This window comes from Schistocerca piceifrons, chromosome X (genome assembly GCF_021461385.2).
Source record: "Schistocerca piceifrons isolate TAMUIC-IGC-003096 chromosome X, iqSchPice1.1, whole genome shotgun sequence".
NCBI lineage: Eukaryota > Metazoa > Arthropoda > Insecta > Orthoptera > Acrididae > Schistocerca > Schistocerca piceifrons.
Genome location: NC_060149.1, coordinates 525,660,051 through 525,804,229, shown reverse-complemented (window position 1 = coordinate 525,804,229; position 144,179 = coordinate 525,660,051).

Sequence of the window (144,179 nt, the reverse complement as noted above, 5' to 3'; positions counted from 1 at the left end):
ACATGTGAAGCTTCTTAGGAGGAGAAGATGAGTTTTGTTTAGAAGTCGGAGTTATGTGGTAGTTTACGCAGTTTTCGCCGTTCTGAATGGGGAATGTATTTCATTTTGAGTGATAAACGTGGCTCACTAGTATAAGAATGTAAAGTAGAAGTCATGAGTAGCCGCTCAAACGGAGAAGTTAAGTTACAGTAAGTGTTAGGATAGGATTAGATTAAGTGTTGTAAGGTGGCATGATTTTGAGCCATATTACAACCACCACTCCGAAAAGAAGGCCCTTTAATAGTACAAACATCGAGACAGGAAACCATTAACGATACTGACATCGGCTAGGGATCTTAATTTGTAGCAGAATATATGCACGTTGGGCGATAGTGAAGCGGACGGAGACGGGAGGCTGGCAGCTGAACGGAAAAGACACAAGCGAGGCAGGCAGGCCTGAGAGCTGTAGACAGCGTCGAACGTAAGCTCCTGGAAACCCGTGGCGGGTGGACCGCGGCTTAGCGGGAGCCACGTGGCCGAGGACAAGGAGAAGACACAGGGGCTCGCTCTTAAAACGCGTGGCAGCGTGTAGGTGGTTTCCCGAATGGCCGTAGCAGAAGCTTATGGAACAGTTTGGAAACGTCTAGAAGCTTCGGTCGATTGCAAAACTGACATTGGTCGGCGCTCGGAAACGAACCCCTTCCAGTAACATGATTGGCCACACACTTTAAAGGGGGGAAGGAAAAAGAACAGGAGCTACGAAAAAGCGTTGCGACTGTGAAACACTTGTTCCTGGGGCTTCGAGGAGAGAGGCTGGTACTGGCAAGGTGTGCGACCTCGTTACATGGACAGAGTACTTGTAGCGAGAGCCTGAGGATCGTTTGGTGTTCCACGGCAGCCGTGGAGGTGCCTACGGAAGCTTTTGGGAGGCAGAATTTATGTTATCTCGCTGAGGCGTGAACCTCTGCAGCGATAAGCATTGATCACTCTAGTGGTCGTGCATTCGCAACGGCGGTTAGGGAAATAAATTAAATTGCTGAGCTGGCCGGTGTGGCCGAGCAGTTCTTGGCACTTTAGGCTGGATCCGAGCGACCGCTACGGTCGCAGGTTCGAATCCTGCCTCGGGCATGGATGTGTGTACTGTCCTTAGGTTAGTCAGGTTTAAGTAGTTCTAAGTTCTAGGGGACTGATGGCTTCAGATGTTAAGTAACATAGTGCTCTAAGCCGTTTGAACCACTTGAACCATAAATTGCTGATCACGTGTCGATTTCGTTCTATCCTGAGTCTTCACGTTGCTAGTCGTGAGTGTCGTTCTAAATGTATTTGCAATTGCCATAGCTGATGTCAGTATTCCGCGTTGAATTAACAACCGCGAATATATCACAGGACAGACGATTACCAAATGTGAATAGGCAGAACTAAAATGTTGGTCGTACTGTGTAATCTTGTATAGGGTAAATTGCAGAAGAGTAAAGAATTTAACACTACTAAGTGTATCATTTCATTCTTTCGTTTGTCATGTCATAGTCTCCTTATGTGTGTATTTCATATCTGCAACCAGCTGGTGGAGGCAGTGTTAGTAGGTCAGCACATCTGAACATTCTAGGATGTATTGAGGATATGGTTAGAAACCAACCAGATTTTCATACGACTAGTTGATGTCACATGTATAGCAAAGGATAAGCTTACCATTCTGGAGAGCGTATAAGTGTCAAGGCGACTAATTAACGTTATAAAATCCGCTGTGCAAAATTTTTCACATATACGTTCGCAGGCTTACTCATCAGCAGGAAAGAGCAAAACAGAAGCGGCAGCGAAATGGTTCAAATGGCTCTGAGCACTATGGGACTTAATATCAGAGGTCATCAGTCCCCTAGAACTGAGAACTACTTAAACCTAACCAACCTAAAGACAGCACACACATCCATGCCCGAGGCAGCATTCGAACCTGCGACCGTAGCGGTCGCTCGGTTCCAGACTGAAGTGCCTAGATCCGCTCAGCCACTCCGGCCGGCAGAAGCGGTAGCATACAGTTTCCTTGTTGTCGTAGTATTTTGATCTCCTCGTTTGTTGTTTGCGTAATTAGTGAGGCATACCCTGGCGGAAAGGTTGCGAATTTCTGCAGCCTGGACCAGATGTGCAGGGAAGTGCATGTGCCGATGATTTTTGTGTCTTGCAGAGTGCAACTGCCGACAGTAATTTTCTTGTAGATACTTAGGAGGTTGCACAGAAAGCTATCAATAAGGCTGATTGAATTGCAGATGTTTTGGGTACTGAAATGGTACAGACGCATTTAGTATTTCCGAAAGACGCAGATTCTGCACCATCTGTGATGGCACAGCCTCCTCAGAACGTTCGTAAGCTTAATGATCTGGCCGACAAGGCTTGTGCCAGTGGATCAGGAGATTGACAAAACTGACAACACTTGCAGTGTAATGCGTGATGCAGGCGAAGGCTGCTGTGCAAACACAGAGCTAGACTTCCTCTTCAAGCATCATGCCGAAACTGACTTTCGATGACGAGCAGTGGAACTCAGGGGGAAAATGTTCAAGCTGGGTGGAACTGTCACCAGTGAAATACACTCGCAAGCTTCGTTTGTCATGAAGGACAAATGCAGGCAAAATCACTAAGGCCTAATTTGTATGATATAGTGCGACAAGGCACTGGGAAGTTGCTTTAGGTGACAGAAGGTGTTGCTAGCTTGTCCGATCCTGGATTTCGCCTCCGGGTAGGGAGTCATCGTTGAGTACGCAGCGTTCAGTGACTGAGAGCACTTCTTCTGTTCATACCCACGTTGAGCCTACTATATTCTGTCCTTGTGACTGGGAGTTCGCAGTTCTTGTCTGTAGAATACAGAGAGGAGAAGGTAGTATTAGATTATACTAGTTAGAGGACCGCCATCTGCCGTCCTAGTGTTTGAATGAATTTTTTATTTTGTGGCTGGAGTTCTTCCATCGTCGCAGACGTGTACGAGAACCATCATTCCGACGCACGGTATGCAGTACATTCGGTGATATTACCAATAGCTCTGGCTTTTAGGGCTATAAAGCTTAACAGCATTTCCACTGAGGTTGCCCACCACTGTAGATCATCTTTGAAAATACTGTCTTCTAGTGTTTAGGACGTAGATGATGTCAGTCATCTCACGTTATTTATATTAGATCACGTAGCCAGAAAAAAGGTGCAGATGTGGGCAGTTGATCAATAATATTCGTCAGGAAATTCATTTGTATCTCTGTGTGTCCATTGCACATCGACATATAAACAATTTGTAATAAATAAAGGCGTTTTAATCCTCAATAAAGGTATAAGCAGAAACATAAATATTTAGTAGTTACTAGTTCCCTTAAACATTCATTTAATTTTATGTTGTGATTTATACGTTAAAGAGCAAGAAGGAGGAAATAATATCACCGTTAACAGATCCTAAGATCTGTTTAAGGGGGTAGTCAAACAGGGCAAAATCTTTATTTTAGCGTTCAGTATTTTCCATTGCGCACATTCATTTTTGCACCCGCCTTTAGTAGCATCTAGGAAACCACACAAATACCTTCAGGAAATACTTCCTAAGACTTAAGTTTATATTCGATGTTAGCAAAACCCTCTTTTTCTTTAATACTTTTCTTGCTATAGACAGTCTCCATTTTATATCCTCTCTACCTCTGCCATCATCAGTTATTGTGCGCCCCAATAATGCTTCTAGTGTCTCATTTCGTAATCTGGTTCTCTTAACACTACCTCATTTAACCCTTGCATTACCAAGGGGGAGGGAAGGGGTGCTTTATTCCTACGTTTCCCGAACACTGTTATCTAGTCATGTACAGTATATTTTAAAATTTTGAAAAGGTATATATTTGTGATTTATAATGATTTCTTGTACCATATTCAGTAATTGTTTAAAATTTTTCAGTAAAACTTAACGCAAAAAGTTAGGTCTTGTCAGTGGATGTGAATTTTCAGAACTAGTGTCATATTCATATTTTCAGGTTCAGGACACATTTTAAACATAACTATATCTTTAAAATGTATGTTGTGCATAAAAGACAACGGAAATTATCTGGACAAATAACTTTTCATCTAAATATAATTTGAGACGTCTATGTAAAAGTCCGATTTCAGAAGCTTCTCTGCCCTCGAGCGCCTGACTCAAATGCTTTAACATTGTCATTGTCCATGTCAACAGAAGATGCAGTGTAGGTGATTCCTCCAGTTCTAATTCCTTGGACGCCACTTCTAAGAGCTACAAAAACCCTTATATTCTAAAAACTTTAAAACAACAATTACGTATAAGAATTACTGCAATAGAATAGCATAAATACTGTGAAAAGTTCTTTCATCGGCGTGATATCAGTTCATTCGTTTCGGGCTATTCCTCTCTTCTCAGGGTGTTTTTAGCACAAAGGGAAACTAACATTGTCAGGTGCCTACTCCAGCGAGTATCGTTATACTGGCTCTGTGATCTATCAAGAACATTAAGAAGACCAACTTTGTTTACGTTATTGACACGTTCTTTCGCCACATTCAAAACCATCAACGTATGGACAATTGACGCATATATACTCCGCATCAAAATTATTTCGTAGTCTTTTATTTATCATATGGCAGGAACAATTCAATCGTGAATAATCGCGCAGTACAACGACGATGTTGGTAACTTGATCTGTTGTGTGCTGCATGTTTTTCAAAGTTGTGGATACCAAGAGACATAAATCGTCTAAACAATTCTCTTAGAATGTTACCGCCCGTTTTTGGTTCATCTGGAAACTGAGTTGCAAACAAATTGCGAGATCTGAGAGTCCAGTCAATGAAACAGGAGACAGTACATGTCGCGCACTGGATGTCCACATGTCTGTAATTGCTGAGTATTCACCTTCTGTCGTATGAGCAATTACCTCAGTCGTAATTATATGTCGTAGCCTTTTAACACTTTCTGCCATGTACTGCGACACAGTTGTGGGGTGAGACATAATGGCCTTTGCAGTGTCAATTAACGTCTGAACAAGATCCATAAGACCTTCACCTCTTATAGTTCCATACGACGTAACATCTCGTGCACACATAGCCATACATTTATCGACAGTTACCTCCTGAGCAGATTTAGGAAGTTGCTCCTCGTCCGCATGAGACCCTTGTTCATTAGACACGCATGGATGGCGAGAAATAGGCGAAGTGTCACTTGACCCTTCGGCATGAGAGTAAATTTCACAGCTCAGCGAACAGCAAACAAAATGAACGCTTTTTCAAACGCCATCCAAAATAGGTATTATAAAAGTACAAACTGAATATTTAAGATTCGTTTCAAGCTGTGTGGTTCTCTACTCATCACTGACTAATTTTTCTTTTACTGCCCTTTTTCTTGACATGCACTCCATCCTCTGCAGACCACGGTTAGTTTCCGAGCTCATTTTGTGTGTTATGACAAAAATTAAGAATTCCCACCACGCCACTAAACACTGCTCTACCCACCGCTCGTAGCCCGTAGCACGCAACTGCGGTCAGTACTACCAACAGCCCGTAGGCCGCAGCACGCCAGTGCTTGCATAGCCGGCCGAAGTGGCCGTGCGGTTAAAGGCGCTGCAGTCTGGAACCGCAAGACCGCTACGGCCGCAGGTTCGAATCCTGCCTCGGGCATGGATGTTTGTGCTGTCCTTAGGTTAGTTAGGTTTAACTAGTTCTAAGTTCTAGGGGACTAATGACCTCAGCAGTTGTGTCCCATAGTGCTCAGAGCCATTTTTGAAGTGCTTGCACAGGGCACTGGCACAGTGACGTCACGGGCTCGCTCAGTGCGGAGCAGTGAGGGCGCGGACCGTGTGCTGCGTCTCCAAACGCAACTTTGCTGAGGCCGTGGCGTACAGGTTCTTTCGCAACAGCATTGCTCGGCCCTTGGGGTGACGTCAAGGACTAGCTCGGCCCGAGACTGCTGTAGTCCAGTGCGGCCGCAGCTCCGGGCGGGGCCTCTCAGCACGACTCTGCACCCTGCGGCCCGTCGGACCTCGATGCGGCTGCCCGGCAGAACCAGCAGCGCACGTCTGTCATGGCTACGGTCCTGGACGGACCGCACCTCGATGCCGACCTCTGCTACAAAGTGCACAACCAGAGCTGGAACTCAGCCGGTCGTCACCGACCTATTGACAACATACAAGCCAACTGCGACGTCATTTCCACAGTGGCTGCTACAACTCCCAAGGGCAGTCATGTCTGTGAACTGACTTAACCTCTTATCCTCAGAACAATGATTCCTCTGAAATTTTGTGTTACTCTCTCTTGTACAAATATCTCAAGTGCCAATGAAAATGACTTGTCAAGCTGTTTATTTAAAACTTGTCAAACTGTGTATTGTTTTTTCTTGTATACAACAATCTTGTAATTTTATTGTACTGACGACTTGAATGTCTACTCATGTAACAGCCAGTATCGTAGTCAAATACATCGTAGGAAAATGTAAGACAACAGAAAAATTTTCTTTCTTTATATTTATAAAATATCTGTGTACCATAAAGTCCCAAAAATGATAAAACGTATGTAATACATTCTACGATAATGAAGAACAGAGAAGCTTTCACATTTTTTCTGCGATCAGGTAGGAGACGCCTTCCACTTTCCTATCGTCCGTTGCTCTTCAGCTTTCGCTATGTATGCATCTATCTTGTTAGCTCTTAAGAACAATGAATATACGAGGGGGGTTTGAAAAGTCCCTGCAAAAATTAAAACTGCTTACGTATTTGGGGTAAAACTTTTTTATTTTTCAACATAGTCTCCTTTTATACTTATAAACAGTAATTGTCCAAGTCTGCAAAATAGGTAACAGTTGCTGCAATCACATCCTCGTTTGAATAAAATATTTGTGCTACCAACCATTTCTTCAAATTGGGGAACGAATAGTATGAGGGAGCCGAGTCTGGAGAATACGGTGGGGGGGGGGGGGTGGGAGGGGATGTGAAACGAGCTGGAACCCTATTTCCACAAATTTTGCGACCATACCGCTAAGGTGTGTGCTGTTGCATTGTCGTCATGGAAAAGGACGGTCCAATAATTGTGAATAATATGCACCTGTAATAGTTTCACTCTTTTCCAAATAGTCGATGACGATTATCCCTTGCGAAAACCATAAGACAGTCGCCATAACCTTTCTGGCCGAAGGAATGGTCTTCGTCTTTTTTGGTTCAGATTCTCCCTTGGTAACCCATTGCTTAGATTGTTGTTTGGACTCAGGAGTATAGTAATGTATCCATGATTTGTGCACATTGACAAAACGACGCTCAAAGTCCTGCGGATTCTTCTGAACAGCTGCAATCCATCCTTGCAACACTTCGCGCAATTCCGTTTTTGGTCAAGAATGAGCAATTGCGGAACACATCTTGCGGATAACTTTCTCATGTCCAAATGTTCATGCAAAATATTATGTACCCGTTCATTCGAGATGCCCGCAGCACTAGCAATCTAACGCACTTTACTCTTCTGTCATCCATCACCATATCATGGATTCTATCAACGATTTCTGGAGTCGTAACCTCCACAGGGTATCCAGAACTTTCGGCATCAAATGGCTCTGAGCACTATGGGACTTAACATCTGAGGTCATGAGTCCTCTAGAACTTAGAACTACTTAAAGATAACTAACCTAACGACATCACACACATCCATGGCCGAAGCTGGATTCGAACCAGCGACCGTAGCGGTCGCGCGGTTCCAGACTGTAGCGCCTAGAACCACCCGGCCACTGTGGCTGGCTCGTTCAGCATCACTAGTGTCCATATGACCATTCGTAAAATTTTGAGTCAGTTATAAACTGTACTAATCGAAGGTGCAGAGTCACTGTAATTTTTATCAATCTTCTGTTTAGTCTCCTGAGCCGTTCTGCCTTTCATAAAGTAAAGTTTGACCACCACACGACATTCTTTTTCATTCACTTTTTGACAATCACTCGACTTCCTTCATTCACACGAATGCCAAACACAAAGAAATAGAACATTATGACTGAAACTTGGTGTGCGTTCTTTCCAAAGATGCTACTAACTAAACATGATCTCGTTAGGCGCCGGTGGTGACATATCTCGGACTTTGCACAGACTTTTCAAACGACACTCGTATTTACGTATATTTAAATTGGTACCTTTCAGATGTATTAAATTAACAAACTAAACATATCTCTTTGTATTAATGTCTTTATCAGCTTTGTATACAGCTATTCGTGAAACAAATGCAAAACTGCTGACGTGGAGCCCCTCTGCCATTAGTGTGATCCAAATACTGAATATCAGTTTATGAGATCTTTTATCGTGCACCAGAGAACCTATGGTCTTTCAGAGACGAAGTACGATATGAATTAAATCCAGGCATCAACAAGCACTGCTCAGCTAAATTCAGTTGACATTACTTACCTGATTACCTGCTGGTAAGTGGTAGGTGATCATGCGTATTTTCTTTACATTCTCCATTTTCCTTCCACCTTCGTAAACAGGCAAGGTAACAGTTACAGCTCACAACTTACACTCGCTCATCCACCTACCAGACAGGTTGTTGCTATTGTTGGATAAGGACCACTTATACTGTGGTCGCTCCATGTGTGGTTACTTTAACGACATACCAGAGACACGTCTGTTTACTAGAACCGCTACATCATTTCGCTGATTGGAAACTAGTGTGAGATAAATACCTTTTCTCATACGAGAATCAGCACCGCCGTTAATCTAGAGCAATATGGAAACGTCTTTTGCCATGTCAACAGCCGAGAGTGCAGAATCACACGAGATCAACCTTACTCGTGAGTTCTCCCAGTGAAGAACTTGCAAAATTGTGGACCAGACGCCTATCTCTCCCTCCCGCCCACTAACTCAATGTTGTTGATGTGGTCCTCAGTCTGAAGACTGGTATGATACAGCTGCCCAAACTAGCCCATTCTGTGCAAGCCTCTTCAGCGCTGCAGAGATAATGCAATGTGCATCAGTTTCAACCGGCTAACTGTATTCAAGACTTGGTCTCCCTCTACAATTTTAACACCCCCACACCCTCCCCAACACCCACATATACACACTTCTCTCCATTACCACACTGACAGCAGAAAGGCGTTGGTAAGACGTTAACTACACATCCAATCAACAGACTTCTTATGGATTACATGGTTACAACCTATGATTTGCAAAGCAAGAAAGCTATGTCCCAACATAAATCACCATTATTTTCAGTCAAAGGTGTCTCAGTCTGGTAGCTACTATTTAAGAGGAGAGGAGTATGCCGCTCCAGAAGGCGACATGAGGCTACAAGCAGCCACCATGGGATATGGCCTCCACTAACTGTGGGCCCCTGCTGCTGGTTTTAAGGCAGAGCTGTGAGTTTAGCATCTTCCAGCCTGTGGGCCAACTACCAAGTGCAATCAGCCTTCAGCCACAGAAGGCAGTCGTTTTAGATCGTGGCCACCTTTTGCATCAGTTCCTTAACACCCGCTGTCTTCAGCACACACTATGGAGGACGCTGCACCACAGAATGTTCTGGTTTGTTCTTCAGTAAAATGTATGACTAACAGTGAAGTTTTTATAAACAGCTATCGATCAGCATCCCGACAACAATCCACCACTTCAACTCAGACCTCCACGTGTAGAGGTCATCCATCCTGGACCTCCACATTTTGAAGTCAGAAGTGTGTGTCACGTCTAAATTTCAGTGACAGGAGAACCTTACCAGCCACACTCCCTGGAGACGATGACTCTCGACTACCTCAGGGTTGCAGTTTCGTCGACACACAGCATCAGTATGCAGTAGGTGAGTACACTGCCTGTTCTATTTTTCCCCATTTGCGGGTGTCACGTCGAGTCAGTGCACCTTTTAGCAGCTTTTCGATTCTGTCTTCAAGTGTGACCGTGTTCTGAGGATGTGAAAATATGAAGGTTATTTTTGCCTGTCACCAATGACTGTGGCTCATTGTCTGGAAGTGTTTAGGGTGTTAACCATGCGTAGCTTATTAGGAGGAGATGATGAGTTTTGTGGAGCAGTCGTGGTTTTGTGGTAGTTTGCGCCGTTTTGAATGGGCAATGTATTTCATTTTGAGCAAAAAATATGGCTCACTGCGTTTAAGCACGTAATGTAGTAGTCATGAGTAGCCGCTCAAGTGGAGAAGTTAAGTTATGGTAATTGTTTGGATAGAATTAGATTAAGTAACCTTGTCGTCATACTGTTTTGTTCTCCTCGTTCATTGTTTGCATAATTAGTGAGGTATACCCTGGCGGAGAGGTTGCGAATTTCTGCAGCATGGACCAAATGTGCATGGATGCGCATGTGCTGATGATTTTTGTGTCTTGCAGAGTGCAACTGCCGACAGTAAGTTTGTTGTAGATAGTTAGGTGGTGACACAGAAAGCTTTCAATTCGGCACCACCTGTGACGGCACTGCCTCCTCAGAAGGTGGGAGGAGAAGAAAGATGAAATCTGTTTGTAAGGTTTCCTGTCTATAATCACATTGAGACGTTATATGAATTCCGTCCCTGTGGCTAGGAGTTCGCTTTTCTTGTCTGTAGAATACAGATAGGAGAAGACAGTATTAGATTATACTAGTCAGAGGACCGCATTCATCAAAAAATGTCTCTGAGCACTATGGGACTTAACATCTGAGGTCATCACTCCCCTAGAACGTAGAACTACTTAAACCTAACTAACCTAAGGGCATCACACACATCCATGCTCCAGACAGGATTCGAACCTGCGACCGTAGCAGTCGCGCGATTCCGTACTGAAGCGCCTAGATGCGCACTGCCACTGCGGCCGGCGGACCGCATTGTGCCGTCCTAGTGTTTAATGAGTTTTTTATTTTGTGGCTGCAGTTCTTCCATCGTCGCAGACGTGTACGAGAACCATCACTCCGACCCACGGGATGCAGTACGTTCGGTGATAATACTAATAGCTTCGGCTTTTAGGGCTATAAAACTAAACAGCTGTGTTCAGGTATGTTTCATTTCCACTGAGGTTGCCCACCACTGTAGATCATCTTTGAAAATACTGTCTTCTAGTGTTTGGGACGTAGATGATATCAGACATCTGGCGTTATTTATATTAGATCGCGTAGCCATAAAAAGGTGCCGATTTGGGCAGTTGATCAATAATATTAGTCAGGAAATTCATTTGTATCTCTATATGTCCATTTCAAATCGACATATAAACATTTGTAATGTATAAAGAAGTTTTAATCTACCGTAAATGTATAAGCAGAAAAAACATTAATATTTAATAGTTACTAGTTCCCTTAATCATTCATTTATTTTTATGTTGTAATTTATATGTTAAGGAGCAAGAAGGAGGAAATATCACCGTTGACAGATCCTAAGATCTGCTTCAGCGGGTAGGCAGACAGGATCAAATTTTTAATTTCACGTTCTGTATTTTCCATTGCGGACATTCATTTTTGCACCCTCCTGGAGCAGCATCTTGGAAACCATACAAATAACTTCAAGAGATACTTCCTAACACTGAAATTTATATTCGATGTTAGCAAATACCTCTTTTTCATTAATACTCTTGTTGCTATAGTCAGTCTTCATTTTATATCCTCCCTACTTCGGCCATCGTCAGTTATTTTGCTGCCCAATAGTTCTTTTAGTGTCTCATTTCGTAATCAGATTCCCTTAACACTACCTGATTTAACCCTCGCAATGCCAAGGAAGAGGGAAGGAGTATTTTATGCCTACCTATTCACAATACTGTAATATAGACATGTACATTATTATTTTAAAATTTTGAAAAATATATAGTTGCGATTTTTAAAGATTTCTTCTACCAGTTTCAGTAGTTGTTTTAAATTTTGAAGTAAAACTTAACGCCAAAATTTAGGTCTTCTCAGTGGATGTGAATTTTCATAACAGGTGTCATATTCATATTTTCAGTTTTAGGGCCAATATTACAGATAAATACATCTTAAAAAAGTATGTTGTGTATAAAAGACAACGCAAATTAACGAAATCCGTATATCATTGTGTTGGTCATATATTACGCCTCCTTTTTGTAGTACATGTTATAAAAAATCGGTTGGTTCTGCTAGGTTTAATTCGAATACGTTACATTACCTTTCATTTAGTTCCATTGAGTGTTATCTTAAACTCCCTTTTCAGGGCACTATCTATTCCATGCAACTGTTATTCCAAGTTATTTGAGGTTTCTGACAGAATTGCAGTGTCACTGGTAAACTTCAAAATGATTATTGCTTCTCCCTGATATTTAATTCTGTTTAAAAATTTATCCTTGTATGCTTTACTGCTTATTCAGAGTAGATGTTGAATGACATCGAGTGTAGGTTACCCGAATGTCTCAGTCACCCACTAGAAATCCAGCAGATGGAGTAGCAGAATTTATGTGCTTCAACACGATTTGTTCTTTGAAGGGGTGCGGCTGTGAAATACATGTCCAATCTCATTACTCCTCTATTCTCTTTACCTGAGGACAGCAAAATTCATATTTCAGTGCATATACGGCAAACATTGAGACATTGATATAGGACAACATGGATTCCCAAGGATTCACATGTTGCCGGTTGTGGAGGAACATGTAGGAATCGGCGTCTCTCCTATTTCCGAACATAACAAAACGTTATTTTTCAAACTTCCGGAAGGGAAAACTACATTGAGATAACTATTTCTAGTTCGAAAGGTAAGCCAGTTGCGTTCGATCCCACTAGCGAGAACAAAGAGAAAGGACGGTTGGAGATGCAGTAAATAGAAAAGTCTATAGAGTGTATTGTGGGATTGGAGAAGTATGAGGAAGGAAAACTATTGTATCGTATTCATGACTTTCGCCTCTTATCTTCAGATATCATTTTTAAATGACGAATGGTGGCCAAACGAAAGTTGCTATTTCACAGTATCTGTGGACAAATAGCTTTTAATCTAAGTATAATTTGAGGCGTTAATGTAAAAGTCCGATTTCAGAAGTTTCTCTGTCCTGGGGTGCCTGAGTCAAATGTTTTAACATTGTCATTGTCCATGCCAAAAGAAGGTACAGTGCAGGTCATTTCCCAAGTTCTAGTTCCTTGGACGCTGCTTTGAAGAGCTACAAGAACCCTAGCGTTTTAAAAGCTATAAAATAAACGATTGCCTATAAGAATTACAGTAATAGAATAGCATACATACCGTGAAATATTCTTTCATCAGCGTGATATCAGTTCCACCATTTCGAGCTGTTTCTCCCTTCTCAAAGAGCTTTTCGCATAAAGACATTCTAACTTTGTCAGCTGCTTATTCCAGCCACTATCGTTAGACGGGCTCAGTTATCTATGAAGGGCATTAAGAAGACCATTTTTCTTTACATAAGTGACGCGTTCTTTCGTCACAGTCAAAAGACCATGAACGTATGGGCAATTGATGAACATTTACTCCGCATTAAATTTATTTCGTAGCCCTGCATTTAGCATATGGCAGGAAAAATTCAAACCTAAATAATCATGCAGTGCAATGACAACGACAACCTTGATCAGTCGTGGGCTGCATGTCTTTCACAGTAGAGTGTTGGATACCAGGAGACATTTGTCATCTAAACAATTCTCTTAGAATGTTACCTCCCGTTTTTGGTTCATCTAAAAACTGAGTTGTAAATAAAATGCGCGATCTGAGAGTCTAGAGAAAGAAACAGGGGACAGTACGTGTCAGATAATTGTCTTTTTTTTTCTCTCGCTGAATGTCCACATGTCCGTAGTTGCTGAGTATTCACCTCCTGTTATATGAGTAATTACCTGAGGCATAAATATACGTCGTAGGCTTTAAGCACTTTCTGCCATGTACCGCGACCGAGTTGTGGGGTGAGACATAATGGCCTTTGCAGTGTCGATTAACGTCTGAACAAGATCCATAAGAACTTCACCTCTTATAGTTCTGTACGACCTTACGTCTCGTGCACACATAGCCACTCATTAATGGACAGTTATCTCCTCAGCGGGTTGAGAAGTCGTTTGTCATCCACATAAGAGCCTTGTTTATTAGACACGCATGGATGGCGAGGAATGTTCAAAGTGCCACTTGACCCTTCAGCATGAGAGTAAATTGCACTGCACAGCGAACAGCAAACAAAATGAACCCTTCTATTAACACCATCTATGACACGCTTCACCACGGTCCAAACTGAACCTTTAAAATTAGCTTCAGGCTGTGTGGTTCTCCACTCACCACTCAGTTTTTCTTTCACTTCCCCTTTTATTGACATGTGCACCTTCTTCTGCAGACCACGTTTTGTTTCTGCACTCAGTTTGTGTATAAGTTTAGGGTATGATGACCTTAGCAGTTAAGTCCCATAAGATTTCATACACATTTGAATATTTGAACTAAACTCTGCTCTACTAACCTCTCGCAGCCCGTAGCTCACAACTGCGGTCAGTGCTACCAACAGCCTGTAGGCCACAGCACCCAGCGCTTGCGCACGGCACTGATGTAGGGACGTCACAGGCTCGCTCAGTGCAGAGCAGTGAGGCCGCGGCCCGTGCGCTGCGTCTCCATACGCGACGCTCCTTGGCCCATGGCATACAAGTTGTTTCGCAACAGCACTGCTCGGCCCTTGGGGTGACGTCATGGACTCGGTCGGCCTGAGACTGCTGTAGCCCACTGCAGCCACAAGACTCTGCAGCGTGCAGCCTGTCGGACCTCCATGAGGCTGCCCCGGCTGAACCGGCAGCGCAAAGCAGGCTCGCACAGCTGTCATTGCTGTGCTCCAGGATGGGCCGCGCCTCGATTCCCACCTATGCTGCAAACTGCACAACCAGAGCTCGCTCTCAGCCGGTTGTCACCGTCCGATTGACATCATACAAGCCAACTGCGGCATTAATCCAGCAGTGGCTGCATCAATTCACACGGGCAGACACGCCCCTGAAGTGTCTTAACTTTGTTGTACACGACTTGAATGACTCCTCATGTAACAGCGAGTATCGTAGTCAAATATATCGTAGGAAAATGTAAGACACCAAGAAAATTTTTCCTTCTTTATGTTTATGAAATATGTGTGTACCAGAAAGTAAACAAATGTTAATCAGTACTTGTAATACAGGCCGATAATGAAGAACAGACAAGTCTACACTTTTTTCTGCGACCAGCTAAGAGATGCCTTCCGGTTTCGTATCGTCCTTTCCTCTTCAGGTTTCGCTATTTATGCATCTATGCATCTATCCTGTTAGCTCTTAAGAACCTTGAATATACGAGGGGCGTTTGAAAAGTCCGTCCAAAAATAAAAACTGCTTACATGTTTGGGGTATACCTTTTCTATTTTTGAACATAATCTCCATTTAGACTTATACACTTCGTCCAATGCTGTCCTAATTTGTTGATCCCTTCCAAATAACAGGAATTGTCCAAGTCTGCAAAATAGCCAATAGTTGCTACAATCATCTCCTCATTTTAATAAAACCTTTGTCCCAAATTGGGGAACAAATAGTATCCCGAGGGAGCCAGGTCTGCATAATAGGGGGGTGGGGGACGTGAAACGAGTTGTAATCCTATTTCCATTAATTTTACAACCACAACTGCTAGGGTGTGTGCTGGTGCATTGTCGTGTTCGAAAAGGACGGTCCAATAACGATGAATAATATTCACATAGTTTTACCATTTTCCAGGTAGTCGATGAGGATTATTCATTGCGAAACCCAAAAGACAGTCACCATAACCTTTCCGGCTGAAGGAATTGTCTTCGCCATTTTCGGTGCAGATTCTCCCTTGGTACCCGATTGTTTAGATTGTTGTTTGGTCTCCGGAGTATAGTAATGTATCCATGTTTCATAAACAGTGACGAAACGACGCTCAAAGTCCTGCGGATTACTCTGAACAGTTTCTAACCATCCTTGCAACACTTCGCACATTTCCGTTTTTGGTCAAGCGTGAGCAATCGCAGAACGCATCTTGCGGATAGCTTTTTCATGTTCAAATTTTCATGCAAAATATTATCTAACCGTTCATTCGGGATGCCCACAGATCTAGCAGTCTCACGCACCTTAACACTTCTGTCATCCATCACCATATCATGGATTTTTTGAGTGATTTCTAGTGGTATCCTCTACAGGGCGTCCAGAACGTTCTACACCACTTGTGCCCATATGGCCACTCCTAAAATTTTGAAATCACTTATAAACTGTTCTAAGCGAAAGAGCAGTGTCATCGAGCTTCTCTTTAGTCTCCTGAGACGTTTTGCCTTCATAAAGTAATGTTAAATCACCACACGCAATTCTTTTTCTTCCATTTTCTTGACAATCACCCGGCTGCCTTGATACATACGAATGCCAGACACAAAGAAGTAGACCAATATGACTGAAACTTGGTGTGCGTTCTTTCCAAAGATGCTAATAACTAAACCTGACCTCGATAGGCGCCGGTGGTGGCATATCTCGGACTTTGCACAGACTATTCAAACGCCCCTCGTATTTAAGTATTTTAAAATTAATCCCATTTAGATGTATTAATTTAACAAATTAAATATATCTCTTTGAATTAATGTCTTTATCAGCTTTGTATACAGCTACTCGTGAAAGAAATGCAAAACTGCTGACATGGAGCCTGTCCGCCATTGGTGTGATCCAAATATTGATTAGCAATTTCTCAGATCTTTTATGGTGCACCAAAGAACCTACAGACTTTTAGAAACGAAGTACGATACTCAATTAACTATACAGCATAATTTGCCTGACTGATCGCGTCATGCACTTGCCTTATGAAAATTACATTGGAGCCACATCTGTAACTTTGCGGCCGGCCGTTTGTGGCCGAGCGGTTCTAGGCGCATCAGCCTGGAACTGCGCGACCACTACGGTAGCAGGTTCGAATCCTGCCTCGGTCACGGATGTGTGTGATGTCCTTAGGTTAGTTAGGTTTAATTAGTTATAAGTTCTTGGGGACTGATGACCTGAGATGTTAAGTCCCATAGTGCTCAGAGCCATTTTTGTAACTTTCCGTTACTCTCGGACTCAAACCTGGAGTTACATAAAATCACAACAGGAATCAACAAGCACTGCTCATTTAATTTCAATTGACAATACTGAGCTCTCTATTTTCTGGTAAATGGTAGGTGATCACGACTATTTTCTTTACATTCTCTATCTTCCTTCCACCTTCCCAAGCAGGCAAGGTAGCAGTTACAGCTCGCAACTTCCACTCGCTCATCCACCTACCAGAGAGGTTGTTGCTGTTGTTGGATAGGGACCACATACACTGTATGGTTGCAGTTTAACGTCATACCAGAGATACTTCTGTTTACAACAACAAAATAATACAAGAACCGCTACATCAGTTGGTTGCATCGGCCAACAGCGTGAGATAAATACCTTTTCTCATACGAGAATAAGCAACGCTGTTAATTTAGAGCAATACAGAATCGTCTTTTGCCATGTCAACTGCCGAGGGCTCTGAATCCTACGGGATTTACCTTACTCATGACTTCTCCCTGTGAAGAACTAGCAAAGTTTTGGACCAGAAGCCTACCTCTCCCTCCCGCCCACTTTCTCAATGTTGTTGTTGTGGTCTGCAGTCTGAAGACTGCTTTGATGCAGCTGCCCAAGCTGGTCTACTCTGTGAATGCCTCTTCAGCGCTGCACAGCTAATGCAATGTGGTTCAAATGGTTCAAGTGGCTCTGAGCACTATGGGACTTAACATCTGTGGTCATCAGTCCCCTAGAACTTAGAACTACTTAAACCTAACTAACCTAAGGACATCACACACATCCATGCCCGAGGCAGGATTCGAACCTGCGACCGTAGCAGTCGCGCGGTTCCGGACTGAGCGCCTAGAACCGCGAGACCACCGCAGCCGGCTAATGCAATGTGCATCAGTTTGACCCTGCTAACTGTATTCAAGACTTTGTCTCCTTCTGCAGTTTTAACACCCCCGTCCCACCTCCACGCTACATTTACACACTTCTCTCCATTACCAAACTAACAAGTCCTTAACGCGTCATGATATGCACTATGAAACGAAGTTGTGGCATAGATTTCTTGATTTTCCCAGTTCGACTCAGTATCTTCTTATTAGTTATTGGTTTTGCTGTGTCACCACTATTTTTCGGCACTACTGAGTAAAACTGCGATGTTGCCATGGCTGTTGCAAAAGATCTTGGGATTGGGCCAGCTCAGAGCCGACCAAACACCATTACGTCAGATGCAGCATTGCCGCTGGCAGATTCCCACATTGTGCACCAGATAAGGGGCTGGCACCGCCATAATGACGACGCAACAGAAAGGGGTTGGTAGGCTAGTAACGAAACATCCAATCAACAGACTTCTCATGGGTACAAGCTGTGATTTGCAAAGCAAGAACGCTCTGTTACAACATGAACTACCATTATTTTTAGTCAAAGTTGTCTCAGACTCGTAGCTACTATTTAAGAGGATAGTTGTTGCCGCTACACGAGGCGACATGACGCTACAAGCAGCCACCGTGGGACTTGGCCTCCACTAACTGTGGGCCACTGCTGCTGGTTTTAAGATCAGTGATGTGAGCTTAGCATCTTTTAGCCTGTAGGCCAACTACCAGGTGTAACCAGCCTTCAGCCATAGAAGGATATCGTTTGAGACCATGGCCACCTGTTGCATCAGTTCCTTAACACTCGCTGTCTTCTGCACACACTATGGTGGACGTTTCACCACAAAATGTTATAGATTGTTTTTCAGTAAAATGTATGACTAACAGCGAAGTTTTTATGAGCAACCTTAGGTCATCATCCCGACAACAATCCACCACCTCAACTAAGACATCCACTTGTAGAGGTCATCCATCCTCGACCTCCACATTGTGATGTCAGAAGTGCGTGTAACGTCTAAATTTCAGTGACAAGGGAACCTTACCAGCCACCCTCCCTGGAGACGATGACTGTCTACTACCTCAGGGTTGCTGTTTCGTCGACACACAGCACCAGTGTGCCGTGCTGAGTGTACTGACTGTTCTATCTTTTCCCTTGTAAGTATCACGTCCAATCATTGCACCTTTTAGCAGCTTTTCAGTTCTATTTTCATGTGTCATGTAAACTCTGACAGTGTTCTCAGGATGTGTAAAAATGAGCGTTATTTTTGCCTATCACCAATGGCTGTGGCTCATTGTCTGGAAGTGCATAAGGAGTTAACCATGCGTAACTTCTTAGGAGGGGAAGATGAGTTTTGTCGAGAAGTCGTATTTTTGTGGTAGATTTCACCGTTTTCAATATGCAATGTATTTCATTTTAAGCAATAAATGTGGCTCACTACGTGTAAGCACGTATAGTAGTACTCATGAGTAGCCGCGCAATGGGAGAAGTTCAGTTACAGTAAGTGTTAGGGTAGAATTAGATTAAGTGTCCTTGTCGTCATACTGTTTTGTTCTCCTCGTTTGTTGTTTACATAATTAGTGAGGTATACCCTGGCTGAGAGGTTGCGAATTTCTGCAGCCTGGACCAGATGTGAAGGGAAGTCCATATGCCATTGATGTTTGTGTCTTGCAGAGTGCAACTGCCGACAGTAATTTTATTATAGATACGTAGGACGTGACGCAGAAATAAGGCTGACTATATTGCAGATGTTTTGGGTACTGAAATGGTACAGTCGCTTTTACTATTTCCGAAGACCGCAGATTCGGCATCATGTGTGACGGCACTGTCTCCTTAGAAGGTGGGAGGAAAAGAAGAGGAAATATGTTTGTAAGGTTTATGTTCGGGCCGACAAGGCTTGTGCCAGTGGATCAGGACATTGACGAAAGTGACAACACTTGCAGTGTAATGCGTGATGCAGGAGAAGGCCGTTGTGCAATCCCAGAGCTAAGCTTTCTCATCAAGCATCATGCCGAAACTGACTTTCGATGACGCGCGGTGGAACCCAGGGGGATAATGTTCAAGCTCGGGGAAGCTGTCACCAGAGAAATACTGTCGCAGGGTTCGTTTATCATGATTGGACAATGTGGCAAAATCACTAAAGCTTAATCTGCATGATGTATGGGCACAAGGCACTGGGAAATTGCTTTAGGTGACCGAAGGTGTTGCTAACTTATACGATTCTGGACTTCGCCTCCGGGTAGGGAATCGTCGTTGAGTACGCAGCGTTCAGTGACAGAGCACTTCTCCTGTCAATACTCACGTTGAAACGTTATCTGAATTCCGTCCTTGCGGCTGGGAGTTCGCGTTTCTTGTCTGTAGAATACACAGAGGAGAAGTAATAGATTATACTAGTCAGAGGTCTGCCTTCTGCCATCCTAGTGTTTAATGAGTTTTTTTATTTTGTGGCTGAAGTTCCTCCGTCGTCGCACACGTGCACGACAAACATCAGTGCGACGCACGGAACGCAGTACATTCGGTGATATTGCAAATTGCTTCGGCTCTTTAGGGCTATAAAGCTGATCAGCTGTGATGGTGTAAGTTTCATTTCCACTGAGGTTGCACACCAGTGTAGATCATCTTTGAAAGTAGTGTCACCTAGTGTTTGGGACGTAGATGATATCAAATGGTTCAAATGGCTCTGAGCACTATGGGACTTAACATCTGTGGTCATCAGTCCTCTAGAACTTAGAACTACTTAAACCTAACTAACCTAAGGACATCACACACATCCATGCCCGAGGCAGGATTCGAACCTGCGACCGTAGCAGCCTCGCGGTTCCGGACCTAGACCACCGCGGCCGGCAGATGATATTAGTTATCTCGCGTTATTTATATTAGATCACGTAGCCATAAAGACCGGCACATTTGGGCAGTTCAAGAATAATATTAGTCAGGAAATTCATTTGTATCTCTTTATGTCCATGGCACATCGACATATAAACATTTGTAATATATGAAGGGGTGTTAATTCACAATAAATGTAGAAGCAGAAACAACATTTATAATTTAGTGGTCGCTAGTTCCCTTAAACATTCATTTATTTATATGTTGTAATTTATATGTTAAGGGCAAGGAGGAGGAAATAATGTCACCGTTAACAGCTCCTAAGACCTGCTTCAGGTGTTAGTCAGACGGGGCTAAATCTTTATTTTCGCGTTCAGTATTTTCCATTGCGCACATTCAATTTTACATCCGCCTAGAGCAGCATCTTAGAAACCATACAAATACCTACAGTAAATACTTCCTAACATTAAAATTTATATTCGATGTTATCAAATCCCTCTTTTTCATTAATAGTTTTCTTGTTATAGTCAGTCTTCATTTTATATCCTCTCTAGTTCGGTCATCATCAGTTAATTTGCTAACCAATAGTCCTTTTAGTGTTTAATTTCGTAATCAGATTCGTTAACACTTCCTGATTTAACCCTCGCAATACCAAGTGAGAGGGAAGGGGTACTCTTTGCCTAAATTTTGAGAATACTATAAACTAGTACATTATATTTTAAAATTAAAAAAAATATGCTTGTGATTTTTAACGATTTCTTCTATCAGATACCGTAATTGGTTTAAATTTTATCAGTAAAACTTAACTCAAAAATTTAGGTCTTGTCAGTGGATGTGAATTTTCAGAGCAGGTGTGATATTCATATTTTCAGGTTTACGACACTTCTTACACATAAATATATCCTTAAAAAGTATGTTGTGCGTGAAAGACAACGAAAATTAACGAAATCCGTGTATCTTTGAGTTGGCCATATATGATTCCCGCCCCCCTTCTGTAGCACACGTTATGAAAAATCCGTTGGTACCGCTAGGTTTAATTCGAATACGTTCCATTACCTTTCATTTCGTTCCATTGAGGGTTATCTCATAATCCCTTTCCAGGGCACTGTCTATCCCATTCAAGTGTTATTCCAAGTTCTTTGCTGTCTCTGACAGAATTGCAGTGTCACCGGTAAACTTCCAAATCCATATTACTTCTCCCTAATATTTAATTCTGTTTACAAATTTATCCTTGTATGCTTTACTGCTTGTTTGGTGTAGATGTTGAATGACATCGAGTGTAGGGTACCCAAATGTCTCACTCCCATCTTCCCATTGCACAACTAGAAATCCAGCAGATGGAGTAGCAGAAGTTATGTGCTTCATCAAGATTTGTTCTTTGATGTGGTGGGGCTGTGAAGTACATGTCCAGCTCCTATACTCCTCTCTTCTTTTTACTGGAGGACTGCAGAATTCATATTTCAGTGCATATACGGCAAAAATTAAACTTTCATTAAGGACAACATGGATTCCCAAGGATCCACGTGTTACCAGTCGAGGATGAACATGTAGGAATGAGCGTGTCGCCTATTTCAGAACATTAAATGTTATTTTTGTAACTTCCAGAAGAGCAGAGTACAATGAGACAGCTATTTCCACATCGAAAGGTAAGCCAGTTCCGTTCGAACCCACTAGCGAGAACAAATATACAGACGGTTGGAGATGCAGTAATGGGAAATGTCGTTAGAGTGTATTGTAGAATTGGAGAAGTATGAAGAAGGAAAACTATTGTATCCATTTCATGACTTTACGCCTCTTACCTTCGGAAATCATTATTAAATGACCAATGGTGGCCAGAGGAAAGTTGCTACCTCACATTATCTCTGGACAAATAGCTTTTCATCTAATTAAAATTTGAGGCGTTTATGTAACAGTTCGATTACAGAAACTGATCTGTTCTGGGGCGCCTGACTCAAATGCTTTAACATTGTCATCGTCCATGTCAACAGAAGGTGCAGTGTAGGTGATGTCTCCAGTTACAATTCCTTGGACGCCACTTTGAAGAGCTACAAAAACCCTTATGTTTTAAAAGCTATAAAATAAACGATTGCGTATAAGAATTACAGTAATAGAATAGCAAACATACCGTGCAAAGATCTTTCATCAGCGTGATATCAGTTCCTTCATTTCGGGCTATTTCTCCCTTCTCAGAGAGCTTCTCACACAAAGACATTCTAACATTATCAGTTGCTTATTCCAGCGACTATCGTTAAACTGGCTCATTTATCTAACAAGATCATTAAGAGGACCACTTTTCTTTACGTAAGTGACGCGTGCTTTCGCCGCAATCAAAGGACCATGAACTTCTGGACAATTGACGCGTATATACTCTGCATTAAAATTATTTCGTACCCCTGTATTTGACAAATGTCAGGAACAATTCGATCGTTAATATATCGCGCAGTGCAACGACAATCCTGGTACCTTTATCAGTCATGTGCTGCATGTCTTTCAAAGTACTGTGGTGGACACCAAGAGACATAAATCGTCCAAACAATTCTCTTAGAATGTTACCGCCCGTTTTTGGTTCATCTGAAAACTGAGTTGTAAACAAAATGCGAGATCTGAGAGTGCAGTTAATAAAACAGGTGACAGTACATGTCAGATAATTGTTTCTTCTCGCGCTGGATGTCCACATTTCTGTAGTTGCTGAGTATTCACCTTCCGTTATATGAGCAATTCCCTCAGGCATAATTATATGTCCTAGGCTTTTAGCACTGTTTGCCATGTACCTCAACACAGTTGTGTTGTGAGATATAATGGCCTTTGCAGTGTCAACTAACGTGTGAACGAGATCCGTAAGACCTTCATCTCTCATAGTTCCATACGACCTTACATCTCGTTCACACATAGAGAAATGGATTGGGAGAAATGTGCGAAGTGCCATTTGGCCCTTCAGCATGAGAGTAAATTCCATCGAACTGCGAACAGCAAACAAAATGAACGCTTTTCCTAACGCCATCCACAATAGGCTTTAACACGGTCCAAACCGAACTTTTAAGATTGCCTTCAGGCTGTGTGGTTCTCTGCTCACCACTTGTTAGTTTTCCTTTTACATCCCTTTTTCTTGATGTGCTCCTTCTTCTGGAAACCATATTAGTTTCCTCGCTCATTTTGTGCCTTACGACAAAAATGAAGAAATCCCACCACTCCACTAAGCACTGCTCTATTCAGCGCTCGTAGTCTGTAGCTTGCAACTGTGGTCAGTACTACCAACAGCCTGTAGGCCGCAGCACGCCAGTGCTTGCTCACGTCACTGGTGCAGTGACCTCACGGGCTCGTTCATTGTGGAGCAGTGAGGCCGCAGCGCGTGGGCTGTGTCTCCATGCACAAGTCTACTGAGCCCATGGCATACAGGTGCTTTCGCAACAGCACTGCTCGCCCTTTGGGTGACGTCAGAGACTCGCTCGGCCGAGACTGCTGCAGTCCAGTGCAGCTCGCGGACCGGGCCTCTGTGCACGACTCTACATCGTGTGGCCCGTCGGACTTCGATACGGCTCCCCCGGTTGAACCGCCAGCTCGAGGCAAGGCACGCACGGCTGACATGGCTGCGCTCCTGGACGGGCCGCGCCTCGATGCCCACCTCTGGTGCAACTTGCACAACCAGAGCTCGCTCTCAGTCTGTTGTCAACGACCGACTGACATCATGCAAGCCAACTGCGATGTCACCCCAGCAATGGCTGCATCAATTCCCACTGGCAGACCCGTCCCTTCACTGACTTACCTTCTTATCCACAGAACAATGATACCTCTCAATTTTTAAGTTACTGTATCTTGTACAAATATCTCAAGTGCCAATGTTTATTTAAAACATGTCAAATTGTGTATTGTTTTTTCTCGTGTGCACTAATCTTTTTAGTTTTATTGTACTTACGATTTGAATGACTACTTTTGTAACGGCCAGTGTCGTAATCAATTGTATCGTAGGAAAGTGTAAGACAACAAGAAAATTTTTCTTTCTTTATGTTTATGAAATGTGTGTGTAGTAGAGAGTCCACAAATGTTAATCAGTACATGTAATACTTTCTATAATAATAAAGAACAGAGTAGCTTTCACAATTTTTCTTCAATCATCTCAGAGATGCCTTCCTGTTTCGTATCGTCCTTTCTTCTTTAGCTTTCGCTATGTAAGCATCTATCTTGTTAGCTCGTAAGATCCATGGATATATTTAAGTCTATTTAAATTCATACCTTTCAGATGTATTAATTTAAAAACTAACCATATCTCTTTGTGTTAATGTCTTTATCAGCTTTGTGTACAGCTATTCGAGAAAGAAATGCAAAACTGCTGACGTGGAGTCAGTATGCCATTGGTGTGATCCAAATACTGATTAACGATTTATCAGATCTTTTATGGTGTACCTACGAACCTGCAGTTTTTCAGAAACAATGTCCGATACTCAATTAACTATACAGCATAATGCGAGGGACCAATTGCGTTATGCAATTGCCTTATGAAAGTTATATTGGAGCCAAATCTGTAACTTTGCGTTTCTCTCGAACACCAATCTGGAGTAATAAGAAATCACAACAGGAATCAAATAGCACTGCTCGGTTGTTTTCAATTGACATTACTGAGCTGACTACCTGCTGGTAAGTGGTAGGTGATCACGACTATTTTCTTTACATTCTCTATCTTTCCTTCACTTTCGCAAGCAGGCAAGTTAACCGTTACAGCTCACAACTTCCACTCGCTCATCCACCTTCCAGAGAGGTTGCTGCTATTGTTGCTTATACAGTGGCCACTCCACGTGTGGTTACAGTTTAACGTCATACCAGAGACATTTCTGTTTACAACAACAAAAGAATACAATAACTGCTACCTCGGTTCGTTACATAGTGTGAGATAAATGGCTTTTCTCATAGGAGAATGAGCAGCGCCGTTAATTTAAAGCAATATAGAAACGTCTTTTGTCATGTCAACAGCCGAGGGTGCTGAATCACACGAGACCTACCTTACTCATGAGTTTTCACAGTAAAGAACTTGAAAATTGTGGACCAGAGGCCTACTTCTCCCTCCCGTCCCCTTACCTAGTGTTGATATTGTGGTGGTCAGTCTGAAGACTGATGCCGCTGCCCAAGCTAGTCTATTCTGTGCAAGCCTCTTGAGCGCTGCACAGCTAATGCAATGTGCATCAGTTTGAACCTGCTACCTGTATTTGAGACTTTGTCTCCCTCTACAATTTTAACACCCCCCTCCCACTCCAACATCCACATATTCACACATCTCTCCATTAGCAAATTGACAATTCCTTGCTGCCTCAGGATATGACCTATGAAACGAAGTCGTGCCATAAGTTTCTTGTTTTCCCCAGTTCGACTCAATATCTTCTTATCAGTTATTCGATCTGCAGCGCCACCACTAATTTTCGGCGCTACTGATTAAAATTGTGATTGTGGTATCGATAGCTACGATGCCACGGAGTAGGTGGAAGTCCCTAAGTTGGCACTACGACAGACACCGATGACAGCACCCTCTAGCCGGTGCTCTGGAGGTCTACTAGCTCCACAACAGAATCTGCCTATTTTGATCAAGAACAGATGGCCATGAAGTTTCGCTTGCTATTGAGATATGTACTTCTTAAGATGGTTCTAAGGCTTCCCACCTCTGTGCAAAGTTATGTATTGTAGTGTCGCGGAATAGTAAAGAGTTGGAAACGTGGAATATAGTCAAAGTTTCGTTGCCTATGGCAAGAGCCAGAGGTAAGAGGATTACACATATATCGGAATGTGTTGTCACTCAGGGGCAGTGGCCAGTTACACACAACAGGCGAGAGAGAATTGCTTAGCATGCGGGTTTGTGTTAGACGGAGATTTTTTTAGAGTGCAAGACAGAGGTATAGTGTCAGGTGTACTGTATTTCACAACTTTGCGTAAGTCTGCCGTAACAACACATAACGCCGGCCATAGTGGCCGAGCGGTTCTAGGCGCTACAGTCTGGAACCGCGCGACCGCTATGGTCGCAGGTTCGAATCCTGCCTCGGGCATGGATGTGTGTGGTGTCCTTAGGTTAGTTAGGTTTAAGTAGTTTCAAGCTCTAGGGGACTGATGACCACAGCAGTTAAGTCCCATAGTGCTCAGAGCCATTTGAGCCACAACACGTAACTCCGTCGCAAGAACAACTAGGGGGCGAGTACGACAGATGAATCAGCAGTATAAGTGGAACGAATGCATTCATTACAAACGAGCATGACGTCAGGACGTCGCTCGTGCTTCCTTTAAATTCGCCAGCTTTGATAGCAACAAGGCACTCGCAGTTAGACTTGCAGTTATGTGTTCCTGGGTCGTTGCTTAGTGCTCAGCTCAGTGATCGATATGTTAATCTTTATTAAGGAGATGTTGCAGTAAGGGCGGCCCATCCAGCAGCAGACGTGAGGGGACAGTACCGACTCTGGTCCTCTCTGCTGCCACTGTCAGTCATTTCCCCAGGATTAGCAGCCATCACGGTAGACTTGCTCGCCGCCAATGCTGATCACATCAGTGAGCCATCGTCGAAATCGTGCGGGGTCTAGGCCCTGTGCATCTGCTGTCACAACTGCGTGAGCCGACGATGCTGGGGGACTGCAGCCCGTTCTGCCCGTCCACGGCAGACGAGCCACCAGGTGGAGCAGGGAAGAAGACGGGGTTGGAGAGAGTACACTCTGCACTACGAGGACGCCTCTCATGCCGATAGCGCCAGGACTCCAACCCGCAGCCCCCTACGTGCAGAAGCTTGCTGTCCACAGCCGAGCCGGTCAGCCAGCTGGGCGCCACCAGCCACGCGCGGCCGAAGTACGAAGTAGGGACATTCCTTCGCAACGTCGCAGTATGCGGCGCTGTGATAGCAAGACTGTGCGGCCCGGAGCTGGTGACATTGCTACGAGTCAGCGAGGACTCGGGAAGGTCGTTGATATCACCAAGCCACATTGTACTCGGCAGGAATAAAGATGTTATGAATTAATAACGTTTCTTTGGCGTTTCTGACGCGTCCACAGTCATTTCCTAGTATCCTGACAACTGGAGGGGTCACCGCTCGCCCATCCACTCAAACGTAGGCGTCCGGGACCACTGGGGCACCTACAGATTTGGTGTCGCGTCCACTGCCTACAGATTTGGTGTCAAAAGTCCTTCCACCCACCGCCTACAGATTTGGTGTAGTGGTAAGTGCACAAGGCGATCTTTGTTAATAATTATGGATGCACGTTCTTTGTTGGGAGTGCACTTTGTGAGACCTGCGGAAACAGCAGATTTATCTGAGTTTAAGGGCAACAGTTGGGAAACGTACTTGGTACCAGTCAGATGTACTGTGTGTAATTTAACGGGGCATGGGGAGCCATGCACGCAGTTTGTACCAGTAGAATGTTCAATTTGTAAACGCTTTGATCACACAGCGAACAATTGTAGACAGTGTTGCAGGGCAATAACAAGGCGGAAGGATTAATTTAGTTTAGTTGTGCATTGTGAGTCTTGTTTGTCTTCTTGTGTGTAGTGCTCAACTGTGACAAAGGAGTTGAGTAGCTGGTGTTGTTATTGTTCTGAGGAGTAAATTCAGTATAGAGTAAGTTGTTGGTAATTTCCACAAATCATGCCGGAAACAAGATCCGTTAGTACTGATGTGAGTATAGCTGCTCTGACGGAGCAAGTCTCAAAATTCTTAGAAGAGAATGCGCAGCATAAGTTACGTCATGTAGAATTAATGACGTAAATGGAGACCTTGCGTTCGGCGCAAGAGTCGCAAACGGGTTCAAGTGAGTGCAAGTCAGTAGCAATGTCCAACCTTGTAATATACCCTTCAGTAGCTAACCTGATCACGCCTTTCTCGGGTAAAACAACAGAGGATGTCACAGCGTTCATTAATGATGTTTTGGCAACAGCTGCAATGAGCAATTGGTCGGACGTAACTACGTTACGTATATCAAATTTGCGACTTGCATGGGAAGCCAAGACGTTGGTGATGTACCATGAAACGCTTAGTAAGGCGAGTACGTTTGAAGAATTGGCAGATGGGTTACGTCAAAGATATCGTAAGCAGAATAGTGCAAGATTTTTTAGGGAGACGTTAGGTAATTTCACACAGAAGGTCAATGAGACAGTGGAGTCTTTTTCAGGTAGGATACGGAAAATTAATTCGCAGACCTATAAATTATCAGGTAATCCTGATGCGGATCATGTATTACTATGAGAGGCAGAAAACAGAGCCCTCGATGTATTCCTCACGGGAATTCCTGCAGGATTTTCTTGTAGTGTTAGCATGGAGAATCCTGGGGATTTAGCTGCAGCACTGCGTATTGCAACGCATCTGCAGGAGAGAGACATTGCAACAAGGGTTCGCAATGATAAACGCATCTTTGCGTCGGAGAGGAATTGTTACCGTTGTGGGAGGAAAGGTCACATGAGGGCTCAATGCAGACAGCCGCAGTGCTATGTTTGTAAACGCTACTGTCACAAGGCGAATGAGTGACGTAGTAAGCAGAATGGTAACGGAATAAACAGGAAAAAGCGTTAAACGGGAACGGGAGTGTTTCGTCCGTCGGAAGACATTCCCGGTAAGCAGAAGTACGGTGAAAACTAGTACAGAGACGGATTGTTGCTTGATGGTTGTTGTAAGGAATAACAGATGTAAGTTTTTGATTGATACAGGGACACATGTATCTGTTGCTAGTCTAGGCCTCGTGGGTAGGAGAAGACTAGATACTCCTAGGTATAGATTACGTGGAGTAGGGAATAATGAGTTGCAATCATTGGGCACAACACAGCTCGTTTTTAAGACTGGAACTGTAGAGTTCGGAGAGCAAATGGAAGTGTTGCCAACTGTGGGACAAGGGTATTCTGTGATTCTCGGACTGGACTTCCTCGATAAACACTATGCAAAAATTAATCTTTCACAGCGTACAGTTGAACGTAGTGGAAACTTGTTTTCAATGGGTACAACAGCTGTAAATGTTTCTACGTCGCGAGGTGCATCCGTTGCCAAAATATCACCAACTGAACCGCGTACAAGGGCATTAAAGATGATTACGCATGTCAAAGTGCCTTCGGGTACAGGGAAGTTAGTTTGGTTGTCAGTAGGTACCGATGTACCACAGCAGAGACTATGTGTGGTGGAGCCACTGCAGAGCAATGAAGCATTGGATAGAATGCATTGTTTTATTAGGAGGAGCGTTGCGCACGTAACGGATACAAATGAGGAACTGATGATTCCGTTCAGTGTAGATAATTTTGGGGCAGATGAAGTGGATCTCCCAAAGGGTTTAGTGGTAGCAAGTTTGGAAATACTCGACGATGAGGATATAGGTGAATCCCAAGGTGATTATACCGTCAAGCAAACCGTCAAGGGATCTATACTACGTGATAAGATTCGTCATTTGGAGAATGGTGATCGGGAAGCTATGGAAGCTATGTTATTAGAGTATTTAGATTTGTTTAATTCAGAAGGTCCATCACCAGAAACTCCTATTACGCAGCACCATACACCGACTGGCGATAGTCCGCCGGTCTATAGAAAACCATACAGGATAGCGAAACACCTACAACCACTAGTGGAAGAATTTATTAATCAACAGCTAAGGGACGATATTATAGAGAACAGTGAAATCCCGTGGTCTGCCAACATAGTGGTAGTTCCTAAGAAGTCATTGGACGGTACTAAGAAGTATAGGTTTTGTTGTGACTATCGTTTTTTGAACGCACGAACTGTAACAGATGCATATCCAATACCGAACATCACGGAAACATTGGACAACCTAGGTCGGTGTAAATATTTTTCGACGCTAGTTCTAAAGAGTGGGTACCCTCAGATAGAAGTAAGTCCCGAGGATAGACCGAAGACGACCTTTACAACAAGCCTTGGTTACTTTCAGTGTCACATAATGCCACTTGGGTTGAAAAACGCTCCTGCTACTTTCCAGCGTCTGTTACATGGTGTGCTTCGGGGACTGAAACCGAAGATTGCTATGGTATACCTCGATGATCTTGTTACTTTTTCGCGAAATGTAGAAGAGCATGTGGAACGATTGAGCGAAGTATTTAGTAGGCTAACAGAGGCAAATCTTACGCTTAATGTCAAGAAATGTCAGTTTTTTCCCGACGCAAGTGACTTATCTTGGGCATATTATCAGTCAGGATGGGGTAAGAACGGATCCTCGTCTGACGTCGGCTGTGCGTGGTTTTCCAGTGCCACAGACCATTAAACAATTTCAGCAATATGTCGGTTTATGTAATTACTACAGACGATATGTAAAGGGGTTCGCGGAAATTGCACATCCATTAACGAGATTGTTAAAGAAAGGTGTTTAAATGGAGAGCACAGTGTCAGGAGGCATTCGAGAAACTCAGATACTAATGGCAGACCCAGTGTTGATACTTCCTGATTTCAAACAAGAGTTCATACTATCTTGTGATGCTCGTAATATTGCTGTAGGTTTTATTCTTTCTCATAGGATTAATGGACAGGAACATCCAGTGGCTTATGCTTCCAGGCAACTGAATAAGGCAGAGAAGAATTATTCAACTACAGAGAAAGAAATGTCAGCAGTGATTTACGGTATCTCGTATTTTCGCTGTTATTTATATGGGCGTAAGTTCAAGGTAATTAGAGATCACGCAGTACTGAAGTGGTTGTTGGGGATGAAAGATTCTTCAAGTCGTTTAACGAGATGGGCACTGAAACTAAGTGAATTTGACTACGAGTTAATTCACAAACCAGGGGTAAAACGGACGAATGCAGATGCACTTAGTAGAAAAACAGCAGCTGTACAAGTTGTGGGAAAAAGTGAGAAGGAGTGGATAAAGGCGCAAGCCACTGACAGAGAGTGTCAATTGTTCGAACGCAACTGCAGTTTGAAAGGCAGGATGGGTTTTATTTATTTATTTATTTATTGTTCCGTGGGACCACATTTAGGAGAAGTCTCCATGGTCGTGGAACGAGTCAATACATGAAATTATAACACGATTGTAGAAACAGATAAAAATAAATATAAGAAACAAATTCAGGCGACAAGTCGTTAGTTTAAATAAAGAAAGTCAAGGATGTAACACTGGAATTTGCTTAATTTTTTAGCTCTTCCAGGAGCTCCCCGACAGAATAGAAGGAGTGAGCCATGAGGAAACTCTTCAGTTTAGACTTAAAAGTGTTTGGGCTACTGCTAAGGTTTTTGAGTTCTTGTGGTAGCTTATTGAAAATGGATGCAGCAGAATACTGCACTCCTTTCTGCACAAGAGTCAAGGTAGTGCATTCCACATGCAGATTTGATTTCTGCCTAGTATTAACTGAGTGAAAGCTGCTAACTCTTGGGAATAAGCTAATATTGCTAACAACAAACGACATTAAAGAAAATACATACTGTGAGGGCAATGTCAAAATTCCCAGACTATTGAATAGGGGTCGACAAGAGGTTTTCGAACTTACACCATACATAGCTCGAACAGCCCGTTTTTGAGCCAAAAATACCCTTTTTGAATCAGAAGAATTACCCCAGAAAATAATACCATATGACATAAGCGTATGAAAATATGCGAAGTATACTACTTTTCGTGTTGAAATGTCACTTATTTCAGATACTGTTCTAATGGTAAATAAAGCGGCATTTAGTTTCTGAACGAGATCCTGAACATGGGCTTTCCACAACAGCTTAATATCTATCCATACGCCTAGGAACTTGAACTGTTCCGTCTCGCTTATAACATGCCCATTCTGTCTGATTAAAATGTCAGTTCTTGTTGAATTGTGAGTTAGAAACTGTAAAAACTGAGTCTTACTGTGGTTTAGCATCAAATTATTTTCCACAAGCCACGAACTTATATCATGAACTACATTATTTGATAATGTTTCAATATTACACACAAGATCCTTCACTACCAAGGTGGTGTCATCAGCAAACAGAAATATTTTTGAATCACCTGTAATACTAGAAGGCATATCATTTACGTAAATAAGAAACAGCAGTGGCCCCAGCACCGACCCTTGGGGAACGCCCCATTTAACAGTGCCCCATTGGGACTGAACATCATTACCACTCTCAATATTGCGGAGGATTACCTTCTGCTTTCTGTTCTTAAAGTAGGAGGCGAACCAATTGTAAGCTACTCCCCTTACTCCATAATGTTCCAACTTCTGCAGTAATATTTTGTGGTCAACACAGTCAAAAGCCTTCGTTAAATCAAAGAAAACACCTAACGTTCGCAACCTTTTATTTTAACCGTCCAAAACCTCACAGAGAAAAGAGATTATAGCATTTTCAGTTGTTAAGCCATTTCTAAAACCAAACTGTACATTTGACAGCAAATTATGTGAATTTAAATGCTGCAGTAACCTTGTATATACAACCCTCTCGATAACTTTAGCAAACACCGATGGCATAGAAATCGGTCTATAATTGTCAACATTATCCCTGTCTCCCTTTTTATAAAGTGGCTTCACTACCGAGCACTTTAATCGGTCAGGAAACTGACCACTCCTAAAGGAAAAGTTACAGATATGGCTAAGTACTGAGCTAACATACGTGGAACAATACTTCAGTATTCTGCTAGATACCCCGTCATATCCATGAGAGTTCTTGGTCTTTAGAGATTTAATTATTAACTCAATCTCCCTCTTGTCAGTATCATGGAGGAGCATTTCAGGTAACAGTCTCGGAACACTTTTTTCTAAGAGCGCTATATGATTCCCTGTTGGGACTAGGTTTCTATTTAGTTCACCTGCTATATTCAGAAAGTGATTATTAAGTACTGTACATATATGCCACTTATCAGTAACACGGACATTCCCACTACGCACTGATTCTATATTCTCGACCTGTCTCTGCAGACCAGCCACTTCCTTTACGACTGACCATATGGTTTTAATTTTATCCTGAGACTTAGCTATTCTATCTGCATACCACATACTTTTTGCCTTCCTAATAACTTTTTTTAGCACCTTACAATACTGTTTGTAATGGGCTGCTGCATTTAGATTTTGACTGTTTCTAACGTTTTGATATAATTGCCACTTTGTTCTACAAGATATTCTTATCCCTTTAGTCAGCCACCCAGGCTGCCTGTTTGTGCTAGTACCCTGTTTTGAACGTTCTAACGGAAAGCAACTTTCAAAGAGCACGAGAAAAGTCTTGAGGAAAGCGTTATATTTATCGTCTACTGTATCAGCACTATAAACATCTTGCCACTCTTGTTCCTTGATAAGGTTTACAAAAGTCTGTACAGCAACTGGATCAGCTTTCCTAAAAAGTTGGTAACTATATTTAACATGTGTTGCAGCACAAAAATCTTTTAGACTTAAAATTTGTGCATCATGATCTGAAAGGCCATTCACTTTTTTGATAACAGAATGCCCTTCTAATAATGACGAATGAACAAAAATATTGTCTATGGTTGTTCTACTGTTCCCTTGCACTCTCGTTGGAAAGAATACGGTTTGCACAAGATTATATGAATTAAGGAGGTCTACCAGCATCCTTTTCCTTGCACAATCACTTATACAATTAATATTGAAGTCACCACATATAACTAACTTTTTGTATTTCCTTTAAAGTGAACCAAGAACCTCCTCTAGCTTTAGCAAAAATGTTGTGAAATCGGAGTCTGGGGATCTATAAATAACAACAGTAAGAAGCTTAGCTCCACTAAATTTAACCACACCTGCACAACATTCAAACACCTTTTCAGTGCAGTACTTTGAAACATCAGTTGACTCAAATGGGATACCGTTTTTCACATACATGGCTACTCCCCCACACCGCAAAGAGCTCCTAGAAAAGCTGCCAGCCAACCTGTATCCTGGTAAAGGAAGCCTCTGAATTATCTCCTTATTTAAGAAGTGTTCAGATATACCAATAATTTCAGAGTCAACATCTATAAGCAGTTCACTAACTTTATCTCTAATACCTTGTATATTTTGATGAAATATACTAATTCCCTCATTAATCGGATACCCAAGCTTTGTAGAAAGTGGTTTCTTTGTTAGAGAGACTTCCCTTAAGCGGGAATACCTATCAGCTGACTTCAATCTAAAAAAGGTACAGCTCTAACACCCACAACTACCGGAATTTTCCCATGAGTGGTCCCACCACCCCCACCTATGCTGTCACCTATAAGTTTTGCCAACCTCCCCTTCCCATACCTGTTGAGGTGCAGGCCATGTCTAGTGAAACCCGTCCTACTGATAGACTCCACCGACACCACTGAAATGTGACTCATGCCTTCTGTCATCAGCGCACCCCCAAGTCTCATGCTATTACGCCTGACGGCTGTATTAAGATGAGGCCGATCGTGACGCTGAAACAGTTCCACAAAATGCACATTCGTGTTGCCAGTCTGAGTGGCTATCTTTTCCAGGTCACCATCTATGTCATACTCCCCATCCCTATTAATACTACTACCAGCCCCACCCACAATCACTACCTGATCCTCTTTAGTAAAATCCCTACATAACCCCCCTATGTTAAAAGTCACCTGAGCCAATCCTGCATTAGGCTTCACAATGCTGGTGACCTGGTACTCACTCCCCAAAACTTCCTGCAACTGCTGGCCTACACCTCTACCATGAGAACTACCTAACAGCAGAACCTTCTTCTTTCTCTTAGACTTTGCAACTGTCCTAGCCACCGTAACTGCTGAGGTCTGCTGCATACTTCCTACATCTACAGCTACTAGAGATTCCTCTCCACTAGACTCTGACAGTTGGTCGTATCTATTACAAACACCAATAGTAAAACTATCTGAAAATCTCCTTCTCCTAGCAGATCTCTTGGCAACAGCCAGCTACCATTCCCCAACCCCCTTCTCCCTCCTCATCCTATCTAGCTCCTCCTGTGCGTTTTTCAACTGCACCTGAAGGGCACAGATCTTACGCTCCTGCTCCTCTATCAACTTACTCTTGCTGCATAACCTACAGTTCCAGGAGAGGATCTCACCAGAATGCCCACTGGCTTCCCCACTGCATTCCCCCCAGTGAAAATACTTCGAACAAGCCTCACACCGCAATCCACTACTCACGAACCCACGGCGAAGCCCACACTTCTCACTCATGGTAAAATTTTACAATTATTGAAACAAGAAAACAACTTTATCTAAGTTCCGCTACTACAATAAGAAGATGTTAAAAACTGACTACAATTATCACAAACTTGCTCTACAAAGGAAGTAACTACTATTATTGACAGTATTAATCAACAACAAATGAGAATATAACAAAATACTAACACAGAAAGAAAATCAAACGTCTAATGACAGTAACGAAACTGAAAGCAGTTCGCAAAAATTTCTTCTGAAGTTATTTCACGGGAAAACACCAAGAACACCGGTTGAAGACTACTAAAGTTCCTAAATAAACTACTATACACAAACAATTAATTAGTACTTAGCTTTCGATGCGCCGCTACAGCTGCAACTGGTCAGCGCGGAATGTAAACACGGGTAAGAGGTTAAGTTGCTCGATACGAAACACTCACAAATATCAGGCCACAACACAAGAAATGCAGAGGTGAATGAAGAAACCATTAATAAGTCACTTATATAGTAAGTATTATCACAAAAACAGTTAAAATATGTATCTGAAACCTAAAAATAGATGAAAACTTAAGAGAGCGATCTCACACGCAGTCACGCGCTTATGACGTCACACCTGCTTTGCAGGAAGACAAAGTGCGAACTACGCGTCGTAGTACCGGAGTCGCTGAGGAAAGAAGTGTTGAAACAAGGGTACCACCATGTATTGTCGGGTCATGGTGGTAAAAGAACGACTGATAGACGGGTAGCTGAAAGGTGTTGGTGGAAGACACGTCGCAATGATGTAGAGCAGTATGTGCAAAATTGTATACCGTGTGCGCAGAGAGCAGATTTAAGTCATCAGAAAATTCAGTTACAGAGACTACCTGAAGCGGATCATCCGTTCGCATTCATTGGATTAGACGTAATCGGAGCATTTAACAAGACCCAAGCGGGTAATCGATACGTATTAACAATATTAGATCATTTTTACCGATACCTGGTAATGGTAGCTATTCCAGATCAGAAGGCAAGCACTGTTGCGCAAGCCTTACTTAATAAGTGGTTGCTGAAGTGTGGTGTGCCCGATACTGTAATTACAGATCAGGGTAGTAACTTTATGTCGGAGCTGATGAAGCAGTTATGCCGTTTATTGAAAATTAAGAAATTGCTGTCAAGCCCATTTCATCCTCAGTCGAATGGACAAACGGAATGGGTTCATAGGACATTAGTTAAGATGATTAGTCATTACGTAAATTCAAAACACACGGATTGGGACGTGTATTTAAATCTGTTGACAGGCGCATATAACGCGAAATTTCATACTGGAACGAGGCTCTCTCCGTATGAGGTAATTTATGGTCGGAAAATGCCATCACCATTTGATGTCCTCAAACTTCAGGTAGGTTCACAGGATGAGTCAGTGAAGAATTTCGCCAAGAAATGGAGAAAGATTTGGCAAAGAGTACGGCGTGCTAATACTAAAGCTTTGGAGAGAGAGTATTGGGCAAAGAACAGGTAAACTGCCGCAATACAGAATTGGTCAATGGGTAATGTTGGCTAATCCTTATGTTCCGAAGGGTAAAACGAAGAAGTTTTTGAGGAAATATTCTGGACCGTATCAAGTAAATGAAATAGTGTCTCCCATGATCGTAAATTTGCAGTTACCAACCAAGTTGTCAGTAGTTAATGTGAGTAGGATTAAGCCGTTTAAGGGCACAGTGGATGCGTTACCGCAGATTCCTCGAACAGTAACAAAGGGTGTGAGGGTACCGAAGCTAAAAGAACAGCAGAGGAACGTTCCTTACGCACTTAGGTCTAGTGGTAAGTAGATTAAGTGTCCTCGGGGAGGAACATGTCGTATATATTGTTATTAGGTAATAGGGTATGTATAGTTTTTACTTGTCATTTGTGTGTTTTAGACGTGGTAAGGAAGGGAGCGATTGACATGGCTTCCTTTTCCTTCAGGTGCCGTGCCAGGATGTGGCCCGGGAAACTTTTCGTCAGTCTGGTACTGCTACACCGTTGCATAGGAGAGGTGGTGCAGGCGCAACCACTGGATAACGGAATTATGTTTGCAAGGCAATTAGATGTGGTATTGTCAAGCCGCAGGTGGACAATTGTCTTCACGTATAATATATGGGGAGTGAGGAATGATGTATGGATACTACAGGATAGGTCTAAGGCACTACAGGTGGCCACGGAGAAGGAGGGTTTTTTTCAAGACATACGGAACGAGTATCTGGAATTGAAGCTCTTATACGAAAAGCTGAGAAGGCTGCTGCAACAAGTAACAGAAGTGGTCCCGCAAACGCTCGTTCACAGGAAACGAGCGTGGTTGGATGCATGGGGAAAATTGCTGAAAACAGTGTTTGGAACCACGGATGGGGAAGATATAAGGAGCTTAAATAGTATGGTGGGGTTGTGCAGGAGTTGGCGGAGGAGACAAAATCGAAAGTGGATTGGCACACGACACGTATAGGTAACATGCAACAGGGGATATTGAATGTCACTAGAACAGTGCGGGAGTTGACGTCAGACCTGGAACGGTATGCAGCAAATACCAGTAAAGTGTTGAATGGGGATATAGAGGCTATACGGGCGAGATTGATCCGAATAGACGGGAAAATACAAGTAGCACCTTTATTGAGGGCATTGGCAGACAGGGTGGATGATGCACATGTCGAATTGGAAGCGTTATATGAAACTATGTATCACGCAGTGCATGGGCAGTTGAGTGCCACTTTGTTAGGTCCAGATCACATGCTGAAGGCGTTGCTGAAAGTGCAGAAAGAATTCTCGGAAGGAGTGCGTCATGTCGTGCCTCCGGCGAAGCGGAATTTACCGTTACTCTGTCGCATGTCTAAACTGAGAGTAATTACAGATCAGACTAGTATACACCCAGAAGTGCATATACCAGTGATGGGTATCAATTCGCAGTACCAGTGTTATACAGTACACCCGTATCCAATTAGATGGGATGCACTTGGGAAGTGGGTGCAAGTGCAAACTCGGGAGGTATTGTTAGTGTCAAGACGGAGGAGTGCTCATGTGGTAATGTCTACGGAAAATTTCACAGACTGTTTCAGGGGAAGTGTTTTTATTTGTCCAGCAAAGGAAGTGGCAACCCACAATCATTCGTGTGAGATGCAGTTGTTCTTGGGAAATATGGGAACCTTAGAATGCGAAAAGAAGGTGTTACTTCCGAGACCGAAATTTCAGAAAGTTGGGGAACATTGGATTTACTCTGTGTTCGAACTAGAGACCGTAGTTGCCACTTGTTACAGAAATGGTAGATTTACAGATATATCAAAGCTTAAATTGCAGGGCAGTGGGTTTTTGATTAATGGCACTGGATGTAAAATAGTGGGGAAGCACTTTCACCTATCAGCTACTTTCATGGGTACAACAATGATTAACGTGACACAGCCTATCTTGAAATATCCAGAAGAACCGCCACACATATTGCCTCGCCAGAATCTAACGTTTATTAAGAGCCCTTGGATCCTACATTACTACAATCTTTAGACAGCCGGATTATCTCAGAAAAAGAGCAGATCTCAGTTAATCAACTACTGCAGCACGTGCAGCAATATCGGGAGAAACGTAAGCAAATCACAATCATATTTGGTGTCTCAATGACTAGCATAATATTAGTTCTAGTGCTTATTTGTGCAACTTACTTTTGTATAAGGAAAAAGATGTCTCGTTCTGAAATAACAACCGTACATCAAATACCGATGGGATGGATCAGGAATAGTGGAACGTAATGTAAACAGATAAGCAATGATAAGATTGGAATCAGTATTAAGTGTAAATTGATTATTAGCGGGTAAGAAAAGTTTGACAGTGTTGAAGGAGTAGTTGTAAGATACCTGTAGAGTATAAGGAAGTATGGCGTGCACAACCAGTAAGTCCACAATTAAAAAATTTGGGACGAATTTTCTTAAAGGAGGGGGATGTTAGTGTCACGGAATAGTAAAGAGTTGGAAACGTGGAATATTGTCAAAGTTTCGTTGCCTATGCTGACAGCCAGAGGCAGTAAGTTAGCCAAGAGGTAAGAGGATTTCACATATATCGGAATGTGTCGTCACTCAGGGGCAGTGACTGGTTACACACAAGAGGCGAGAGAGAATGCGGGTTTGTGTAAGACGGAGACTGTTGTAGAGTGTCAGACAGAGGTATAGCGTCAGCTGTACTGCATTTCACAACTTCGTGTAAGTCTGCCGTAACAACATGTAACTCTGTCGCAAGAAAACCTAAGGGGCGAGTACGACAGATGAATCAGCAGTATAAGTGGAAAGAATGTGTTCATTACAAACGAGCATGACGTCAGGACGTCGCTCGTGCTTCCTTTAAATACGTCAGCTTTGATAACAACAAGGCACTCGCAGTTAGACTTGCAGTTAGATGTGTACTGGGTCGCTGCGTAGCGCTCAGCACGGTGATCGACACTTATTAAGGAGATGTTGCAGTAAGGGTGGCCCAACCAGCAGCAGACGTGAGGGGATATTACCAGCTCTGGTCCTCTCTGCTGCCGCTGTCAATCATCAACCCAGGATTAGCAGACATCACGGCAGACTGGCTCGCAGCCAATGCTGACCACGTCAGTGAGCCGTCGTCGAGATCGTGCGGGGTCTAGGCCCCGTGCATCCACCTTCACAACCGGGTGAGCGTTGACGTTGGGGGACTGTAGCCCGTTCCGCCCGTCCATCGTGGACGAGCCACCAGGAGGGGCAAGGAGGAAGACAGGGTGGGATAGAGTACACTCCGCACTACGAGAAAGCCCGTCGTGCGAACAGCGCCTGGACTCCAACCCAGAGCTTGCTGTCCGCAGCCGAGCCGGCTGGCCAGCCGGGTGCCACCAGCCACGCGTGGCCGAAGTACGAAGTAAGGACATTCCTTCGCAACATCACAGCACGCGGCGCTGCGCTAGCAAGACTGTGCGGCCCGGATCTGGTGTCATTGCTACGAATCAGCGAGGACTCGGGAAGGTCGTTGATATCACCAAGCCACATTGTACTCGGCAGGAATAAAGGTGTTATGAGTTAATAATGTTTCTTTGGCGTTTCTGACGCGTCCACAGTCATTTCCCAGCATCCTGACAACTGGAGGGGTCACCGCTCGGCCATCCAGTGCACCATAGGGGACTTGGACCACCGGGACGCCTACAGTATTCAGTTAATATTGTGATATAGTAAAACCATTTCTAAGAGCAGTACCGAGAGATTTTCACCTTTTCCTGCTCCTACTCACTTCCTTCATTCGGCCAACCTTTCACTTTACAGCAGCAGACCCACATGCCGCCTTAAGGGCGGGATACAAAACTTGGCGACGAACTGCGATTAAAAATTTGTTTTTCCTCTCCTCTCATTTCGTTTTTTCCTCGGTACTGCTTTAGCCTTTTTGTGATATCCCCGTCTGGCAGAGTGACTGTATGTAAGTGTTCCCATCATTCGCTATAAGAATTTCATTTGTGTAAACCACGGCTTCGCCACAGGAACAGGCTTCACTGTCCCTTCTTGTACGTTTTCAGGCTCAGCACATGATGCAGCTTCTTGCTGCCACAAGTGGACTGGTCACACCACAAACTGCAGCCGACGCCACCGCCTGTACCGACGCCGTCACCGACGGCGCCGCCATTTCGTGCCTTCAACCCTGACGTTGAAAGTTGGCCAGAATACATCACACAACTCGAGGCACACTTCGCAGCTTACAACATACCAGGTACAGAGCGGCTTACTTTTTTCAATGTCAACGCGGGTTTTGTGTTGTACTGTGTGCTCGTGAAACTGTTTCCCACCACCCCCCACTTTCGTGATAGTGTAAATGTGGTAGCTGCACGCTACAAATTCTTTCGCCTCCAGCGTGGCTCTACTCGGTCGAATAAAGCTTGGATAGCGGGCCTTCAGAGACTAACTTCTGATTGTGTCTTCCATGGCTTATGTGGACGCTCATGTGCGGATGAAATTATTAGAGGCGCTATTGGGCAGAATGTAGCGGATCACATTGCAGGAAGTAGACTTGCTAGACAGACAAGATACATTAGACATGGCTACTTCCACTTTCCCCCGGGTGTGTGTACTGTTAGCGCGGCACAACACGTGCCCTCCCACCCGCCAGCACGGCCAGCCACGCCGCGCCACTCGCGCGCAAGTATACAAATTTCAAACCAGGCACCCACTAAGAAACTGAAATCATGTCCGAACTGCTTTCGTGCCCACCCATGGGACAGTTGCCAATTCCGCCAAGCACTGTGTTACTTTTGTAATAAGAAAGGACATGTGCAAGCTGTGTGTAGTAAGAGAAACTCTAATTCACCAACTGTCTCCCGTTCGCGTGACTCACGTGGGCGTCACCGCAACGGCAACCGCCATAATCATGATTCACATCAGCATATGGATGTTAATGCCATTTATTCAAAGCCTTCTGCTTCACGTGCTTCGACAGATCGTCGTGTGAATCTAGTTTTGCCAGACACTTCCTCTCGCATTCAGCGCGATGCGAGGAAACTTTTTGTTACTGCTCATTAGTGTTCGTTCTGTTCGCATGCAGCTGGACACTGGTGCGTCAGTTTCTTTACTGAACAAATCGACGTATGACTTACATTACTCACTCCCGCTTCATCGTTCACATTCCACGCTGGCTGCACTTAATGGACAGGAAATCTCAGTGCTTGGCGTGTGTAGTTTGCTAGCCACATATGGTGCCACGACTCGTACAGTGTCTATCCGTGTGCTCTGCTCTAGTGATGCTACGAATATTTTTGGCATGCACGCATTTGAATATTTAGGCCTCGCTATTCAGGAAAATGTACTTTGCATCAACGCTATTGACCATGCAGACAATGTTGCTGCACTGTACGATGATTTTGCTGAACTCTTTTCTGATTGCCTAGGTTTTGCCACAGATTTTTCATCCCATGTTGCAGTTAAAGCCAATGAAATGCCTATTTTCCGGCGTGGACGCCCGGTACTGCACGCCCTGCGCGACGCCGTAGCTTCTGAACTTAAGCATTTGCAAGACATTGGTGTCATTGAACCTGTTTCTGCTACGCCTATAGCGTGTCTGAAGAAACCAAACGGTCGTCTCCGTATTTGTGCTGACTTTAAGTCTACAGTAAACCCCCAGACAGTGGTAGCTACGTTTCCCTTACTGCGTGCTGAAAACATTTTTGATAAGCTTGATGCGGGAAAATTCTTTTCCACGATTGACTTGCAGGACACATACTTTCAGATTCCGCTCGACGAACAGTCGCAGGGCTATTTTGTGATCAACACCCACAGTGGATTGTTCAAGTTTCGCCGCTTTCCGTTCGGTTCTGCTTCAGCTGCAGCTACTTTTCGGTCTTATTTGCAGCAGTTGTGGACCACCGTCCCTGGTTGCTCAAATTATCTGGACGATATAGTGGTATGAGGTCGCATCCCTGACGAACATTTGCAGAATTTGCGAGCCTTATTTATTGTACTTTTGCAGGCAGGACTAAAGCGTAACAGAGGCAAGTGCAAATTTTTTCAAACTGAGATTCAGTATTTAGGACATATGATCAACGAACAGGATATCCACCCCTCGCTCTCACATCTCAGTGCAATTAGAGACTTGCCAGCACCCAGGAACTTGAAAGAACTTTAGTCTGTGCTGGGCAAAATTTCATATTGTATTTGGTTTATACCAAATGCAGCGGAGATTGCAGCGCCTTTGCATCGCCTTCGGCGTAAGAACGTTCCTTTTGTTTGGTCTTCGGAATGTGACGCTGTTTTCCACAAGCTCAAATATGCTTTGTTGAGTGACCGCAATTTGATTCCTTTCGATCCCTCCAAACCAGTTGTTTTGGCTTTCGATGCATCTTCTCACAGCATCAGAGCAGTTCTCACACACTGCATTAAATTTGTCGATCGGCCGATAGCTTTTGCGTCTAAGTTGCTCAATTGTGCCCAGCAAAACTATTCTCAAATCGAGAAAGAAGCTGTAGCTATTTTCTATGGTGTGTGAAAGTTCCATGATTTTTTGTGCGGTCCCAAGTTCTATTTGGTTACCGACCATAAGCCTTTGACGTTGTTACTCCACCCGTCAAAGCCAGTTCTGGCCCGTACTGCACAAAAGTTGCTACGTAGGCCTTTGTTTGTCTCTAACTACAATTACGAAATTTTGTTTCAGCCCACAGCCCAGCATGGCAATGCTGATGCTTTGTCTCGTCTGCCTATCGGTCCTGACGAAGTGTTTGATTCTTCCGAATTGTCATGCATGTTTATTGATTCACAAGATAAGGAATTAGCTGATGGTTTTGCAGTGGATTTTCGTCGCATTGCTTCCGCGCCAGCCACCTATGCTTCTTTGCTGATTCTTTTGCAGTATATTCGTCCTCAATGGCCTCCATCTGCTATGCAGGTTCGTGATCCACTTTGTAAGTAGGCTGTTTAGGTTTTCTTATTGGTAACGCCACGTAGCGCTCTGTATGAAAAATCACTGGCTGTGCTGTGTCCAATCTGTGGCTAGTTTGCATTGTTGTCTGCCATTGTAGTGTTGGGCAGATGGATGTGAACAGCGCGTAGCGTTGAGCAGTTGGAGGTGAGCCGCCAGCAGTGGTGGATGTGGGGAGAGAGATGGCGGAGTTTTGAAATTTGCAAGACTGGATGTCATGAACTATAGTTTGCAGTTCCTATATGGCTGCTTCGTGATTCTGTAATGCATTTTCATGACGCAAAAAATAGGTGGAAAATGCTCACAAATTTGTGTTTTTACGTCATTACAGACTTTTTGACATTTCGATTCAATGTTATGTAACTCAGTAGTTAAATCTTCACGTGTTTGTTCAAGTGTGGTGTCTAACTTCCGAAGATTTTGTTCCATTGTGTCTAACTGTTGCTGTGTTTGTCTCTGGTGTTGTTCCATTGTGTCTAACTTTTGAAGATTTTGTCCCATTTGTTTCTCATTTTGTTCAAGCGTTGTGTCTAACTTTTGTAGCCTTTGTCCAATTAGTTGCATTAATAGTAATAACAGTGCACTGGTGTCTGAAACATGTTCCTCAGTGCTATTCGGCAGTACATTTGAACTGGCAATAATCGCATTTTGAAAAGCAGAAAATGTATCTTGATTTATTTGAGAAAACGGTGAGGACGCAAAACCTGAATCTACAGTATTTGCAAGATTGTGTCCTGTCATTTCGGAATCCTGACGCAAGTTGTTACCGACCGATCGATCGATAATGCTTCCCTGTTCACTAATTGTTTCACTGCCTGCACCATTATTTGCAGCCCGCTTCATTTCCCTATGCACAATTACCAAATTACTGCTTTGAACATTAGTTACTTCATTACATGGTGGCGCTTACACACTGCTTTCGTCTTCACTGTCATTTCTCAGTTTACTTTGGAGCCTAGTATTACGTTTTTCACACGCCGTTATTGTCGCAATATTTCACACGACAACACAGAAAAACACAATTTGAAGAGCAAAAATAAGACAACACATTAACATAGCACTGAAAATAATATCTAGTTAATTGCAAGCGCAGCTGCGAAATACTTGGTGCAAATTTACATGCGTGCCATACCTGTTTTACTGTACAACAATGAAAGACTGCAACTACAAAGGAGATTCTCTCTACAATTATGCGCTAGCAATAAACAAAATCTACACTAATTACACAAACTACAAGAAAAAATCAGAAGATTCCAGTGAGGTATCCTCGGCTAAGGGTCGACATATGAAGCGTCCACTTAGAAAAATTATACATGACTGTGTTTAAACTGACACACAATATTTTTAGCGCAACGCAATCTGACTTTCAAAAATCCCTACAAAAGAATGGCCCTGACTAACATTAGCCTATACCTTTCACAAATCACTTACCTCACCAAAAATCTTCGTTACTCGAACTACTGCAATACAGCGAGCGCCACTACTGCCAGCTACATAAAAGATTCGAACTACTGAAGGCACTAACTACTAATAGGCATAGTTAGCAAATGAAAGATTTTGATAGAGAACAAACAATGTATTTACCTTACTAGTGTTCAAAAGTCATAACATATATAGCACTTCATGACATCCAGTCTTACAAATTTCAAAACTCCGCCATCTCTCTCCCCACATCCACCACTGCTGGCGGCTCACCTCCAACTGCTCAACGCTATGCGCTGTTCACATCCATCTGCCCAACATTACAATGGCAGACAACAATGCAAACTAGCCACAGAATGCACACAGCACAGCCAGTGATTTTTCATACAGAGCGCTACGTGGCGTTACCAATAAGAAAACCTAAACAGCCTACTTACAACTTGTTCGACGTTACTTTGCGCAAAGTCACAAATTGTCTATAAACCACGGCGTTATCTTGTTACGAACTGACAATGATCAGTCTTGTGTGGTTGTACATCATTTGTTGCAGTCGGAAATTCTCCACTTGCTGCACGCTGGTCATTGACGTATAGTGCGGATGAAGCAATTAGCGCGTCGTCACTGCACTTGGGTTAGGATTGATAAACATATGGAGAATTTGCTTGGTAACTGTCGCTCTTGCGTGGAGCATCAATCTGCTCACCGCCAGCCCTTCTTTGAGTGGCCGATTCCTACTGCGCCTAGGCAGCGCGTTCATATTGGTTTTGCAGGTCATTTCTGGGACACCCGCTGGTTGATAGTCATTGATGCGTACAGCAACTTTCCTTTTGTTGTACCTGTGTCTTCTACTACATCTGCCAGTAGTATTCGGGCTTTGACGTCTATTTTCTGCACTGAGGGCTTTCCTGAAATTATTGTCTCCGTCAATGGCCCCCAATTCGTATCGTCAGAGTTTGAAGCGTCCTGGACTGCTAATGGCATTCGCCATCTGACCTCAGCCCTGTTCCACCCCCAGTCAAATGGCAAGGCTGATCGCTTAGTGCGTATGTTTAAGTCGCAGATAAGCAAGTTGCGCTCCACACACTGTCACAAGCACACACACTGGATTTTCCTTGCTTCATATTGCTCGCAGCCGCTCGGCACCCGTTCCTGCAGCTATTGCACCCGCTGCCGCGCGCTCCCGCTGCTTCGCCTCGTTGTGGCTTGGCGCCGCATGGTTTAGTGTTCTATCGCGTTTTCTCTGCAGGCAGCGCTGGGAGCAGGGACGCATCCTTCGAAAGTTTGGCGGCGCCTTATTTGTCATTTCTGGTCCCTACAGCACTGACAAGCGACACCGCAGTCAGATCCGTTTGTGCCGTCCTCGGTTTTCTGCTGTTGGTTGTTTTCTGGCAGAATTGGAGGCTTCACGGATTCCGCTGCCTCAGCCCACTACTCCACCAACAGCGCCTCCGCTGCTCGCGCCCCCGCCGCGTTCGCGCCTGCCGTCGTCGCCGTCGCCGCTGTCGGTCCAGTCACTTGCACCGGACGGACGCCTCGCGCCGTCGCCACGTCAACACCGCCGGCCGTCTCTGTCGCCGCCGCCCCAGCGTACCTCCACGTTGTCGGAACCGATGGACGCTGAGGCTGCTGTCACGCCGCCGCCGCCGTGGCCCATTGAGGTCGTTGCTCTGCCTCCTCATCCGAGCATACCCTGTGGTGATGCGCGGCCTAGGCAGGTTTTCCACGGGGCGTTTTCCTCGCCCCCTCGCGAGCAATTGGGGGTCACGGGTGGACAGCACGCCCCGGCAGTTCCGCTGTCTGCTGCGCCCCCCTGTTTCCCTCCACCCGTCGTCGGAAGACCTCCTAAACGACGGTGTGTCGTTTCAGGGGGGAGGGATGTAGTGTCGATAGCTACGATACCACGGCGTAGGTGAATGTTCTTAAGTTGGTACGACAACAGACACCGACGACAGCGCCCTCTAGCTAGTGCTGTAGAGGTCTACGAGCTCCGTGACAGATTCTGCCCATTTTGATCAACAGCAGACGGCCAGAAGACTTTGATTGCTATTGAGACTACGTACAACTTATGATGGGTCAGTGAAATGTTATGTATTCAATTAATATTGTGATATACAAAAACCATTGTATGAACAGTACCGAGAGATTTTCATCTTTCCCTGCTCCTACTCACTTCCTTCATTTGGCCAACAACTCACTTTACAGGAGCATACCCACGTGCTGCCGTCCAGGTGGGACACAGAAGTGATATTGCCATAGCTGTTGCAAAAGACTTTGTTAGTGAGCCAGCTCAGAACCGATCAAACACCAATAGGTCAGATGCAGCAATGCCACTGGCAGATTCCCATATTGTGCTCCAGGAAAGGGGCTGGCACTGCCATAACGAAGACAAAAATCGCTCAAATGGCACTGAGCACTATAGGACTAAACTTCTGAGGTCATCAGTCCCCTAGAACTTAGAACTAATTAAACCTAACTAACCTAAGGACATTACACACATCCATGCCCGAGGCATGTTCGAACCTGTGACCGTAGCGGTCGCGCGGTTCCAGACTGAAGCGCCTAGAACCGCTCGGCCATTCTGGCCGGCCATAACGAAGACACAGCAGAAAGGCGTTTGTAGGCCAGTTACTACACATCCAATCAACAAACTTATTATGGTCTACATGGCTCCGAGCTGTGATTTGCAGAGCAAGAACGCTCTGTCCCAACATAAATTACTATTATATTCAGTCAAAGGTGTCTCAGTCTGGTAGCTACTATTTACGAGGAGAGGTGTAAACCGCTCCTCGAGGCGACATGATGATACAAGCAGCCACCACGAGATTTGGCCTCTACCAACTGTGGGCCCCTGCTTCTGGTTTTAAGATCAGTGCTATGGCTTAGCGTCTTCCAGCCAGTGGACCACCTCCAGGCCAACTACCAGGTGCAAAGAGCCCTCTGCCATAGAAGGCAGTCGCTTGAGACCATGGCCACCTGTTGCATCAGTTCCTTAACACTCCTGTCTTCAGCACACGTTATGGAGGATGTTGCACCACAGAATGCTCGAGTTTGTTCTTCAGTAAAATGTATGAATAATAGTGAAGTATTTATGAGCAGCCATCTATCATCATCCTGACAACAGTCCATCACCTCAACTCAGACCTCCACACGTACATCTACATCTACGTGGATACTCTGCAAATCACATTTAAGTGCCTGGCAGAGAGGGTTCATCGAATCACCTTCACAATTCTCTATTATTCCAGTCTCGTATAGCGAGTGGAAAGAATGAACACCTATATCTTTCCGTACGAGCTCTGATTTCCCTTATATTATCGTGGTGTCTTTCTTCCCTATGTTGGTTGGTGTCAACAAAATGTTTTCACATTCGAAGGAGAGAGTTGGTGATTGAAATTTCGTGAGAAGATTGCATCACAACGAAAAACGCCTTTCTTTTAATAATTTCCAGCCCAAACCCTGTATCATTTCTGTGACACTCTCTCCCATCTTTCGTGATAATTCAAAACGTGCTGCCTTTCTTTGAACTTTTTCGATGTACTCCGTCAGTCCTATCTGGTAAGGATCCCACACTGTGCAGCGGTATTCTAAAAGAGGACAGACAAGCGTAGTAACCTCTCGTAGCGTAGTGTCCTCCTTAGTAGCTTTGCTACATTTTTTAAGTGTCCTGCCAATAAAACGCAGCCTTTGCTTAGCCTTCCCCACAACGTTTTCTATGTGCTCTTTCCGATTAAAGTTGTTCGTAATTTTTGTGGCGGTGTTCGTAGCGACAAACACTTGGCTGTAGAAATGGCTTACGAAGTCACCGCCACACTTTTAATAGCGGGCCGACCGGTCCGCTGGAACAGTAAACAGAAAGATGAAACCCCAAACACTCTGATTAAATAAGTCGGTACTTATCTTTATTCATGAAGATACAGAAACACAATAGTGAACTCGGTGTCTACAGAAATCTGTCTAGTTCGAGTCGGAGCGGCTAGGTCAGCGTCGGCTGACGACAAACAACAACTCTGCTGCGATGAACACACAACTGACTAGCAAGTACACAAATCGGTGGCGAGTATACAACTGAGCGGCGAATACAGAACTGTCCTAGCGCTCGCGACTCCAGCGCTTAAGAAGCCAAAAGCCAGCGGTGGCGCGCGCAGACTTGCGGCGATTTGCTGTCTCGCTGGCGCTGCTTATGCGGACGGCGTCCGGACTTTGATGCTGCCAAACTTTTGGCAGCGGGCTCGGTTGGCATTACTGCCTAGGATACAACACTCCTCCCCCCCAAATCGCCGCACCGTCGTTGAATAATGACGTGGCGAGCGACGACGGCGGGGGAGGGGTCCAGCCGCAGGCGTAGCAGAAGAGACCGGGGCGGAGACTTTTGTCGGTGGCAGTCCCCGGTCCGCACCCTAGCATTGGCTGCGCGGGGCCCCGGGAAACACCGACTGAAAACCGAGGTCAGGGTGCACGCCTGTGACCACGGGCGCAGCTTCTGGTACTGGACGCGACGGGGCGTCGGGACTCACGAAGAGAGGCAGCGTCCCCTGACGCTGCGTCGACGGCTGCTGAGTGGGCGCCAGACAAGGCGCTGCGGTGTCAGACTCCTTGGGGGTGCCCAAGGAAAGCGGCTGCAGAACAGGCTGCACAGCCACCGCTTGGGACGGCGGCCCGGCTGAGGGGTCGACGTCCATCAGCTCCGAAGGCGGTGGCGACTGAAGAGGGACCGCAGGCGCCCTAGCGACCACCTGGGGCGCTCCCGGATGAAGCTGCGCGGGAGGCATCAATGGGAAGGGCTGTCGGCGTGACAGCGGCGACGGCTGCTGCTGCTGCTCTGGGGGCGGCAGCGAAGTCGGAAGGCGCTGCTGGAACCCGCCGCGGACCAAATCTGTGGACAAAGAACGAGCGGCAGAATCCGGGCGGCCAGCGCGGCGCAACTGGTTCTGATGCCTCCTGTGCACCCCAGTAGCACCTTGAACAGTATAAAAACCTCGACCCTGGACACTTATCACGGTACCACGTTCCCAAAGACGGCGACCGTGATAAACTCTGAAAAAAACGGCGTCGTTGCGCTGAAAACGCGTGCGATGCTCAGAAGCGGCGGGTCGATCCGGGGGACGCAACAACCGTAGTAGGGTGCGATGACGACGGCCGTGGAGAAGCTCCGCAGGCGAAGGGCCGTCGCGTGGCGTGGTCCGGTACGACGACAGGAACGTGATGAGGGCCTGCTGACGAGAGTGCGTAGCACGAAGGCGGTCCATTTGATCCTTGAATGTGCGTACAAAACGTTCCGCTGCACCATTCGATTGAGGGTGGAACGGCGGAGTAAGAACATGGCGAATGCCATTGGCAGAACAAAAACTTTCAAATTCAGCAGAGGTAAATTGTGGACCATGTCAGACACTAAAACTTCTGGAAGACCCTCAATACAAAAAATTGAAGTCAACGCCTGTATAGTTTGTGCAGACGTTGTAGACTGCATGGGCATAACAAACGGAAAATTACTAAATGCATCTATCACGATGAGCCAACGAGAATTCCAATATGGACCAGCGAAATCAATATGTACTCGCTGCCAGGGACCGGCAGGGCGTGCCCACTCAAAAGAGCGTTGAGGCGGAGCAGCTTGGTGTTCGGCACACGTCGAACAATCTGTAGACATCTGCGTAATCTGCTTATCAATGCCGATCCATGTACAATGACGGCGGGCAAGCTGCTTGGTGCGGACCACTCCCCAATGACCTTGATGCAACAAGTCGGGGACCTTGGATTGGTGCACTTGGGGAACCACTACACGAAGCTGGTCATTCTCGGTGCGTAACAGCAAAACTCCGTGCGAAACAGACAACAGATGACGTTGCGGATAATAGCGACCAACCACAAGATCCGATATGTCCTTTGCCTTGGACGGCCAACCACGTTGAACAAAACGTAATAGTAAACTCAGATGAGGATCCGTAGCTGTCTCTCGTGCCACCTGACGATAATCAATCGGAAAATCCCGGAGGGATTGATGCTCATCGGCGTCAATCTGATGGCACGAGTCTTCAGAGGAATCGAAGACATCATCCGCAGCAATCGGCAATCTAGAAAGCGCGTCAGCGTTTGCATGCTGAGCTGTAGGGCGATACAGTATCTCATACTGGTATTGTGATAACAAAAGAGCCCAACGTTGTAGTCTCTGAGCTGTCCGCTGAGGAACTGGTTTAGACGGATGAAACAGTGACGTCAGGGGCTTGTGATCTGTTACTAAATAGAATGGTCTACCATAGAGGTAGTGATTTAATTTTGTGACACCGAACACAATAGCCAACGCTTCCTTGTCCAATTGGCTATAATTACACTGAGCTTTGTTTAGCAATTTAGATGCGAACGCAATAGGACGTTCGGTGTTACCGACTCGGTGAGACAACACAGCACCGAGGCCGAAAGAAGAGGCATCACAAGCTAACACCAGAGGCTTGTTAGCGTCGTAATGGACCAGACAACGATCATTCAATAAAGCCTCTTTAAGCTGCTGAAAGGCTGATTGGCAATCAGCTGACCACACAAACGGAACATTCTTACGGCGGAGACGATGCAACGGTGCAGCAATCTGTGATGCATTAGGTATAAACCTAATATAATACGTCAATTTGCCAAGAACTGCTTGCAATTCATGCAGATTGCGAGGGGCGGGCAAATCACGAATAGCTGCTAAATGTGACTGGGAGGGATGAATGCCTTGAGCATTAATAACATGTCCCAGATACTCCATCTCCGTAAGGAAAAATGAACATTTATCGATGTTGCAACGTAGGCCTGCCTGAGACAACACTTTAAACAAACATTCCAAATTACGGAAATGTTCAGCAGGCGTCCGACCGGACACAACAATATCGTCTAAATAGTTGCAACACGATGGCACATTAGCCAGAAGTTGTGACAAAAAACGCTGAAAAACAGCTGGAGCTGACGCACAACCAAAAGGCAAACGCAGAAAACGGAACAACCCCAACGACGTGTTTATGACAAAATACTGTTGTGATTGCTCGTCGAGGGGCAATTGCAAATATACTTCACGGAGATCAATTTTGGAAAAGAAACGAGCTTCCCCTAACTTATCCATCAGCTCTTCCGGTCTAGGCAAAGGAAAAGAATCAATGACAGTCTGAGGATTAACTGTCGACTTAAAATCAGCACACAAACGTAACTTGCCAGACGGTTTCTTTATAATAACTAAGGGAGAAGCCCACTGGCTCGCTGAAACGGGTTGAATAACACCGTTGTTTTGCCAACGACGAAGTTCCTCTTCTACAGGCGCCCGGAGGGCGTGAGGCACTGGACGAGCACGACAAATTCGAGGCAGAGCATTATCTTTTAACGTAATATGAGCGGCAAAGTTCGCAGCACAACCTAGTTCATCTTTAAATATGTCACTGTATCGTTTACACAACTCGGTTATGCTGTCTTGAGGAACAACGACAGAATTAATTTGCAACACATTGTCTTGGATAGACAGGCCAAACAAGTCAAAACAGTCTAATCCGAAGATGTTTACACTGTCTGTAGCGCGGAGCACCGTGAATGAAACTGTTTTTGTATTGCCACGGAATGTGCCTGGTACGCTACATACACCTAACACAGGAATTTGTTCGCCACTATAAGTAGCCAAAGAATGTTTTGCCGCTGAAAGTTTAGGGCGGCCGATAGCCGCATACGTAGCACTATTTGTGAGAGTCACAGACGCACCAGTGTCTAATTGAAAATTGAAGGTCTTATCCTGGATGCGTAGCTTCACAAATAGTTTATTACACTGTCTCTGGATCGGTGCAGTGGAGGCGGAAGACACAAAATCAGCGCGTTTAGCGCGTGTTCGCTGCTTACGACAACTCGTGGGTTGGGCGGGTGGAACAACAACTCCCGCTTCACTTGCAGTCTGTACATTACTGTTTACAGCGTTTGATTTACGCTTGGGTCGCATAGCAGAGGGCTGGGTGGGTGGCTTACTGCGAACAAGTTTATTACCCACACGAACCGTGGAAGAGTCTTTAAACGCGACCTTCTGGGCGGGCTGGCTTTGAAGAACATGAATATCCATGGGCTGGGCAGCACTAGAATTTTTCTTGCGTTTACGCAAACAAACAGTCTGGATGTGTCCTGTCCTTTGACAAAAGTGACAAACCGCGTTTCGTAACGGGCAACGTTCACGAGGATGAGCAAGAACACACTTAGGGCAAGACTTAACTTTATCATTTTGCACACGCGGCTGACGAATGTTTTTAACATGACGCAGCCGGCTAGTGTTTACAGTCTGACTCCGCCGGTGGGGCCGCGGGCGTGACATAACTTGCTTAGCACAGGCAATTTGAGAAATACATGGCTGATCTAACTCACACTCAGCATAGTCAAAAGTATCTTGGGCTTCAATGATGTTCATCACAGTCTCTAATGACGGGTCAGGCAACTTTAAGATAGCAGCACGAATACGAGAATCTGCAATGTTTTGAGTAATAGCGTCTCGTAGCATGACATCACTGTAGGAAGCTCCACACACACAATTAAATCGGCACTGACAGGTGAGGCCCCGTAAATCTGTTAACCACTGTTTATTAGATTGATGTGGCAGTTTCTTTAATCTGAAGAACTTGAATCTGGCTGCTGCCACATGAACTCGCGACTCGAAATACTCAGCAAGCTTGTTAACAACAACGTCATAGTCTAAAGCTTCTGGCTGGGATTCCGGGAACAACTTACAAAGTAGTCGATAGACTTCCACGCCTGCAGCGGAAATTAAATAAAGCTGCCGCTCAGTACCTGTGATTTTGTAGACTGACATGTGCGCCTGCAACTGCGCGAAACATTCCCGCCATTCTTCTCGGGATTCATCAAAAGCACGGAACGGTGGTGCTGCCTGTGCTTCGTCCTTTTGTGTTGGAGGATTAGCCGCTTGTTTGGCGATTGCTTCCACCAGACTTTGTATTTGCTGACTCTGTAACAAGATCAACTGTTGTAATTCGGCAGACATAGTGAACACAAATTAAACCAGCCCCCAAAAGTTTATCGCTATAATTAGTATAACAAGAACAAGTTGAACCAGCCCTGCACACGAGTTCGGAAGACCTCGTCGCCAGTTTTGTGGCGGTGTTCGTAGCGACAAACACTTGGCTGTAGAAATGGCTTACGAAGTCACCGCCACACTTTTAATAGCGGGCCGACCGGTCCGCTGGAACAGTAAACAGAAAGATGAAACCCCAAACACTCTGATTAAATAAGTCGGTACTTATCTTTATTCATGAAGATACAGAAACACAATAGTGAACTCGGTGTCTACAGAAATCTGTCTAGTTCGAGTCGGAGCGGCTAGGTCAGCGTCGGCTGACGACAAACAACAACTCTGCTGCGATGAACACACAACTGACTAGCAAGTACACAAATCGGTGGCGAGTATACAACTGAGCGGCGAATACAGAACTGTCCTAGCGCTCGCGACTCCAGCGCTTAAGAAGCCAAAAGCCAGCGGTGGCGCGCGCAGACTTGCGGCGATTTGCTGTCTCGCTGGCACTGCTTATGCGGACGGCGTCCGGACTTTGATGCTGCCAACCTTTTGGCAGCGGGCTCGGTTGGCATTACTGCCTAGGATACAACAGTAATTGTAATACCTAGGTATTTATTTCAATATACAGCTTTTAGATTAGACTGATTTATCGTGTTACCGAAGTTTAAAGAGTTCCTTTTAGCACTCATGGGGATGACCTCACACTTTTCGTTGTTTAGGGTCAACTGCCTCATTTCGCACCATTCAGATATTTTTTCTAAATCGTTTTGGATTTTGTTTTGATGTTCTGATGGCTTTATTAGTCGATAAACTGCAGTGTCATCTGCAAACAACCGAATACGGCTGCTCAGATTGTCTCCCAAATCGTTTATATAGATAAGGAACAGCAAAGGGTTTATAACACTACCTTGGGGAACGCCTGAAATCACTTCTGTATTACTCGATGACTCTCCGTCAGTTACTACGAACTGCGACCTCTCTGACGGGAAATCGCAAATCCAGTCACATAACTTGAGAGGTGGCATGAGCCCCCTCTCATATTTCTATCTTACGACTCTCCTCTCTAATTGCATGCGGTGGAAAGTTGCTATTCCTTCACACGCGGACTTCCCACGCAGCGTCTCACGTCACCCAGGTGGTCCCGTGACAGGCGGGGTCCACTGATCTCGAGAGGGTTAAGCCGACGTGTGTGAGGCAGTCGAGTGAATGCTTTCCAGACGCCGACATTGTCAAGAGACACGCCCACCGGGGCCTGAAGTAGCGGCTGGGCTAGAGGTTCCGTTACTTCGCAGAAACTTAGTGAAAACACTTTCTGGCGGGCTACCAGCGAGGCGTGAGAATGACTTGTGTACCCAGGCAGTGGTGGCGGGAAAATTCCCGCGCTTTCTGCAAAATAGTAACTGTGATTGGCTGGCTCAGGGCATAGCTCCGTGACGTAGCAAAATCAGCGCAGAAATTGGCGCCAAGAATCTCCATTGGTGGAATGGTAGTGCTCCGGCAATGGAGTGGAATTTTACGCCGGTTTCCGAGTTGATGATTGGAACGTTTAACCACGGCCACTGTCGTAGGGGCGGGAATGTTGGGTGTTCGGCCTGTACGGATGCTCTTGGTAGTCGGCTCTCCCCTGTCGGTCGAGGACGTCGAAGCAACCAGCCATCGCCTACAGTACGCCAGATCGTGTTCTGGCAGTTAAGAAGACAGTTTGATAATGTATGTCCGCAGCACCGGCAGATAGGGATTTTCCTAGGTGATAATCAGAGCTCAGCAGAGCGTGCCTGTTCGTCTTTTTCTAACTTCGTTCTGTCTTGAGTACCAGCAATTAATGTTGGGTTAGTTGTGTGTCTCTCTTATGATTTGAGTAGCAAGGAATTGGCTCCACATACCACTTCGTCTTATACCTCACAATTTAGTTTAGGGACAACTTCACCTTTACAGTGTTTGTATGAGTATCCAATTTGAGCCAATTTGATGTATTGTAAATGTTTCATGTGTTTTGGTTTAGTATTTTGTGTTTAGTCTTAATAAATCATATTGTTATTTTGGACAGAACTTTCATTCTGTTAATCGGTAGAGCAACCCATCATTTCTCACTACGTTAATGAAACCTTCGTTTATTTAACTTATTTATTAAATTAAATTATTGAAGGTGCCAAACTCTTTTCTACTCCACTTGCAGGGTTGATTACAGTCAGTTCGCGTATATATTTCTAATCCTTGTGCAACAGCAAAAGTCGGAGTTAGAATAAGGAGGGCTTAGTGCATCATTTACATGTGTAGATTCTAGAATTTAGTGTTAAATACACTGCTAGCCCTGGCACCTCGCAAACTGAGACAATATTCCACAAGCACGCAACTTCCCTACGAGCAGCTTGTGTGGTACGGTGTCAAAAGCTTTCCGGATATCCAGGAATACGGAATCGATCTGAAATCCCTTGTCAATAGCACTCAGCACTTCGTGTGAATAAAGAGCTAATTGTGTTACACAGGAACGATGTTTCCAAAACCAGTGTTGACTGTGTGTCAATAGACCCTTTCCTTCGAGGTAATTCACAATTTTCTAACACAATATATTTTCTAGAATCCTGCTGCTTATCGATGTTAACAGCTCCGTTATTTGTTTGTTTATTTGGTATAAAACTCTCAATTGGTGCCGATACTATTTCTTTGAATTTAAGCCTCATATGGCCTACACTTATATTATTAATTTCGAATGCATGGAGATTGTCTCAAAAGTAGGCGTCAAGTGAATTTTAATCTCCTTTTTTGAATAGGTATATTTTTCGGTCATTTTTCCACGATGTTGGGATTACAATATTCAGTCTCACTACGACCACCCTGTGTTCAGTAATCCTTATATCGGTATTGATGCTCGTTATTAACTCAATATTATTTGTTGCTAGGAGGTAAACTGTGTTTTCACAACCGTTTACTATTCGCGTGGGCTCATGAGCTAACTGCTCCAAATAATTTTCGAGAATGCGTTTAGCAAAATTTCGGATGATATTTTATGCGTACTTCCAGAATTAAAGATGTATTTTCGCCAACATATCGAGGGTAAATTAAAGTCACCACCAACTATTATCGTATAAGCCGGGTACGTGTTTGAAATAAAACTCAAGTTTTCTTTGAACCTTTCAGCAACTGTATCATCTGAACTGGGAGGTCAGTAAAAGGATCCCATTACTATTTTATTCCGGTTGCCAACAATCACCTCTGCCCAGACTAACTCACAGGAAGTATCTACTTAAATTTCGCGAAAAGTTAAACTACTTAAACCTAGCTAACCTAAGGACATCACACACACACATGCCCGAGGCAGAAATTGAACCTGCGACAGTAGTGGTCTCACAGTTCCAGACTGAAATGCCTAGAACGACTCGGCCACCGCAGGCAGCACACCGTTAGGTCCTTCGCAAAAATTTCGGCTGAGCTTATATACGACTTTAGCCAGATATTAGTGCCTATAACGATTTGAGAATCAGTGCTTTCTATTAGCGCTTGAAGCTGTGGTACTTTACCAACACAGCTACGACAATTTACAACTGTTATACCAATGGTTCCTGTATCTATGTTATTCCTGTGTTCAGCTCTGTACAAGAGGTCCGCAATCGGTCCTGTCGACTATACTGCAAATGGTGAGCTCTGCTTTCATCTTGCAAGCAAGACTGGCAGCCTTTACCACTTCTGTTAGCTGCTAGAAACCAGAGAGAATCTCTTCTGATCGCAAGTGACACACATCATTGGTACCGATGTGAGCAACCACCTGCAGTTGGCTCCACCCTGTGATGTTCGTGGCATCCGGGACGACCTTTTCCACATCTGGAATGTCTCCACCCGGTATGCACACGGAATGCACATTGGTTTTCTTACCCTCCTTGTCAGCAAGGCCTTAAGGGGCCCCTTAACGCGTCTAACGTTGGAGCTTCCAACTACCAATAATCCCACTTACTGCGATTTCCCGGATCTTGCAGGCTGAGTAGTATCCTCTGAAACAGGACAGGCGACAGCAACCGGCTCAGCAACGGCGTCAGCCACAGACAGCACCTGGAACCTGTTTGCCAGACAAACCGGGGAGGGCTTACGTGCGGCCTCTTTGGAAATCTTCTGTCGCCTGCTTCGCCCTGGGGCGACCTCTACATTTTGATGTTAGAAGTGTGTGTCACCACTAAATTTCAGTGACAGAGGAACATTACCAGCCACCCTACCTGGAGACGATGACTCTCGACTACCTCAGGGTTTCAGTTTCGTCGACACACAGCATCAGTATGCAGTGGGCCGGCCGCGTGGCCGAGCGGGTCTAGGCGGTTCAGTCTGGAGCCGCGCGACCGCTATGGTCGCAGTTTCCAATCCTGCCTCGGGCATGGATGTGTGTGATGTCCGTAGGTTAGTTAGATTTAAGTAGTTCTAAGTTTTAGGGGACTGATGACCTCAGAAGTTAAGTCCCATAGTGCACAGAGCCATTTCAACCATTTTTTTCTTGCAGACTGCAACCGCCAACAGTAATTTTGTTGTAGATACTTTGGATGTTGCACAGAAAGCTATCAGTAAGGCTGATTGTAACGCAGATGTTGCGGGTAATGAAATGGTACAGACGCATTTAGTATTTCCGAAGGCAGCAGGTTCGGCGACATCTGTGACGGCCCTGCCTCCTCAGAACGTGGGAGGAGAAGAAAGAGGAAATGTGATTGTAAGCTTAATGATCGGGCCGACAAGGCTTGTGCCAGTGGGTCAGGAGATTGACGAAAGTGACAACACTTGATGTGTAATGCGTGATGCAGTCGAAGGCTGCCGAGGAATCCAAGGGCTAGACTTTCTCATAATGCATCATGCCGAAACTGACTTTCGATGACACGCGGTGGACCTCAGGGGTATAATGTTCAAGATGGGGGAAGCTGTCACCAGTGAAATACTGCTGCAAGGTTCGTTTATCATGATAGGACAAATGAGGGCAAAATCACTAATGCTTAATTTGCAAGATATAGTGCCGCAAAGCACTGGGAAGCTGCTTTAGGTGACCGAAGATGCTGCTAACTTATACGATTCTGGACTTCGCCTATGGGTAGGGTATCGTTGTTGGCTACGCAGTGCTCAGTGATTGAGAGCACTTCTCCAGTCAATACTCACGTTGAGACGTTATCTGAATTCCGTCCTTGTGGCTGGGAGTTTGCGTTTCTTGTCTGTAGAATACAGAGAGGAGAAGATAGTATTAGATTATACTAGTCAGAGGTCCACCTTCTGTCGTTCTAGAGTTTGAATAAGTTTTTTATTTTGTGGCTAGAGTTCTTCCATCGTCGCAGACGTATACGAGAACCATCACTCCGACGCACGGGACGCAGTTCATTCGGTGATATTGCTAATTGCTTCGGCTTATTACGGCTATAAAGCTGAACAGCTGTTATCGCATAAGTTTCATTTCTACTGAGGCACACAACTGTCGATCATCTTTGAAAGTTGTGTCTTCTAGTGTTTGGGACGTAGATGATATCAGTCATCTCGCGTTATTTATTTTAGATCGCGTAGCCATAAAAAGGGGCAGATTTGGGCAGTTGATCAATAATATAGTCAGAAATACTTCATTTGTATATCTTTATGTCCATTGCACATCGGCATAAAAGCATTTGTAATATATAAAGGGGTTTGAATCTACCATAATTTTGTAAGCAGAAAAACATTAATAATTAGTAGTTACCAGTTCCCTTAATCATTCATTAATTTTTATGTTGTAACTTATATGTTAAAGAGAAAGAAGCAGAAAATAATATCACCGTTAACACATCCTAAGATCTGCTTCAGGTGGTAGTCAGACAGGGCCAAATCTTTACTTTCGCGATCAGTATTTTCCATTGTGCACATTCGGTTTTATACCCGCCTGGAGCAGCATCTCGGAAACCATACAAATACCTTCCAGTAATACTTCCTAACACTTAAATTTATATTCGATTTTACGAAATCCCTCTTTCTCATTAAGACTTTTCTTGCGGTAGTCATTCTTCATTATATATCCTGTTGGGCGTAAAATACAACGAAAAATAAACGAAATAAGCATAATTTTGTGTTGGTCATATATTACGCCCCTTTTTGTAGTACACGTTATTTAAAACCCGTTAGTACTGCTAGGTTTAATTCGAATACGTTCCATTGCCTTTCATTTAGTTCCATTGGAGGTTATCTTATAATTCCTTTCCAGGGCACTATCTATTCCATTCAACTGTTATTCCAAGTTCTTTGCTGTCTCTGACAGAATTGCAGTGTCACCGGTAAACTTCAAAATGTCTATTGTTTCTCCCTAATATTTAATTCTGTTTACAAACTTATCCTTGTATACTTTACTGCTTGTTCGGTGTAGATGTTGAATTACATCAAGTGTAGGCTACCTGAATGTCTCACTCCCATCTACCCATTGCACAACTAGAAATCCACCGGATGTAGTAGCAGACTTTGTGCTTCAACAAGATTTGTCCTTTGATGGGGTGGGGCTGTGAAATACATTTACAGCCACATTACAACTCTCTTCTCGGAAATACATGTCCAGTCTCTTCCTTTTATCGCAGCACACGAAAATTGATAGTTCAGCACATATACGGTAAAAATTCAAACTTTAATTTAGGACAACATGGATTTCCAAGAATTTACAAGTTACCAGTTGTGGAGGAACATGTAGCAATAAGCATCTCTCCTACTTCAGAAAATTAAATGTAATTTTTGTAACTTCCAGAACAGCAGAGTACAGTGAGATAACTATTTCTAGATCGTAAGGTAAGCCAGTTGCGTTCGATCCCACTAGCGAGAACAAAGAGAATGGACGTTTGGAGATGCAGTAAATAGAAAAGTCAATAGAGTGTATTCTGGGATTGGAGAAGTGTGAGGAAGGAAAACTATTGTATCCTGTCATGACTTTACGCCATTTATCTACAGATATCATTTTTAAATGACGAATGGTAGCCAGAGGAAAGTTGCTACCTCACAACATCTCTGGACAAATAGCATTACATCTAAGAATAATTTGAGGCGTTAATGTAAAGGTCCGATTTCAGAAACTTCTCTCTCCCGGGGGCCTGACTCAAATGCTTTAACATTGTCATTCTCCATGTCAACAGAAGATGCAGTGTATGTGATTTCCCCAGTTCTAATTCCTTGGACGCCGCTTTGAAGAGCTACAAAAACCCTTATGTTTTAAGAGCTATAAAAGAAACGATTGCGTATAAGAATTACAGTAATCGAATAGCATACATACCGTGAAAATTTCATTCATCAGCGTGATATCAGTACCTTCATTTCGAGCTATTTATCCCTTCTCAGAGAGCTTCTTCCACAAAGACATCCTAACATTGTCAGCTGCTTATTCCAGGGAGTATCGTTAGAGTGGCTCAGTGATCTATCAAGAGCAGGAAGGTTGAAGGAAGATAGAAAGTGTAAAGAAAATAGTGATCACCTACCACTTACCAGCAGGTAGTAAGCTCAGTATTGTCAATTGAAATTAACTGAGCAGTGCTTGTTGATTGCTGTTGTGATTTTCTGTTACTCCAGGTTTGTGTTCAAAAGAAACGCAAAGTTAGAGATGTGGCACCAATGTTATTTTCATCAGGCAAGTGCATAACGCGGTCGGTCTATCGAATTATGCTGCATAGTCGGACTTCGTTTCATAAAGACTGTAGGTTCTTTGGTGCACCATAAAAGATCTGATAAATTACTAATCAGTATTTGGATCACACCAATGGTGGACGGGCTCCACGTCAGCAGTTTTAAATTGGTTCAAATGGTTCTGAGCACTATGGGACTTAACATCTGAGGTCATCAGTCCCCTATAACTCAGAACTACTTAAAGCTAACTAACCTAAGGACATCACACACATCCATGCCCGAGGCAGGATTCGAACTTGCGACCGTAGCAATCGCGCGGTCCCGGACTGAAGCACCTAGAACCGCTCGGCCACCGCGGGCGGCCTCAGCAGTTTTGCATTTCTTTCACGAATAGGTATATACAAAGCTGATAAAGACATTGATACAAAGAGATATGTTTAGTTTGTTAAATTAATACATCTGAAAGGTATTAATTTAAATATACTAAAATAGGAGGGGCGTTTGAAAAGTCTGTGCAAAGTCCGAGAGATGCCACCACCGGCGCCTATCGAGGTCATGTTTAGTTAGTAGTATCTTTGGAAATATCGCACACCAAGTTTCAGTCATATTGGTCCATTTCTTTGTTTTTGGCATTCGTGTCAGTCAAGGAAGTCGAGTGACTGTCAAAAAATGGACGAGAAAGAATTTCGTGTGGTGATTAAACATTACTTTCTTATAGGCAAAACGCCTCAGGAGACTAATGAGAAGCTTGATAAACATTATGTTGTTTCTGCGCCTTCGCTTAGAACAGTTTATAAGTGATTTCACAATTTTAGGAATGACCATATGGGCACAAGTGATACCAAACGTTCTGGATGCCCTGTGGAGTTTACGACTCCTGAAGTCATTGATAAAATCCATGAAATACTGATGGATGACAGAAGAGTTAAGGTGCGTGAGATTGCTAGTGCCATGGGCGTCTCGAATGAACGGGTATAAAATATTTTGCATGGACATTTGCACAGGACAAAGCTATCTGCAAGATGCGTTCCGCGATTGCTAACGCTTGACCAAAAACGGAATCGTGTGTAGTGTTGCAAGGATGGTTTGCAGCTGTTCAGAAGGATGCGCAGGACTTTGAGCGTCGTTTCGTTACTGTGAATGAAACATGGATACGTTACTATACTCCTGAGGCCAAACAACAATATAAACAATGGGTTAAGAAGGGAGAATCTGCACGAAAACAGGCGAAGACCATTCCTTCGGCCAGAAAGGTTATGACGACTGTTTTTCGGGATTCGCAAGGGATAATCCTCATCGACTATCTGGAAAAGGGGAAACTATTACAGGTGCATATTATTCATTTTTATAGGACCGTCCTTTCCCATCATGACAATGCATCAGGACAAACCTAAGCAGTTCTGGTGGCAAAATTAATGGGAATATGATTCCAGCTCGTTTCCCATACCACACTATTTTCCAGACATGGCTCCATTGGACTACTATTTGTTCCCCAATTTGAAGAAATGTCTGGCGAGACAAAGATTTTATTCAAACGAGGAGGTGATTGCAGCAACGATTAGCTATATTGCAGACTTAGACAATTCCTATCAACAAATTAGAACAGCTCTGGACGAAGTGCATTAGTCTAAAAGGAGACTATGTTGAAAAATAAAAGGTTTACCCCCAAAATGTAAGCAGTTTTTATTTTTTCACGGACTTTTCAAACGCCCCTCGTATATTCATGGTACTGAAGAGCTAACAAGATGGATGCATACACAGCGAAAGCTGAAGAACATAGGACGATACGAAACAGAAAGGCATCTCCTAGCCGATCGCAGATACAATATGAAGGCTTCTCTGTTCTTCATGTACTTATTAACATTTGTGGACTTTCTGGGACACACATATTTCATAAACATAAAGAAAGAAAAAATTTCTTGGTGTCTTACATTTTCCTTGCAATATATTTGACTACGATGCTGGCTGTTACATGAGTAGTCATTCAAGCCGTGTACATCAAGGTTAAGTCAGTTCAGGGATGTGTCTGGCAGTGGGAATTGATAAAGCCACAGCTGGAGTGACGTCGTAGTTGGCTTGTATGATGTCAATCGGACGGTGACAACCGGCTGAGAATGAGCTCTGGTTGTGCACTTTGCAGCAGAGGTAGGCATCGAAGCGCGTCCCGTCCGGGAGTGTAGCCATCGCAGCCGTGCTAGCCTTGCCTTGCGCTGCCGGTTCAGCTGGGGCAGTCGCATGGAGGTCCGACGCGCCGCACGGTGCAGAGTCGTGCGGCCGCACTGGGCTACAGCAGTCTCTCGCCGAGCAAGTCCCTGACGTCACCTCAAGGGCCGAGCAGTGCTGTTGCGAAAGCACCTGTATGCCACGGCCTCAGCAGACTTGCGTATGGAGACGCAGCCCACGGGCCGCGACCTCACTGCTCCACACTGAGCGAGGCTGTGACGTCACTGCATCAGTGACGTGCGCAAGCGCTGGCGTGCTGCGGCCTACGTGCTGTTGGTAGCGCTGACGGCAGCTGTGAGCCAGGGCTATGAGCGGTGGGTAGAGCAGAGTTTAGTTCAAATGTTCTGATGTGTGTGAAATCTTATGGGGCTTAACTACTAAGGTCATCAGACCAAACACCATTTCGTCCGATGCAGATTCCCACATTGTGCTCCAGGAAAGCGGGTGTCACCGCCGTAACGACGACACAGCACAAAGGCGTTATTAAGCCAGTTACTACACATCCAATCAACAGACTTCTTTTGGTCTACATGGTTGCAAGCTGTGATTAGCGATGCAACAGCGCTCTGTCTCAACATGAATTACCATTACTTTCAGTCAGAGGTGTCTCAGTCTGGTAGCTACTATTTACGAGAAGACGTGTATGTCACTGGTCGAGGTGACGTGATGCTTCAAGCAACCACCACCAGATGTGGCCTCTACTACCTGTGGGCCCCAGCTGCTGTTTTAAGATTAGTTGTGTGGGCCTAGCATCTTCCAGCCCGTGGGGCAACTACCAGGTGCAACCAGCTTTCCGCTATAGAGGGCAGTCGTTTGAGACCACAGCCACCTGTTGCGTCAGTTCCTTAACACTCACTGTCTTCAGCACACACTATGGAGGACGTTGAAACGCAAAATGTTCTAGTTTGTTCATCAGTAAAATGTATCACCAACAGTGAAGTTTTTATGAACAGCCACAGATCATCACCCCGACAACAATCCACCACCTCAACTCAGACCTCCACGGGTAGAGGTCACCCATCCTGAACATCTACATTTTGATGTCAGAAGTATGTGTCATCTGTAAATTTCAGTGAAAGAGGAACCTTACCAGCCAACCTACGTGGAGACGATGACTCCCGAGTTTTTCATAGTTGCAGTTTCATCGACACACAGCATCGGTGTGCAGCGGGTGACTGCACTCACTGTTTTATTTTTTTTTTCCCCTGCGAGTATCACGTCACGCTATTGCACCTTTTAGCAACTTTTCAGTTCTGTTTTCATGTGTGACATGTGTCAAGTAAACTCAGACTGTGTTTTGAGGATGTGTAAATATGAGGGTTCTTTTTGCCTATCATCAATGAGTGGGACTCATCGTCTTGAAGTGAATAATGTGTTAACCATGCATTGCTTCTTAGGAGGGGAAGGAGATTTTTGTCGAGAAGTCGGAGTTTTATTGTAGTTTTCGTCGTTTTTAATGGGCAATGTATTTCATTTTGAGCAATAAATGTGGCTCACTACGTTTAAGCACATGATGTAGTAGTCATGAATAGCCGCTCAAGTGGAGATGTTGTGTAACTGTAAGTGTTAGGATAGAATTAGATTAAGTGTCCTTGTAGTCATACGGTTTTGTTCTCCTCGTTTGTTGTCTGCATGATTGGTGGCGGGATCCCCTGGCGGAGAAGTTGCGAATTTCTGCAGCCTGGATCAGATGTGCAGGGAAGTGCATGTGCCGATGATTTTGGTGTCTTGCAGAGTGCAACTGCCGACAGTAAGTTAGTTGTAGATACTTAGGAGGTGACAAAGAAAACTATCAATAAGGCTGATTGTATTGAAGATGTTTTGGGTACTGAAATGTGAGTGTAGAAATGAATGTGCGCAATGGAAAATACTGAAAGCGAAAATAAAGATTTTGCCCTGTTTGGCTACCCTGTGAAGCAGATCTTAGGATCTCTTAGCGGTGATTTTATTTCCTCCTTTTTGCTCTTTAACATATAAATTACAACATAAAAATAAATGAATGATTAAGGGAACTAGTAACTACTAAATTCTAAATTTTGTTTCTGCTTATACATTTATAGTAGATTAAAACACCTTTATTTATTACAAATGTTTATATGTCGATGTGCAATCGACATTAAGAGATACAAACTCCAGCCACAAAATAAAAACTCATTAAACACTAGGACGGCAGAAGGCGGTCCTCTGACTAGTATAACCTAATACTACCTTCTTCTTTCTGTATTCTACAGACAAGAAATGCGAACTCCCACTCATAAGGACGGAAATCAGATAACGACTCAGCTTGAGTACAGACAGGAGAAGTGCTCTCAATAACTGAACGCTGCGTACTCAACGACGATTTCCTATCCGGAAACGAAGTCCAGAGTCGTATAATTAGCAACATCTTCGTTCACCTAAAGCAACTTTCCAGTGCCTTGTGCAATATATCATGCAAATTAAGGATTAGTGATTTTGCCCGTATTTGTCCTACCATGATAAACGAACCCTGCGACAGTATATCACTGGTGACAGCTTCCCCCAGCTTCAACATTATCCTCCTGGGTTCCACCGCTCGTCATCGAAAGTCAGTTTTGGCATGGTGCTTGATGAAAAAGTCCAGCCCTGGGATTGCACAGCAGCCTTCGCCTGCATCACGCATTACACTGCAAGTGTTGTCACTTTTGTAAATCTGCTTATCCTCTTGCACAAGCCTTGTCGGCCCGATCATAAACCTTACAAACACATTTCCTCCTACAATTTGAGGAGGCAGTGCCGTCAAATATGGTGCCGAATCTGCGGACTTCGTAAATAGTAATTGCGTCTGTACCATTTCAGTACCCAAAACATCTGCAATACAATCAGCCTTATTGATAGCTTTCTGTGTCACCTCCTAAGTATCTACACCAATATTACTGTCGGCAGTTGCGCTCTGCCAGACATAAAGATCATCGGCACATGCATCTCCCTCTACATCTGGTCCAGTCTTCAGAAATTCGCAACCTCTCTGCCAGGGTATACCTCACTAATTATGCAAACAACAAACGTGGAGAACAAAACAGTACGACTATAACACTACCGCCTGCTACTGCTGTACCATAACCTTAAAGTAGGAGGCAGATCATGAAATATAACTATCTAGTTAAAACAATTATGGTATAAAGCAACAGAGCAGTGTTACCCTCTCAGAGGAATTTTCTTGTGTTGACCGAGTTGTACCTAACGGGGGTGGGTTATCGGAAATGAAAGTCAGAATTACGTATATATTTGAACAGAAACAAACAAAATTTTTGTTTATCTGCACTGTTTAATGGATAGAGAAAACGGTCGCCAGCTTAATTAGGCAAGAGAATGATTAACATTGTTGTTCAAGAAAATAGTTATTGGTAACTTTAACCGATAAACACAACCTATACTTTGCCACACGTGAGTGCAATGAACTCTGACACATACATATGTTTATGGTAAGAATGAAGCTAACAGCTAGAGCAGCACAAACTATTTGCAGAAATATAACAGATACCGAAACACACTATTACTTTCAGGGCTTGTTCAAACTGAATAGTCATTATAACATTACTATGAACATTCACTGCAGGATCATAAATTGGACATAATTTAAGTCGCTCTCAGTTAAATACTTTACTATTTAAAATGAAAGTTAATTGGAATCCACTAACAGGTTGCTTCCCACTACCTTTTGAATTAAAAAATTATGGTTTTGATAAATAGTGTTCTTCCCGTTACTTGTTACCTAGCATTAGCACAATAGACAAGCTGTGCATCCCGTTATGCTATTAATATGCACTTCCAATACATAAGAGAGACAAACAGTTAGCAATCATGAACAAATAATTTTCTACTATTGCAGTTTTCCACTTTTACTACAGTGAAACACAATGTTGACAAATTTGCAAGAAACTGACTCACCTTTTAAAATTTACTACATGTAGCACTATGATCATTAACTAAGCAAAACTTTATAAGCCTCAATTTTAAGAACTTTAATTTATAAAAGAAACAGCAAATTGTCTTTATTGCCACAGTCTTCTACTTTCAAGTAAACGATTAAATAGGTGACTTTGAAACTTCACAAAACTACATTTACTGCCTCCCACAATTTCACTAAATCCACAATAAATCTGAATATTCCCTTCTCATCAAATATCAAACAACATTATGTAATTAACTGTCTAACTTTGAGGCTTTCATTTCTTCCACAAAATAGGACACTCGGTAGTCATAGTTCAAATGGAGTGGAACCTGAGAGGTGTTGTGATAGGGAAAAAATCGAGGTAGGTACATAAATTTAGTTATAAGTTACCTTATATTTGTGCACACTAAATCACCCAATAAGCTGATCCTTCACTGTACATTATAATAGCATTCCGTTACAGTGATTGCGCAATGTGGTGTGGATTTGCCGGCAGAATTGCTAGACTCTGTCCCTTCGTGGTGGCGATGATGGATACCAATTCCAGAATCGTTCCAGCTATTTATCCATCCATCCGAGGCATTCGTAAGCGGAAAAAAAGCCTCTCTCGGAACCAGCACAATATACAACTCTTACACAGGCAGTGCACAGTTTGGTAGCTCGCCCCCGACTGACTCTTGGCTCCACCTTTTCTACCCAGGCCAACCACATTTTGCGCACGCTACACAGTTCCGTTCCCGAGGGGAACCACAAGGCGTTTTACATACAAAATGACTAAGAACCCTAAGTGAGGATCAGCAGTTTACATAACAGCAACCAAACATATTAACTAAAACAGGACATTTGCACATATAGGTAGTTCTAAACAATATAATTCCAATTATATACAGTAAGTATTGTTCCCTCCAAATGGGACAAAGAATTTAAATGACAGATACACTACATTGCACAGAATCAAACCATGACATCAAAGTATTTATAAAGAAAGGAGTATACAATTGTGTGTTATCTATTCAATGAAACACATTTACAGATACTCAATGTTATAACATTAAACCAAAGCAAAAGGCAAAATAAATCCATACAGCTTTAGAACTATGGTGTTAACACGACGACAAGGACACTTACTCTAATTCTATCCTAACACTTGCTGTAACTTCTCCACCAGAGCGGCTAGTCATGCTTAAACGTAGTGAGCCACACTTATTGCTCAAAATGAAATACATTGCCCATTAAAAACGACGAAAACTACCACAAAACTCCGACTTCTCGACAAAACTCATCTTCCCCTCTTAAGAAGTTACACATGGTTAACACCTTATACACTTCCAGACAATGAGCCACACTCATTGATAATAGGATAAAATAACGCTCATATTTACACATACTCAGAACACAGTCTTAGTTTACTTGACAGATGAAACAAATTAAAACAGAACTGAAAATCTGCTGAAAGATGCACTGACTCGGCGTGATACTCGCAGGGGAAAAAATAGAACAGACAGTGCACTCACCTACTGCACACTGATGCTGTGTGTCGACGAAACTGCAACCCTGAGTTAGTTGAGAGTTATCGTCTCCAGGAAGGGTGGCTGGTAAGGTTCTGCTGTCACTGAAACGTAGACGTGACACACACTTCTGACATCAAAATGTGGAGGTCCAGGATGGATGACCTGTACACGTGGAGGTCTGAGTTGAGGTGGTTGATTGTCGTCGGGATGCTGATCGATGGCTGCTTATAAAAACTTCACTGTTAGTCATACATTTTACTGAAGAACAAACCAGAACATTCTGTGGTGCAACGTCCTCCACAGTGTGCGCTGAAGATAGCGGGTGTCAAGGAACTGATGCAAAAGGTGGCCATGATCTCAAACGACTGCCTTCTATGGCTGAAGGCTGATTGCACCTGGTAGTTGGCCCACAGGCTGGAAGATGCTAAACTCACAGCACTGACCTTAAAACCAGCAGCAGGGGCCCACAGTTAGTGGAGGCCAAATCCCATGGTGGCTGCTTGTAGCCTCATGTCGCCTTCTGGAGCGGCATACTCCTCTCCTCTTAAATAGTAGCTACCAGACTGAGACACCTTTGACTGAAAATAATGGTGATTTATGTTGGGATAGAGCGTTCTTGCATTGCAAATCATAGCTTGTAACCATGTAGACGATAAGAAGTCTGTTGATTGGATGTGTAGTTACTGGCTTACCAACGCCTTTCTGCTGCGTCGTCGTTATGGCCTTTCATTTAGCACATTGTGGGAATCTGCCAGTTGCGTTGCTGTATCTGACGTAAAGGTGTTTGGTCGCCTTTGAGCTGGCCCACTCCCAAGATCTTTTCCAACAGCGGTGGCAACATCACAATTTTACTCAGTAGCGCCGAAAAGTAGTGGTGGCACTGCAGATCGAATAACTGATCAGAAGATACTGAGTCGAACTGGGGAAGACAAGAAATTTGTGGCACAACTTCGTTTAATAGGGCATATACTGAGGCATCAAGGACTCGTCAGTTTGGTGTATAATTTAATTGATGACAGGAGAAAATACAAAAACGCATTACATGAAGCAGGGAAAAAAGAATACATACGTCTAAAGAATGAGATCGACTGGAAGTGCAAAATGGCTAAGCAGAGATGGCTAGAGGGCAAATGTAATTATGTAGAGGCGTATATCACTAGGGGTAAGTTAGATACTGACTGCAGGAAAATTAAAGAGATCTTTGGAGAGAAGAGAACGACTTGCATGAATATCAAAACCTCAGATGGAAATCCAGTAATAAGCAAAGAAGGGAAAGCAGAAAGGTGGAAGGAGTATATAGAGGATCTATATAAGGGCGATGTTCTTGAGGACAATATAGTAGAAATGGAAGAGATTGTACATGAGGATGAAATACGAGATATGATACTGCGTGAAGAGTTTATCAGAGCACTGAAAGACCTAAGTCGAAACAAGGTCCCAGGAGTAGACAACATCCCATTAGAACTAATGACAGCCTTGGGAGAGCCAAGCCTAACAAACCTCTACCATCTAGTGAGCAAGATGTATGAGACAGCCGAAATACCCTCAGACTTCAAGATAAATATAATAATTCCAATCCCAAAAGAAAGCAGGTGGTGACAGATGTGAAAATTACCGAACTATCAGTTTAATAAACCATGGCTGCAAAATACTATTACGAATTCTTTACAGACGAATGGAAAAACTGTTAGAAGCCGACCTCAGGGAACTTCAGTTTGGATACCGTAGAATTGTTGCAACACGTGAGGTAATACTGACCCTACGACTTACCTTAGAATAAAGATTAAGCAAAGGCAAACTTACGTTTCTAGCATTTGTAGACTTAGAGAAAGCTATTGACAATGTTGACTGGAATAGTCTCTTTGAAATTCTCAAGGTGACAGAGGAAAAATACAAGGAGCGAAAGGCTATTTACAATTTTTACAGAAACCAGATAGCAGTTATAAGAGTCGAGGGGCATGAAAGGGAAGCAGTGGTTGGGAAGGAGTGAGACAGGATTGTAGCCAATCCCCGATGTTATTCAATCTGCATATTGAGCAAGCGGTATATGGAGAAGAAATAAAAACTTTGAGGTTCGCTGATGACATTGTAATTCTGTCAGAGACAGCTGCTGTTCCTGGAACAGCAGCTGAACGGAATGGACAGTTACTTGAAAGGAAGACATAGGATGTACATCAACAGAAGCAAAACGAGGATAATGGAATGCAGTCTAATTAAATCGGGTGATGCTGGGGGAATTAGATTAGGGAATGAGACGCTTAAAGTGGTAAATGAGTTTTGCTATTCGGGCAGCAAAATAACTGATGATGGTCGAAGAAGAGAGGATATAAAATGCAGACTGGCTGTGGCAAGGAAAGCGTTTATGAAGAAGAGAAATTTGTTAACATCGAGTATAGATTTAAGTGTCAGGAAGTCGTTTCTGAAAGTATTTGTATGGAGTGTAGTCATGAATGGAAGTGAAACGTTAACGATAAATAGTTTAGACAAGCAGAGAATAGAAGCTTTCGAAATGTGGTGCTAGAGAATAATGCTGAAGATTAGATGGGTAGATCACATAACTAACGAGGAGGTACTGAATAGAATGAAAGAGGAGAGAAAATTTGTGGCACAACTTGACTAGAAGAAGGGATCGGTTGGTAGGGCATTCTCTGAGGCATCAAGGGATCGCCAATTTAGTATTGGAGGGCAGCGGTTAGGATAAAAATCGTAGAGGCAGACCAAGAGATGAATACACCAAACAGATTCAGAAGGATGTAGGTTGCAATAGGCGCTGGGAGATGAGGAAGCCTGCACAGGATGCAGTAGCATGGAGAGCTGCAGCAAACCAGTCCCTGGACTGAAGAGCAAAACAACGACAACAAGAGCTAACAAAATAGGTCCATACATAGCGAAAGCTCAAGAACAAAGGACGATACGAAACAGGAAGGCATCTCCTAGCTGATCGCAGAAAAAATGTGAAGGCTTCTCTGTTATTCATTACTGTAGAAAGTATTACATGTACTTACTAACATTTTTGAACTTTCTGGTACGCACATATTTCATAAACATAAAGAAAGATAAATTTTCTTGGTGTCTTACATTTTCCTACGACACATTTGACTAAGATACTGGCTGTTACATGAGTAGTCATTCAAATTGTCTGTACAACAAAATTACAAGTTTGGTGTATACAAGAAAAGAACAGTACACAATTTGACATGTTTTAAATAAACAGTTTGACAAATCATTTCAATTGGCATGGAACAAAATTTCTAAAAGGTACACTAACTTAATGTTTGAGACGTATCAATGTTCTGAGGATAAGAGGTTACGTCATTTCAGTGACGTGTCTGCCAGTGGGAATTGATGCAGCCCCTGGTGAAGTGACTTCGCAATTGGCTTGTATGATGTCAATCGGTCGGTGACGACTGGCTAAGTGCGAGTTCTGGTTGTGCACTTCGCAGCAGAGATTGGCATCGAGGCGATGCCCGTCCAGGATCTTAGCCATGTCAGCCGTGCTAGACTTGCCTCGCGCTGCCGGTTCAACCGGGACAGCCGCATCGAGGTCCGACGCGCCGCACCGTGCAGAGTAGTGCACCCGTACTGGACTACAGCAGTCTCGGACCGAGCGAGTCCCTAACGTCACACCAAGGGCCGAGCAGTGCTGTTGCGAAAGCACCTGTATACCAGCGGCTCAGCAGAGTGCCGCATAGGGACTGATATTATCTACGTCCCAAACACTAGAAGACAGTACTTTCAAAGATGATCTACTGTGGTGTGCAACCTCAGTGGAAGTGAAACTTACTTGCGAATACATAGAAAGAAGGATCCTTTATTGTATGATTATATGATAGCGGAACAAACACTGGTAGCAGTTACGTCTGTAAAATATCTGGGAGTATGCGTGCGGAACGATTTGAAGTGGAATGATCATATAAAATTAATTGTTGGTAAGGAGGGTACCAGGTTGAGATTCATTGGGAGAGTGCTTAGAAAATGTAGTCCATCAACAAAGGAGGTGGCTTACAAAACACTCGTTCGACCTATACCTGAGTATTGCTCATCAGTGTGGGATCCGTACCAGGTCGGGTTGACGGAGGAGATAGAGAAGATCCAAAGAAGAGCGGCGCGTTTCGTCACCGGGTTATTTGGTAACCGTGATAGCGTTACGGAGATGTTTAATAAACTCAAGTGGCAGACTCTGCAAGAGAGGCGCTCTGCATCGCGGTGTAGCTTGCTCGCCAGGTTTCGAGAGGGTGCGTTTCTGGATGAGGTATCGAATATATTGCTTCCCCCTACTTATACCTCCCGAGGAGATCACGAATGTAAAATTAGAGAGATTAGAGCGCGCATGGAGGCTTTCAGACAGTCGTTCTTCCCGCGAACCATACGCGACTGGAACAGGAAAGGGAGGTAATGACAGTGGCACGTAAAGTGCCCTCCGCCACACACCGTAGGGTGGCTTGCGGAGTATCGATGTAGATGTAGATGTAGATGTAGATGTAGATGTAGATCATAGCCGCTCAGCTTTATAACTTTAATATGCCGAAACAATCACTATCACCGAATTTGCTGCATCCCCTTGCGTCGGAGTAATGGTTCACGTACATGTCTGCGACGATGGAAGAACTCTGGGAGTTCGCGTTTCTTGTCTGTAGAACACAGAGAGGAGAACATATTATTAGATGATACTAGTCAGAGGACAGCCCTCTGCCGTCCTAGCGTTTCAATGAGTTGTTTATTTTGTGGCTGGAGTTCCTCCATCGTTGCAGAAGTGAACGCGAACCATCAATCCGACGCACCGGATGCAGTACATTCGGTGATATTGACTGCTTCGGCATATTAGGGCTATAAAGCTGAACACCTGTGATCACGTAAGTTTCACTTCCACTGAGGTTGCACACCATTGTAGACCATCTTTGTAAATAGTGTCCTCTAGTGTCATCTTAGATGATGTCAGTCATCTCGCGTTATTTGTATTAGATCGCGTATCCATGAAAAGGGGCAGATATGGTCAGTTGATCAATAATATTAGTCAGGAAATTCATTTGTATCTCTTTATGTCCATTGAACATCGACATATAAACATTTGTAATAAATAATGGTGTTTTAATCTACAATAAATGTATAAGCAGAAACATTAATATTTAGAAGTTACTAGTTCCCTTAAGCATTCATTTATTTTTATGTTGTAATTTATATGTTAAAGAGCAAGAAGGAGGAAATAATATCACCGTTAAGAGATCCTATGATCTGCTTCAGGGGGTAGTCAGACAGGGCCAAATCTTCATTTGCGCGTTCAGTATTTTCCAGTGCGCACATTCTTTTTTACACCGACCTGGAGCAGCATCTTGGAAACCATACAAATACCTTCCAGAAATACTTCCTAACACTTAAATTCGTATTCGATGTTAGCAAATCCCTCTTTTTCATTAATACTTTTCTTGTTATAATCAGTCTTCATTTTGTATCCTCTGTACTTCGGCCATCATCAGTTATTTTGCTGCCCAATAGTCCTTTTAGGGTCTCATTTTGTAATCAAATTCCCTTAACACTACCTGGTTTAACCCTTGCAATACCAAGGGAGAGGACAGGGGTACTTTATGCCTACCTTTCCAGAATACAGTAATCTAGTTAGGTACATTATATTTTAAAATTCTGAAAAAAATATATTTGTGTTTTGTAATGACTTCTTCTACCAGATTCCGTAATTGTTTAAAATTTTTCAGTAAAACTTGACGCCAAAATTTAGGTCTTGTCAGTCGATGTGAATTTTCAGAACATATGTCATATTCATATTTTCAGGTTTAGGACACTTCTTACGCATAAATATATCTTATAATCCCTTTTCAGGGCTCTATCTATTCCATTCAACTGTTATTCCAAGTTCTTTGCTGCCACTGACAGAACTGCAGTGTCACCAATTAACTTTAAAATGTGTATTGCTTCTCCTTGATATTTAGTTCTGTTTACAAATTTATCCTTGCATGCTTTACTGCTTGTCAAGTGCAGATGTTGAATAACTTCCCTCGGGCATGGATGTGTGTGCTGTCCTCTTAGGTTAGTTGGGTTTAAGTAGTTCTAAGTTCTAGGGGACTGATGACCTCAGAAGTTAAGTCCCATAGTGCTCAGAGCCATTTGAACCATTTTTCAATAACTTCGAGTGTAGGCTACCAGAATGTCTCACTCCCATCATTCCATTGCACAACTAGAAATCGAGGAGATGGAGTAGCAGAATGTATGTGCTTCAGCAAGATTTGTTCATTGATGTGGTGGGGCTATGAATTTCATGTCCAGTCTCATTACTCCTCTCTTCTTTTTACCGGTCGACAGCAAAATTCATATTTCAGTGTATATACAGCCAAAATTCAAACTCTGATTTAGGACACCATGGATTCCCAAGGATTGACATGTTACCAGTAATGGAGAAACATTTAGGAATGAGCGTCTTTTCAATCTCAGAACATTAAATGTTATTTATGTAACTCCAAGAAGAGCAGAGTACATTGAGACAACTATTTCTAGATCGAAAGATAAGCCACTTCCGTTCGAACCCACCAGCGAGAAAAAACAGAAAAGACGGTTGGAGTTTCAGTAAAGGGAAATGTCGTTAGAGTGTATTGTGGGATAGCAGAAGTATGAGGAAAAGAAACTACAGTATCCTTTTCATGACTTTACGCCTCTTATCTTCAGATATCATTTTCAAATGACGAATGGTGGCCAGAGGGAAAGTTGCTACCTCACAGTATCTCTGGATTAATAGCTTTTCATATAAGGCGTTTATGTAAAAGTTCAATTTCAGAAGTTTCTCTGTACTGGGGCGCCTGACTCAAATGCTTTAACATTGTCATCGTCCGTGTCAAGAGAAGGTGCAGTGTAGGTGATTTCTCCAGTTCTAATTGCTTGGACGCCGTTTTGAAGTGCTACAAACCCTATTATGTTTTAAAAGCTATAAAATAAACGATTGCGTATAAGAATTACAGCAGTAGAATAGCACACATACCGTAAAAAGTTCTGTCGTCAGTATGATTTCAGTTCCTTTAGTTCCGGCTATTTCTCCCTTCTCACAGAGTTTTTCGCTACAAGACATTCTAACATTGCCACTTGCTTATTCCAGCGACTATCTTAAGACTGGCTCAGCGATCTATCAGGAGCACCAAGAAGACCAACTTTCTTTAAGTAAATGATGTGTTCCTTCGCCGCAAACAAAAGACCATGAACGTGTAGACAATGAACGCATATATACTCCATATAAAAATTATTTCATAGCCCTATATTTAGCATATGGCAGGAACAATTCAGTCGTGAATAATCGCGCAGTGCAACGGCAATGTTGCTACCTTGAACAGTCGTGTGCTGTATGGTTCAAATGGCTCTGAGGACTATGGGACTTAATTTCTGAGGTCATCAGTCCCCTAGAACTTAAAACTACTTAAACCTAACTAACCTAAGGACATCACACACATCCATGTCTGAGGCAGGATTCGAACCTGCGACCATAGCGGTAGCGCGGTTCCAGACTGAAGCTTCCAGAACCGCTCGGCCACTACGGCCGGCATGTGCTGTATGTCTTTCAAAGTAGAATCGTTTATACCAAGTGACATTAATCGTCTAAACAATTCTCATAGAATATTGCTGACCGTTTGTGGTTCATTTGGAAACTGGGTTGTAAACAAAATGCGAGATCTGAGAGTCCAGTCAATGAAACAGGAGACAGTACATGGCAGCTAATGGTTTCTTCTCGCGCTGGACGTGCCCATATCTGTAATTGCTGAGTATTCACCTTCTGTTACATGAGCAATTACCTCAGGTATAATTATATGTCGTAGGCTTTTAACACTTCCTGCCATGTACTGCAACACAATTGTGGGGTGAGATATAAGGGCCTTTGCGGTGTCAACTAAAGTCTGAAAAAGATCCATAAGACCTTCACCTCTTATAGTTCCATAAGACCTTATGTCTCGTGCACACATAGCAACGCAATTATCGACAGTTATCTCCTGAGCTGGTTTAGGAAGTCGTTTCTCGTCCACATGAGCCCTTTGTTTATTAGACACGCATGGATGTCGAGAAATGTACGAAGTGCCACTTGACCCTTCAGCATGAGAGTAAACTTCACAGCACAGCTAACAGCAAAGCAAAGGAACGCTTTTCCTAACGCCATCCTCAATAGACTTTAACAAAGTCCAAACTGAACTCCAGGCTGTGTGGTTCTCTACTCACCACTGACTAGTATTTCTTTTACTTCCCTTTTTCTTGATATGTGCTCCTTCTTCTGCAAACCACGTTTAGTTTCCCGCTGTCATTTTGTGTGTTACGAAAAAAGTGAAGAAATCTCATCGCTCCACTAAACACTTCTCCACTCACCGCTCGTAGCCCGTAGCTCGCAACTGCGGTCAGTGTTACCAACAGTTCGTATGTGCAGCACACCAGTGCCTGCGCACGGCACTGGTGTAGTGACGTCACGGACTCGCTCAGTGCGGAGCAGTGAGGTCTCAACGCCAACTCTGCTGAGGCCGTGGCATACAGGTGCTTTCGCTACAGCACTGTTCGGCTTGTGGGATGACGTCAGGGACTCGCTCAGCCAGTTACTGCTGTAGTCCAGTGCAGCCGCAGCTCGCGGGCCGATCCTCTTCGCACGACTCTGCCGTCGGACCTCAATGCGGCTGCCCCTCCTGAACCGGCAGCGCGAGGCAAGGCTCGCACGGCTGTCATGGCCACGGTCTTGGACGGGCCGCGCTTCGATGATCACCTCTGCTGCAAACTGCACAACCAGAGCTCACACTCAGCCAGTTGTCACCGACCGATTGACATCATAGAAGCCAACTGCGAAGCCACTCCAGCAGTGGCTGCATCAATTCCATGGGCAGACACGTCCCTGAACTGAATTAACCTCATATCCTCAGAACATTGATACCTTTCAAATTTTAAGTTTGTGTATCTTGTACAAATATCTCACGTGCCAATGTAATTGATTTGTCAAACTGTTTATTTAAAACATGTGAAATTGTCTATTGTTTTTCCTTGTCTGTACCAATCTTGTGGTTTTCTTGTACTTACGACTTGAATGACTACTTTTGTAACGGGCAGTGTCGTAGTCAAATATATCGTAGACAAACGAAAGACACCAAGAACATTTTTCTTTCTTTATGTTTATGAAATATGTGTTTACCAAAGAGTCCACTAGTGTTAAATAGTACATGTAATACTTTCTATGATGACAAAGAAAAGAGAAGTGTTGACATTTTTTCTGCTATTAGCTAGGGGAAGCCTTCCTGTTTCGTACCGTCCTTTGTTCTTCCGCTTTCGCTGTGTAAGCATCTACATTACATTCCATAAAAATTATTACACCACGAAGATGACGTGCTACAGATTTAAATGACAGAAAGAAGGTGCTGTGAAATGCAAATGAATACCTTTTCAGAGCATTTACGCAAGGTCCGCCGGTGGCGAAACCATAACGTTCTGACATGAGGAAAGTTTCCAACCGATTTCTCATACACAAACAGCAGTTGACCGGCGTTGCCTGGTGGAATGTTGTTGTGATGCCTCGTGTAAGGAGGAGAAATGCGTACCATTACGTATCCGACTTTGATAAAGGTGGGATTGTAGCCTATTGCAATTGCGGTTTATCGTATCGCGACATTGCTGCTCGCGTTGGTCGAGATCCAATGACTGTAGGCAGATTATGGAAACGGTGGTTTCAGGAGGGTAATACAGAACGCCGTGCTGGGTCCCAACGGCTTCGTATCACTTGCAGACGAGATGACAGGCATCTTATCCACTTGGCTGTAACGGATCGTGCAGCCATGTCTCGATCCGAATCAGCAGATGGGGACGTTTTCAAGACAACAACCATCTTCACGAACAGTTCGACGACGTTTGCAGCAGCATGGACCATCAGCTCGGAGACCATGGCTGCAGTTACACTTGACGCTGCATCACAGACAGTAGCGCCTGCAATGGTGTACTCAACGACGAACCTGGGTACACGAATGGCAAAACGTCATTTTTTCGGATGAATCCAGGTTCTGTTTACATCATCATGATGGTCGCATCTGTGTTTGGCGACATCGCGGTGAACGCACATTGGAGGAGTGTATTCGTCAAAACCATACTGGCGTATCACTGGGCGTGATGGTATGGGATACCATTGGTTACACGTCTCGGTCAACTCTTGTTCGCGCAGTGGACGTTACATTTCAGATGCGTTACGACCCGTGGCTCTACCCTTCATTCGATCCTTGCGAAACCTTACATTTCAGCAGGATAATGCACGACTGCATGTTGCAGGACCTGTATGGGCCGTTCTGGATACAGAAAATGTTCGACTGCTGCCCTGGCCAGCATTTTCTCCAGATCTCTCACCAACTGAAAACGTCTGGTCAATGGCGGCCGAGCAACTGGCTCGTCACAATACGCTAGTCACTACTCTTGATTAACTGTGGTATAGTGTTGAAGCTGCAAGGCCAGTTGTACCTGTATACGTCAACCAAGCTTAGTTTGACTCAATGCCAAGGCGTATCAAGGCCGTCATTACGGCTAGAGGTGGTTGTTCTGGGTACTGATTTCTCAAGATCCATATACACAAATTGCCTGAAAATGTAATCATATGTCAGTTCTAGTATAATATATTTGTCCAATGAAACACGTTTATCATCTACATTTCTTCTTGGTGCAGCAATTTTAATGGCTAGTAGTGTATCTTGTTAGCTTTTACGAACCATGAATATATTTAAGTGTATTTAAATTAATAACTTTCAGATGTATTAACTTAACAAACTAAACTCTTTGTATAATGTCTTTATCAGCTCTGTGTTCAGCTTTCGTGAAAGATATGCAAAACTGCTGACTTGTAGTCCGTCCGCCATTGGTGTGATCCTAATACTGATTAGCAAATTTATCAGATGTTTTATGGTGCCCCAGCGAAACTGCAGTCTTTCAGAAACGAAGTCCGATACTTAATTAACAATACAGCATAATGCAATTGACCGATCGCGTTATGCATTTTTCTAATGAAATTAACATTGGAGGCACATCTGTAACATTGTGTTTCTCTCGAACACCAACCTGGAGTAATAGGAAATCACAACACGAATCAAGAAGCACTGCTCGGTTAATTTCTATAGACCTTACTGTGCTGGCTACCTGCTTGTAAGTGGTAGGTGATTATGACTATTTTCTTTACATTCTCTATCATCTTTCCACCTTCACAAGCACGCAAGGTAACAGTTACAGCTCTGAACTTCCACTTGCTCATACACCTACCAGAGAGGTGGTTGTTCTTGTTGGATGGGGACCACTTATACTGTAGTCACACCATGGTAGTTACTAGTTTCCTTAATCATTCATTTATTTCTATGTTGTAATTTACATGTTAAAGAGCAAGAAGGAGGAAATAATATCTCCATTAAGACATCCTAAGATATGCGTCAGCGGGTAGTCAGACAGGGCCAAATATTCATTTTTGCGCTCAGTATTTTCCATTGCGTACATTCATTTTTACACTCGCCTGGAGCAGCATCTTGGAAACCATAATATTACCTTCCAGAAATGCTTCCTAACACTTAAATTTATATTCGATGTTAGCAAATCCCTCTTTTTCATTAATACTTTTCTTGCTATAGTCAGCCTATATTTTGCATCCTCTTTACTTCGGCCATCATCAGTTATTTCGCTGCCCAATGGCGCTTTTACTGTGTCATTTCGTAATCGGATTCCCTTAACACTACCTGATTTTACCGTCGCAATACCATGGGATAGGGAAGGGGTACATTATCCCTACCTTTTCAGAATGCTGCAATCTAGTTATGTACATTATATTTTAAAATTTTGAAAAAATATATATTTCTGATTTTTTGATTACTTCTACCAGATTCCTTAATTGTTTTAAATTTTTCAGTGAAGCTTAACGCCTAAATTTAGGTCTTGTCAGTTGATTTGAATTTTCAGAACATGTGTCATATTCATATTTTCAGGTTTAGGACCCTTCTTACACATAAATACGTCATTAAAATGTATGCAGTGCGTAAAAGGCAGCGAAAATTAACGAAATCCGTATATATTTGTGTTGGTCATATATTACAACCCCCTTTTGTAGTGCACATGATGGAAAATCCGTTGGTACTGCTAGGTTCAAATCCAATAGGTTACATTACCTTTCATTTAGTTGCATTGATTGTTATCTTATAATCCCTTCCCAGGGCACTATCTATGCCATTCAGTTTGTTTGCTGTCTCTGACAGAACTGCAGTGTCAACGGAAAACTTCAAAATTTTCATTGCATCTCCATGATATTTAATTCTGTTTACAAATTCATCCTTGCATGATTTACTGCTTGTACGGTGCAGACGTTGAATGACATCGAGTGTAGGCTACCAGAATGTGTCACTCCCATCTTCAAATTGCACAACTAGAGATCCAGCAGATGGAGTAGCAGTATTTATGTGCTTCAACAAGATTTGTTCTTTGGAGGGGTGGGGCTGTGAAATACATGTCCAGCCTCATAACTCCTCTCTTCTTTTTACCTGAGGGCAGCAATATTCATATTTCAGTGCATATACGGCAAACATTCAAATTTTCATTTAGGACAACATGGATTCCCAAGGATTCACATTTTACCAGTTGTGGAGGAACATGTAGGACTGAGCGTCTCTCCTATTTCCGAACATTAATTGTTGTTTCTTTAACTTCCAGAAGAGCAGAGTACATTGAGATAACTATTTGTAGATCGAAAGGTAAGCCAGTTCCGTTCGAACCCACTAGCGAGAACAAATAGGAACATGGTTGGAGTTGCGGTAATGGGAAATGTCGTTAGAGTATATTGTGGGAATGGAGAAATATGAAGAAGGAAAGCTATTGTATCCATTTCATGACTTTACGCCTCTTATCTTCAGATACGATTTTTAAATTACGAATGGTGGCCAGAGGAAAGTTGCTACCTCACAGTATCTCTGGACAAATAGCTTTTCATCTAAGTATAATTTGAGGCGTAAATGTAAAAGTCCGATTTCAGAAACTTCTCTGTCCTGGGGGGGGGGGGGGGCTGACTCAAATGCTTTAACATTGTCATCGTCCATGTCAACAGAAGGTGTAGTGCAGGTGATTTCTGCAGTTCTAATTTCTTGGACGCCGCTTTGAAGAGCTACGAAAACCCTTATATTTTAAAAGCTATAAAATAATCGATTGCGTATAAGAAATCCAGTAATAGAATAGGAAACATACCGTGAAAAGTTCTTTCATCAGCGTGATATCAGTTCCTTCATTTCGGGCTATTTCTCACTTCTCAGAGAGCTCCTCGCACAAAGACATTCTAACATTGTCAGCTGCTTATTCCAGCGAGTATCGTTAGACTGGCTCAGTGATATATCAAGATCATCAAGAAGTCCACTTTTCTTTACGGAAATAACGCGTTCTTTCGCCGCAATCAAATGACCATGAACTTATGGACCACTGACGCATATATCCTCAGCATTAAAATAAATTTGTAGGCCTGTATTTAGCATTCGGCTGGAACAAGTCAATCGTAAATATATACCGCAGTGCAACGACAATGTTGGTATCTGCATCAGTGGTGGATACCAGGATAAATAAATCGTCTAAACAATTCTCTTAGAATGTTACCGCCCATTTTTGGTTCATATGGAAACTGAGTTGTAAACAAAATGCGAAATCTGAGAGTCGAGTCAATGAAACAGGAGACAGTACATGTCAGATAATTGTTTCTTCTCGCAGTGGATGTCTACATATGTGTTGCTGAACATTCGCCTTCTGTTATATGAGCAATTACCTTAGGCATAATTATATATGTTGTAGGGTTTTAACTCTTTGGGCCATGTTCCACGACACAGTTGTGGGTTGAGAGATAATGGCCTTAGCAGTGTCAATTAACATCTGAACAGGATCCATATGACCTTCACCTCTTATAGTTCCGTTCGACCTCACGTCTCGTGCACACATAGCCACGCATTTATCGACAGTTATCTCCTGAGGAGGTTTAGGAAGTCGTTTCTCGTCCCCATAAGACTCTTGTTTATTAGACGCACATGGATGGCGAGAAATGTGTAAAGTGCCACTTGACCCTTCAGCATGAGAGTACATTTCACAGCACAGGAACAGCAAACAAAATGAACGTTTCTCCTAACGCCATCCAATATAGGCTTTAACACGGTCCAAACTGAACGTTTTAGATTCGCTTCAAGATGTGCAGTTCTCTACTCATCACCGATTAATTTTTATTTTACTACCCTTTTTCTTGAAATGCGCTCCTTCCTCTGCAGACCACGTTTATTTTCCGAGCTCATTTTGTGCGTTACCACAAAAACGAAGAATTCCCACCACTCCACTATACACTGCTCTACTCACCGCTCGTGCCCGTAGCTCTCAACAGTGGTCAGTACTACCAACAGCACGTAGTGCGCAGCACGCCATTGCTTGCGCATGGCACTGGTAAAGTAACGTCAGGGTCTCGCTCAGTGCGGAGCAGTGAGAGCGCGGCCCGTGGGCTGCGTTTAAATGCACAACTCTGCTGAGGATGTGGCATACGGGTTCTTTCGCAACAGCACTGCTCGGCCCTTGGGGTGACGTCAGGGCACGGTCCGCAAGAGACTGCTGCAGTCCAGTGCAGCCGCAGCACGTGGGCCGGGCCTCAGTGCACGACTCTGCACCGTGCCACCTGTCGGACCTCGATGCGGCTGTCCCAGCTGAGCCGGCAGCGTGAGGAAAGGCTCACACGGCTGACATGGCCGCGCTCCTGGACGGACCGCGCCTTGGTGCCGACCTATGCTACAAAGTGCACAACCAGAGCTCACACTGATACGGTCATCACCGACCGATTGACATCATACAAGCCAACTGCGACGTCACTTCGGCAGTGGCTGCATCAATTCCTTCGGGCAAACACGTCCCTGAACTGACTTAACCTCTTATCCTCAAAACAATGATTCCTCTGAAATGTTAAGTTACTCTAATTTGTACAAATATCTTCTGTGCCAATGAAAATGATTTGTCAAACTGTTTACTTAAAACATGTCAAATTGTGTATTGTTTTTTCTTGTATACACCAATCTTGTAGTTTTGTTGTACAGACGACTTAAATGACTAAGCATGTGACAGCCAGTGTCGAAGTCAAATATATCGTAGGAAATTGTAACACCGAGAAAAATTTTCTTTATTTATCTTTATGAAATATGATGTGTACCAGAAAGTCCACAAATGTTAATAAGTACATGTAATACTTTCGACAACAATGCAGAACAGAGATGCCTTCACGTTTTTTCTGCGATCAGCTAGGAGATGCCTCCCTATTACGTATCATCCTTTGTTCTTCAGTTTTCGCTATGTATGCATCTATCTTGTTAGCACTTAAGAACTATGAATATACGACGGGCGTTTGAAAAGTCCGTTCAAAAATAAAAACTGCTTACATGTTTGGGGTAAATCTTTTTATTTTTCAGCCTAGTCTCCTTTCAGACTTATACACTTCGTCCAATGCTGTTCTCATTTGTTGATCTCTTCAGAATAATAGGAATTGTCTAAGCCTGCAAAATAGCTAATAGTTGCTGAAATCACATCATCGTTTGAATAAAATCTTTGTCCCGCCAGCCATTTCTTCAAATTGGGAAACAAATAGTACTTCGAGCGAGCAAAGTCTGGAGAATAGCTGAGGGTGGGAGGGATGTGAAACGAGTTGCAATCAAATTTCCATTAACTTTGCGACCACAATTGCTGAGGTGTATGCGCCTACATAGTCGTGATGGAAAAGGACGGTCCAATAACGATGAATAATATTCACCTGTAATAATTTTACCCTTTCCCAGATAGTCGATGAGGATTGTCCCTTGCGAATCCCAAAAGACTGTCGCCATAACCTTTCCGGCCAAAGGAATTGTCTTCGCCTGTTTTCGCGCAGATTCTCCCTTGGTAGCCCATTGTTTAGAATGTTGTTTGGACTAAATCCATGTTTCATCTACAGTGACGAAACGACGCTTAAAGTGCTGCGGATACTTCTGAACAGCTGCAAACCATCCTTGCAACACTTCACACGATTCCATTTTTGGTCAAGCGTGAGCAATCGCGGAACGCATCTTGTGGATAGCTTTCTCATGTCCAAATGTTCACGCAAAATATTATGTACACGGTCATTCGAGATGCCCACAGAACTAGCAGTCTGACCAACCTCAACTCTTCTTTCATCCATTACCGGATTATGGATTTTATCAATGATTTCTAGAGTGGTAACCTCCTCAGGGCGTCCAGAAGGTTCAGTAGCACTTGTGACCGTATGGCCACTCCTAAAATTTTTAAATCACTTATAAACTATTCTAATCGAAGGCGCAGAGTCACCGTAAACTTTATTAAGCTTCTCTTTAGTATACTGAGGTGTTTTGCCCATCATAAAGTAATGTTTAATCACCACACGAAATACTTTTTCGTCCATTTTTTGACAATCACTTGACTTCCTTGATTTACACGAATGCCAAACACAAACAAATAGACCAAACTGACTGAAACTTGGTGTGCGTCCTTTCTAAAGATGCTACTAACTAAGCATGATCTCTAAAGGCGCTGGTGGTGCCATCTCTCAGACTTTGCATGGAATTTTCAAATGCCTCTCGTATTTGAGTATACTTAACTTAATATCTTTCAGTTGTATTAATTTAACAAACTAAACATATTTCTTTGTATTAATGTCTTTATCAGCTTCGTATACAGTTATTCGTGAAAGAAATGCATAACTGCTGACGTGCTGCCCGTCCGCCATTGGTGTGACCCAAATACTGATTAGCAATTTATCAGATCTTTTATGGTGCACCAAAGAACGTACAGTCTTTAAGAAACGAAATCTGATACTCAATTAACTCCAAAGCGTAATTCGTTATGAACTTGACTTATGAAAATTACATTGAAGCCAATTCTGTATCTATGCGTTTCTCTCGAACACCACGCTGGAGAAATGGGAAATCACAACAGGAATCAGCAAGCACTGCTCGGTTATTTTCAATTGACATTACTGAGCTGACTACCTGCTGGTAAGTGATAGGTGATCACGACTATTTTCTTTACGTTCTCTATCTTCCGTCCACCTTCGCAAGCAGGCGAGGTAACAGTTACAGCTCACAACTTCCACTCGCACATCTACCTTCGAGAGCGGTTGTTGCTATTGTTGGATAGGGAACATCAGTGTGAGATAAATAGCTTTCCTCATACAAGAATGAGCAGCGCCGTTAATTTAAAGCAATATAGAAACGTCTTTTGCTATGTCAACAGCCGAGGGCGCTGAATCACAAAAGATCTACCTTACTCATGAGTTCTCCCAGTACAGAATTTGCAAAATTGTGGACCAGAAGTCTACCTCTCCCTCCCGCCCCCTTCCTCAGTGTTGTTGTTGTGGTCTACAGTCTGAAAACTGGTTTGATGCAGCTGCCCAAGCTAGTCTATTCTGTGCAAGCCTCTTCAGCGCTGCACAGCTACTGCAATGTGTATCAGTTTGAACCTGCTCACTGTATTCAAGACTCTGTCTCCCTCTACAATTTTAACACCCCCCATCCGTCCCCAACGCCCACATGTACACACTTATCTCCATTACCAAACTGACAAGTCCTTGGTGCCTTAGGATATGCCCTAGGAAACGAGGTTGTGCCATCAATTTCTTGTTTTCCCCAGTTCGACTCAATGTCTTCTTATCAGTTATTTCATCTGCAGTGCCACCACTACTTTTCGGCGCTACTGAGTAAAATTGTGAAGTTGCCATCGCTGTTGCAAAAGATCTTGGGAGTGGGACAGCTCAGAGGCGACCAAACACCTCTACGTCAGATGCAGCAATGCCACAGGCAGATTCCCACTCTGTGCTCCAGGAAAGGGGCTGGCACCGCAATAACGACGACGCAGCACGAAGGCGTTGGTAGGCCAGTTACTACACATCCAATTAACAGACTTCTTATGGTTTACATGGTTACAAGCTGTGATTTGCAAAGCAAGAACGCTCTGTCGGAACATAAATTACCATTATTTTCAATCAAAGCTGTCACAGTCTGATAGCTACTAGAGGAGAGGTGTATGCTGCTCGACGAGGCGACATGAGACTAAAAGCAGCCACCATGGGATTTGGTCTCCACTAAATGTGAGTCACTGCTCCTGGTTTAAAGATCAGTGATGTGAGCTTAGCATGTTGCTGCCTGTGGGCCAACTATCAGGTGCAAGCAACCTTCAGCCATAGAAGGCAGTCGTTTGGGACCATGTCCACCTGTTGCATCAGTTCCTTAAGACTCGCTGTCTTCAGCACACAGTGTGGAGGTCGTTGCACCTCAGAACGTTCTTGTTTGTTCTTCAGTAAAATGTATGACTAACAGTGAAGGTTTTATGGGCAGCCAGGGATCATCATCCCGACAACAATCCACCACCTCAACTCAGACCTGCACGTGTAGAGGTCATCCATCCTGGACCTCCACATTTTGATGTCAGAAATGTATGTCACCTCTGAGTGTCAGTGACAGGGGAACCTTACAAGCCAGCCTGCCTGGAGACGATGGCTCTCGACTACCTCAGGGTTGCATTTTCGTCGACACACAGAATCAGTGTGGAGTGGGAGAGTGCACTGCCTGTTTTTTTTTTTTTTTCACCTGCGACTATCACGTCGAGTCAGTGCACCTTTTACCAGCTTTTCAGTTCTGTTTTCATGTGTGACATGTGTCAAGTAAACTCAGACTGTGATCTGAGGATGTGTAAATATGAGTAGTAGAGCTAAGTTCATTCCACCCCACTTTCCATTTTGCCAGATCTATCCAAGATGACGTCATCGTAGATGGAGGCTTGTAGACTTGGCAACACTGCATGACGTCATTCAGTATGGCCGATTTTGGTGGGAAAATAGGACAATTGGGTTTGTCCAGTAACCTAACCTCCAGAAGAAATGGAGGGAATTTTGAATTTTGACGGAAAAATGACCTATTGTGCAACGTCCACAAACTTAACTGTCCAGAAGAAATTGGCGTCAAATCCAAATTCCAACATGACAATGCATGCAAAACCTTACTTTTCTTTGTTATTATTCCTTATCATTTATTAACATTGACTATCATTTATTATAATTAATTATCAATCATTATCTTTTATTATCATTTATTATTATTTATTATTACTCTCCTACATCCACGAAAAAATTCACGCCAAATGCAAATTCCAGAATGATATTGGCTGCAAAGCAAGATTTGTCTGTATTATTATTCATTATCGTTCATCATTTATTATAATTTATTATTTATTATTATTTATTATCATTTATTATTATTTGTTGTTATAGGCCTACCTCCACTAACATAGAAAATCGCGCCATGTTCAAATTCACACTCCAAACAATGGTTCAAATGGCTCTGAGCACTATACGACTTAACTTCTGAGGTCATCAGTCGCCGAGAACTTAGAACTAATTAAACCTAATTAACCTAAGGACATCACACACATCCATGCCCGAGGCAGGATTCGAACCTTCGACCGTTGCGGTCGCTCGGTTCCAGACTGTAGCGCCTACAAACGCACGGCCACTCCGGCCGGCTCACACTCCATAATCTCTTGAAATCCGTACTTCTATTTATTATTATTATCACTTACTATTATTTTTTAGCATTTAAAATGACTTATTATAATTTATTCAAGATGGTTTATTTTTGCAGCAACAAAGTGTATTCCCCTACATAAAAAAAAAAAATCTCCCACAAATTCAATTTCAAACACGATAATCTGTCACACCTACGAAAAAAAAGAGACCAATTGGGCTATGTTCACCAACCGAAGTTCACCTCATCCTACGAAGTTTGAATTTTTCGCCCTCACTTATTGTTTCACTACTAAGCTACGAAAATCGCGTCAAATAGTAATAAAGTGCACTTTCACTAACGTAAGTCACCTCTTTTGAATTCATGGGAAAAGGACTGAAGTCCTTATTTCAAACAGTACCGTCGTCACTTGTTCTCCAACAGAGTTAGTACACATCTTATAGATCGCAGTCCAGTCGCCACAAGGCCTCCTGTGCAACTCAATTAGTTCATATGGTCGCCGCCGACCCGATCCAGACCGCGGGCCACCGGCATGCGAGCGATCGCCTCACGTGACGGCCGTCGGATACGTCCGCGACTACTACCCGTCCAGCGGCCGTTCGCGTCACAGCCCATTGGCGCCGACTCGCGTCGCAGGCCTGCGTTGGTCCAGCGATGTAAACATGTTTTCGTGGAGAGTGGAGTTCGCCCGCACCGACCAATTGACGCCAAATCTATTCGCTGGACAGGTTGGAACCCGCAGACTTCATAACCATAAGTCGGTTGATCCAGCATCTGGTTGACAAAGAACGCCCTGCCACACGTTTGGCGTCAAAGTCCGCTCGAGAGTGGATCCCGCAATTACGCCACAAAAGGTTGTCCAGCACATGTGCTCGCCACGACGTCCCTCGCTAAGTTAATTGATCACCCAACTCTCATACTCAATCCACATTCTGCGTTTACCTAATTCAAGATCGTCGCGAAAACACACGTCCTTACACATGAGCCATCGCTCGCGCCTAAATTAGTACCTCCGCAAGTGAGTGTAACAAAGTTTGTATGACTACTAAATTAAATTGATCAATTAATTAACTTCTCTGAAGCAGAAAAGTGCCACGTCCACCTAGAAATGGAATCAATTTTCGCCATTGCCACGCCCACCTGGGCTTGAAATGAAAACACAAGAAAATTGTGGCAAACGAACCCCCTAACCTAAGTCATCTGTGATGACTCAAAATCGTCTGCTTTGCCTCTCTCACACACCACGAGCGCGAGTCCGCCCACGTCGCAACCTGGGCAACCTGGACCTTCATACTCGCGTCGAACATACCCTTCTGTAAATATTCAAGCTGAACTATATCCCGAATACTGTTGTTGAATCCACACGGTCTAGGACACGGCCACAGCACACCACCAGTACCTAAGCGGAGAACATCGCTCACCCCTCCTGTAGTTAACCGCTGAGGGATGGAGATATGCTGCAATCACATCCCTCGCGCTCTAGTAGCTACTTGCCTACGCAATTCCATCTAACAAAACCTCCAAGTAGATGAAATAAGAACCAACTCGAATTCTCTCATATTCTATATCGTCCCACAAATAATTAACGTACATTTTCTTTAGACATCGAGTATATCTATCACTCTCATTCAAAAAACACTCGCCCTGATGTACCTGGTGTCACGTTGCACAGTCGGCAGACACGCAAACAGCTCATACCTTCAGTGCACAATATCAGACTGCTCCTAAATAATGCAGTAAACTTAACTGTAAATACCATCAGTACTCGTTATCTGTCCAAATAACACATAGCAAAATAACTCAACAGATGCGTTCAGTCAACCTGTCACACACTAAGTCATACGTCCGAGAGCTCTCAATTTGCTCAAAGGTCTCTGTTCGACCCCTCAAACATGACTTGATGACAGCCGCATTCACACCTAACACCCGAGAAATTCATATCACCTACACGGCGAACACGAGTATCCAAGCCAGAAAAAAAAAAGCCCACTCAACATCTCCGAAATTGTATAGTTTCCCCAGAAATAGTTAATGCTCCCTTTCGTGTTTTCTCAGCTTATTTGTAAATTCAGATTCTTACCCTAACAGAACTTGCTCACGAAAATAATACTGGATGCGCTACTAACCTCCTACCTTTCCAGCTCCCAACATACACAAATGATCTCAATCCTCCTATATCCCAGCACAACCGATTAATCATTCTTATTTCTTATCGAATTTGCTGGCCTAATTTCCTAAGAACCCGTTATCGAAGTACCTTCCTGATTTTCTTTCTGAGGCTTTCTGTGCTTACTTTTACAGAGATCGCTAAATTACCTCCACAGCCCCCTCGATCTACACACACACACACACACACACACACACACACACACACGGTCATCTTCTCGTCCTCCCATAACATAAGCAATAGTAACTTTACACTCCTTTATATACAAACGCTACACAATGTAAACCACAGTAACTTTACAGTACAGTATATACACATTTGACACAAAACAGTGCACTTATCCAGTATATCTCTACAGCATGCAAAATAAATACCCCATTCCCACAGCCTCTATATACCGCAATGCTCCCCAATCCTAGGAAAGTACCGTCAACCTGCTCTTACTCTCTACAGACCTGACACTCAGAGCTAATCTTCCCTCTTACATGAGTGGACCTAAGTCACCCTCACAACTCTTTTTACAAATTCGGTATTGTCCACCCTCAGCACAAAGGCATTACTTTCTCTCCCTCCCTATCTGTTTGCCTCAGACTCATAGACTGCAAGAACACATGTAGTTTCTCCATAATTTTACACCATTTTAGCTGTACTTCTCAATATCATGCACTAGGCTACACCCCACCGATCAATAGTTCATCATAAATCTCAAGATATAGACTTCAAATTAATTCTCTATAAACGCCAAACATTATCTAAGTGCAGCATGCTGTAAACCTCTGTCTAACTAGAAACAGACATATGCAAAATGGTATTTCCACTCTCGAACATCGCTCTCAGTCATGTAACATATTCGAGATCTTGGCTATAATTTACACGTCAACTAACGTCTGTCACACAAATAGAGAACAGACAAGCGTGTATCCAACACACCATTATCGATCTTCACTCAACTAAATAAAAGGAAGCAAATGTGCAGAAGTTGTCAACCGAACAATCTTCATCCCATCGAACACTCCAACCCAAATTAATCATCTTCTCAAATTCTGACTTGATCACCAAAGCCGCCCAACACATACTATTACTTCGCTATTCGGTTGTCTAGAGGACATCAAAGTTAACTCTTACAGATCGATACACTCCAACAGGTCTCTGCATTCGTACAGCTGCTCCAGTTATTTATTATTATTTATTATCATTTCTGATCATTTAATATTATTTATTACAATTTTTTATTGATGTCATGCTTGTGTGTTCGCCGCGAGGTCCGGAGACCAACTGGGTTTTTACACATCGCCACCAGCAGGGCGCCACATTCAAGATGTCCGATTTTCGTAGGGAGTTTGAATTTTGGCAAAAGATCATACAATTCTTTTACCTAACAAAAATGGCTCCAAGTTCAACTGTGTTTAGATTCTATCACAACCATCAGAGCACTCTCTCATCACGTCAGTTGATTATGCACTTACTATTATTCAAGATGGCTGCACCCAGTGCTTTACGTGTCACCTTTAACGAACCTGTATGCTACAGTCTAATTCCAACTTGGCTTTAGTCAAACACTACTCATCGTTCAACTGACCCCATTTCCAGATCTTTGGGCATATGATATTTGCAATTTAAGTCGGAGAAAGACATATCCATTACCTTCTGCAGCCTGTCCAGCCTGTCTAGAAACAGAACGACCTCACTTAGTGCAACAGGACCTTGTCTTGACCATTCGCCGGAAATGCGAGTGCCGCCGGCGGCATGTCAAACCACATATCTGTTCATCTAAACAGCCGTCCGCTCAGCCACAGGACGTGCGTGCCGAAGTGGGCTCTCTCTATGCCTGCTCTCCAGCTATTGTCTAATGACATACACTGCACAAACAGATTCCTGAATAGCGCAGATCTCTATCCTCCCCTGCATCTCCAACTCGACATGTAAACATTGTCTCCCCCAGCCAGCGAACCCGACGTCATTCACGCCGCGCTGACAATTTCCACTCACTAATCTTAAATACTCAAATATATAAAAGCTTATTCCCTCCTATCCTCGCTCCTTCAACACACACTTTCACAGAACTTGTTCTACTTATATGCCACCGACCCTGTTATAATAATAATTTTCTACAAGCATTTACGCCCCCACATACAACCCAGCTCAATAGAACATAATAATTCCTTTTTCCACAGATAGTCATAGTCGGTGAACAATTAAAAGTACTAAATTGCGCATACATATAGTCAAATAAGCAAATACTTTTACCGCCATAAACACCCCTCTCAGTGAGAATAGGGCATTTGATATTATATACTTAAACACAGATAAATGATAACAATATTCCGATGCGCACCTTGTCGTTTTAATAAAGATAGAGTTCATTTACCTAAAGCGTACAAAATCACCATTATACTTCAGAGCACCCTCAGTCGACTAAAGTCGCTCTCAGAACAGTTCAGCTAATTCGAGAGCCGTTCCCCTTCGCAGAGACCCGTCAGTCTTTCTGATCAGAGCCTGCTCCCGTTTCTACAGACATCTCCAGACTCACATATTAGAAGACCAAAAATATTTTTACTATAATACTATAAAATTCACCTCGTATTCGTCTATATTAAGCACAGTTCTAGTACTTTAGCGTGTCATAGACCTCTGACTAACTAGAATTCCAGCCCTGCAGAGACAATAAAACTGACTGATGCAGAGCCTCTCACAGGAAACTATACCTTGCACCTTTTAATCATAGTCTTACAGTCGATAGCATAACGTTGTAGCGACTTCCGCCGAAAGTGATTGACCACCTCTACATTTAAACTCATATGTCGCAATGACCCAATAGTTGACATCTCTGTCTTACATTTTTAGTGATTGTTCATTTTGCACGCAAGTACGGGATCACCGTTTTCGGTGTTAGCAACCCCAGAAGTGGCGGCCCATCAACCAAAATGTCTCCCCCAATTCAAACAAGCGTTGTCACTCAGTCATTACGTGGTACCTAATGCTCGGACGGGATGGATAAGACACCACCGATCTACTGTAATATTATCCATCACAGCAGATATCGCAAAAAATTTTACAGTAAGTCCAACACTGGCCAATCATGTGACAGCATGTTTTCCTAATTTCAGTATCATAGCTAAACCATACCCCCTCTACTTTGCAAGTATCATTGCGAGCATTGATAGGTGACTGCCTAGTACGTCCACTCACACTTAATTCTCGAACACATAAAAACGATCAAAGCATACCAGAAAACGATATACATATTTCTAAGACTTTAAGCGTAGTACACGATCTATCTCTCTGCATATGCAGTCACAGAGCAATCTCGCCCTCTTACGTTGTAAGACCAACCTTACTCGCCATTGGCCAGCCTACCCCGCAACATCGCTACCCAATTAATCCTCAACCGAGCAAACAAATATAGCTACACTTCACCTGTCTTGACTGAATAGAGGTTTCCTAGTCCTAACCCCTCCAAGTGCACCACATTTCTCGAGATGTAACCAAGTCTTGGAGCTTAGCACACCATATCGATCTATAGTAACGGATCTCAAAATGCCTTAATTTAAGAGCATACAGTTAAGGAAAACAAGAACGGAGTGATATTTATACGCTATGTACTTCAACACATTTTTGCATAAATCAACCAACCTATCATATGTAAAGTACTGTAGCTGCATACGACTAAAATACAGGCTATATCACGTGACTAAAGCATCCAGATAGAACACTGGAAAAAAATTGACCTTCAGCAACTTGTCCTTCTCTAGAATAAATGAGACAACGTTTAAATCGTGCCTTGTTACAGCACTATCTCAATCGATCATCCCGTACATTCTCTGTTATCATTTAACACAGATGTGGGTACGTTTAGACGTGAATTATTCTCTGTCCTCTTGAAAAGCATCAAATACAGTATTCAACTCGCGAATATCACTGCTACCTCAGTAGACATACACTATAATACGAACTCAACGAGAAAAAATTGACTGCCTTCCTGATTCCACTCTCTTCAATGTCATCGGTTACCTACATTTCTCTTGCTGCCGCATACTTGACTCCATGTACAAATTGCCCCCTGCGACCCAGAAGATAAGCAAGCACGTCCTCATTTTAACTTCATTTTGGTGTATATTAGGTTAGTTTATACGTATGTGCTAATCAGTTCTCGCATTTCTTTCGATTTTCCGTCAGATCCAATCATGCGACCACGACACAACATATCGTTCTGTGTTCTAAAATTGCCTGTAAATGTAACCCCGCCGTATCTAGTCACCTCCACATTCGGAGAGCGCTTGCTCTGTTTTCTGTATGTCTGTGTACATGCACGCCTCGCGGAAGGCTCCCAGGACCAGCGATAGACTCGAGTTAACGTTCGAATGTGGATCTGTAGCGAGTTATATCCGGAGCGGTGTTCAGATGTGGATCCTCAATATGCAGCGCACGGGGTAGTGTTTGAAGGTGGATCCTCCTCGCGCAAGGTAGGAAGCTGTATTCGAATGCAGATCCACAGTATACAATACCCGAGTTAGCGTTTGAGTGTGGATCTGCTGCGTACTATATATCCGGAGCTGTGTCTGGGGGCAGATCCACCACACACAGCATCCGCGATGGGGTTCGCAGGTGGACCAAGCACGCATTACGTCCCGACAGGTAATCGATGCTCGACGTTTGGTCCACCAGCTGATGCGACTGGGTCCTCGGAGCCGTCCGCGAGGCGTGCATGTACACAGACATACAGAAAACACAGCAAGCGCTCTCCGAATCTGCAGGTGACTGGGTTACATTTACAGGCAATTTTAGAACACAGAACGATATGTTATGTCACGGTCGCATGGGTGGATCTGACATAAAATAGAAAGAAATGCGAAAACTTATTAGCACATACGTAAAAACAAACCTAATATACACCAAATTGTACATGGAGTCAAGTATGCGGCAACAAGAGGAATGTAGGAAAACGATGACATCAAAGCGAGCAGAATCACGAAGGTAGTCAATTTTTTTCTCGTTGAGTTCGTATTATAGTGTATGTCTACTGAGGTAGCAGTGATATTCGCGAGTTGAATTCTGTATTTGGTGCTTTTCAGGAGGACAGAGAATCATTCACGTCTAAACGTACCCACGTCTGTGTTAAATGATAACTGAGAGTGTACGGGATGATCTATTGAGATACTGCTGTAACAAGGCACGATTTAAACGTTGTCTCATTTATTCTAGAGAAGGACAAGTTGCTGAAGGTCAATTTTTTCCAGTGTTCTATCTGGACGCTTTAGTCACGTGATATAGCCTGCATTTTAATCGTATGCAGCTACAGTACTTTACACATGATAGGTTGGATGATTTATGTAAAAATGTGTTGAACTACGTAGCGTATAAATATCACTCCGTTCTTGTTCTTCTTAACTGTATGCTATTAAATTAAGCCATTTTGAGATCCGTTACTATAAATCGATATGGTGTGCTAAGCTCCAAGACTTAGTTACATCTCGAGAAATGTGGTGCACTTGGAGGGGTTAGGACTTGGAAAGCTCTATTCAGTCAAGAGAGCTGAAGTGTAGTTATATTTGTCTGCCTGATGAGGATTAAATGGGTAGCGATGTTGCGAGGTAGGCTGGTCAATGCCGAAGGGACGATGGTCTTTTCACGTAAGAGGGCGAGATTGCTCTGTGACCGCCATATGCAGAGAGATTGATCAAGAACTATGGGCGAGGTCTTAGAAATATGTATATCGTTGTCTGGTATGCTTTGATCGTTTTTATGTGTTCGAGAATAAAGTGTGAATGGACGAACTGAGCAGTCATCTATCAATGCTCACAATGATACTTGCAAAGTAGAGGAGGCATGGTTTAGCTATGATAATGAAGATAGGAAAACATGCTGTCACATGTTTGGCCAGTGTTGGGCTTACTGTAAAATTTTCGTGATATCAGCTGTGATGGATAATATTGCAGTAGATCGGTGGTGTCTTATCCATCCCATCCGAGCATTGGGTACCACGTAATGACTGGGTGACAAGGCTTGTTTGAATTGGGGGAGACATTTTGGTTGATGGACCGCTACTTGGGTTGCTAGCACCGAAAATGGTCATCTCGTACTTGTGTGCAAAATGAACAATCACTAGAAATGGAACGCAGAGTTATCAACTATTGCGTCATTGGGACATATGAGTTTAAATGTAGAGGCCGTCAATCACTTTTGGGAGGTAGTTTGGAAAGTCGCCACAACACCACCAGGCACTTCTAGTTTCCTTGTGTTGTGGCTGTCCTTTATTTAAAATCATTTAATGTTTTGTTATCGACTGTAAGAATATGATTTTCAAGGTGCAAGCTATAGTTTCCTGTGAGAGGCCATGCATCAGTCTGTGTTAATGTCTGTGCAAGGCAGAAATTCTAGTTAGTCAGAGGTCTATGACACGCTAAAATACTAGGACTGTGCTTAATATAGACGAGTATGAGGTGAATTTTATAATATTATATTAAAAATATTTTTGGTCTTCTAATATGTGGGTCTGGAGATGTCTGTAGAAACAGGAACAGGCTGTGATCAGAAAGACTGACGGGTCTCTGCGAAGGGGAAACGGCTCTCGAATTAGCTGAATTGTTCTGAGAGCGACTTTGGTTGACTGAGGGTGCTCTGATGTATAATGGTGATTTTGTACGCTATAGGTAAATGAATTCTACCTTTATTAAAAAGACAAGGTGCGCATCGGAAAATTGTTATCATTCGCCTTTGCTTAAGTATATAATGTTAACTACTCTATCCTCATTGAGAGGAGTGTCTATGTCGGTAAAAGTATTTGCTTATTTGACTACATGTATGCGTAATTTAGTACGTTTAAATGTTCATCGAATATGACTATCTGTGGAAGAAGGAATTATTATGTTCTATTGAGCTGGGTTGTATGTGGGGGCGTAAATCCCTGTACAAAATTATTATTATAACGGGGTCGGTGGCATATATGTAGATCAAGTTCTGTGAAAGCGTGTGTCGAAGAAGTGAGCGAGTGGATGACACAACTCATCTACGACAGTATCAATAGGACATGTAAATAAATGTCGGATAATCTAAATTGACGTTATTTTTTTCTTTTTAATCATATGTATGACTTCTGCTTGGAATTATGTCTGTCTATTTGTTCTAAATGCATACTCATCTATGATGTTTGGAAAGGGAGAATGCTTTTTATTATTAAGTGAGTTTTGATAGGAGTGAATAGGCTTTTATATATGAGAGTAATTAAGATTTGTGAGTGGAAATTGTCAGCGCCGCATGAATGACGTCGGGTTCGCTGGCTGGGGGAGACAATGTTTACATGTCGAGTTGGAGATGCAGGGGAGGATAGAGATTTGCGCTATTCAGGAATCCGTTTGTCAGTGTATGTCATTAGACAATAGCTGGAGAGCAGGCATAGAGAGAGCCCACTTCGACATGCTCGTCCTGGGGCGGAGCAGACGGCTGTTTAGATGGACAGATATGTGGCTTTGACATGCCGCCGGCGGTGTTCGCCTTTCCGTCGAATGGTCAAGACAAGGTCTTGTTGCACTGAGTGAGGTCGTTCTGTTTCTAGACAGGCTGGACAGGCTGCAGAAGGTAATGGATATGTCTTTCTCCGACATAAATTGCAGATTTCAGATGCGCAAAGATCTGGAAATAGGCTAAGCTGAACGATGTGTAGGGTGTGACTGAAGCCAAGCTGGAATTTTACTGTAGCATGCAGGTTCGTTAAAGGTGACACGTAAAGCACTGGGTGCAGCCATCTTGAATAATGGTAATTGCATAATCAACTGACGTGAAGATAGATTGCTCTGGTGGTTGTGATAGAATCTAAACACAGTTGAACTTGGAGCCATTTTTGTTAGGTAAACGAATTGTATGATCTTCTGCCAAAATTCAAACTCCCTACCAAAATCGGACATCTTGAGTGAGGCCCCCTGCTGGTGGCGATGTGTAGTAAGCCAGTTGGACTCCGGACCTCGGGCGAACATACAAGCATGACATAAATAAAAAATTACAATAAATAATATTAAATGATCAGAAATGATAATAAATAATAATAAATAACTGGAGCAGCTGTACGAATGCAGAGACCTGGTGGAGTGTATCGATCTGTAAGAGTTAACTTTGATGTCCTCTAGACGACCGAATAGCGAAGTAATAGTATGTGTTGGGCGGCTTTGGTGATCAGGTCAGAATTTGAGAAGATGTTTGATTTGGGTTGGAGTGTTCAATGGGATGAAGATTGTTCGGTTGACTACTTCTGCACCATTGCTTCCTTTATTTAGTTGAGTGAAGATCGATTGTGGTGTGTTGGATACACGCTTGTCTGTTCTCTATTTGTGTGACAGACGTTAGTTGACGTGTAAATTATAGCCAAGATCTCGAATATGTTACATGACTGAGAGCGATGTTCGAGAGTGGAAATACCATTTTGCATATGTCTGTTTCTAGTTAGACAGAGGTTTACAGCATGCTGCACATAGATAATGTTTGGCGTTTATAGAGAATTAATTTGAAGTCTATATCTTGAGATTTATGATGAACTATTGATCGGTGGGGTGTAGCCTAGTGCATGATATTGAGAAGTACAGCTAAAATGGTGTAATATTATGGAGAAACTACATGTGTTTTTGCAGTCTATGAGTCTGAGGCAAACAGATAAGGAGGGAGAGAAAGTAAGGCGTTTGTGGTGAGGGTGGACGATACCGAATTTGTAAAAAGAGTTGTGAGGCTGATTTAGGTCCACTGATGTAAGAGGGAAGATTAACTCTGATTGTCGGGTATGTAGAGAGTAAGAGCAGGTTGACGGTACTTTCCTAGGATTGGGGAGCATTGCGGTATATAGAGGCTGTAGGAATAGGGTATTTCTTTCGCATGCTGTAGAGATATACTGGATAAGTGCACTGTTTTGTGTCAAATGTGTATATACTGTACTGTAAAGTTACTGTGGTTTACATTGTGTAGCGTTTGTATATATTGCATTGTAAAGTTAATATTGTTGATGTTATATGATGAGTAGAGAGGAAGTCGTAAAGATGGTAGAGATATTTCCAGAGTAACAGCGGTCAAGAGAGTGTATTTCCGATGCTTAGCTCATTGTGGAATGCCAATCAATTGAGACCGCGATCGTAAGATTTAACTGTAAGTATAATGACATCAACGACTTCGGTATTCTAGAGTGCAAATATCATTTTTTGGTCTCTTTGTTTCTAGTTACTCAGTGGTTTACAGGAAGCTGTACTCAGAAAAATTTTGGTGTATTCTTGTAGTCTATGAGTCTGGAGATGTTTGTAGCAAAAAAGCCAGCAGGCAAGGAATAAGAAGAGAAAGTAACGCATTTGTGTTGAGGGGAAGCGATCGCCGAATTTGTGGAACAGTTCTGAGAGAGACTTCCGTCCATTGATGTAGAAGGGCTGCTTACCGCTGAGTGTCATGTGTGTAGAAAGAAAGAGCAGGTTCACAGTGCTTCCTTAGGATTGGAGACAATTGGGGCATCTAGTCGGTATTGTAAAGTTACTTTGGCTTACACTGTGTAGGGTTTGTATATAAAGGTGTTTAAAGTTGCTATTGCTTATGTTATGGGATGAGTAGAGAGGATGACCGTGTGTGTGTGTGTGTGTGTGTGTGTGTGTGTGTGTGTGTGTGAGTGTGTGTGTGTAGATTGAAGGGGCTGTGGAGGTAATGTAATCGGTTGTGCTGGGGTATAGGAGGATTGAGAACATTTGTTTATGTCGAGAGCTTGAAAGTTAGGAGGTTAGGAGCGCATTCAGTATTATTTTCGTGAGCAAGTTCTGTTAGGGTAAGAATTTCTCGGGTGTTAGGTGTGAATGCGGCTGTCATCAAGTCATGTTTTAGAGGTCGAACAGAGACCTTTGAGCAAATTGATAGCTCTCGGACGTGTGACTTGGTGTGGGACAGGTTGATTGAGTGCGTCTGTTGAGTTATTTTGCTATGCGCTATTTGGACAGATTACGAGTACTGATGGTGTTTACAGTTATGTGTACAGCATTATTTAGGAGCAGTCTGATATTGTGCACTGATATTAGGAGCTGTTTGCGTGTCTGCCGACTGTGCAACATGACACCAGGTACATTAGGGCGAGTGTTTTTTGTATGAGAGTGATAGATATACTCGATGTCTAAAGAAAATGTACGTTAATTATTTGTGGGACGATATAGAATATGAAAGAGTTCGAGTTGGTTCTTATTTTTTCTGCTTGGATGTTTTGTTAGATGGAATTGCTGAGGCAAGTAGCTACGAGAGCGCGAGGGATGTGATTGCAGCATATCACCGTCTCTCAGCGGTTAACTACAGGTGGGGTGAGCGATGTTCTCCGCTTAGGTACTGGGGGTATGCTGAGGCCATGTCCTAGACTGTGTGGATTGAACAACAGTATTTGGGTCATAGTTCAGCTAGAATATTTACAGAGGAGGATGTCCGACGCGAGTATAAAGTTCCAGGCTGCGACGTGGGCGGTCTCGCGCTCGTGGTGTGTGAGAGAGGCAAAGCAGACGATTTTGAGTCATCACAGGTGACTTAGGTTAGTTGCTTCATTTACCACAATTTTCTTGTGTTTGTAGCGAATCACGAACTGAGCCTCAGAATTCCAATATGGCTTATTTGTATAGACAAAATGTGATATAAGTTAATGTAGGTTAGTACATGTTAGTACACCTTAGTAAACGGAATTACACATTAGTACATGTTAGCCAACGAACATGGGTCGGTAAGGGGGCATTGTTTTCGGTAGGGACTTTAACTATTTCATTTCAAGTCCAGGTTTGCGTGGCAGTGGCAAAAATTGATTCCAAGTCTAGGTGGACGTGGCCCTTTTCCGCATCAGAGAGGGTAATTAATTCATCAGTTTAATTAAAGAGTCATGGAAACTTTGTTACATTCACTTGCGGAGGTACTAAGTTGGGCGCGAGCGATGGCTCATGTGTACGGACGTGTGTTTACGCGACGATCTTGGATTAGGTAAGCGCAGAATGTGGATTGAATATGAGAGTTGGGTGATCAATTAACTTAGCGAGGGACGTCGTGGCGAGCACATGTGCTGGACAACCTTTTGTGACGTCATGGCGGGATCTACTCTCGAGCGAACTTTGGAGCCAAACGTGTGGCAGGGCGTTATTTGTCAACCAGGTGCTGGATCAACCGACCTACCGTTATGAAGTCGGCAGGTTCCAACCTGTCCAGCGAATAGCTTTGGCGCCAACTGGTCGGTGGGAGCGGACTCCACTGTCCACAAAAACATGTTTACATCGCTGGACCAGCGCAGGCCTGCGACGCGAGTCGGCGCCAATAGGCTGTGACGCGAACGGCCGCTGGACGGGCAGCGGACGCGGACGTATCCGACGGCCGTCACGGGAGGCGATCGCTCGCTTGCCGGTGGCCCGCGGTCTGGATCGGGTCGGCGGCGACCATATGAACTAATTCAGTTGGACTGGAGGCCTTGTGGCGACTGGACTGCGATCTATAAGATGTGTACTAACTCTGTTGGAGTACAAGTGATGACGGTACTGTTTGAAATAAAGACTTCAGTCCTTTTCCCACGAATTTACAGGAGGTGACTTACGTTAGTAAAAGTGCACTTTATTACTATTCGACGCGATTTTCATAGCTTAGGAGTGAAACAATAAGTGAGGGCGAAAAATTCAAACTTTGTAGGATGAGGTGCTCTTAGGTTAGTGCACATGGCCCTATTGGTCTCTTTTTTTTTCGTAGGTGTAACAGATTGTCTTGTTTGAATTTGAATTTGTGAGAGGTTTATTGTTATGGATGTAAGGGAATTGGCTTTCATCCCACAAAAATCAACCATCTTGAATAAATAATAATAAATGATAATAAATGCTAGAAAATAATAGTAAATGATAATAATAATAAATAGGAGTACAGTTTTCCAGAGATTGTTGTTGTGGTCTTCAGTCCTGAGACTGGTTTGATACTGCTCTCCATGCTACTCTATCCTGTGCAAGCTTCTTCATCTCCCAGTGGCTTTTGAATCTGCTTCCAGAGATTATGGAGTGTGAATTTGAGCATGGCATAATTTTCTGTGTCAGTGGAGGAAGGCTAATGATAAAAAACGATAATGAATGATACTAAACGAAAGTCAATGTTAATATATGATAATGAGTATAATAAAGAAAAGTAAGGTTTTGCATTCATTATCTTGTTGGAATTTGGATTTGGCACCAAATTCATCTGGACGGTTAAGTTAGTGGACGTAACCCAATTGGTCTATTTTCCCGACAAAAGTCAAGGTAGGAGGAAAAGAAAGCGGAAATGTGTTTGTAAGGTTTATGATCGGGCCTACAAGGCTTGTGGCAGTGGATCAGGACATTGAAAAAAGTGACAACACTTGCAGTGTAATGCGTGATGCGGGCAAAGGCTGCTGAGCAGTCCCAGGGCTAGACTTTCTCATCAAAACTGACTTTCGATGACGAGCGGTGGAACTCAGGGGGACATTGTTCAAGCTGGGGGATACTGTCACCATTGAAATACTGTTGCAAGGTTCGTTTATCATGATAGGACAAATGCGGGCACAATCACAAAGGCTTTATTTGCATGATATAGGGGCAGAAGGCACTGGGAAGTTGCTTTAGGTGACCGAAGGTGTTGCTAACTTGTATTATTCTGGACGTCGCCTCCGGGTAGGTAGTCGTCTTTGAGTACGCAGCGCTCAGTGATTGACAGCACTTCTCCTGTCTATACTCACGTTGAGACGTTATCTGAATTTTGTCCTTGTGGCTGGGAGTTCACGTTTCTTGTCTGTAGGTTACAGAGTGGAGAAGATAGTATTAGATTATACTAGTCAGAGGACCGTCTTCTGCCGTCCCAGTGTTTAATAAGTTTTTTATTTTGTGGCTGGAGTTCTTCCATCGTCGCAGACGTGCAAGAGATTCATCACTCCGACGCAGCGGACGCAGTACATACTGAGATATTGGTAATAGCTTCGGCTTATTAGGGCTATAAAGCTAAACAACTGTGATCATCTAAGTTTCATTTCCACTGAGGTTGCACACCACTGTAGATCATCTCTGATAGTTGTGTCTTCTAGTACTTGGGACGTAGACGATATCAGTCATCTCGCGTTATTTAGTTGAGATCGCGTAGTCATAAAAAGGGGCACAATTGGGCAGTTGATCAATAATATTAGACAAGATATTTACTTCTATCTCTTTATGTCCATTGCACTTGGACTTATAAACATCTGTAAAATATAAAGGTGCTTATATCTACAATAAATGTATAAGCAGAAACAACATTTATTTTTTAGTAGTTACTAGATCCCTTAATCATTCTTTTATTTTTATGTCGTAATTTATCTGTTAAAGAGCAAGAAGGAGGACTTAATATCACTGTTAAGAGATCTTAAGATCTGCTTCAGGGCGGAGTCGGACAGGGCCAAACCTTTATTTCTGCTTTCAGTACTATCCATTGCGCACATTCAATTTTACACCCACCTGGAGCAACATCTTGGAAACCATACAAATAGCTTCAAGAAATTCTTCCTAACACTTAAATTTATATTCGATGTTAACATATCTCTCTTTTTCATTAATACTTTTCTCGCTGTAGGCAGTCTTCATTTTATATCAATAATACTGGGGCCATAATCAGTTATTTTGCTGCCCAATAGTCCTTTTAGTGTCTCGTTTCGTGATCAGATTCCTTTAACACTGCCTGATATAACCCTCGGAATACCAAGGGGAAGGAAGGGGTACTTTATACCTACCTTTTCAGAACACAGTAATCAAGTCATGTACAATTTCTTTTAAAATTCTAAAAAAATATATATTTGTGGTTTTAATGATTTCTTCTACCAGATTCCGTAATTGTTTTAAATTTTTCAGTAACACTTAACGCAAACATTTGGGTCTTGGTAGTGGATGCGAATTTTCATATTCATATTTTCAGGTTTAGAACCTTTCTTACACATAAATATATCATTAAAATGTATCCTGAGCGTAAAAGGCAACGAAAATTAACGAAATCCGTATATCTTTGTGTTGGTCATATATTAAAACACCATTTTGTAGAGCACGTTAATGAAAATCCGTTGGTACTGTTAGGTTTAGTTCGAAAACGTTCAAGAAAGATGTACAGAACAGCGAAGGTACACACGACTTTTACAACCTAACAAGTCGGCAGTGGCAGAGCACTGTATTGATAATGGTCACAGTATGTTGTATGACTAATGGATTTCAATCTACAATAAATGTATAAGCAGAAACAACATTAATATTTTGTCGTTACTAGTTCCCTTAAACATTTATTTATTTTTATGTTGCAATTTATAAGTTAAAGAGCAAAATGGAGGAAAAATATCACCGTTAAGAGATCCTAAGATCTTCTTTTTATATTTGCGTTCAGTATTTTATACTGCGCACATTCATTTTTACATCCGCCTCGAGCAGCATCTTGGAAACCATGCAAATACCTTCAAGAAATCGTTCCTAACACTTAAATTTATGTTCGAAGTTAGCAAACCCCTCTTTTCGTTAATACTTTTCTTGCTATAGTCAGTCTTCATTTTATATCCTCTCTACTTTGGTCATCATCAGTTATTTTGCTGCCCAATAGTCCGTTTAGTGTCTCATTTCGTAATCAGATTCCTTAACACTACCTGATTTAACCCTCGCAATACCAAGGGAGATGGAAGGTGTATTTTATGCCTACCTTTTAAGAATACCGTAATCTAGTCAAGTGCATCATATTTTAAAATTTTGAAAAAATATATTTGTGATTTTTAGAGATTTCTTCTACCAGATTCTGTAATTGTTTTAAAATTTTCAGTAAAACGTAACGTTAAAATTTAGGTCTTGTCAGTGGATGTGAATTTTCAGAACGGGTGTTATATTCGTATTTCCAGGTTTAGGACCTTCTTACAGATAAATATACCTCTTAAAAGTATGTTGTGCTTAAAAGAGAACGAAAATTAACGAAAGCAGTATATCTTCGTGTTGGTCGTATATTACGCCCCCCCTTTTGTTGTACACGTTATGGAAAATCCGTTGGTACTGCTATGTTTAATTCGAATACGTTCCATTACCTTTCATTTAGTTCCATTGAGTGGTATCTTACAATCTCTCTCCAGGGCACTATCTATTCTGTTCAGCTGTAATTCCAAGTACTTTGCTGACTCTGACAGAACTGCAGTGTCTCCGGTAAACTTCAAAATGTTTATTGCATCTCCCAAGTATTTAATTCTGTTTACAAATTTATCCTGGTATGCTTTACTGCTTGTTCGGTGTAGATGTCGAATGACATCGAGTGTAGGCTACCCAAATGTCTCTCTCCCATCTTCAAACTGTACAACTAGAAATCCAGAGGATGGAGTAGCAGAATTTATGTGCTTCAACATGATTTGTCCTTTGATGGGGTGGGGCTGTGAAGTACATTTCCAGCCACATTACGACTCTCTTCTTTTTACCTGAGGGCGACAAAATTCATATTTCAGTGCATATACGGCAAAAATTCAAACTTTCATTTAGGACAACATGGATTCCCAAGGATTCACGTGTTACCAGTTGTGGAGGAACATTTAGGGATGAGCGTCTCTCCTATTTCCGAACATTAAATGTTTTTCTTGTAACTTCCAGAAGAGAAGAGGACATTGAGAGATCTATTTCTAGATCGAAAGGTAATTCACTTCCGTTCGAACCCATTAGCGAGAACAAAGGGAAAAGACGGTTGGAGATGCAGTAAAGGGAAATCCTTTTCATGACTTTACGCCTCTTATCTTCAGATATCATTTTTAAATGACGATTAGTGCCCAGAGGAAAGTTGCTGCCTCACAGTATCTCTGGACAAATAGCTTTTCATCTAAGTATAATTTGAGGCGTTTATGTAAAATTCCGATTTCAGAAGCTCCTCTGGCCTGGGGCGCCCCACTCAAATACTTTAACATTGTCATTTTCCATGCCAACAGAAGGAGCAGTGTAGGTGAGTCTCCAGTTCTAATTCCTTGGACGCCACTTTGAAGAGCTACAAAAACCATTATGTTTTAAAAGCTATAAAATAAACTATTGCGTATAAGAATTACAGTAATAGTATAGCATACATACCGTAAACAGTTCTTTCATCAGCTTGATATCAGTTCCTTCAATTTGTGCTATTTCTCCATTCTCAGAGAGCTTTTCGCACAAAGACATTCTAACATTGTCAGCTGCTTATTCCAGCGAGTATCGTTAGAATGGCTCGTGATCTATCAAGAGCATTAGGAAGACTACTTTTCTTTACGTAAGTGATGCGTTCTTTCGCCACAGCCAAAAGTCCATGAAATTATGGACAACTGACGCATATATACTACGCATCAAAATTATTTCGTAGCCCTGTATTTAGCATACGGCAGGAACAAATCAATCATGAATAATCGCGCAGTGCAAAGACAATGTTGGTATCTTGATAATTTGTGTGCTGCATGTTTTTCAAAGTAGTGTCGTTTATACCAACAGACATGAATCGTCTACACACAGTCCCTGCTACCCGTGTAGTCGCCTCCTGCGTATAGTGGACAGCTGACCTATTCAGGGGAACCCGAAACCCAAACACCAGTTGTCGCAAGTCTAGGAATCAGCAGCCTACACAGTCACAGAACCGTGTGAGCCTCTGATTCAGACCCACCACTCGGCTCTGTACCAGAGGTCCGCAATCGGTCCCGTCGGCTATGCTGCAAATGGTCAGCTCTGCTTTCATCCTGCGAGTGTCTCGTCGAGTCAGTCCACCTTTTAACAGCTTTTCAGTTCTGTTTTCATGTGTGATATGTGGCAAGTAAACTCACACTGGGTTCTGAGGATGTGTAAATATGAATGTTATTTTTCTCTGTCATCAATGGGTGTGGCTCATTATCTGGAATGGTATAAGGTTTTAATCATGTGAAGCTTCTTAGGAGGGGAAGATGAGTTTGTTTAGAAGTCGGCGTTTTGTGGTAGTTTACGCCGTTTTCAATGGGGAATGTATTTCATTTCGAGCAATAGATGTGGCTCACTACGTTTAAGCACATAAAGTAGTAGTCATGAGTAGCCGCTCAAGCGGAGAAGTTAAGTTACAGTAAGTGTTAGGATAGAATTAGATTAAGTGTTGTAATGTGACATGATTTTGAGCCACATTACAACTACCACTCCGGAAAGAAGACCCTTTAATAGTATAAACATCGAGACAGGAAACCATTAACGATACTGACATCGGCTAGGGATCTTAATTTGTAGCAGAATACCTGCACGTTGGGTGATAGTGAAGCGGGCGGAGACGGGAGGCTGGCAGGAGAACGGGAACGACACAAGCGAGGGAGGCAGGCCTGAGAGCTGTAGACAACATCGAACGTAAGCTCCTGGAAAACCCATGCTGGTGGTCCGCGGCTTAGCGGGAGCCACGTGGCCGAGGACAAGGAGAAGACACAAGGGCTCGCTCACAAAACGTGTGGCGGCGTGTAGGTGGTTTTCCGAACGGCCGGAGCAGAAGCTTCTGGAACAGTCTGGAAACTTCTAGATGCTTTGGTCGATTGCAAAACTGAGATTGGTCGGCGATCGGAAACGAACGCCTTCCAGCAACATGATTGGCCATACACATTAAGGGGGGGAAGGAAAAAGAATAGGAGCTACGAAAAAGCGTTGCGACTGTGAAACACTTGTTCCTGGGGTGTCGAGGAGAGAGGTTGGTCCTGGCGACGTGTGCGACCTCGTTACTGGGATAGAGTACTTGTAGCGAGAGCCTGAGGATCGTTTGGTGTTCCACGGCTGCCGCAGGGGTGCCTACGTAAGCTTTTGGTGAGGTAGAATTTATGTTATCTCGCTGAGGCGAGAACCTTTGCAGCGATTAGCGTTAGATCACTGTAGTGGTCGTGCATTCGCAACGGCTGTTATGGTAGTAAAGTAAATTGCTGATCACGTGTCTTTTTCGTTCAATGCTGAGGCTTCACGTTGCTAGTCGTGAGTGTAGTTCTAAATGTAATTGCAATTGCCATAGCTGATGTCAGTATTCCGCACTTGGATTAACAACCACGAATATATCACAGGACAGACGATTACCAAATGTGAACAGGCAGAACTAAAATGTTGCTCGTACTGTGTAATCTTGTATAGGGTAAATTGCAGAAGAGTGAAGAATTTAACACTACTGAGGGTGTCATTTCATAGTTAGTACCTCCCTTTGTCATTTATTTATCTCCATATTTGTGTATTTCATGTTTGCAACCACCTGGTGGAGGTAGTGTTTGTAGGTGAGCACATCTCAACATTCTAGCATATACTGAGGATATTGTTAGAAACCAACCACATTTGCATACGACTAGTTGGTGTCACATGTAGAGCAATGGACAAGCTTACCCTTCTGGAGAGCGTATGAGTGTCAGGGCAACTAACTAGCGTTATAAAATCCGTTGTGCAAAATTTTTCACTAATACGTTCGGCTCGCAGGCTTACCCATCAGCAGAAAAGAGCAAAACAGAAGCGGTAGCAAAATGGATCAAATGGCTCTGAGCACTATGAGACTTAACATCGGAGGTCATCAGTCCCCTAGAACTTAGAACTACCTAAACATAACTTACCTAAGGACAGCACACACATCCATGCTCGAGGCAGGATTCGAACCTGCGACCGTAGCGGTCGCGCGGTTCCACACTGCAGCGCCTAGAACCGCTCGGCCACTCCAGCCGGCAGAAGCGGTAGCATACAGCGACCTTGTCGTCGTGCTGTTTTGTTCTCATCGTTTGTATACCCTTTCAGAGAGGTTGCGAATTTCTGCAGCCTGGACCAGATGTAGAGGGAAATGCATGTGCCGATGAATTTTGGGTCTTGCAGAGTGCAACTGCCGACAGTAATTTTCTTGTAGATACTTAGGTGGTTGCACAGAAAGCTATCAGTAAGGCTGATTGTATTGCAGATGTTGCGGGTACTGAAATGGTACAGACGCATTTAGTATTTCCGAAGGACGCAGATTCTGCACCATCTGTGACGGCACTGCCTCCTCAAAACGTCGGAGGGGAAGAATGATGAAATGGGTTCTAATGTTAATGATCGGGCCGACAAGGATTGTGGCAGTTGATCAGGAGATTGACAAAACAGACAACACTTGCAGTGTAATGCGTGATGCAGGCGAAGGCTGCTGTGCAATCCTAGGGCTAGATTTTCTCATAAGCATCATGCCGAAACTGACTTTCGAAGACGTGCGATGGAACTCAGGAGGATCATGTTAAAGCTGGGGAAAGCTGTCACCAGTGAAATACCGTCGCAATGTTCGTTTGTCATGACAGGACAAATGCGGGCAAAATCACTAATGCTTAATGTGTACGACAACCATCACTCCGATGCACCGGACGCAGTGCATTCGATGATATTGCTAATTGCTTCGGCTTATTAGGGCTATAAAGCTGAACAGCTGTGATCACGTGAGTTTCATTTCCACTGAGGTTGCACATCACTGTAGATCATCTTTGAAAGCAGTGTCTTCTAGTGTTTCGGACGTAGATGATGTCAGTCATCTCTCGTTATTTATATTAAATTGCGTAGCCATGAGTAGATGCTGATTTGGGCAGTTGATCAATAATAGTAGTCAGGAAATTCATTTGTATCTTTTTATGTCCGTTGCACATTGACATATCAACAATTGTAATAAATAAAGGGGTTTTAATCTACAGCAAATGGATAAGCAGACACATTAAAATTTGGTAGTTACTAGTTCCCTTAATCTTTCTTTTACTTCTATGTTGTGATTTATACGTTAAAGAGCAAGATGGAGGAAATAATATCACCGTTAAGAGATCCTAAGATCTGCTTCAGGGGGTAGTCAGACAGGGCCAACTCTTTATTTTTGCATTCAGTATTTTCCATTGCACACATTCAATTTTACAGCCGCCTGGAGTAGCATCTAGGAAACCACACAAATACCTTCAGGAAATACTTCCTAACACTTAAATTTATATTCGATGTTAGCAGATCCCTCATTCCATTAATAGTTATTTTGGTATAGACAGTCCTCATTTTTTATCCTCTCTACTTCGGCCATCATCAGTTATTTTGCTCCCCAATAGTCCTAGTGTCTCATTTCGTAATCTGGTTCTCTTAACACTACCTCGCATTACCAAGAGGGAGGGAAGGGGTACTTTATTCCTACGTTTCCAGAACACTGTAATCTAATGATGTGCATTACATTTTAAAATTTTGAAAAAAACATATATTTATGATTTTTAATGATTCCTTCTAGCCGGCCTGTGTGGCCATGCGGTTCTAGGCGCTTCAGTTTGGAACCTCGTGACCGCTACATGCCTCGGGCATGGATGTGTGTGATGTCCGTAGGTTAGTTAGGTTTAAGTAGTTCTAATTTCTAGGGGATTGATGACCACAGATGTTATGTCCCACAGTGCTCAGAGACATTTGAACCAACCATTTCATTTCTTCTGCCAGATTCCGTAATTGTTTTAAATTTTTCAGTAAAACTTAACGCAAAACTTTAGGTCTTGTCAGTGGATGTGAATATTCAGAACAGGTGTCATATTCATATTTTCAGGTTTAGGACCTTTCTTACACATACATATATCTTTAAAAAGTATGTTGTGCTTAAAAGACAACGAAAATTAACGAAATCCGTATATCTATGTATTGGTCATTCACTACGCCCCCATTTTGTAGTACCCGTTATGGGAAACACGTTGGTACTGCTAGGTTTAATTCAAATACGTTTCATTACCTTTCATTTAGTTCCATTGAGGGTTATCTTATAATCCCTTTTCAGGGCACTATCTATTCCATTCAACTGTTATTCCAATTTCTTTGCTGTCTCTGACAGAACTTGAGTGTCACCGGTAAACTTCAAAACGTTTATTGTTTCTCCCTCATATTTAATTCTGTTAACAAATTTATAATTGTATTCTTTACTGCTTGTTCAGTGTAAATGTTGAGTAACATCGAGTGTAGGTTACCCGAATGTCTAACTCCCATCTTCAAATTTAACAACTAGCAATCCAGCGGATGGAGTAGCAGAATTTATGTGCTTCAACATGATTTGTTTTTTTTTTTTTTCTTTTGTGGCGGAGAGGGGTGAGGGGAATCTGAAATACATGTCCAGCCTCTTTATACAACTCTTCTTTTTACCTGAGGACAGAAAAATTCATATATCAGTGCAAATATGGCAAAAATTCAAACTTTCATTTAGGACAGTATGGATTCCCAAGAATTCACGTGTTACCAGTTGTGGAGGAACATGTAGGAATGAGCGTCTCTCCTATTTCAGTGCATTAAATGTTATTTTTGTAACTTCCAGAGGAGCAGAGTACATTGAGATAACTATTTCTGGATCGAAAGGTACGCCAGATCCTTTGGAACCCACAAGCGAGAACAAAGAGAAAGACGGTTGGAGATGCAGTAAAGGGAAATGTCGTTATAGTGTATTGTGGGATTGGAGAAGTATGAGGAAGGAAAAAGATTGTATCCTTTTCACGACTTTACGCCTCTTATTTTCAGATATAATTTTTAAATGACGAATGGTGGCCAGAGGAAAGTTGCTGCACAAGTATAATTTGAGGCGTTTATGTAAAAGTCCGATTTCAGAAGCTACTTTGTCCTGGGGCGTTTGACTCAAATGCTTTAACATTGTCATTGTCCATGTCAACAGAAGGTTCAGTGTAGGTGATTCCTCCAGTTGTAATTCCTTGGACGCCGATTTGAAAAGCTACAAAAACACTCGTGTTTGAAAAGCTTTAAAATAAACGATTGCGTTTACAAATAACAGCAATAGAATAGCATAAATACCGTGAAAAGTTCTTTCATCAGCGTGATATCAGTTCCTTCATTTCGGGCTATTCTTCCCTTCTCAGAGACTTCTTAGCACAAAGAGATTCTAAAATTGTCAGCTGCTTATTCCAGCGAATATCGCTAGACTGGCTCAGTGATCTATCAAGAACATTAAGAAGACCACTTTTGTTTACGTCCACATAAGACCCTTGTTTATTAGACGCACATGGATGGCGAGTTATGTGCGAAGTGCCACTTGATTCTTTAGCATGAGAGTAAATTTCACAGCACACCGAACTGCAAACAAAATGAACGCTTTTCCTAACGCCATCCAAAATAGGCTTTAACACGGTCCAAACTGAACTTTTGAGATACGCTTCAAACTGTGTGGATCTCCACTCATCACTGATTAATTTTTCTTTTACTACCCTTTTTCTTGACATGCGCTCCTGCGTCTCCAGACCACGGTTAGTTTCCAACCTCATTTTGTGCGTTACGACAAAAATGAAGAATTCCCACCATCCCACTAAACTCTGCTCTACTGAAGGCTCGCAGCCTGTCGCTCACAGCTGCGGTCACTGCTACCAACAGCACGTAGGCAGCACTACGCCAGTGCTTGCGCAAGGCACTGACGCAGTGACGTCACAGCCCTCGCTCAATGCGGAGCAGTGAGGCCGCGGCCCGTGGGCTGTGTCTCCATACGTGACTCTGCTTAGCCCGTGGCATACAAGTTGTTTCGCAACAGCACTGCTCGGCCCTTGGGGTGACGTCAGGGACTCTCTCGGCCGGAGACTGCTGTAGCCCAGTGTCGCCGCATGACTCTGCACCGTGCGGCCCGTCGGACCTCGATCCGGCTGTCCTGCCTGTACAGGCAGCGCGAGGCAAGGCTCGCCTCAAACTCATCCTGTTGTTACCGACCGATTGACATCATACAAGCCAACTGCAATGTCACTCCAGCAGTGGCTGCATCAATTCACATGGGCAGAAACGTCCCTGAACTGACTTATCTCTTATCCTCAGAACAATGATTCCTCTGAAATTTTAAGTTACTCTAACTTGTAAAAATATCTCTTGTGCCAATGAAAATGATTTGTTTATTTACAACATGTCAAATTGTGTGTAGTTTTTCCTTGTATACACCAATCTTGTAATTTTGTTGTACTGACAACTTAAATGACTACTCATGTAACAGCCATTATCGTAGTAAAATATATCGAAGGAAAATGTAAGACACCAAAAAAATTTTCTTTCTTTATGTTTATGAAATATTTGTGTACCAGAAGGACCACAAATGTTAATAAGTACATGTAATACTTTCTATGATAATGAAGAACAGAGAAGCTTTCACATTTTTTTCTACCATCAGCTTCCAGTTTCGTATCGTCCATTGTTCTTCAGCTTTCGCTATGAATGCCTCATCTTGTTAGCTCTTAAGAACAATGAATATACGAGGGGCGTTTGAAAAGTTCCTTCAGGGGTCCAACGCTGTTCTAATTTGTTAATCCCTTCTAAATAATAGGAATTGTCCAACGCTGCAAAATAGCTAATAGTTGCTGCAGTCACCTCCTCATTTGAATAAAATATATGTTCCGCCAGCCATTTCTTCAAATTGGGGAACAAATAGTAGTCCAAGGGAGCCAAGTCTGGAGAATAGTGGGGGTATGCTAAACGAGCTGGAATAATATTCCCATTAATTTTGCCACCAGAACTGCTTAGGTTTGTCCTGGTGCATTGTCATGATGGGAAAGGACGGTCCTTTAACAATCAATGATATTCACCTGTAATAGTTTTACCCTTTTCCAAATAGTGGATGAGGATTATCCCTTGCGAAGCCCAAAAGACAGTCGCCATAACCTTTCCGGCCGAAGGAATGGTCTTCGCCTATTTTGGTGCAGATCCTCCCTTGGTAACCAATTGTTTAGATTGTTGTTTGGTCTTAGGAGCATAGTAAGGTATCCATGTTTCATCCACAGTGACGAAACGACGCTCAAAGTACTGCCGATTCTTCTGAACAGCTGCAACCATCTTTGCAACACTTCGCTAAATTCTGTTTTTGGTCAAGCGGGAGCAATCGCGGAACGCATCTTGCGGATAGCTTTCTCGTGACCAAATGTTCACGCAAAATATTATGTAACCGTTCCTTCGAGATGCCCGCAGCACTAGCAATCTAACGCACCTTAACTCTTCTGTCATCCATCACCTTATCATGGACTTTATCAATGATTTCTGAAGTTGTAACCTCCACAAGGTATCCAGAAATTTCAGCATCAAATGGCTCTGAGCACTATGCGACTTAACATCTGAGGTCATCAGTCCCCTAGAACTTAGATCTACTTAAACATAACTAACCTAAGGACATCACACACATCCATGCCCGAAGCAGGATTCGAACCTGCGACTGTAGTGGTCGCGCGGTTTCAGACTGTAGCGCCTAGAACCACTCGGCCACTGCGGCCGGCAAGTTCAGCATCACTTGTGTCCATATGGCCACCCCTAAAATTTTGAAATCACTTATAAACTGTTCTAATCGAAGGCGCAGAGTCACCGTAATGTTTATCAAGCTTCTGTTTAGTCTCCTGAGGCGTTTTGCCTTTCATAAAGTAAAGTTTGATCACTACACGACATTCTTTTTCGTCCATTGTTTGACAATCACTCTACTTCCTTGACTCACACGAATGCATAACACAAAGAAATAGACCAATATTTCTGAAACTTAGTGTACGTTCTTTCCCGGTGGTGGCATCTCTCGGACTTTGCACAGACTTTTCAAATGACCCTCGTATGTACGTATATTTAAATTAATACCTTTCAGAAGTATTATTTTAACAAACTAAACATATCTCTTTGTATTAATGTCTCAATCAGCTTTGTATACAGGTATTCGTTAAAGAAATGCAAAACTGCTGACTTGGAGCCCGTCCGCTGTTGGTGTGATCCAAATACTGATAAGCAATTTATCAGTTCTTTTATGGTGCACCAAAGAACCTACTGTCTTTCGGAAACGAAGTTCGATACTCAAATTACTATACCGCATAATGCGATTGGCCGATCACGTTATGCACTTCCCTTATGAAAATTACATTGGAGCCACATCTGTAACTTTGCGTTCCTCTCGAACACCAACCTGGAGTAATAGGAAATCACAAGAGGAATTAACAACCACAGCTCGGTTAATCTCAATTGACATTACTGAGCTGTCTACCTGCTGGTAAGTGGTAGGTGATCACGACTATTTTCTTTACATTCTCTATCTTCCTTCCACCTTCGCAAGGAGGCGAGGTAACAGTTCCAGCTCACAACTACCACTCCCCCATCCACCTTGATGCTATTGTTGGATAGGGACCACTTATACTGTGGTCACTGCATGTGTGGTTGCAGTTTAACGTCATACCAGAGATACTTCTGTTTACAACAACAAAATTATACAAGAACCGCTACAAAAGTTGGTTGCATCGGCCAACAGTGTGATATAAATATCTATTCTCATTCGAGAGTGGGCAGCGCCGTTAATTTAGAACAATATATATACATATTTTGCCATCTCAACAGCCGAGAACGCTGAATCACATTAGTTCTAACTTACTCGCAACTTGTCCCAGTAAAGAACTCGCAAAATTGTGGACCAGAAGCCATCCTCTCCCTGCTGCCCCCTTCCGCTATGTTGTCATTGTGGTCTTCAGTCTGAAGACTGGTTTGATGCAGCTGCCCAAGCTAGTCTATTCTGTGCAAGCCTCTTCAGCGCTGCACAGCAAGTGCGACGTGCATCAGTTTGAACCTGCTAACTGTATTAAACACTTTGTCTCCCTCTACAATTTTAACACCCCCACCCCCTCCCCAACGCCCACATATACACATTTCTCTCCATTACCTACCAACCTGAAAAGTCCTTGATGCCTCAGGATATGCCCCATGAAAGGAAGTTGTCCCATAAATTTCTTGTTTTCCCCGGTTCGACTCAGTATCTTCTTATCAGTTATTCGATCTGCAGTGCCCCCACTATTTTTCGGCGCTACTGAGAAAATTGTGATGTTGCCATGGCTGTTGCAAAAGATCTTGGGAATGGGCCAGCTGAGCGCCGACGTAACACCATTAAGTCAGATGCAGCAATGCCACTGGCAGATTCCCACATTGTGCTCCCGGAAAAATAGCTGGCACCGCCATAACGACGACACAGCAGAAATTCGTTGGTAAGCCAGTAACTACACATCCTATCAGCAAACTTCTTATCGTCTACATGTTTGCAATCTGTGATTTGCAAAGCATGTGCGCTCCATCCCAAAATATGTTACAATTATTTTCTGTAAAAGGTAGTTACTATTTAAGAGGAGAGGTGTTGCTGCTCCACGAGGCGAGATGAGGCTACCAGCAGCCATCACGAGATTTGGCCTCCACTAACTGTGGGCTAATGCTGCTGGTTTTAAGATGAGTGCTGTGAACTTGGCATCTTCCAGCCTGTCGGCCAACTACCAGATGCAAATACCCTTCGGCCATAGAAGGTAGTTGTTTGAGATCATGGCCACCTGTGGCGTCAGTTCCTTAACACTCGCTGTCTCCAGCACACGCTGTGGAGGACGTTGCACCATGGAATGTTCTAGTTTGTTCTTCAGTAAAATGTATGACTAATAGTGAAGTTTTTATGAGCAGCCATCGATCATAATTCCAACAACAATTGACATCCTCAACTCAGACCTCCACGTGTAGAGGCAATCCATCGTGGACCTCCACATTATGATGTCATAAGTGTGTGTCACGTCTAAATTTCAGTGACAGGGGAACCTTGCCAGCCACCCTCCCTGGAGACAAGACTCTCGACTACCTCAGGGTTTGCAGTTTCGTCGACACACAGCATCAGTATGCAGTGGGTGAGTACACTGCCTGTTCTATTTTACCCCATTTGCGAGTATCACGTCGAGTCAGTGCACCTTTTAGCAGCTTTTTAGTTCTGTTTTCATGTGTGACATGTGGCAAGTAAACTCTGACTGTGTTCTGAGTATGTGTAAATATGAAAATTATTTTTGCCTATCATCAATGAGTGTAGCTCATTGTCTGGAAGTATATAAGTTGTTAACCATGCGTAGCTATGCAACCCAGAGGGATAATGTTAAAGCTCGGGGAAGCTGTCACCAGTGAAATACTGTCACAGATTTCGTTTATCATGCTAGCACAATAATGGGCAAAATCACAAAGCTTAATCTTCATGGTATAAGAGCACAAGGCACTGGGAAGTTGCTTTATGTGACCGAAGGTGTTGCTAACTTATACGATTCTGGACTTCACCTCCGGGTAGGGTATCGTCGTTGAGTACGCAGCGTTCAGTGATTGAGAGCACTTCTCCTGTCTATAGTCACGTTGAAACGTTATCTGAATTCCGTCCTTGCGGCTGGGAGTTCGCGTTTCTTGTCTGTAGAATACAGAGAGGAGAAGATAGTAATAGATTATACTAGTCAGAGGACCGCCTTCTCCCATCCTAGTGTTAATGAGTTTTTTATTTTGTGGCTGGAGTTCATCCATCGTCGCACTCGTGCACGAGATCCATCACTGCACTACATGCGGTGATATTGCTAATTGCTTCGACTTATTAGGGCTATAACGCTGATCAGCTGTGACAGTGTAAGTTTCATTTCCACTGATGTTGCACACCACTGTAGATCATCTTTGAAAGTAGTGTCTTCTAGTGTTTGGGACGTAGATGATATCAGTCATCTCGCGTTTTTTATATTAGATCACGTAGCCATAAAAAGCGGCAGATTTGGGCAGTTTATCAATAAAATTAGTCAGGAAATTCATTTGTATCTCTTTCTATCCATTGCACATCCACACATAAACATTTGTAATATATAAAGGTGTTTCAATAAACAATAAATGTATAAGCAGAAACAACATTTGTAATTTAGTAGTTGCTAGTTCCCTTAATCATTCATTTATTTTTATGTTGTAATTTATATGTTAAGGGCTAGGAGGAAGAAATAATATCACCGTTAAGAGATCCTAAGACCTGCTTCAGGGGGTAGTCAGACAGAGCCAAATCTTTATTTTCGTGTTCAGTAGTTTCCACTGCGCACATTCATTTTTACATCCGCCTGGAGTAGCATCTTGGAAACCACACAAATACCTTCAGTAAATTCTTCCTAACATTAAAATTTGTATTCGATGTTAGCAGATCCGTTTTTCTCAATAATACTTCTCTTGCTATAGTCAGTCTTCATTTTGTATCCTCTCTACTTCGGTCATCATCAGTTATTTTGCTGCCCAATAGTCCGTTTAGTGTCTCATTTCGTAATCAGATTCGATTACACTTCCTGATTTAACCCACGTGATACCAAGGGAGAAGGAAGGGGTACTATTTGCCGACCTTCTCAGAAAACTGTAATCTAGTCATTTACATTATATTTTAAAATTAAAAAAATATATATATATATTTGTTATATTTAATGATTTCTTCTGCCAGATATCGTAATTGTTTTAAATATTTCAGTAAAAATTAAAGGAAAAATTTAGGTCTTGTCAGTGGATGTGAATTTTCAGAACAGGTGTCATACTCATATTTTCAGGTTTAGGACACTTCTTACGCATAAATACATCTTTAAAATGTACGTAGTGCCTAGAAGACAACGAAAATTAACGAAACCCGTATATCTTTGTCTTCATCATACATTACGCCCCCTGTCTGGTGAACACGTTATGGAAAATCCGATGATACTGCTAGGTTTAATTCGATTATGTTCCATTACCTTTCATTTAGTTCCATTGAGGGTTATCTCATAATCCCTTTCCAAGGCACTGTCTATTCGATTCAAGTGTTATTCCAAGTTCTTTGCTGTCTATGATAGAATTGCAGTGTCACCCGTACACTGCAAAATGTTTATTGCTTTGAGAGGCACAAATATGCCTTGCTCATACTGTGGCATCAAGCAGTCAGGCCTGCAAGATGAGTGGTCTGCCAAGCGAGTGGATTTATTCTTATTTACAGCAATACATCAGTGACTGATTGTGAGCTCTAGTAACCACAATTAAGCTACAAATTAATCTCCTGTTTGAATACTATGCCACGGAAACGGATAACGCACATCTGACTATTAAAAATGTATACAACTCTGATTGTTCACTACGCACTGGCAATACCACATTTTCTTTCTCACCCAACGGCTTTGATCAACACGTAGCCATCGCACTGAATATGAATGGCGCACACGTTATAAATTCTGGATATCATGACCACACTATTCGAAGAACAAGGCCACCAATCTTTTTCTTTTAACTATCTTTTTTATTCAGATAAATTCTATTATGGTTCACAGATAACCTAAACACACCATTACATTTTATACTACAATTACACATGAGAAACTACGCCCAGAGGGCATGGCTTTACATTGGTGTTTCTCTATCCTATGGTTTTGTAATTATCTAATGCTACAGTGCAATTTCCTTACAGTACCCATCACGTGGAAGTGCCCGTCTCTAATTTCAAGTCCCACACACGCCATTTCTTAAATATTTCCAACTTATAGTTCACACGCCAATAATTCAGCATAACTTCAGCACTCTGAAGTATTTCTACTTAGTACTAGCACTCGCAAGTATTTCAACTTATTGCTACACGTGTTTTCATTGTGACCGTTCGTCACTTCCGAAGAGTACTACAATCCCCTTAATATTATCTGCCTGACATTTAATTCTCCCCACAAAACTACCTGAAATAGAGCAATAATTATTCCACAGTAATCTTAAGTATTTCATATGCATACCATCTCTCCGCTCTTTTGTCTTTTACGGAGCACACCTAAGACAGGTCTTACCAACACAAGATCCAGCCCCAGAGTGCTGAAACATGGCCGTTCTTCAGGTCAGCTCGCATCTCCGTCAAGGTGGGGGAGCACCATGTTACCGTATTGGTCAGCCACATTTCAGGCACTCAAATCCCAGGTAAATTTCACCTCTTTGGTTCCACCAAAGGTGACCAAAGGACCGTCTCAAAGATGGTCATATATTGCACATTCACTATCTGCGGTTAGCAGACGATAATACATTCATTCATTTCACAGATCTCGCCAAATTGGATGTAATGATTCATTTTGTGGGAGTGCGCATGTGATCAATTAAATAAATAATTTGTCATTCTTTCCTACAGTGGTATCCGGCTTCGGTGTATTAAGTGAAATTGAGTTATTACCCACAAAAAAATATGTTGTTCTGACAAGAATAACGAAGAATGTTGTACTTATTTTCAATGTTGGGCGGTACAGTACCCTTTCACCACCGGCTACCCATGCAAAAAGAAAAAAAAGTAATAATAATTCACGGTACTTCCTTGCAATGTGAGGGTAGATCCGAACATATTTTTAAGAAAGCTGTTTTCGAGCAAACGTAGTAAGTCACGATAATAACCAGAAGAAGACCTTAGCCCCTCGTCACCTTAAGTAGACGACCAAATGCTGTTACTTTACCAACTTATTGAGACAGTTGTCACATTATCGTACTCTCCACAATCCGGAGTAACGTACACATACAAATTTACAACAATCCAAATGACAAATAAAGCATTACACCATACAACTAAAAAAAATGGCGAGATAACAATTTGCTTAGTTACCTGTATCTCCGTTGTTCTTAGGAGTAATCCAAACTTTACTACTTCTATAACAAATAAAAAAAAATACTAATTGTACTCATGACATTTTAAATAGATGACCGTCCACAAAGAGCAAGTAATCTGTCATACATAAATTTCGGGGCAATAAACTTTACACAGCAATGTCTAAATACAAAACAAAATCATCAAAAGCAAAAAAATTGCGTACCCTAGTTACATGTAGAATGTCATGCTCCATACCATTACTTTAAAATGTATATCAAAAAAGGCTCTGAGCACTATGGGACTCAACATCTTAGGTCATAAGTCCCCTAGAACTTAGAACTACTTAAACCCAACTAACCTAAGAACATCACATACACCCATGCCCGAGGCAGGATTCGAACCCGCGACCGTTGCAGTACCGCGGTTTCGGACTGCAGCGCCAGAACCGCACGGCCACTGCGGCCGGCAAAATGTACATCAAACCTACAGAGAAATTAAACTGAGAAAAAAAACAATGAAATGTAAAACAAGTTACATACTGGTTACGTAATAAGTCAATGTAAGACACAATGTCATACCTCATTAACTATCATCAGTTAAGCAATTGCCACGACTACTCGACTGTGAGTTTAAACCTTATCCTTGTCCAGCAGTATAAATACCTCCTGCTGAGCTAGTCAGTCCATCAACTTTGATCAATACATGCAGTAAATAGTTAACAATAAGTGCTTGAATCCACCAGTAGCTCTCATATTTTACTCTACTGCTCATTTCTCTGTTGTTACATATTTAGACAACAAGAACTTGCATTTCGACTAGCCTCCATTACACTTCAATGTGAAATATCACCACTGTGATTATACAAATAAGTGGCTTCAGTCAACACACCAACTAGGTTATTACTTTCCAAGACATCAAAATGCATCAGCTAATTCCTATATTTTTTGTGCAATGCAAACTCTTGTCGCCTGTGACAACCTTACTGACCAATGCAACAAGAGCCGCTATGTTAGTATTATGACACTGGCCAATAATTAAAGCACCCTTGTACCAAATATTCCAATAAACATGCTACATGAACTTGATAATCCAGAACAAACAAAAAAAAAACACGCCTACTATTCTAAACACATATGTTACTGAAATACAATTACACTTGCTGTCCCTTCAGGAATAAAACAAATAAAAAATTTACACAATTACAAATACAAATACATTATTCCCTATCTTGTGAGTCACACAGAACCATTTCATTCTGTGATTTTCTTGGGTTCAAAAAGTTGCTGGCAGTTTTCCTAGAAACACTGCCTCGATATCAAAGCTCTCCCATGGTTACCCAGACGAAAGTCTTTAGGTCACTCAAATCGGCATTTTGAACACGCACTGAACAGTAAACTGTATCTCACATTAAACTCAAATGTCATAGTCACTCTCAGATTACCATCCACACGAATCTGGTCGTCCAGAAATGGCCCTACAACTACTATTACCCATGGTCCTTTCCTTTCAGTTCATGATGTAATTAAAAGTCTTTATGTTCCAACAAATAAAAGTTATTTTCACACCAATTAAAGAAATGTCTCCTACTACAAATGCAAATGTCGATGTCCCACTTTAGTTTCTTGTGTTCAGACAATAATTAGTCAACAAACGACAACTGTCCTCTTTAAGTATAACAAGCATCCCACATGCATTTTACAAAGCATACTTGACAAGTCACTCCCAAACGTTTATAGACCCCACCGTTCAGTGGTCAAGACAAAACAAACCAATCGTCCTGTCTGCTAAAGACAAAATCTTTTCCACCACTCACTACGTGGAAACACCAGCCCTTCACTTTCCAACTTATTGAGACATACGAGCAGTCATCTTGTTTCACGGCTCCACAGTCCAGTACTAGTTAATAGCTACTGTTAAAAAATCCCCGCCGGACTCTGCCGCGCGTCGTTCATTCTACCGTCGCGCCGCCGCCAGGCGAGCCATTGAGCAGAAAAACCACCCGTAGTTGCCTTTGCGGGATACCGTCTCCATTCGTAAGGGTGGCGCAACTTACGAATGGCAGTGGTCGGTGCGGTTCGCCTCAGGCCGTTGACCTGTTGTAGCGGGCGCGAGGAGTGTACCCCAACTGACAGTGGAGTGGGGAGCGCAGTGGCTCTGTCGCCTCTCCCGTGCCGACGTCAGCTTGGCCTCCCGCATTTTTATGCAGGTACGGGCGCGTTCTGCGTGGGCACCTCAGTGCTACGACTCCCAATCAGTCAGACCCTTCCGTGCATCTTGCAAAATTACAGACAAAAGGTTATTCTTACAGTATTTAAATACTCATTGATTACATGTATGATCTATTAGATACATTGGTAATAAAAGAATCTTTGTTCTAAAAAACATAAAATCATACACCCTAGTTTTCTGCACATACAACATCAACATTTATCCCTTTTCTATATACAGCCCACACTTGTGCTATTGATTGTAACTGTCGTCCCTCACACTAAACATGAAAGTGTTACAAAAAAAGGAATAAGAAACAATCTATACAGCTCATAGTTACAATATCAAATAGTAGACTACTTTAACATCCTATCACAGCGAACATATTAGAAACTGTTGATTCTAAAACTACAATATACAAACACACCTTTGCCGGCCGAAGTGGCCGAGCAGTTCTAGGCACTTCAGTCTGGAACCGCGCAACCGCTACAGTCCCAGGTTCGAATCCTGCCTCGGGCATGGATGTGTGTGACGTCCTTAGATTAGTTAGGTTTAAGTAGTTCTAAGTTCTAGGGCACTGATGACCGCAGAATTTAAGTCCCATAGTGCTCAGAGCCATTTGAACCATTTTGAACAACAAACCTTTGTGCTTGTGACAGACTGAAATTAATACCCCTTGAAAGTGTTCTAACAAAAAAATAAGAAACAATCTATACAGCTCACAATTACCTATTACCTAATATCAAATAGTAAACTATTTTTACATCCTAACACAATAAACATTTTAGAAACTGATGACTCTAAATCTACAACGTACACTGCACCTTTGTGCTTGTGACAGACAGAAATTAGTATCTCTTTACATATTTTTACCTTTTATTATATATAACAAAATTTCTAGGACATGTATGTGCCATCCACATGATGTCATATCCTGACCTACCATCGAGGTTCATCCAAATCAAACTATAAAGCACATAAAGTTTTACTTATTTATAGGTAGCATCCCCTTTAACAGGGGTGGGCGCATTGATCACACTACTGCCGGCCGGTGTGGCCGAGCGGTTCTAGGCGCTTCAGTCTGGAACCGCGCGACCGCTACGGTCGCAGCTTCGAATCCTGCCTCGGCCATGTGTGTGATGTCCTTATGTTAGTTAGGTTTAAGTAGTTCTAAGTTCTAAGGGACTGATGACCTCAGAAGTTAAGTCCCATAGTGCTCAGAGCCATTTGAACCATTTGATAACACTACTCTGACTCTCACTCAACTGACACCACATTTTCCTTCTCATTTGATCCATTAATACACCAACAGAATAGGTCTAGCAGTCAGCTAACCTTAACACCACCACACTCATGTCAACATAACATATCTTTGCTCCCTTATACTCAACAACATAACACATGGAGTTGTTTCGGAGATAGCATTCCAGTCTCCGATTTCGTCCTTTCACTCTGGCACCTCTCTCCATCGGCTTACCTCTGCATTCACTTTACCGATTATTCGTGCTGCTAAATTTCAACTTAGAGTTGCGACATTTCATCTAAGAACAAAAAATACACAAATCATTCTTCCAATAAAATAACTGTAAACATTCTTGGGACCGTTTTGATTAGTTATACTGGTACCAGGCTTCAACAACAACAACAAAATATTATTTTTGCAATATTGCAAATGTTATGGTAAGAATTAGATTTACACTTATATTACATCTTACGTCAGTATTCCACAACGTTCACCATCTGGATCTCAGACTCCCATTGTGTCCTTTCACGTTGTGCAGTTGTCCTCATCTCTTCATTCGTATTTCGGCTCTCTGCCCGTCCATTACTCCGTCATTTCCTGATCTTCCTTCTCCATTCGCATCACTCTCGATTGCAGCATACACAGGCCTCTCTGTAACATACATCTAAGACATCTCCACATTATTCAATTCTACTCACCTTTATTTACCACTGTTTCATCACGTCGAATCTCTCTTTATTAATCACACTGCTTCACGTCGCTTCTCTCCTTAAATATCACCTTTATCCACTACTATTTATCACGTCGCTTCTCTCTCTATCTACCATCCTTATCCACTCATTAATCATCAAGTCGTTTCTGCTTGATCCTTATTCTTATGACAAAAAATACGTACATACACTACTCTGTCGACTCCTGTTCATGACTCATTCGACCAGTCTATTCCGTCATACTTCCTGACATCCCACCTGTAAATTCTTATGTTCGATTTGACACTGTACAGCGTTACACACCACAAATAAATACACTGCCTGTCTACAATAACTCGCCTACTTTCGATCTATCCTTAACTATTCCATAATTTGATGTTAGAAATGTGAAGAAGCCCACACGATTGTTTTCCCTTGATCGTCTCAATCAGTACAGCATTTTCATGGACAATCCGCCTGACTCTGAATGGTTCACCATACACAGTAAACAATTTGCTAGCTAGGAATGTGTGCTTACATGAAAATTAAATGTGTGCAGAGAATATACAAGCTGGGAGAAAGGGACAACACGAGGGCTAGAAACTTTGGTGCCAGTGGCCTCTTTCCCTAACACCAGATTCCGAACAACCATACGCAGCACTTCATTATAACCGTCACCACGACAATGACATACTATATATCGGATGGCAGCTAATTTAAAAACTTCGATCACATAGCTGATGTTACCTGTAACAGCATTTTAAATCTACCCCATGCCATACAGATCACAATGTTGACTTTTTAAATTACGTGTTAAGTACCTGCTCTAGTCAAATCGCACTAATTAAACTTTGCTCATTGGTATTACTACATAACATTTTTAGCAACTGGTTTTTTTTTTTGAGGAAACAGTCCTTTTACTTTAGTGTTCCAAATCAAAATTTGCAAATTTTTGTAAGCCTTACGGTCTATTTGCTCTGAGAGACCAGCCTAACAGATGTCATTACTGGTGTTTTATTCTTTGATCAGAAGTATGGTATTTGCATTCCTACATATCAGTAGAGTATGTCTGTTACATGGACAATTTTCTGTGCCAGCGGCATGTGTTTTAAGGAAATATGCTAAGGGCTGATATGTTGGATTAGTTTCTCCTATCCATCAATCCATTATGACGAGAATGAAATGCCAGGATTCCATGCTCTCCTGTCATTATGACAGTTTCTGCCGTTCCTATCCTCAACTCTGTCTGACCTATGAGTCGTGCCTCCGTTCACGATGTTGCTCTCGTAACCCAGTTCCTGTAACAAGTGCTGAAGTGACGCAGAATCGTCTAATCCTATGCCTGCTATCGCTATATCTCTGCGCAATTTCACTGGCAACTTCGTTATACAGATCTTAATGAGCTCCCCAGGTTCATATGGCACATCCAAATACTTATTTCGTCTCAGAAGTTCCTGATAGCACACCACTGGATCTCATATACCACCTTCGTTACAATTTGGCATCATCAATATGCTTTGCTTAACCTGGTCCTGCTTACTTTTCGACCAGAATTCATTTAAAAACTTGTCACAAAGTATCTTGTAGCTACTACAGTCTTCAATAACTTCCTGCATTTTCGCTCTAGCCTCGTCCCTCAAATGGTTACACACAAACTTCATTTTGAGGAGTCGTTCCCACGATGAAGGTAATGAATCTTGAAATTGAGACAGCCACAAGCATGGATGTTGGTAGTTATCAGGATCCGGAAAACAAGTGTACGTTTGTACCAACACGAAGTGCTTTCTTCTGCGTTTATGTTTTCCGACCTTGGACTATACCCAGTTGGGTTTGCCACCTGTTTTATCCGACACAACCGTTTTTCTAATTCTCTGAGTTCGTCTTCCTCTTTGATTCGCTCATCCGGCAACATGCCCCTAGGTTCTATAATATCGCTATTGCAATTATTCGTACCTCCGAATTATTGTCTTTTTCTTTCACGGCGTCACATACTTGCTTCAATGCACCCAGATTCTTCTCCCCCTCATCTAACCGATTATTAACTGCGGACAGACGCAGTTTCCTCATTGCCTCTTTATTTCCCTTATCCACTGCCTCCAATTTTTCCTTACTATCTTTATCCATCACTTCGAATCTTTCCGTATTATCATTATCCATCGCTTCCAATCTTTCATTATTATCTTTATCCATCGCTTCCAATCTTTCCTTATACGCTTCCCATCTTTCCTTATTATATTTATCTATCGCTTCCAATCTTTCCTTAGTATCTCCATCTTCCATCCTCTGTAAAAACTGCAGTAGCACATTGTAATTTGCTACTTTTGGTGCGCTCACCTCGTTCGCCTGAGAAACCGTAGCTTCGCTAAGGGTAGCTACACTTTCACTGCATACCTGACCTAGTCCCAGCTCGCCAGCATCGTCGGGAAAAGCTCCCGATTGTGTACAATGCCCGCTGCCTAAAGGATCACCTAGCCGCTGTCCACTGACCAATTCAGCCCGTTCCGAATGTTGCCGTTCTCGCTCATTAACCCAAGGTCGACCCCTACTTCCTGCTCCACTGCTACGTTCACCCCAGAATCACTCTTCTCCATGGCGACTACACTTTTCGACTGCGACCTAGTTACTACGGACATTTCGCTAAAAAAATTTATACAACGATCTTCCTGCCTTGGACGACATAGCAATCAATTACATAAAAAAATAAAAGATCCTTACCAATCCGGAAAGAAATTGCAAACAAAAAATTTTACTTCTTAACGCTATCACAATATACGTAAAAGACTTGCCAAAAACCATAAAAAAATTTTAAAAAAATCTTAACAGCAAACCATAACAACACAATCCTGGCAGGGTCGAAATTATTAGAGGCACCCACATGCCTTGCTCAAACTGTGGCATCAAGCAGTCAGGCCTGCAAGATGAGTGGTCTGCCATGCGAGTGGATTTATTCTTATTTATCGCAAAACATCAATGAATGGTTGTGAGCTCAAGTACCCACAATTAAGCTACACATTAATGTCCTGTTTGAATATTACGCGACGGAAACGGATAACGCACATCTCACTATTAAACATTTACATTAAAAGCATTATTGTTCACTATGCATTGGCAATACCACATTTTCTTTCTCACCCAACGGCTTTGATCAACACGTAGCCATCGCACTGAATATGAATGGTGCACACGTTATAAATTCTGGATGTCATGACTACACATTATTCGAAGAACAAGGCTACCAATCTTTTTCTTTTAACTATCTTTTTTATTCAGATAAATTCTATTATGATTCACAGATAACCTAAACACACCATTACAGTTTATACTACAATTACACATGAGAAACTATGCCCAGTGTGCGTGGCTTTGCATTAGTGATTCTCTATCTAATGGTCTCGTAATTATCAAACGCTACAGTGCACTTTCTTGATAGGATGGTGGATCTTTTGCTATATCTCACACTTCGGCTCTCACACCCATCATCACGAAAATTTCATCCAGACCGAGTGGTACAAAAAGGAACATGAATTACCCACTGCCTCTGAACCTATCTTTCTACTCTCCCATACAAACCACACATACTTACATTACATGAAATACATCCCACTGACAACACAGAATACACCACAAAGAATGGTCACAATGTTAGAATCACTTCACTTTCAGCTTTCCAACTTCAATTAGTATTCGTCCCAGTTTCACACGACACTGCCCCACTTCGTAACTTTTCTTTCCTACTATGAACTGTAGAGGATATATGCACGCCTTTATGTACAATGCAAGCCAAGTGGCGTTGCTGGATAGACGGCTGACTCACCTTACTTCTCTCTCAGAGTATTAGAGTTTGAATCTAGCGTCACACGGAAACATAACTCGCAAAGGCAATATTATGATTATATTCCTCACCCACGCGATTCCTCAACCGATACCTTGGACGAGCACTTCTCTTTATCCTTAGTGTCATTCACCATGTTACCGAATTGGTCAGCCACATTTCAGGCGCTCAAAGTTCAGGTAAATCTCTTCTTTGGTTCAAGCGAAGGTGACCGAAGGACCGTCTCAAAGTTGATCATATATTGCACATTCACTATCTGCGGTTAGCAGACAACCGTGCATTCATGAGTTCACAGATCTCACCAAATTGGATGTAGGGATTTATTTTGTGGGAGTGGACATGTGATCAGTAAATAAATAATTTGTCATTCTTTCCTACAGTGGTGTCCGGCTACGGTGAATTAAGTGAAATTGAGTTATTACCCACAAAAAATATGTTGTTCTGACAAGAATAACGAAGAATGTTGCACCTATTTTCAATGTCAGGCGGTACTGTACCCTTTCAGCTTCTCCCTAATATTCTCCCTAATATTCTGTTTACAAATTTATCCTTGTATGATTTACTGCTTGTTCGGTGTGGATGTTGAATGAAATCGAGTGTAGGGTACCCGAATGTCTCACTCCCATCTTCAAATTGCACAACTAGAAATCTAACAGATGGAGTAGCAGAATTTATGTGCTACAACAAGATTTGTTCTTTCATGGGGTGGGGCTGTGAAATACATGTCCAGCCTCATTATACCTCTCTTCTTTTTACCTGAGGACAGCAAAATTCATATTTCAGTGCATATATGGCAAAAATTCAAATTTTCATTTAGGACAACATGGATTCCCAAGGAGTCACGTGCTACCAGTTGTGGTGGAACATGTAGGAAAGAGCATCACTCCTATTTCAGAACAATAAATGTTATTTCTGTAACTTCCAGACGGTCAGTGTACATTGGGATAACTATTTCTAGATCGAAAGGTAAGCCAGTTCCGTTCGAACCCACTAGCGAGAACAAAGAAAAAAGACGGTTGGAAATGCAGTAAAGGGAAATGTCGTTAGAGGGTATTGTGGGATTGGAGAATTGTGAGGGTAACGTATTCATGACTTTACGTCTCTTATATTCAGATATCATTTTTAACTGACGAATGGAGGCCAGAGGAAAGTTGCTACCTCACAGTATGTCTGGACAAATAGTTTTTCATCTAAGTATAATTTGAGGAGTAAATGTAAAAGTCCAATTAGAGAAGTTTCTCTGTCCTGGGGCGCCTGACTCAAATGCTTTAACATTGTCATTGCCCATGTCAAGAGCAGGTGCAGTGCAGCTGATTTCTGCAGTTCTAATTCCTTGGACGCCGCTTTGAAGCAATACCAAAACCCATATGTTTTAAAACTATAAAATAAACGATTGCGTATAAGAATTACAGTAATAGAATAGCATAAATATCGTGAACAGTTCTTTCATCAGCGTGATATCAGTTCCTTCATCTCGGGCTATTTCTCCCTTCTCAGAGAACTTTCCGCACAAAGACATTGTAACATTGTCAGCTGCTTATTCCAACGCCTATCCTTAGAATGACTCAGTTATCTATCAAGAGCATTAGGAAGACCTCTTTTCTTTACGAAGGGGAAGCGTTCTTTCGCCGCAATCAGAAGACCATTGACAACTGACGTATATATACTCCACATTAAAATTATTGGATACCAAGGGACTTAAATCGGGTAAACAATTCTCTTAGAATATTACCGCCCGTTTTTGGTTCATCTGGAAACTGGGTTGTAAAGAAAACGCGAGAGCTGATAGTTCAGTCAATTATACAGGAGACAGTGCATGTCAGAAAATGGTGTCTTCTCGCGCTCGCGCTGGACGTGCACACGTCCGTAGTCGCTGAGTATTCGCCTTTTGTTATATGAGCAATTACCTCAGGCATAATTATACGTCGTCGGCTTTTAACACTTTCTGCCACGTACCGCGACACAGATGTGGTGTGAGATATAATGGCCTTTGCAGTGTCGATTAACATCTGAACTAGATCCATAAGACCCTCACCTCTTATAGTTCCGTACGACCTTACGTCTCGTGCACACATAGGAACGCAATTATCGACAGTTAGCTCCTGAGCTGGCTTAGGAAGTCGATTCTCGTCCAATTAGGACCTTTGTTTATTAGACACGCATGGATGGCGAGAAATGAACGAAGTGCCACTTGACCCTTCAGCATGAGAGTAAATTTGACAGTACAGCGAACAACAAAGAATAAGAACCATTTTCCTAAATCCATCCACAATAGACTTTACCAGGGTCCAAAGCGTACTAGCCGGCCGAAGTGGCCGCGCGGTTCTGGCGCTGTAGTCTGGAACCGCGAGACCGCTACGGTCGCAGGTTCGAATCCTGCCTCGGGCATGGATGTGTGTGATTACCTTAGGTTAGTTAGGTTTAACTAGTTCTAAGTTCTAGGGGACTAATGACCTCAGTAGTTGAGTCCCACAGTGCTCAGAGCCATTTGAACAATTTGAACCAAAGTGTACTGTTAAACTGCTCCAGGCAGTGTGGTTCTCTACTCACCACTGATTAGTTTTTCTTTTACTTCCATTTTTCTTGACATGTTCTCCTTCTTCTCCAAACCATGTTTAGTGTTCCCCTCTCATTTTGTGTGTTACGAAAAAAATGAAGAAATCCCATCACTCCACTTAACACTGCTCTACTCAATGCTCGTAGCCCGTAGCTCGAAACTCGGGTCAGTGCTACCAACAGTTCGTAGGTGCAACACACCAGTGCTTGCGCAAGGCACTGTTGCAGTGACGTCATGGGCTCGCTCAGGGCGGAGCAGTTGGGCCGCGGCCCGTGGGCTGCGTCTCCATGCGCAACTCTTCTGAGCCCGTGGCATACAGGTGATTTCGCAACAGCACTGCTCGGCCCTTAGGATGACGTCGGGGTCTCGCTCAGCCCCATACTGCTGTAGCCCAGTGCGGCCGCTCTCTCCCAGCGGACCAAGATGCGGCTGCCCCTCCTGAACCGGCAGCGCGAGACAAGGAACGCACTGCTGTCATGGCCACGTTCCTGGACGGGCCGCGCTTCGATGATCCCCTCTGCTGCAAACTGCACAACCAGAGCTCACACTCAGCCGGTTGTCACCGACCGATTGACGTCATACAAGCCAACTGCGAAGTCACTCCTGCAGTGGCTGCATCAATTCCCACGGGCAGACACGTCACTGAACTGACTTAACCTCTTATACTCAGAACATTGATACCTCTCAAATTTTAAGTTAGTGTATCTTGTACAAATATCTCATGTGCCTATGTAAATGATTTGTCAAACGGTTTATTTAAAACATGTCAAATAGTGTATTGTTTTTGTTGCATACACCAATCTCGTAATTTTGTTGCACACGACTTGACTGAGTACTCATGTATCAGCCAGTATCGTAGTCAAATGTATCGTAGACACCAAGAAAATTTTTCTTTCCTTATGTTTATGAAATATGTGTTTACCAGAGAGTACACAAGTGTTAAAAAGCAGATGTAATACTTTCTATGTTGATAAGGAACAGAGAAGCCTCCACATTTTTTCTGCGATCAGTTAGGGGATGTCTGCCTGTTTCGTACCGTCCTTTGTTCTTCCGCTTTCGCAGTGTAAGCATCTACACTACAGGCCATTAAAATTAGGACACCACGAAGATGACGTGCTACAGACGCGAAATTTAAACGACAGGAAGAAGATGCTGTGATATGAAAATGATTAGCTTTTCAGAGCATTCACGCAAGGTTGCCGCCGGTGGCGACACCTGCAACGTTCTGACATGAGGAAAGTTTCCAACCAATTTCTCATGCACAAACAACTGTTGACCGGCGTTACCTGGTGAAATGTTGTTGTGATGCCTCGTGTAAGGAGGAGAAATGCGTATCATCACGTTTCCGACTTTGATAAAGAAAGGATTGTAGCCTATCGCGATTGCGGTTTATCATATCGCAACATTGCTGCTCGCGTTGTTCGAGATCTAATGACTGTTAGCAGAACATGGAATCCTTGGGTTCAGGAGGGTAATACGGAACGCCGAGCTGCATCGCAACGTCCTCGTATCACTAGCAGTCGAGATGAGAGGCCTCTTATCCGCTTGGCTGTAATGGAATCGTGCAGTCACGTCTCGATCCCTGAGTCAACAGATGTGGACGTTTGCAAGACAACAACCATCTTCACGAACAGTTCGACGACGTTTGCAGCAGCATGGACTATCAGCTGGGAGACCATGGCTGCAGTTACACCCGACGCTGCATCACAGGCAGGAGCGCCTGCGGTGGTATACTCAACGACGAATTTGGCTGCACGAATTTTTTCCGATGAATCCAGATTCTGTTTACAGCATCGTGATGGTCGCATCTGTGTTTGGCGGCATCGCGGTGAACGCACATTGGAAGCATGCATTCGTCATCGCCATACTGGCGTATCACCCGGTGTGATGGTATGGGGAGTCATTGGTTACACGTCTCAGTCACCTGTTGTTCGCACTTTGAACACTGGACGTTATATGTCAGATGTGTTACGACCCGCGGCTCTACACTTCATTCGATCCCATGCATTTCAGCAGGATAATGCACGACCCTATGGTGCAGGATCTGTACGGGCCATCCTGGATACAGAAAATGTTCGACTGCTGCCCTGGCCACCACATCATGTAGATCACTCACCAACTGAAAACGTCTGATCAATGGTGGCCGAGCAACTGGCTCGTCACAATACGCTAGTCACTACTCTTGATTAACTGTGGTATCGTGTTGAAGCAGCATGGCCAGCTGTACCTGTACACGCCGTACAAGCTCTGTTTGACTCAATGCCCAGGCGTATCAAGGCCGTAATTACAGACAGAGGTGGTTGTTCTGGGTACTGATTTCTCACGATCTGTATACCCAAATTACCTGAATGTCAATTCTAGTGGACTATACTTGTCCAATGAAACACGTTTATCATCTGCATTTATTCTTGGGGCAGCAATTTTAATGGCCAGTAGTGTATCTTATTAGCATTGAAGAACCATGAATATATTTAAGCGTATTTAAATTCATAACTTCCAGATGTATTGACTTAACAAACAAAACGTATCTCCTAGGCTAGGCGCAAATTGAGACGCGTATAGCACGTGTGACGTGACACGACACTTCAGCGCGCCACACACGTGCCGCACGAGTCGCGTGGATGCAGCGCGTATTGCGACGCGTACACCGTACTTCACACGGGCCGACTGACGGCGCTCTGCGCAGACAGACCCGAAGCGCGCGCAACCTGTTACCTTTCTCAAATGATTTTTCAGAAACTATTCACTGAAAATATTTGATTTTAGCCTTGCTTCTAGCGTTATATGTCAGCTACGTGGCGAAGTGCCCATCATCTCGCTAATAACCATTCTTATTGTGAGGTACACATTTTAGTGAGACACTACGCAAAACTCAAAGTTTGAAACGAAAATTAGGGTTCGCTATGATTTTGCGTTTGGTGCGTATTACATCATATGTTGCTGCGTATGAATTTTTGTTTAGACTTGTGAGGAGGTCCCTATCTGCCTCCGATATCGCGAAAATGGATCCAATGTAGCGCGCTCACTTCCGACTCACGCCCGCGAGAATGAAGTACTCGCAACATTTGTCATATCTCCTAAACCACTAGAGACATCGAAACGAAAGTTTGACGAATGATAGCACACAAGGAGGAAAGTGTTTTGTCAATTCTTTAACACATGGAACATCCTGTCTATGGCGATATATCAGTACTTAACTTACCTTTTTATTTATTTCACTCCAGTGACTGTAATTTTTTAAGAGTTATCGACAGCTAGTGAAACAAGAGCTTCCTAGTATGAAAATAAACATGAAATTTCTTCTCTTACGTTACTGCAAACGAACACTACGAGGTTTTTCGTAAGCTATTGAGCTCTGTGACTGCCAATTACTTGTTTAATGTGACATTCCGTTTCAGAATTGTGTCGGAATAGCTGCTGTGAGATGAGTTCGGCAAATTACACTGTGACAAAGGAAGTGCAATTAAACCTGTACCAACATAAATGTGGCCGTTTCTCATAAATGGTGATGCTTCTTCGAAAGAGAAAAGGTTAACTGACACAAAAATAGATTGCCAATTCCGTTGGAATTTTGGTGGAATCCCCGTAACCCATCGTATTTTTAAAAGTGAGGGACTGGAATGGAAACTTACCAAAGGATTTCATTCCGTCTCCTGAACTGAGCAGTATTAAAATAATGACGAGCATTCCTTCGGGCAGAATGATAGGCACATGCCAGATACTGGTTACTCACCTACGGTTTGCCAAACTGACAATGCGTGATCGCGAATAAAATAGTTGTTACTGAGAAAAATAAACAATTGATCTGTCGCACAACTCAATGGTCAGTGTATTGTCAGCAGCGGAGGAAAATGCGCGCGACAAGAATGCAGAAGCTAGCCATGTGTACCTTGTGAGCTGAAGTTCGAAAAGCATTGTCATGAAACTAGGTCTGCCTTTGTCAGCAGTACATTTCAAAAAATTAAATCTATCTAATCATGATACTCCTTTAGGATGTTACTACTTTCGTAATAATACCGACCATTTTCTTCATTTGTGTAGCCTGTTGTATAATTAGTTTATTAATGATAATAATGTGCATGCAACAATTAAAATGCTTTTTCTCATCACGGCGAACCAATTAAAACATTATTTGTGACTGTTTTTCGAGTGTTCCTGGCTTGTAGCGGAAATGTGATATTCACATGCATGCAGTACAGTGTGTCGTATTACATAATTACATCCATATCCAAGTATTCACAGTGAGACTTCTACACTTCAGATCTTCGACGCTTTTTACCAGATTACCCCTTTCCAAATTTTTGTAACAGATCGTGCAGATACGCCAGCATACGAGGCAGCGAGAAGATAACCTTGTTTTACTTTCCTGCCTTGCTTCTTAATCACATGATTTTATAATATTCCTTGCTTCCTTATTCACTACCCTCTGTCCCTTCTACATCTACATCTACATGATTACTCTGCAATTCACATTTAAGTGCTTGGCAGAGGGTTCATCGAACCACAATCATACTACCTCTGTATCATTCCACTCCCGAACAGCGGGCGGGAAAAACGAACGCGTAAACCTTTCTGTTCCAGCTCTGATTTCTCTTATTTTATTTTGATGATCATTCCTACCTATGTAGGTTGGGCTCAACAAAATATTTTCGCATTCGGAAGAGAAAGTTGGTGACTGAAATTTCGTAAATAGATCTCGCTGCGACGAAAAACGTCTGCTTTAATGACTTCCATCCCAACTCGCGTATCATATCTGCCACACTCTCTCCCCTATTACGTGATGATACAAAACGAGCTGCCCTTTTTTTGCACCCTTTCGATGTCCTCCGTCAATACCACCTGGTAAGGATCCCACACTGCGCAGCAATATTCTAACAGAGGACGAACGAGTGTAGTGTAAGCTGTCTCTTTAGTGGACTTGTTGCATCTTCTAAGTGTCCTGCCAATGAAACGCAACCTTTGGCTCGCCTTCCCACAATATTATCTATGTGGTCTTTCCAACTGAAGTTGTTCGTAATTTTAACACCCAGGTACTTAGTTGAATTGACAGCCTTGAGAATTTTACTATTTATTGAGTAATCGAATTCCAACGGATTTCTTTTGGAACTCATGTGGATCACGTCACACTTTTCGTTATTTAGCGTCAACTGCCACCTGCCACACCATACAGCAATCTGTTCTAAATCGCTTTGCAACTGATATTGGTATTCGGATGACCTTACTAGACAGTAAATTACAGCATCATCTGCGAACAACCTAAGAGAACTGCTCAGATTGTCACCCAGGTCATTTATATAGATCAGGACCAGCAGAGGTCCCAGGACGCTTCCCTGTTGAACACCTGATATCACTTCAGTTTTACTCGATGATTTGTCGTCTGTTACTACGAACTGCGACCTTCCTGATAGGAAATCACGAATCCAGTCGCACAACTGAGACGATACCCCATAGGCCCGCAGCTTGATTAGAAGTCGCTTGTGAGGAACGGTGTCAAAAGCTTTCTGGAAATCTAGAAATACGGAATCAACTGGAGATCTCCTGTCGATAGCGGCCATTACTTCGTGCAAATAAAGAGCTAGCTGCGTTGCACAAGAACGATGTTTTCTGAAACCATGCTGATTACGTATCAATAGATCGTTCCCTTCGAGGTGATTCATAATGTTCGAATTCAGCATGTGCTCCAAAACCCTACTGCAAACCGACGTCAATTATATAGGTCTGTAGTTCGATGGATTACTCCTACTACCCTTCTAGTGCGACCTGCGCTATTTTCCAATCTGTAGGTACAGATCTATCGATGAGCGAGCGGTTGTATATGATTGCTAAGTAGGGAGCTATTGTATCAGCGTAATCTGAAAGGAACCTAATCCGTATATAATGTGGTCCTGAAGACTTGCCTGTATCAAGTGATTTGAGTTGCTTCTCAACCCCTAAGGTATCTACTTCTAAGAAACTCATGCTAACAGCTGTTCGTGTTTCAAATTCTGGAATATTCCATTCGTCTTCCCTGGTGAAGGAATTTCGGAAAACTTCTTGCAAACTGAAAACATCGCGGAGGCATATGATACAATTCCAGTGGCCAATGGCTCACCAGTTACTGAAGTATGCATTTTTCTTGACAGAAGAAAAAAATACAATACGGATATAAATAACAGAAAAGCATAATGTACTAACGAGGAAAGCTGGAGCGTTTAATTGGCGAAAAATGAAACACTACCCAAAGGCAATAAAATTTAGTATACAGTAAGGCAATATCTATCGTATGGGCGATACTACCACTGCTCATATGCGCCGTGCCGATGTGAGCCGGAGTACTTTTCCGCTCCCCGCCTCAGATTTCCCACGGTGCTAGCGAGGCATGCGCGACGCGCGGCGCGAGAAACTGTGCCACAACCACAACCACGCGCGACCCAGCGCAGGCGCGTGTCGCGTCCCAGTCACGTCGCGTCGCAATTTGCGCGGTCGCATTTGAACCTGTGATGTTACAAAAACACGCGATGCGCTGCGCCGCGCCGCGCCGCACGCGCTTTACGCGTCTCAATTTGCGACTAGCCTTAGTATAATGTCTTTATCAGATCTGTGTTCAGCTATTCGGGAAAGAAATGCAAAACTGCTGACTTGGAGTCCGTCCGCCTTTGGTGTGATGCAAATACTGATTAGCCATTTATCAGATATTTATGGTGCAGCAATGAAACTGCAGTCTTTCAGAAACTAAGGCCGATACTCAATTAATTATACAGCATAATGCGATTAACCGATCGTGTTGTGCACTTGCCTTATGAAATTTACATTGGAGGCACATCTGTAACTTTGCATTTCTCTCGAACACCTACCTGGAGTAGTAGGAAATCACAACAGGAATCAAGAAGCAATGCTCGGTTAATTCCAATTGACATTACTGAGCTGACTACCTGGTGGTAAGTGGTAGTAGATCATGACTATTTTCTCTACATTCTCTATCATCCTTCCACCTTCGCAAGCAGGCAAGGTAACAGTTACAGCTCAGAACTTGCACTCGCTCATCCACCTACCAGAGAGGTTGTTGCTGTTGTTGGATGGGGACCACTTATACTGTGGTCACTCCATGTATGGTTGCAGATTAACGTCATACCAGAGACATTTCTGTTTACAACAACAAAATATACAAGAACCGCTACTTCAGTTCGCTGCATAGGCGAACAGTGTGAGCTAAATAGCTTTCCACATACGGGAATGAGCGGCACCGTTATTTCAGAGTAATATAGAAACGTCTTTTGCCATGTCAACAACCGAAGGTGATGAATCACACGAGATTTACCTTACTCAGTAGTTCTCCCAGGAAAGAACTTGCAAATTTATGGACCAGAAACCCACCTTTCCCTCCCATCTCCTTCCCCAATGTTGTTGTTGTGATCTTCAGTCTGAAGACTGGTTTGATGCAGCTGCCCAAGCTAGTCTATTCTGTGAAAGCCTCTTCAGCGCTGCTCAGCTAACGCAGTGTACATCAGTTTGAACCTGCTAACTGTATTCAAGACTTCGTCTCTCTCTACAATCTTATCACTCCACACCCCCCCCCCCCCCACCCTCCCCAACACTCACATATACACACATCTCTCCATTACCAAACTGATAAGTCCTTGATGCCTTAGGATATGCCAATGCAACGAAGTTCTGCTATAAATTTCTTGTTTTCCCCAGTTTGACTCAGTATCTTCTTATCAGTTATTCGATCTGCAGTGCCACCACTATTTTTCGGCGCTACTGAGTAAAATTGTGACATTGCGATGGCTGTTGCAAAAGATCAGCGCCGACCAAACACCATTACGTCAGATGCAGCACTACCACTGGCAGATTCCCGCATTGTACTCCAGGAAAATGTATGGCACCGCCATATCGACGACACAGCAGAAAGGCGTTGTTAGGCCAGTAACTACACATCCAATCAGCAGACTTCTTATCGTCTATATGGTTGAAAGCTGTGGGCAACTGCGCTCTGTCCCAACATGAATTACCATAATTATCAGTTAAAGATGTATCAGTCAGGTAGCTAATATTTAAGAGGAGAGGTCTCGCTCTACGAGGCGTCATGAGGCTACAAGCAGCCACCATGTTACTTGGCCTCTACTAACTGTGGGCCCCTGCTGCTGGTTTGGAGATCAGTGTTGTCAGCTAAGCATCTTATACCCTGTGGGCCAACTACCAGGTGCAACCAGAAATCGGCTATAGGAGGCAGCCGTTTGAGGCCATGCCCACCTGTTAAGTCAGTTCCATAACACTCGCTGTCTTCAGCACACACTATGGGGGACGTTGCACCACAGAATGTTCTGGTTTGTTCTTCAGTAAAATGTATGACTAATAGTGGAGTTTTTATAAGCAGCCATCGATCATCATCCCGACAACAATCCACCGCTTCAACTCAGACCACCACATGTAGACGTCATCCATCCTGGACTTCCACATTTTGATGTCAGAAGTGTGTGTCAAGTGTAAATTTCAGTGACAGGGGAACCTTACCAGCCATTCTCCAGGGAGACGATGACTCTCGACTACCTCAGTGTTGCAGTTACGTCGGCACACAACATCAGTGTGCAGTGGGCTAGTGGACTGACTGTATTTCTTCCCCTGCGACTATCACATTGAGACATTGCAACTTTTAGCAGCTTTTCAGTTAAGTTTCCATGTGTGACATGTGGCAAGTACACTCCGACTGTGTTCTGAGGATGTGTAAAGATGGACGTTATTTCTGCCTATCATGAATGTGTGTGGCTCATTGACTGGAAGTGTATACGTAGACTCTTGGAAGGAGAAGATGAGTTTTGTCCAGAAGTCGTTGTTTTGTGGTAGTTTTTGCCGTTTTTAATGTGCAATGTATTTCATTTTGAGCAAGTTATTTGGCTCGCTGCGTTTAAGCGCGTATAGTAGTCGTCATGAGTAGCCGCTAAAGTGCAGAAGTTAAGTAACTGTAAGCGTTAGGGTAGAATTAGATTAATTGTCCTTGTAGTCATACTGTTTTGTTCCCCTCGTTTGTTGTTTGCATAATTAGTGAGGTATACCCTGGCGGAGAGGTTGCGAATTTCTGCAGCCTGGACCAGATGCGGAGCGAAGTAGCGTGCCTATGATTTTGGAGACTTGCAGAGTGCCACTTTTGACAGTAATTTTGTTGTAGATACTTAGGAAGTGACACGTAAAACAAATTGCATTACAGCTGTTTTGGGTACTGAAATGGTACAGACGCATTTAGTATTTCTGGTAGACGCATATTCGGCACCATCTGTGATGCCACTGCCTCCTCAGAAGGTGGGAGGAGAAGAAAGAGTAAAAGTGTTTGTAAGGTTTATGATCGGGCCGACAAGGCTTGTGCCAGTGGATCATGAGATTGACAAAGGTGACAACACTTGTGGGGTAATGGGTGATACAGGCGAAGGCTGCTGTGCAATACCAGGGTTCGGCTTTCTCATCAAGCATCATGCCGAAACTGACTTTCGATGACGTGCAGTGGAACTCAGGGGGATAATGTTCAAGCTGGGGAAGCTGCCAACAGTGAAATACTGTTCGTATATCATGATAGAACAAATGCGGGCAAAATCACTAAGCATTAATCTGCGTGATGTATTGCCACGAGGCACTGGGAATTTGATTTAGGTGACCGAAGGTGTTGCTAACTTACACGATTCTGGACTTCGCCTCCGGGTAGCGAAACGTCGTTGAGTACGCAGCGTTCAGTGATTGAGAGCACTTCTCCTGCCTACACTCACGTTGAAACGTTATCTGAATTCCGTCCTTCCGGCTGAGAGTTCGCGTTTCTTGTCTGTAGAATACAGAGAGGAGAAGATAGTATTAGATTATACTAGTCTTAGGACCGCCTTCTGCCGTCCTAGCGTTTAATGAGTTCTTTATATTGTGGCTGGAGTTCTTCCATCCTCGTAGCCGTGCACGAGATGCGTCACTCCGACACACTAACGCAGTACATTCTGTGATATTGCTAATTGATTCGGCTTATTAGGGCTATAAGGCTGAACAGCTGTGGTCACGTAAGTTTCATTTCCACTGAGGTTGCAAACCGCTATAGATCATCTTTGAAAGTAGTGTCTTTTAGTGTTTGGGACGTAGATGATATCAGTCATCTCGTGTAGTTTATATTAGAACACGTAGCTACCAAAAGGGGCACATTTGAGCAGTTGATCAATAATATTAGTCAGGAAATTCATTTGTATCTCTTTACGTCCTTTGCACGTCGACATATAAACATTTGTAACATATGAAGAGGTTTAATCTACAATAAATGTATAATCAGCAACAACATTAATATTTAGTAATTACTAGTTCCCTTAATCATTCATTTATTTTTATGTTGTAATATATATGTTTGAGAGCAAGAAGCAGGAGATAATATCACCGTTAAGAGATACTAAGAACTTTTTTAGGGGGTAGACAGACAGGGCCAAATCTGTATATTTGCGTCCAGTATTTTCCACTGCGCACATACATATTTACACCCGCCCGGAGCAGCATCTTGGAAACCCTACAAATACCTTCCAGAAATACTTCCTAGCACTTAAATTTATATTCGACGTTAGCAAATCCCTCGTTTTCATTAATACTTTTCTTCCTGTAGTCAGTATTCATTTTATATCCTCTCTAATTCGGCCATCATCAGTTATTTTGCTGCCCAATAGTGCTTTTAGTGTCTCATTCCGTAATCAGATTCCTTTAACACTACCTGATTTAACCCTCGGAATACCAAGGGAGAGGGAAGGGTTACTTTTGGCCTACCTTTTCAGAATGCTACAATTTAGTCATATACATTATATTTTAAAATTTTGAAAAAAATGTATCTGTGATTTTTTAATGATTTCTTCTACCACATAACGTTATAAGTTTTTGGGTCAAACTTAACGCAAGAATTTAGGTCTTGTCAGTGGATGTGAATTTTCAGTACATGTGTCATATTCATATTTTCAGGTTTATGACTCTTCTTACACATAAATATATCTTTCAAAAGTACGCTGTGCCTAAAAAAACAACGAAAGGTAATGAAGTCCGTATATCTTTGTGTTGACCATATATTACACCCCCCCTTTTGTAGTACACATTATGGTAAATCCGTTGGTACTGCTAGGTTCAGTTCGAATAGGTTACATTGCCTTTCATTTAGTTGCATTGAGGGTTATCTTATAATCCCTTTCCAAGCCACTGTCTATTCCATTCAACTGTTATTCCAAGTTCTTTGCTGTCTCTGACAGAATTGCAGTATCACCGGTAAACTTCAATATGTTTATTGCTTCTCCCTGATATTTAAGTCTGTTTACAAATTTATACTTGTATGCTTTACTGCTCGTTCCGAGTAGATGTTGAATGAGATCGATTGTTGTTCTTGTTATTGTGGTCTTCAGTCCTGAGACTGGTTTGATGCAGCTCTCCATGATACCATATCCTGTGCAAGCTTCTTCATCTCCCAGTACTTACTGGAACCTACATCCTTCTGAATCTGCTTAGTGTATTAATCTCTTAGTCTCCCTCTACGATTTTCACGCTCCACGCTGCTCTCCAATGCTACATTTGTGATTCCTTGATGCCTCAGAACATGTCCTACCAACCGGTCCCTTCTTCTTGTCAAGTGGTGCCACAGACTCCTCTTTTCCACAATTCTATTCAATACCTCCTCATTAGTTATGTGATCTATCCATCTAATCTTCAGCATTCTTCTGTAGTACCACATTTCGAAAGCTTCTATTCTCTTCTTCTCCAAACTATTGATCGTCCATGTTTCACTTCCATACATTCCACTATCTTCGTTTTGCTTTTGTTGATGTTCATCTTATATCCTCCTTTCAAGACAATGTCCATTCCATTCAACTGCTCTTCCAGGTCCTTTGCTGTCCCTGACAGAATTACAATCTCATCGGCGAACCTGAAAGTTTTTATGTCTTCTCCATGGATTTTAATACCTACTCCGTATTTTTCTTTTGTTTCCTTTACTGCTTGCTCAATATACAAATTGAATAACTTCGGGGAGAGGCTACAACCCTGTCTCACTCCTTTCC